This window comes from Camellia sinensis, chromosome 2 (assembly GCF_055761805.1).
Source record: "Camellia sinensis isolate YWXY chromosome 2, ASM5576180v1, whole genome shotgun sequence".
In the NCBI taxonomy this organism is placed as follows: domain Eukaryota; kingdom Viridiplantae; phylum Streptophyta; class Magnoliopsida; order Ericales; family Theaceae; genus Camellia; species Camellia sinensis.
Genome location: NC_138962.1, coordinates 196,817,924 through 196,941,834, shown reverse-complemented (window position 1 = coordinate 196,941,834; position 123,911 = coordinate 196,817,924). Strand labels below are relative to the sequence as shown.

The following is a 123,911-nucleotide window of genomic DNA, read 5'->3' as shown; positions in this document are numbered from 1 at the left end:
TGTACTAACTAGTGTATCAATTGATGATGTAGCATAATTTGAGAGGTTTTTTATATTTGTAATTTGTATAATGAGTGGGGTCAATAATAATATCATAACTAGTGTTAGTATATTAGTTAGTACACTAATTAGTGCATGTAGTACTACCGGAAGTCTAACCTCAATGCCACTTTATTAAAGCCATTTAAGAGTGATAAATTAAAAATATGTAACATTGTTATCTTGTTTTAATATATGTAACATTGTTATCTCGTTTTCTTGGTCTTATCCATATGCCTCCATTCTCTTTATCTACTTTTTATTTCACTTCATAAAATCATGACAAAATGGGCCAATCATATTTGTTACATAATCCATCCTGAGACTGTGTTTGTTTGAAAAGATTTGATGAGAAAAGAAAAAGAAAAAGAAAAAGGGAAATAGAAAGAAAATGAAAAAGAATTGTAAGATTCGAATTTCAAGTTATGTTTAGTTGAATTGGGAAATGGAGAAATAAAAGAGTCTTAGTAAATTTAAAAGACAAAAAATGAAATTGTATTTTCCCCTCATTTTCTTTTCCCATGTACTTTCTATTATAACCAAATAAAAAATGAGATTTTTTTTTGATTGAAAATATAAAATAAAAAAAAAACACACAACCTGCTTAGATTGGATTTCATTTTCCGTTTCTATTTCTCTCATCAAATCCTCCTACCAAACACAACCTTTGTCTACCATTTTATTACCTACCACTTTAGATTGTGTTTGGTTTGAGGATTTGATGAGAGTAATGAAAAAAAAAAGGAAATGCAATCTGCTTTTTGTTTGATTATAATGGAGAAAAACCCTCCAGATATTAATTTCTGATTATGCTTCAATTTTTAACAGTGAATATCAGTCCCAATCAAATAATCAACAACAAATTGGCACAACGATTTGACGTAGAAAAAATCACAACACCTCCAATTGTGATAAAAAAACCATAAGTCAATGCCACAAAATAATCCACTAAAAAGATAAAAAGGAATTAAATATGAGTATCCTCAATTATTTAGCGAAAATTCACGTCCGAATTAAACCAAACTTGATGTGCCTCTTCCACCATCGTCTTCACCTTGGAATTGCTTTGTCCAACGTTAAATCCACAACGCCGATATCAAATTCACGACAATGAGCCATTCTGGAACCCACCAAAGTTTTAGGCCCAAATTTTCTGGAATTCACCAAAGAACACCTCTTTTTTTTGAATGAAATAACAAAAACAAACCCCTTGATGATGTCAATATGAAACTCGTAAATCCATCGACCACTCTCAAATCACCAAGGAAACCAATATATAAACACCATCCAATATAGAAAACCTTGATAGCTCTCCTCTCTGACAATTTGGACAGGTTAAACCCTAAAAACAACAAACTGTGCATTTTATACTAAACAGAGTCAGAGATCACTCGAGCGCACACTTTACCGCTCTAACAGTGTGAGTAAAGGTGATGCAAACATATATGCCAATGGCTCAAGCGCAACATCCACTGCTAGAGCGGTAAAACTTGTTTCCTAGAAGTTCAAACACAGACAAAGATACTAGATGAACCACTTCACCGCTCGAGCGCACAAATGACCGATCGAGCAGTCAAACAATTTTGGCTTTAGGTTGGATTCGCATCTAAATACTCACAGCCGAATTGAAACAAAAGGCCGAATACAATTACAACTAAAAGAAATTTTGTCAAACGGAATTGCCAATTATAAAATCCTAACAAATGAAAAAAATAAGAAAAAAAGGAAGTGAGAGAGAAATGCAATCCCACTATTTATCTTTTAAGGTTTTATTCGGTTGAATGATTTGATGAGAGAAATAGAAAGGGAAAGAGAAATAGAAAGAAAAGGAGAAAGAATTGATAGAATTTGAATTCCAAGCTACGTTTGGTTAAGTTGGGAATTGAAAAAAAAAAAGAGCCTAACTGAACCCAAAACACAAAAAAGTGAGATTGCATTTCCCTCTTATTTTCTTTTCTCTTGTGTTTTTCATTATAACCAAACAAAAAGTGATATTACATTTTCTTTTTCCTTTTTATTTCTTTTATCATATCCTCTAACCAAACACAGTCTAAGCTCTTTTCTTTTTCCATTTCCCAATTCAACCAAACATAACTTAAAATTTGAATCTTATCAATTTTCTTCTTTTATTTCTATTTTTTTTTCCTTTTCATTTTCCTCATCAAATTCTCCAGCAAAATACAACGTTAATATTTTTACTATTCATTACTTTTGCTTTTTTTTTTTGTTTTTGTCTTGTCTAATGGTTTTGATCCAAGTGATTGAAATTAACTTTAATATTAAAAAAACACATTCATGTATTCTCTTTTGTTTGCCAATAAAACAAAAAACAAAACAAAACAAAACAAAACAAAACGTTTACTGATTAGCCTTCTCGACCAAGTTAATTGACTCCCTTATTCTCACCCCCCCTCCTTTGTTTTCTTCCCATACAACATGTACAGGGAGGAAATAATTCTCCTCGTATAATCCTGTTGACCAAGTCCACGCTCCTCCGTACGACGTCGCTTTCTCACCTAAAAACACAAACGTGAGCTAGCCGGCGGGGGTGTGCCGGAAACCTCTCCGATGCCTAAGTCAGAAAACTTGACAAATAGACAAAGCTCTATGTTCTCAGAAAAAATTGTGTTCAATTACCTCCTCCAAGGTGGTGCTTGTGAGCTTTTATAGGTTTCGAGTGGCATAATCCTAGTAGGACTTTTATTTCTCCATGCAGAGTCCTCCTAGGATTCATACTCCTAAGGAGAATGCTTATCCTTTTACACCCTTCCCCACTGCTTAAACCAAGTGGGATGGTTTCCACTTTGGCCGAACTACTATATGACCGAAATAAGCTTGGCTATGCAGAGCCACAGAGAAGGCCGAACTGTCCTCAGCTCGGTCTTCTCCTCCAACTCCTTATCTCGGCTTTCCCCTATTCAACCATGGTGTGTTTAGATCAAACTTCCAAGTAGCAAGTTCTGACCGACCTAACAAAATTATGACACGACCGGACTAAATGTAAGGCCGGACTTACTTCAAATTGCCACCGGACCGGAGTTGCTTTACACATTCTTGAATCGGAGTAACCACACCTCTCCTGGGCCGGAATAACTACACTTCTCCTGGACCGGAATAACTACACTTCTCCTGGACCGGAGTATCTATGCCTCTACTGGGCCGAAATATTACTACGGCTTCTTACCGATTCCTTCACACTTTGGGCCGCAGGGCCCAACTCACAGCTCGGCCCAATTCTTTCCCAAAAATTACCCTCTCAATTGCCCCTTAATTTCATCTGCACAGCATGACTGAGATTACAAATCCTTCAACTGAGCTGAGGTTCTTCAAGTCTTTCCAGCCGAGATAAAAACCCTTCAGCGTATCCAGCCGAGCTAGTTCTACTCCGAGCGCTGCTTTATCCGGTCAAAACGTCTCTTCAATTACGACTGTACTGCTTCCCATTCCCTTGCCACGTGGCGGGCTTTGATAGGCTGTGAGCTGTTATCACGCCGCCTTCGTACTTCGAACTTTTTGAACAGTCCCGCCCCTTTTTGCCACTTTTTTTCTCTCTCCTCTTTCACAAAATAACCTTTCTTTTTCTTGAATCATTCACCTTCCATTCTTCATCTTCTCTCTCTGTGTTTTTGCTGTTCTTCCGTTGCTTTTGAAGACTGACTTGGCTGCCACTTTCCCATCATCAGATCCCCCTTCTTCAACCTGGTAAGTAAACTCATTTTGCTTCCTTTATCTTGCTTTCGTATCTGTATAGCTTTGTTTTGTATGCTTTTTGCAAACATTTTCTTTCATTTGTCGCTTCGCTTCTGTACTTTTATGAAAATAATAGCAGAGCTTATACGTGCATGAAATTCTGTAAAAAACTTGCCTTAGATCCAAAATTAGGTAGCAACCGAACTAGGATCCTGTTTGCCCTAAATAAGATCACTGTAGTCAATAACCGAACTAGAACTTGAAAGTCTCAAAGATTCACTAACGCCTGACACACTTTAGCCGAAATAAGATCACCGAGTTTTGAACATATCAAACTAGGAACCTCGGTTTTCAACCGAACTAAGCTTTTGGGGCCAAGCCAGCTTTCTTAGTTTCTAAACCGAACTCAGAAAGCTGCCCCTAGAGGCTTAACCGAAGTAACTTTATTCACACTACAACCGATTTAGGCCTTGGGGCTAAACCAGCTTTCTTAGTTTTTTAGACCGAACTCAGAAAGCTGCCCCTAGACGATAAACTGGTCTAACGAGCAAACTGCTCAAACCGAGCTACCAAACCTTTTGATGAACCGAGATAGAACCAGTTTTTTGAGGCCGAAGTAGGGCTCTTATACCTTGCTTTTAAATTGTAGCACGGTCCAATGATCAGTGCTTTAACCCCCTCTGTTTTCTACTTTGCAGACTTAGGTTGCCCAGGCCCTCCTTCTTGTGCTTAACCGAGCTGAGCACGATTTTTGCACCGATATAAATTATAAGTAAATTATACATCAGATGGGTAAGTATAGGTATCTAGTTGAGACCCCTGGTGGCATGGCCGAATTTAGGAAAGACTACCAAATTCCTGATGACGTCCATCTGATGTTGGCCGAAAAAGATGTTATTCCCTGGGAAAAAGAAGGCTTCGTCCCTTTTACCCTTCAATCCATAATAGAAACCGGACTACGGTTTCCTGTCCAACCATTGATCTGTGAATTTCTTAGGCAGACTAGATTATGCCCCACCCAACTGTCCACCAATACATACCGCATTATTATGGGAATAGCCGTACTGAACCACCAAACCGGACTAAACCTTGGCCTGGCCGAAATTTTCCATCAATACTCCATCGGCTCAAAAGATGACGGGTGGGTCTATTACCTTAGGATTCGCCGCCGCCGAGAGAAGATAGTTAAATACACACCGGACAAAGACCTTAATGACGATGATTTTTTCTGGGTCTCTGGGAACTTTGAGGATTTTCATGCCCAAATTCTTGGCCAACCTATAAATTGGAAAAAGGGAAAGCCCGGTAATTTGACTTCGGTCTTCATCCTTGTATTTTTATTTTGGTTTTTAGTCTATCAACCGAACTAACAGTTCTTCTTTTGCAGATTTTGCCCACCTCCGCTCTTTATACAGCTATCCCGACCTTGCGGTTTTGCGAGCCGCACTACGACATCCTGACCGGAGTTGGGCCAAATTGCTGAACTTCGAGCCGACCTACCGATATAGTGGTCGTCGAAAGGCCAGAGTTACTGACTTTCTTCTTGAAGAAGCACCTGAACCGGACCCAACCTTGCCCGAAATACGACTTATCCCATTAACTGCTGAAGAAGAGATGGCAAAGAAAAACCGACTAAGGGCTCTTCTGACCGAGACAAGCAGGCTCGAAGTACCATCACCCAGCCAAACGCAGCCTGCCGTTGTGGCCCTCCCATCTCAACAGCCGTCTTCGTCACGCCGAACCAAGCGCGCCCGAACCACCGAGACTGAACCAAGTTTGGTTAATGAAGATGAGACTGTTATTCCACCAATCTTGCCACCGAGCCCCCAACCGGAGCCTTCTGACCGAATCATCGGCAGCTGGGCGCCGAAACTTACTTTCAACGACCGAGACATCCGAGATACGGATTCGGTTGTTGCGGAGAAAGATCACCTGTTGGCCATCAATCTGGCCAAGAGTGTGTGTCTGCCCAAAGACATGGAGCATCACCACAAACAGTTAACCACCGAGCTGAAATCCATCCGGTCTACGACTAAGTCCCTGATTCTGGTAAGTAACTTCGGTCATTTTTCCGTCTATTTTTTCTTTATCTTTTCAACTTCTACTTCGGCTAACTGGAAATCTTTGCTTTGTCAGGCCATTCAGAAAAACCAAATTACTCACAGGAAAGTGTTGGAGCTAAGGAAAGTAACCAGGCAAGCAGCGGCTGAAGCTGAGGCAAAATCAGCCGAGCTGGAGGAGGCCAGAAAGGAAATGGCCAAGCTAAGAGCTGAGAACAACAGGCTGACTGAAGTAGTTAATTCGGCAGAGGCAGAAAGGCAAAAGACTGCCATAGCTCTGAAGGACAAATACCTGCGCGAGCTGGTGAAGCTTGAAAGGAAGAAAGATGCCGAAATAAAGGAGAGGGCAAAGGAAGCTGACAAACAAGGCTTCAAGAGGGCAGAGGATGCTTATGCCCAACAATGCAATGCTGCCAAGGAGCTGTTCTTTAAGTGCGGCTGGAGGGGAGCCGTTGAGAAGCTCGGTCATGATCCTCAGACCGATGTTTTCAACCCTCCAGCCTACTTTATACCGAACTCCCTGATGGAATACGCCAATGCCATGCAGCAGCAATTCCTTGAGGACTCAGACTCAGATGAAGACTCTGCCCCTGAGGATACTCCGGTTGTGAATGTAGATCAGGTAGTTCGGTCGGAGCCCATGGTGGAAGATCTAACTATTGATCAACCAAGTGAAACCGTGGTTCCGGCCGAAACCACTCTTCCGACTGAAAACGTCCTTGCGCCTGAAACCGGTCTTCAGGTTGATGCTGATGCTGCCTTTGACGCCGAGATTGAAGATTTTTTTTCTTGATTTTTTCTTCTTTTCTTTGTTGCTTTTTGCCGTTGTAACCGAACTATGAACCTCCTTTGTAATAGTTTCAATGAATGAAAAATTTTGCTTCAACTCTTGTTCCGGTTCTGATATGTATGTCTGTACTTTGTAATGCCTTAAGTTACTCCAACTGTTATTTCGGTTTTGGCTGGTTAAACTACGCTTACTAGCCAACCACTCCTTAGCCGATATAATCACTTCGGCTGAGGAGTACAAAGTGTTTAATCTAGCCAATCCAGTTTCAGCCTTACACTTACTTCGGCTGAAGAGTAAGAAGTGTTGGTTTATTCCAGCCAACCACTCTTCAGCCTTGCACTTACTTCGGCTGAAGAGTAAGAGTTGGTTTATTCCAGCCAACCACTCTTCAGCCTTGCACTTACTTCGGCTGAAGAGTAATGAGAGTTGGTTTATTCCAGCCAACCACTCTTCGGTCTTGCACTTACTTCGGCTGAAGAGTAACAAGTGTTGGTTTATTCCAGCCAACCACTCTTCAGCCTTGCACTTACTTCGGCTGAAGAGTAACAAGAGTTGGTTTATTCCAGCCAACCACTCTTCAGCCTTGCACTTACTTCGGCTGAAGAGTAACAAGAGTTGGTTTATTCCAGCCAACCATTCTTCAGCCATGCACTTACTTCGGCTGAAGAGTAACAAGTGTTGGTTTATTCCAGCCAACCACTCTTCAGCCTTGCACTTACTTCGGCTGAAGAGTAACAAGTGTTGGTTTATTCCAGCCAACCACTCTTCAGCCATGCACTTACTTCGGCTGAAGAGTAACAAGTGTTGGTTTATTCCAGCCAACCACTCTTCAGCCTTGCACTTACTTCGGCTGAAGAGTAACAAGTGTTGGTTTATTCCAGCCAACCATTCTTCAGCCTTGCACTTACTTCGGCTGAAGAGTAACAAGAGTTGGTTTATTCCAGCCAACCTCTAAGTTAGTTTTTTCCAGCTAACTTAGAACAATGCTTGCAATATACCTAATCTTTACTAAGGCTAACTTGTATAAAGAACATCTTGTGCTGAAAAGAATTGGTTGTTTTTGTAGACACCCCATTTTTGACCGTCCTCAAGACTTGGACGTCACCGTTTGAACACTCGGTGATTATCCATGTTTGTGTTCGTTTGGAGTTCCCGGAGGTCTCGGCTCGCGCGCCTTGCCTCGGGATCCCCGAACTCGACCGTTTAGTGTCTGGTTTTGCACCAAACACTTGCATCTTGCCTTTGAGAGGCAGGGTGGGGCTTGTAGACCATCCCCACCCATCACCGGCAGTGGCTAGAGGCCACCGGCTGGTGTTTGCTTCCACCGGCAATGTTTATTGTCGGCCGGCACTTTTTGTTGCCGGTCAGCACTATTTAGTGCCGGCCTCTTTTTGGCCAAGATGGTATTTTTGGCCGGCCGATTGCTGTTCATCTGCTTTTGCAGATATTTTTAGACAGCTGTCTTGCTATTGCATCCCTCCATACACGTGTATGGAGGGATCCCCCTCTTGTAAAGCTTGTCTTGTAAGCTTTACAAGACCATATAGAGGAGAGCTCTCTCTAGTGCAAGAGGGAGAGACTTAGGTTAGAGAGTTAGGATATTTTGAGAGCAAAAACAGCCATTGTTGAGCTCTTGTTCTAGGGTTTGGGTGAGATACATTTTCTATCTCTCTTTCCCTCTCATTTGTTCACTAGGTGCTTTGTGTCTTATTATTGCACACAAACACCTAGTGTTTCACCTTTCTCTTGGAGCTGAGGTTCTAAAGAGTTTGTTTTGAAGTTTTGGCGTTGGATTCAAGCTAAAGGAGGCCATTGGAGCACCATTTGTGAAGAGGTCATCAAGGGTGAGAATCTAGTCCCATTTTCCCCCATTTTTGCATTGATTTTATACCTATCTTAGAGCTGTTTTTGTGCTTATTGTATAACATAAAAAAGTTCTGTTTTTGGGCCCTCTTTATTGTTTATTAAGAGTGTTTTGTTGTTTGAGGGTTGTTGACCACCCTTAGGCCTTAAAAGGCCTCATTTTGAGCCATTTTGTGTTAGCTCCGGGATTTTGGTGTTAGGGTCTCTTCACCACTGAAATCTCGAGGGATTTCAGTGGTGAAGATGATGCCTTGAAGTCCCAAGAAGGAGAGGGCCACCCCCTCTCCTTGTTGTCCTTGAAAAGGGCATGTTTTGGCCTCTTAAGGAAGCCTATGCTTGAGTGTGTGTTGAGCATGTTTGGGCTGTTTTTCATGCTTATATATCCATAATATAACATGATTTCAAGTTGGTTTTGGAACTCCATGCATGCTTAGCATAGTTGCCATGTAATGCCTTGTTTATGCCTTAATGTGCCTTAGGTTGTTAGCCTTTGTTGGAGCATGTTTTAGGCTTAGTCTCGTGAAGATTATGTGCTTATTTTGCCATGTTCTAGGTCTGTCCATAAGTGTTTGGGTTGATTTTGGCATGCTTGATATAGCTCCTTTGTATTTGGGCTTGTTGGCCTTGAGTATGTGCATGTGTAGCATGGCATCTTTGCATTGTTTTGGTGATTTGGGATCATTCTATATGCCTTTTCAGTCCCATTTCCATGCTTTTTGATTGCCTTGCATGCCTCTTTAACGCTTTGGAAGCTTGTGTAGCATTGCTCCATGTTTTGGTGCCTTTGCATGCCCTTGTTTTTGAGCCATCTAGATGCCATCTAAGTGGTCTTTTGGGCCTTATATTATGTGCTAAAAACCTGTTTTAGGTTGCTTAATGCATGCCATGTTTGTTGTGATAAACATGCCTCAAAGCTTCATGACTTGCCTCAAGTATTTGGACCATGTTTGCATGCATTTACTTGTCTTGTTTAATATGATTTGGCATCATTTTATAGCATGATTTTCAGAGCTTGTGTTGCATGCTTTTAGTCCATGAATGCCTCTTTCAAGTGTGCTTGAATGTTGCTTGATTTGTGCTTAAGTGTTGGTCCTTATGTGCATGTGTGTGTGTATGCCATTTAGCCCTCACTTTTTAGCACTTTGGCCACTGTTTTAGGCCTTATTAGAGCTGCCTAATTCATGTATAAGACCACCTTTCCATCTATTTGCATTGCCATATGTATGCTTGCATGATTGCATAAGTTCATTGCCATGCCATGCTGCATTCCTAGCTTGTATGCCTAGGTTGCATTGCATCTTGCATACATGCCTTGTTCCTTGAATTGGTGATAGGAATAGGGCCTTGTTTGTTTGATTGGTTTGCATTGCATTTGAAATCAAAGTTGCATACTTGGTTCTTTGGGTTTGTTTGATTGGTTTGCATTGCATTTGAAATCAAAGTTGCATACTTGGTTCTTTGGGCCATCATGCATGGAAATGCGTGATTGGTGGTCCGAGAATCGAGGCACATGCCCCTTTGAGTCATTACAATGATAAGGGACATGGTTGATGCACACATGCCTTGAATTGTGCTGCCATGCTTTGCCTTGCCCTCTGTTGCTGTGAGTTGCAGGTTCTGCAGGAATACTCTGCCGACCGGCAGTGTAATGTGCCGACCGGCAACAATTTCTCTGCCGACAGATTCAATTTTGTGCCGATGGCCATACCACACTGCCGGTGGCAATTTCAATCAGCCGGTGGTGATCCTCTCTGTCCAAGGGAGCAGTCCTGAGGTTTTGACAACCTCCAGAGGAGTGAAGGGAGGAAAACAGAGGCAGCTTGCGCATGGCGGCGCGCTTCTCGAGGCGTTTTACTGTTTTTTTTCTTAGTCTATTTAATTTGTTAATTAAATTAGGCAATTTGTAATATTAATTAGCTTGCGTAGTTAATTAATCTGTAATATTTATTTGGTCCCTCCGAGCGAGGGCAAATCTGTAATAAGTGTGTGTGGGTGGTGTGTATGTCTTCCAACCTCACTTCTTTCTTCCCTTTTATTTACCTGCTTACGATGGTAGATTAGGGCACGTTTAATTTAGCATACCTTATGCTACGCATGTGTGCATTCATGCATTTGTACTACATGCATTAGGCTCGGTACATCACGCTAACCGCATTTGTACTTCAAATTCTAAACTGAATATGTGATAGTTGTGCATTCTCACATGCCATGTTTAGGATAGCCGAGCCTATTCTAGCAACACTTTGTATGCGATGCATTAGGCACTTAACATGGACTTGGATCATGCATGTTTGCTAACAAGTTCTTTGTTTTGGCACGGAGTACGATGTAAGTATTTCCGCTTTAGCATATCGCATGAGTGTGAATGTTGCCATGACAGCATGCTTAACATGTGGCTAGATGCTTATGTGTTATAACTGCTTGGATGCCTGTGGGTGAAGGTTGGATTGTTTGAGTTGGAAGAACTCATTGAAATCCGTGTTTTAGCCTACTTGCGAGTAGCAAATCCAAAACCTTTTTCAAACCGAACGGATATGCAATGTTTATTTCCAAATTAGGCAATCTAGTCTATACTTGTTTGCTGCGCGCATAACATAGTAATTCTAGGCTAATAAATGGAAAAAGAACACATAACGTTTTCAAAATCGGATATCATGGTTAGTAGAGGCCGGTCTTCGGACCGGGCGAAAGGGGGTGCTCATAGCTGACCTTCCCCGATCGTACCCAAGCTCCCGAGCCGAGACAAACTCCGGTGATGACGGACATGTGGCCTTCGGCACCGAGTCAGGGTTTCCTAAATTCCCCCATTTTAAAATATTTAGGTGGCGACTCTGTATCTGGCAAAGCAGTCCATGTTTGGCACTACTTTTTCAAAAAAATCTGTTTTCTCAAACGATTTGCCAGATTTGGACTCTTTGGTTCAGATGAAGAACCGCGACAATCAAAATCGAGTCCGAACTGTAGTAGCGAGGTCCCCCTCCGCGGGCGCGTCTACAATTTCTGGCGACTCTGCTGGGGATTTTTAGAGAGCTTGACTCGAACTCATGATATCCTGTTTTGATCTCATTTATGTGTTTCTTTGCATTGCATGTGCATTGGTGCGCCTAGGAACACGGTGTTTGCCATCTGCCATTCCTGAACGGTTTGCCGGAGGATTGTCTTGTCAAGGCATGTCCATAAAGCTGACCGGCTATGGGCTCTGACAATATGGGAACACAAACCCCGGTTTACCGGGGCACCCTTTTTGACCATTCGACCTAGTGCATATTCGGATCCATAGTGACCATTCCAAGATAGGACAGGTTGCTCACCCGATGCTAAGTTGTTTGAAAACCGCTATGTGCGTAGTGAAACCCTAGTTCCTGACAAAATAGGACAGGGAAACCCTACCCCAACATAGGGGTGTTTTGGCTCTCACTTACTTGCTATGTGCTTTTAGAGTGTATCTCTACAGGAACGCATATACCAGTTTGCAAGTTTGAGTATCAGGCCCGAGGGCACCAGAATCAGTATTGTTGAGAGTCAGTTATCAGGAATCAGTTATCTGCGGGTATCGGGTTCAGTTTTTGGGAACAGAAATCTGGGAACAGTGATCAGCAGTAGGGTACAGTTGTCTGGCTACACCCGTGTTTGATCAGTTTGGGCTGAAATGCTGTCTGTTTTTCCTTTCAGTTCAGAGAGTGGCAGAGTTGATACAGAATAGCCAGGGTCTCCCCTTTGTTGAGGCAAGATTTATGGCGGCACAAAGTTCAGAAGAAATTGTGGTTATGACGGCTGCATTGGAGCAGGGGACCGCTCCGCAGAGTGAGGCCAGCATCAGTATGTCATACCCGCCCAGGTCGCCCGTTGTGCACCCGGTTTGGGCTCCCCAGTTATACCAGGCTCGTGAGCCCACCACCTTCGAATTGATGGGGATGATAGGCGATCTCCAAAGGTCTGTAGCGGACCTCGCCTATGGAATATCGGCTTCACCGCCAGCGGCGTCATATGCCGAGAATTTCGTACCACAGGAGCCCCCACTACTGGGGCAGATTGTGATAGAACTCAGCCAGCCAGTGATGGCTTCTAGCTACAGCCACGACATGCCAGCACCGACCCAGACCCTTGATCAGGCTGAGGCCAGAGGAAAGGATAAGGCAAAGGTAGATGCCGACCCCATTGAGCAACTGCTGTGGGCAGTCGAGGCTCTGAAAGTTAGAGGGATGAACAAGCAACAAACATCTGCAATAGTGACCAAAGCTGTAGATGATGCTTTCCCCGCTCCGATCAAAGGCGGTTCAAGCCAGGCAGAAAACCGGGATGGGCCCCGTCATGCCCAGACAATTCCTGTCGTTCCCAACCCTGCACCGGGAAAGGTTCAAAAAGCCAAGGCAGCGCCAGCTGATCCTTTCGCCAGCGCATCTGGCAAGAATCCTCAAACTGCAAAGTACCTGCCCCGAGGGCGCAGGGTCTTTCACGACCTCCACATGCCTTTGTCTAGGGCATTGTTAATATTGGCGAAGAATGGGCATCTTAAGCCTTTGGAGCCCCGGCCACTCCCGAAGAATCTCCCCACCACTCATGATGCTACCTTGTACTGCGCGTACCATCAACAGTCCGGTCACAGTACCGATGGATGTTCCCGCCTTCGTCATGAAGTACAGGATTTGATTGATAACAAGGTTATCCTACCACCCACCTCAGGCAAGCCCGTCACCACTCAGTTATTGGATTTCGAGGGCTCAAATACTGCGAGTATGTAAAGTGAACCGCCTGCGGGCAACATTTGGTACATTTTGGGTGAAGCGTCTGGCACGCATTTTTGAGCATCGATGAAACCGAGTTTTGTAAATCCTGGCTTGGATATCGAGTCAGTCTTTTGTTTTGAGTCTGTCTCTTTGTCTTGAGTCAGTCTTTTTTTGCTTAAGGGTCTGTCTTGTTGTATCGAGTCAGTTCCCGTTGTATATAATACCAGGTGATTCTGGGGATGTCGCCCCGAACACCATTTTGTTTTGTAATTATTATCTGTTTGTTTTGAGTCTGTTTCTGCCAAGGGGCCAGTTGCACCAACAGAGCCGATTGAAACAGCTGTTGCTATCTCAAACTTCATGATTGCTTTCAGCATGAGTGCCAGAGAATTTGATCGGGCTGACAGTACATCTTGCCTGCTCCCCTGCGTGCCAAACTCATTGCATTAACCTAAGTTTTCCAAAAAGCAAACTTTTTGAACACTGCGGTGATGAAAACGAAGAGGAAGGAATTCCTCGAGTTTTGCAAATTTTGATCGTTTTGAGAGAAAGAAAGGCGTGCTAAGCCTTTTTATGAATGAAATCATGCTTGTCGGCGTGAGTACTGGGAAGGATCCTGGCCTGATCCAGATTGGTTCCACACTATCTTCGACGAGAGCGATTTGTCGCTTTCCTAAAAGCTTTCAAAAACAAATGTTTTACGCGGCCCTGCGAAGACCTGTGTAGAATCGCTCTTGAGATTGCGCAGCCTAGGATCGCTCTCAGCCTCAAGATTCAACCTATTTGTTTTCCGACTTTGAACCCGTTCAGAACGTTCAGAAAGTTCAACGGACAAACGCCGTGAAAGGCCCGTGTGGCCAGTTTTGAAGTAGCCCTCGAGCAAGAGGCACCAAAGCCAAATCAGAAGAAGTGGATCTCGCCGGAAGAAGCTCGTGGAGCAACCGGGATAGATTCTCCGCAAATCAGTACAACAGCCGTTCTTCTAGATACAGAGAGGCTTCGACTTCAAAAAACCATTTGGCATGGACTTGCTACACTTTTTACCCTTTGAGAGGCTCGTTGGGTCGAAAACCCGGAAGGGCGACCCAGGCAAAAGTTAGAGCAAGAGAAAAATACAGAAAAGAAAAAAATACAAAAAAGAAGAAAAATGCAAAAAAAAAATACAAAAAAAGAAGAAAAAGAAATAAAAAAAGAAATAGAAAATGAAAAGAAGCTCGCAAGGTCGAAAACCCGCATTGGGCGCCTTGGCAAAAGTAAGAGCCAAACAAAGTGAAGGTTAAAATACCCGAGTGTACCTTAACCGGAACTACGTGAGGCTTGATTCCCATGTTTGGGATACGTAGGCAACTTCATCATGAAGTCCAGCCCCCAACGCTTTCATAAGCGTCTCAGTCCATGCGATGGTTTCGATTTCATCCCAAAGTCTAATGGCCAACACCCTTCAAGGTGATTGTGTCCATATATGTGTTGTGGCTGTCTTCATCATCTCTGTGTCCAAGAGCTCGACCACCGCCAATGAAGACTGTTTGCAGATTGCTGCGGCACCATCCCAAACAAGGGGCAACTTTCCGTTGCCACGAGCCGCCGTGAACCGCCATTCAAACTAGGGGCAACTTTCCGTTGCCTCCGACCCCCCTTCAAACCAGGGGCAATTTCCCATTGCCTCCGATCCGAGGTTGCGCATCTTGAAGAGTAAGTTCCATGCTCGTTGAGCATCAGCTGTTTGAAAAATAGTTTTTGAAAATTTTTACTGAGATTGACTATTTTCTCGAAAACTATTCTATTTTCCAAAACTGGACCATTGTCTTGGACCCAAAAGGGAAAATTTTCAGTGCTTACAGCCTGAGTTGCATGATTTTCAAATCAAAAATCGAACAAGTACGTTAATCCGACTCTCATTTTGATCAAAATTGTTTTAGTAGAAAGCAAAAACGAAAAAATGGTTAAAATGATGAACTAGGGGCACAGTTGAGCCAGGCGTCCTGTCTTTCCCCGGTCACCGACGTACTTGCCAGAAGAGCGCTCTACCCGCCAGAAGAAATAGCCGTGAGCTAACGGTTTTGAGCATGAACCCACACCTTTCTTTTTATCCATCAATCACCCCGGGGAGGGATGAAAAATGAGAGAATGAAGAATAGAGAGGTGTAAGTTGAGAGAAAAGTGAGAAAAAGGGTTTTGAGAAAATCCGAGCTCGAGAGCCGAGTGATGTGAGAATCACAAATCAGAAATGGTGGGAAACAATACCCAGAGAAACTGGCCACTCGTGATCTGAGGTCCCCCATCTTCGTCTACGCGTCTGTGTGTCGTATCTCTTTGATTTGACGGTCTCGTCTTTTGTTTTTAGTCTTTCCCGAGCGTGTCTCGTTGTGTTTAGGTCGTGTACCTATATTTGAGTCCTCCCCGCTGTGTTCAGTTGTAGGCTCGACATCCCGGTCTGAAAAACCCTCATTCGATTTCAAAAATCATTTATGCTCAGAAGGCTGTGCCATTCTCTACATTTGAACGTGTTTCGACTCCAACCGGTTCCATCTTTGAGGTCCGTCCTGTTAGATTGGGCTGATTGTTTGAGAATTGCCGTGTGCAGAATGAACCGAATGCTGTGTTATGGGCTGAATACAGATTAATCCCCAACCGAGTAAGGGCTGTGTGTCCAAGAATCAGGCAGTGGGTTGCATGGGTTATTTCGGCTATTGGCTGTTTAAGTTATCTGATTATTATAGTGCAAGTGTTTAATTTTCAGACAACCAATCAATTTCATTTACATTGAGGTGTAACATGATGAGATGCGATGCAATGCATGAAATGTGTAAATGTAAACACTTTTTCAGATGAAAAGTCTGTTTCATTTCATTATCTTTTCAAATGTACAAGTTTTGGAAACAAAAATCTGCCTGCGGCAGTACAAGGTAATCTATCTACCAACAAAAAGAAAAGTACAAGAAAGAAGAAGATAGCAAAAATCTGCATCCATGTCAAGCACTCCGGGGGGCCGTCAGTCCGTCCTAGTCCTCTTCCTGGACGAGGGTCCAGGAGCATCATCAGCATCGTCGTCAGAGCCCGAGCTAGAACCGCCTCCGGTCTCCTCCGACGACGACTCGGACTCCGCCTCGGCCTCCGCCTCTGACTCCTCGTCGTCGTCATCCGGGACTGGGCTCGCGAGCTACTCCCGACGTGAGTATGCCCTCCCCTGGTACGGGGAAATATCCTGCCCCCCTCATCTCTCCCCCGAGCAGGGACAGAAGGTCCGGCTGGAGCACCTCCTGCCATGGGAATCTGGAAAGGAGGCTGAAAAGGTACACAAAAGGGAAATGCATCAGTATACTGTAGACAATTTATCAGTGCAGAATGCAGTGTGTGAATACAGTGTATGAATGCCGTGAGCATTTTAACAGTGCAGAATGCAGTATATGAGTACAGTGTGAGAATGCCGTGAGCAGTTTATCAGTACAGAGTACGGTGCAGAATGCACTGTATGCAGTGTGTCAGATACTGTGAGATCAGTGGATCAGGTGTCATGCCGTGCATCAGATTATGTAAAGCAGTATATAAATGGTTTGAGGCCAGTGTCAGAAGGACATACCGGTATGCTGTAGAGGGCTAGGAGATCGAATGTCCACTGAAGCATCCCCATCATCGAGGCATTCATCGCCAACGACTGACGGGTATACCCAGAAGAAGCCTGCAAAAGTGTCAGATGCATCAGTATTCTGTGGAATATCAAGTAAACTGAAATGAATGACTATACAAAAGTGCAGTAGTACATACCGGAGGTAGATCGGGGACATCAATGAACTCGTGACCAGCCGGTGGAGGGGCGAAGGGGATCTGATAGGTCGACCCACCCTGCCCCTGGAAAGTCAGTACAGCAGGCAGGGCAGGCCAGCCAGCTCCCTGTCCTCCCTGCACTCCACCCCTACCGCGGACCCGGGCCCTCCTCGAAGATCCAGCCCCTGCTCCCGCTCCGGCCCCAGCCGTCGATGCCACAGGCCTGGACCCCTCTGCTCGACGACCACTCAGGGGGCGCATCAGGTACGTCCGCATATACTCCTGATAGTCGCCGGTGCCTCGGAAACCGGCCTCCTCCCAGCCGATGGAGTAATCATCCAGCTGCTCAGTGGTGAGCCCCTCGGTCTCCTTCATGTCTGCAGGAGGGGGAACCGGGACTATCTGCTCAGGTAACCCAAAGGTCTGGCGTAGAAAACGCTCCCCCAGGTACCAAGCCCGACAGACCAGGCCCTCAAGCAAAATCCGGAAACGCGAGGTCTCCTCCGCACCAGGGAACCGACCCCGCATCGCCTCCGGCATAGGAGCCCACGGCCGCCATGTGATCTGAAAATGACAGACAGTTTGTTACCTACTGTTATTGAAATATACAGTTGGAAAGCGAAGCTTAAATAAACTAAAAGTAAAGCATACCTCCGCGGGGGTGATGGTGTCGAAATATCGGCGGAAGAAGCCGAATGTCTCCCGTGGTCGCCGGGTGCATCTCCCGTCGAAGCGACTCGAAAAGGGGACGGCCAGAGGAGTCTCCGCGACAGGTACAGGGGCAAGCCTAGGAAAGTAGGCGTAAACCCACAACTGCAAAACAGATGTCAGTGCGACCATCAGTTGAAGCAGAATGCAGAATAAAGCAGAAATGGCAGAGCCGTGTGTTGTGTAGTGTATTGTGTGCAGTGTACAGTGTGAGCAGTGTACAGTCAGTGTAAAGCAGAATGTAAGTGTGTGTCGTGTGTACAGTATACAACAAGTGTAAAGTAGACTACAGTGTGTGCAGTGTACAGAGTACAGAAAGTACGAGACAAAAATGAAAAAGCGGAGAAGAAATGTACCTCCCAAGCCCGCCAGTAACCTCCGAGTAGCTGGCCGCTGCCGCGCGAAGCCGAGCTCATATACCCGTAAAGGGTGGCCAGAGCAGCGCCGCCCCAGTCATAGTGCAGAATGTCCCGGACATCCACCAATGTGCTGAGAAGACAGAGAGGCACGGTGTTCGCCCGGTCGGCGAAGATAGTAGTCCCGAACAGGAACATGAGGAAGCCGCGAGCATACCTCTCCTCCTCCTCCGAGGTCATCTGCACCTCCTCCAAAATGGGCTAAACCCTGAACTGTGCCTCGAACCAGGAGTATCAAACGAAACCTGGACGAGCTAGTGGTGGCGCCTCCCCCAACAGATAAACCTAAGCGGCGGTCCACTCATCCATCGCGATGTCGAAGGGGATCGGATCACCCCCTACCCCGATGCCTGTGAGCATCGAGAAGTCATGAGGGGTCATCGTCATATCCCCTGCTGCAGAGAAATGAAAAGAATCGGTGGTGTCCCACCACCTCTCCGCCAGAGCGGCGAGGAGAGGTCTGCATGTGGACAACCTGGAGAGCCCTCGGCAGAAGGTGCCGAAGCCCGCCCGGTCCACGATGCGTCGGACCGCATCAGGGAGCTCATCATACCACTCCCGTGCACCAGTATTCCCATACCCGCGAATGGTATGGGAACCCTCCTGTAAACAGAAGATGACAATTGCAAGACAACATTCAAAATGCAGTTTTGAAAGGACAGATATAGCATGTATGCAAGTTTGTCAGATTCAGGCAAATACCGGGTGCCGGTGTGCTTACAGTGAAATACGTGTGCTGTGTCAGCGTGTTTGGGTGTTTCAGAGCAGATATAGCATATGTGCCAATTTAATAGATTCAGACGAATACTGGGTACCAGTGTGTATGCAATGAAATACAGTGTGCGCCGTGTGTTTGGGTGATTCGGGGCTAGTGCAGTGTGTGTGCATGTGCCAGTCTCAAGCAGATATCAGTTGCATGTATGTTTACAGTCGACTACAGTCTATGGTGTATCAGATTTCAGCAGTTAAAGAGTACAACTAGCTACGGCAGTTTTGTATCCTACATTCTAGAAAGTAAAGCAGAAAGAAGAGAGTTACCTCGGAAGTGCCGAATGAAAGGTGGGAGGTAGGCTCACGCAGTAGTAGCTCAGGCGCCACGTGCCTCTCGAAGCTCCAAAACTGACGCAGGCCGTCGGGGGGCAGAACATGGATCGCCGGCCGGTAGGTCGCCGGGTCGAACGGGCACTCGCTCAGTGGTAGGAGCTCGACCCCGGGATCCATCTCATGGTCCGGGGGAGTCCCGCCACGTGGAATGTCGTCCGCCATGTAGAGAGTGGTGTGAAAATGGCCGAGACAAGGAAAACCGAGCCGGAATACGAAGAGTCAACTGAAAAGTCAACTCCCGAGAGGGTCGGAAATGACCGGGAAGGCCGGAATGTGAAAAGGCACGGAAATGAAGAGGAAAACAAGGGGAACAAACCCTGAAAAGGCGAGAACGCCAAACGAGGCGCCGAAACGAAAATGTGATCGGTGGAAAATGTCCGAAACGCGAAGGAAATCGCGAATCCGACGACGAAATGGGCGTAGAACGCGAAGAAACGGGCGAAAAAGGAGAGAGAAGCACTCTAGAGAGAGAGAGCAAGGGATTTCGGCGGTGGAGAAGTGAGGAAATAGGGCTTGAAGCCCTATTTTATAACACCCAAGGTGAAAAGTCGAAACTGCCCCGCATCAGCAACTGTTTGCCGGTCGGCAATGTTTTGTGCCGGCGGGCACTTTTTTGTGCCAATGGAATTATTTTGATGCCGGTGACCAGCCGATGGCCTCCCCTCTCGGCCGGTGTGGTTCCCACAGCCTTGTTTAGGCCATATGAGAAGTTTGTGGTCTTCATAGCTCAAGAAAGTGCAAGAAAGTGCATCTCCGACGCTTAACCGGCCTCCGTTCTGACCGCAGGCCGTGTCTCCAGTACGTGGCACTCGAATTCGTGCAAGGTGTATCCTTTTTGTATCCTTTTAAATTCAAAAGTTGCCCCCTGTGCATTTCAAATCATTGCACTGTTTTGTGCATTTCAAACCTCGCGCTTTTCTGCGCATTGCACTGTTTTGTGCATTTCAAACCTCGAGCTTTTCTGCGCATCGTACTGTTTTGTGCATTTCAAATTGTCGCACTGTTTTGTGCATTTCAAATCGTCGCACTGTTTTGTGCATTGCATTTCAAACCTCGCGTTGTTCTGCGCATCGCACTGTTTTGTGCATTTCAAACCTCGCGCTGTTCTGCGCATTGCACTGTTTTGTGCATTTCAAATCTCGCGCTGTTCTGCGCATCGCACTGTTTTGTGCATTTCAAATTTCGCGCTATTTTGCGCATCTCATTGCATTTTGCATGCATTCCATCGCACTGTCCTGTGCACTCGCGTTGTCTAACGCATCGCGCTATTTTGCGCATCATACCGTCGTGCATGTCACGGTCTGGCGAGACCTTAAACACGCACGGTCTGGCGAGACCTTAAACACGTACGGTCTAGGAGACCTTAAATCCTTGGAAGGTGCACGACCTTTAATGCATTGGTGTGCACACTTTTGCTTTGTACATATCTTAAGCCGTGTGTTGTCGCGCATTCCATGCAACATGCATTTCTTGCATCATTTGCATTTCAAAAAACAAAAACATGCATTGTCATGCATACATTTTGCATCCCGGTCTAGGAGACCTTAAATCCTCTGAAGGTGCAATTCCTTCGGTGTTTGTCGTGCCCGAACGACTTTCGGTGGTCTGGTAAAGCCACCTGCCTATGTTTGTGATGAGTTCCTAGAAGACCAACTGGGACGGTGGAAACTAGAGTTCGAACGGCTTATGCCTAGAACGCAAAGGTTCGGGAGTTCCGAGACTAAAGTCTGGTTTAAATACCCAGGGGTTTACCCTCGGCTTGAAATCTGTATGGAAGCCCCATAGGTTGAGGCGGCATGTCTACGCCTCAATTCTGGATACTGAACCGACCTAGTATATCACCCTGTTGGTAAGATAGGGAAAGTTGCAATCATAGTCATTGCATCATAGTGCATTGTCATGCATTTCCATTGTAGCTTGCATGCATCCATTGCATTTTCCCCAGTAGGTCGCATTGCATTGCATTGTCATGCATTTTGTAAATATCCACTCCATTGCATATTTGTAGATATTGCATTGTAGATTGCATGCATTCATTGCATCACCTTCCGCCTATGGCTTGCGCCTTTCCAGGTTGAGCTTGGTCTGGCATGTGCCCTTACTTTTCATGTTAAAACACAGTTCTGCATGTGTATCGCGCCGATTCCACGCTGATATGTTGGTTGAGGGTTGCGGCACCTTTTCTGTGTTACACATGGCTCGTATGTGTCCATGCCTTTCCTAGGCAAGATTTGGTTTGGCTTGCGTGCCATATCCATTGTATCCATATCCATTCCATTGCATATTTGTAGATATTGCATTGTAGATTGCATGCATTCATTGCATCACCTTCCATCTATGGCTTGCGCCTTTCCATGTTGAGCTTGGTCTGGTATGTGCCCTTACTTTTCATGTTAAAACACAGTTTTGTATGTGTATCGCGCCGATTCCACGCTGATATGTTGGTTGAGGGTTGCGGCACCTTTTCTGTGTTACACATGGCCTGTATGCGTACATACCTTTCCTAGGCAAGATTTGGTTTGGCCTGCGTGCCATATCCATTGCCATCTTCCTAGTATATTCACATATTACATTGTAGTGTAACTTTTGCATCCGGCATTAGGATCGTAGTCCTTTCTCCAGCGGGTCGTTTCCCCACTTGTGTCAATTCCACCCAATACTTGTTCTTGCGTCTGTCTACAATACTCATAGTTCAGTTGACCGTTCTATGGTAGACAGACTTGTTATCTCCATCAATCTATTTGACATAGGTGTGGTTTCGAACCGTTCGTGATTGGATCATGATTTAAATGCTTTGCATGTAGCTTGCATTGTTTCAATTACGTTGCATCTTCATTTGCATTGTTTATACATTGTTTTGTATATATTGCATTTCGTTTTGCATCCATTTTGCATTGTCATGCATGTTGTTAACAATATTGTACCTGTTAAGTTTGTTTTCTTTGCAGGCACGATATTGTATGTACGGTTCATGTGAGGTTGGTGCAACCAGACGAGCCGCACAGGTATTGTATCTCCCGAGTGAGAAGTTTTGAGAATTGCATAATTCTCTTACATCCTTTCTGCATTGTAGTGTAGTGTATGCTAGCTTAAAACCGTCGCATGTATGCTTCGTTACAGCTTTCTTTGCATGATCATAAGTTATGCTCGGCTTCGTGCATTGTCTTGTATTTTTCCCCTGCCTTCGGGCGCATATCTTGATTGTCTTGCATGTTTGTCTAAGTCTTCGGCCTTGTCAAAAATGGGTCGTCTCTGGGCTTTGACATTCACTCCCGTCATTGTTATGACTTTTGAGTTCTGTCAAAGAGGGGCAACTGTAGACACCCCATTTTTGACCGTCCTCAAGACTTGGACGTCACCGTTTGAACACTCGGTGATTATCCATGTTTGTGTTCGTTTGGAGTTTCCGGAGGTCTCGGCTCGCGCGCCTTGCCTCGGGATCCCCGAACTCGACCGTTTAGTGTCTGGTTTTGCACCAAACACTTGCATCTTGCCTTTGAGAGGCAGGGTGGGGCTTGTAGACCATCCCCACCCATCACCGGCAGTGGCTAGAGGCCACCGGCTGGTGTTTGCTGCCACCGGCAATGTTTATTGCCGGCCGGCACTTTTTGTTGCCGGTCAGCACTATTTAGTGCCGACCTCTTTTTGGCCAAGATGGTATTTTTGGCCGGCCGATTGCTGTTCATCTGCTTTTGCAGATATTTTTAGACAGCTGTCTTGCTATTGCATCCCTCCATACACGTGTATGGAGGGATCCCCCTCTTGTAAAGCTTGTCTTGTAAGCTTTACAAGACCATATAGAGGAGAGCTCTCTCTAGTGCAAGAGGGAGAGACTTAGGTTAGAGAGTTAGGATATTTTGAGAGCAAAAACAGCCATTGTTGAGCTCTTGTTCTAGGGTTTGGGTGAGATACATTTTCTATCTCTCTTTCCCTCTCATTTGTTCACTAGGTGCTTTGTGTCTTACTATTGCACACAAACACCTAGTGTTTCACCTTTCTCTTGGAGCTGAGGTTCTAAAGAGTTTGTTTTGAAGTTTTGGCATTGGATTCAAGCTAAAGGAGGCCATTGGAGCACCATTTGTGAAGAGGTCATCAAGGGTGAGAATCTAGTCCCATTTTCCCCCATTTTTGCATTGATTTTATACCTATCTTAGAGCTATTTTTGTGCTTATTGTGTAACATAAAAAAGTTCTGTTTTTGGGCCCTCTTTATTGTTTATTAAGAGTGTTTTGCTGTTTGAGGGTTGTTGACCACCCTTAGGCCTTAAAAGGCCTCATTTTGAGCCATTTTGTGTTAGCTCCGGGATTTTGGTGTTGGGGTCTCTTCACCACTGAAATCTCGAGGGATTTCAGTGGTGAAGATGATGCCTTGAAGTCCCAAGAAGGAGAGGGCCACCCCCTCTCCTTGTTGTCCTTGAAAAGGGCATGTTTTGGCCTCTTAAGGAAGCCTATGCTTGAGTGTGTGTTGAGCATGTTTGGGCTGTTTTTCATGCTTATATATCCATAATATAACATGATTTCAAGTTGGTTTTGGAACTCCATGCATGCTTAGCATAGTTGCCATGTAATGCCTTGTTTATGCCTTAATGTGCCTTAGGTTGTTAGCCTTTGTTGGAGCATGTTTTAGGCTTAGTCTCGTGAAGATTATGTGCTTATTTTGCCATGTTCTAGGTCTGTCCATAAGTGTTTGGGTTGATTTTGGCATGCTTGATATAGCTCCTTTGTATTTGGGCTTGTTGTCCTTGAGTATGTGCATGTGTAGCATGGCATCTTTGCATTGTTTTGGTGATTTGGGATCATTCTATATGCCTTTTCAGTCCCATTTCCATGCTTTTTGATTGCCTTGCATGCCTCTTTAACGCTTTGGAAGCTTGTGTAGCATTGCTCCATGTTTTGGTGCCTTTGCATGCCCTTGTTTTTGAGCCATCTAGATGCCATCTAAGTGGTCTTTTGGGCCTTATATTATGTGCTAAAAACCTGTTTTAGGTTGCTTAATGCATGCCATGTTTGTTGTGATAAACATGCCTCAAAGCTTCATGACTTGCCTCAAGTATTTGGACCATGTTTGCATGCATTTACTTGTCTTGTTTAATATGATTTGGCATCATTTTATAGCATGATTTTCAGAGCTTGTGTTGCATGCTTTTAGTCCATGAATGCCTCTTTCAAGTGTGCTTGAATGTTGCTTGATTTGTGCTTAAGTGTTGGTCCTTATGTGCATGTGTGTGTGTATGCCATTTAGCCCTCACTTTTTAGCACTTTGGCCACTGTTTTAGGCCTTATTAGAGCTGCCTAATTCATGTATAAGACCACCTTTCCATCTATTTGCATTGCCATATGTATGCTTGCATGATTGCATAAGTTCATTGCCATGCCATGCTGCATTCCTAGCTTGTATGCCTAGGTTGCATTGCATCTTGCATACATGCCTTGTTCCTTGAATTGGTGATAGGAATAGGGCCTTGTTTGTTTGATTGGTTTGCATTGCATTTGAAATCAAAGTTGCATACTTGGTTCTTTGGGTTTGTTTGATTGGTTTGCATTGCATTTGAAATCAAAGTTGCATACTTGGTTCTTTGGGCCATCATGCATGGAAATGCGTGATTGGTGGTCCGAGAATCGAGGCACATGCCCCTTTGAGTCATTACAATGATAAGGGACATGGTTGATGCACACATGCCTTGAATTGTGCTGCCATGCTTTGCCTTGCCCTCTGTTGCTGTGAGTTGCAGGTTCTGCAGGAATACTCTGCCGACCGGCAGTGTAATGTGCCGACCGGCAACAATTTCTCTGCCGACAGATTCAATTTTGTGCCGATGGCCATACCACACTGCCGGTGGCAATTTCAATCAGCCGGTGGTGATCCTCTCTGTCCAAGGGAGCAGTCCTGAGGTTTTGACAACCTCCAGAGGAGTGAAGGGAGGAAAACAGAGGCAGCTTGCGCATGGCGGCGCGCTTCTCGAGGCGTTTTACTATTTTTTTTCTTAGTCTATTTAATTTGTTAATTAAATTAGGCAATTTGTAATATTAATTAGCTTGCGTAGTTAATTAATCTGTAATATTTATTTGGTCCCTCCGAGCGAGGGCAAATCTGTAATAAGTGTGTGTGGGTGGTGTGTATGTCTTCCAACCTCACTTCTTTCTTCCTTTTTATTTACCTGCTTACGATGGTAGATTAGGGCACGTTTAATTTAGCATACCTTATGCTACGCATGTGTGCATTCATGCATTTGTACTACATGCATTAGGCTCGGTACATCACGCTAACCGCATTTGTACTTCAAATTCTAAACTGAATATGTGATAGTTGTGCATTCTCACATGCCATGTTTAGGATAGCCGAGCCTATTCTAGCAACACTTTGTATGCGATGCATTAGGCACTTAACATGGACTTGGATCATGCATGTTTGCTAACAAGTTCTTTGTTTTGGCACGGAGTACGATGTAAGTATTTCCGCTTTAGCATATCGCATGAGTGTGAATGTTGCCATGACAGCATGCTTAACATGTGGCTAGATGCTTATGTGTTATAACTGCTTGGATGCCTGTGGGTGAAGGTTGGATTGTTTGAGTTGGAAGAACTCATTGAAATCCGTGTTTTAGCCTACTTGCGAGTAGCAAATCCAAAACCTTTTTCAAACCGAACGGATATGCAATGTTTATTTCCAAATTAGGCAATCTAGTCTATACTTGTTTGCTGCGCGCATAACATAGTAATTCTAGGCTAATAAATGGAAAAAGAACACATAACGTTTTCAAAATCGGATATCATGGTTAGTAGAGGCCGGTCTTCGGACCGGGCGAAAGGGGGTGCTCATAGCTGACCTTCCCCGATCGTACCCAAGCTCCCGAGCCGAGACAAACTCCGGTGATGACGGACATGTGGCCTTCGGCACCGAGTCAGGGTTTCCTAAATTCCCCCATTTTAAAATATTTAGGTGGCGACTCTGTATCTGGCAAAGCAGTCCATGTTTGGCACTACTTTTTCAAAAAAATCTGTTTTCTCAAACGATTTGCCAGATTTGGACTCTTTGGTTCAGATGAAGAACCGCGACAATCAAAATCGAGTCCGAACTGTAGTAGCGAGGTCCCCCTCCGCGGGCGCGTCTACAGTTTTATTGAAGGAAGAAAAAATTACACGTGTTTGAAAAAAGAAAAGCTAAAAGTAAAATAACTTGAGATTGGCCGTGTTCCATGGCCTAGGGATTGCTTTGCCATCCTTTTCTTCTAGGTGGTATGCCCCTTTGCCTGCTAACCCAACCACCTTATAAGGACCTTCCCAGTTTGGGCCTAACTTGCCATCTCCTGGGTTTGAGGTGTTTCCCATTACTTTGCGCAGTACCCAATCGCCTATCTTGAATTGTCTTGGATGCACCTTTTTGTTGTATTTTCTGATTAACTCTCGTTGGTATGTGGTAATGTGAACCAGTGCTCTTTCCCTTCTTTCCTCTGCAAGGTCCAGTTCCAATGTTATGGCTTCTCCATTCAAGTCAGGATCAAAATTCTCGCTTCAAATTGTGGGGAGGCCAACTTCTAGTGGGATTACTGCTTCCATTCCGTAGGCTAAGGAGAATGGTGTTTCTCCTGTTGATCGCCGAGGTATGGTGCAGTAAGCCCATAAAACATGAGGAAGTTCCTCCGCCCACTTGCCTTTTGCTTTCTCTAGCCTTTTCTTTAATCCATCCAAGACGACTTTATTTGATGCTTCTGCTTGCCCATTTGCTTGAGGATATGCCAGTGTAGAATTGTAGAACTCTATCTTGTACTCTTCACAAAAGCTTTTGAAGATTCTGCCGTCGAACTGAGTACCATTGTCTGAGATCAGTGCTTTTGGTATGCCAAACTGAGTGATGATATTCTGCCAAACAAACTTCTTCACGTCTTTCTCTTTGATTGATACCAACGCTTCTGCTTCCACCCACTTTGTGAAGTAGTCTGTTGCTGTGAGAAAGAACTTCCTGCCGCCGGGCGCTGTTGGAAGTGGTCCTACTATGTCCAAGCCCCACATTGCGAAAGGCCATGGGCTTGTCAGTGGTAGGAGTTCTCTTGCTGGTTGATGTATTTGGTGCGCGAATTTTTGGCATTTCTCACACTTTTTCACATATTTCTCTGAGTCTGCTTGCATATAGGGCCACCAATATCCTTGCGAAATAGCCCTGTAAGCGAGCGACCTTCCCCCTTGATGACTTCCACACACCCCTTCGTGTATTTCAAACAAGAATGCTTCTACTTTGCTGGGATGAACGCACTTGAGGTAAGGCCCAGAGAATGACTTCTTGTATAATGCCAAAGATGGAGATAGCCAAAATCGCTGTGACTTTGCCCTTATTCTGTTGGCTTCTTTTTTCTCTTCCGGTAGGATGCCGTCTTTTAGGAACAGGATGATGGGATCCATCCAAGAAGGGCCTAATTCTGTGCAACATACTTCTTCTGCTTCGGGGTCTTCTATGCTTGGTCTTGGTAAGAAGTCGATGAGTAATGGATGAGGGATTGATGTATCTGCCATTGAGGCAAGGCTGCTAGTTCGTCCGCTCGGCTGTTTTCTTCCCTGCCAATTTGTTCTGTCCTTACTACATCAAATTTCTTGATCTCTGTTCTGACTAACTCTTGGTACTTGGCCATTCTGTCGTCCTTTGCTTCGTATTCGCCAGAAATTTGGTTTATCACCAGCAGAGAGTCACTGTATACCATTAGTTCGGTGGCCTTCATGTAGTATGCCGACTTGAGTCCTGCGAGAAGCGCCTCATACTTCGCTTCATTGTTGGATGCTGGGAAGCCAAGGTTGATTGCTTGCTCTACAACCAGGCCGTCTGGAGAGATGAGGACTATGCCAAGCCCTGCACCATGTCGGTTGGATGCTCCATCGACAAAGAGCTTCCACATCTCTCCAACGAATAACTTCCAGCAAGTGGAGGGATCAGATGATGTCGTGGGGTCTAGAATGGTGTTTTCTTCAAGGTCCATGTTGGCTGTCTGCCCTTCGTCCTCTGTTTGAACTGCTGGTGAGCCTTTGTTTGTCTCTTCCTTGTTGTCCTTAGTATGGTCTGCCCTGGTGCTTGATTGACTACCTTCTACTAGGGGTTGCGCTATTCCGGCGTCAACTTCTGTCCCTAGTTCGGTTGTGTCAGTTAAGTCGACTGGGCAGATATGATGACTTCCAGGAGTAAACTCTGCGACGAAGTCTGCCAAAGATTTGGCTTTTATTGCAGTCTTGGGTTGGAACTTGATGTCGAATTGTCCCAACTCTACTGCCCACTTCAGAATTCGCCCACTAAAGTTCGCCCTTTCAAACAGAGCTTTTAGTGGAAAGGCTGTGAGGACGACTATGGTGTGGGCGTGAAAGTAGTGCGCCAATTTTCTAGATGCCATCATTAATGCTAATGCTAGCTTCTCCAAGGGCAAGTACCTTGTTTCGGCTCCCAACAATGTCTTGCTGACATAAAAGATGGGCAAGTGTTGTATTCCTTCTGCACGAACCAACACTGCGCTGACTGCGTGCTGAGAGACTGCCAAGTACAAAAAGAGTTCTTCACCAGGTACTGGAGTAACAAGTAGTGGTGGGGAAGACATGTACTCCTTCAAGCTTTCCAGAGCTCGGTCGCATTCTTCATCCCACTCAAATTTGGCCTTTAAAGCTTGGAAGAATGGTCGTAGTCTGTCTGATGACCTGCTTATGAACCAGTTGAGCGCAGCTGCCATACCAGTGAGATGCTGTACTTCTTTGACCGAGTTTGGTCTCTCCAACTCCTGGATTGCTTTAATCTGAGAGGGGTCTGCTTCTATACCTCGGTTGGTCACCAGGAAGCCCAAGAATTTGCCAGATCCAACTCCGAATGCGCATTTGGACGCATTGAGGAGCAACTTGTGTTTCTTCAGGATCTGGAACATCTCGCCTAGATCTTTAAGATGGTCATTCTCATCCTTGCTTTTGACCACCATGTCGTCGATGTAGGCCTCCATTGTTCTGCCTAACAATGGTTCAAACATCTTGGTGACCATCCGTTGGAATGTCGCCCCTGCGTTCTTTAGGCCAAAGGGCATGACCTTGTAGCAATATAATCCCCTTGGTGTTGTGAAGGATGTGACCTCCTGGTCTGGTTCATGCATGGCGATCTGGTGGTAGCCTCTGTATGCATCCAGAAAGCTAAGTCGGTTATGCCATGCCGTTAGGTCCACCAGTTGATCTATCCTTGGTAAAGGAAAGCTATCTTTTGGGCACGCCTTGTTGACTGTTTTGTAGTCGACGCAGACACGCCATTTACCATTCTTTTTTGGCACTACGACTGTGTTGGAGATCCATCTTGGGTAGTGCACTTCTCTTATTGCTCCTGCCTCCAGCAGGTTGCCTACCTCTTCTGCCACTATTTCGGCGTGGTGGAGTGCCGATCTGCGTGTGCGTTGGATGACTGGTCTGGCGGACGGGTGGACATTGAGTTGGTGACTGATGAAGTTTGGATCAATGCCTGGCATGTCGTAGGGCGTCCAGGCAAACACTTCGATGTTAGAGGTCAAGAATTCCAAGACCTCTAATCTCTCAGCGCTGGACAACGATGAGCCAAGCAAGAAGGACTTATCCGGGTTCTTCTCATCTATTTTTACCTCTACCAATTCCTCCATCGCTTTCTGATCAGCCTCTTTACCGACGTCCGCGAATAGTTCATTACTTTCTGGTTCTTCCACCGAATGAACATATCCTTTGGCAGCGCGGCTACCATTCACCGTGGCGAAACATTGTTTTGACATGATCTGATCTCCATAGACTTCTTCAATTATACCGGTGTCGTTGGGGAACCTCATTACCTGATGGTATGATGACGCTACCGAACGCATGGCATGCAGCCATGTTCTGCCCAAGATGATGTTGTAGGTGGAGGGGACCTTCAATACCCAGAACTCCACTTGTTTCGTTACGCTCCCTGCTCTGACTGGAAGAATTATTTTGCCGACAGGCCATTCTGGCATGGAGTTGAATCCAATTAGGGGAGAAACTGCAGGCGCCAAGTCTTTGTCTTGCAGCTTCAGCTGTTTGAATGTTTTGTAGTACATGATCTCACATGAACTACCCTGGTCGATCAGAATCCGCTTGACGTCAAAATCTTTGACTCGGAGAGTGACAACCAGAGCATCATTGTGAGGACAGTATATTCGATCCAGGTCTTTATCCGAAAAAGACATGACGTTTGTTGCCTCTGTCAAATTCTCCAGCAAAATACAACGTTAATATTTTTACTATTCATTACTTTTGCTTTTTTTTTTTGTTTTTGTCTTGTCTAATGGTTTTGATCCAAGTGATTGAAATTAACTTTAATATTAAAAAAACACATTCATGTATTCTCTTTTGTTTGCCAATAAAACAAAAAACAAAACAAAACAAAACAAAACGTTTACTGATTAGCCTTCTCGACCAAGTTAATTGACTCCCTTATTCTCACCCCCCCTCCTTTGTTTTCTTCCCATACAACATATATTCCTCTGCAATTTTTTTTGGGTTCAATATTCTTCTGTTATTCACTAAAGCGAAATGTTATATGTTGGATAAATTACACATAGTAACCTTGCATGTTTATCAAAACTTCCGTTTGGTTTAATTTTGAAATTTATTTTAAAAGATAAATTATTGAAAAGAGAATTAAAAATTTAAAATTGGTTTAGTTATGAGTTCTGAAACTAATTTTTGAGTTGTATATTTTGAAAGTAGTTTTTTTAAAATTTACAAATTAAAAACTTCTTTGGTTAGGAGTTTTCAAAACTAGTTTTTAATTCGAGTTTTTTTGGGTCTTGTATTTTTTTTTATTTTTTTTGGTCTTATAGTCAAAACTTTTTACAATATTATAGTCAATATTGTTTACTTTTTTATATATATATATATACGTAATCAAAACTTTTTACAATATTATAGTCAATTTTATTTTTATTTTTTATTGTTATATTTTTTTATATTTTGTTTACTTCTTTTACATATGTAATCTAAATGTACTTTGTAAATAGATCTAATATAATCTATATGGCAGAGTTTTATATGTAATATTAGTTTGTAAGAACGTTTTTAAAATTTTAAAACTACTTTTCTGATTTATATTTACTCAATCTACATACATTTAAAACGTTTCATATTTATTACATTTGTTTTTCATTTCTTCACATTTTGTTTGCTGTTTACGTATATTTTTTGGATCGCCCATATATATCTAAAACATAACAAACTATTTGGACAATACTTAGAAAAAAATTTAGAAAAAAATTTCAAAATCACTTTTCTTTCTACTACTTATCAATCAATCATGTTTTCTCCTTCCTCTCTTTTTCTCAATCACTTTGTCTCTCACACCCATCTACTCAAGTACAATAAAATATCAAATCATTCCAAACTCCAAAACTCTAAAATTATTTTCAAAATATACAATCAAACAAATTTTCTAATTTTCTAAACTTTCTCTAGAAAATTATTTTGGAAATAATATCTCAAAACACAAACCAAAAAGGCCAAATTTAAATTTTGTTTGGTTATGAGTTTTGAAAAGAATTTGAAAATTTAGAACTTATTTGTTTATGAGTTTTGAAAAAAATTTAAAAAATTTAAAACTTATTTGGTTATGAGTTTTGAAAAGAGTTTTTAAATGGTTGAGTTGAATATATGTTTGAAAATCCAAAACAAAATAGGTTTTTGGGTTTTGGGCTGCCAAATGTGTTTTGAAAAGTAAACCAAACGGAGTCAATTGTAACAGTCAACCCCTTATATTTTAAATCAAGTTCCAATCTCATCCTTTCAATGTCATCCTTCCGTTCATTTACAGTTAATAAAGCTAATGAAAATTGAAAGTAAATGGACTAAAGTGAGCTTTTGGTGAAAGCGTAAGGATTAAAGTCAGATTTTAGCAAAAGTGTAAGGGTGCTAATGAGACAACAAAAATATAACATATGTTTCAAATGACAAATTTTGTCAACTTTGTTAATGACAAATGGATGGAAAGGTGGGATTACAATATGACTTAAAGTGTAAAAGATTGACTGCTACAATTGAAAGTGCAGGGTTAATAAGTGTAATTTACCCTTGTATGCAAAGGAAATTCTATTTATACATCACAAATTATTTCAGTACACACCATTATTTAGTTCTGACATTTGATATTTTTAATTTTTAATTTTTTACTCAGAACACACCACAATCTTTCTTTTTTACCCTAACATGCACACAAAAATAGGTTTTAGTACACACCACCATGCACATCACACACAACATGTTCACTTTTACGTCCAGAGTAAAAATCTATATTGACGGCGGCTGATAACACGACACATCACTGGCGGCACTGAAGATACAACCCTTGCAAATTAGACTGAAGAAATTGCACTTGCCAGCAACATTGTAACAATACATCGACCCTCTCGAAGATCGACATCGCACTAAAAAAACTACTGAGCGAATATCTTTCATTCTCCCCTCTAAAAATCTATGATTCTCACCTTTAAATCTCACTTAATTTAGTTTTCCCCATTTGATTTTGATTTGGTTATCGATTCTCACATTTCCATAGCAATTTTGATTTCGAATTTGGTTGAACATTAGTTGTTTGATCATAATATTATTGTATAACAAAATAAAATTGAACAAATTAAATACGTCCAAACTATTTATGTTGAACAAAGTTAATAAGTTTAGACATTTTATGCTTAACAAATTCAACTCGTTTGGACTCATTATGTTCATTTTATTTATTTATTTATTTTTATTTTATGTGTGAACAATTTACAGTTGTTTGGCATTAATAATTTGAAACAAAATATTTTTCTTCAAATGTAAATATTCTAACATTGTGAAAAATTTCAACTCTGGTTATCTGAATGTGTGTTGAATAAAAACATCCTGGCAACTATACAAATGGAAAAAATAAAAACGCTATAAGCAATAAACTTTTCGTTGTTGCATTGTTTCAAATCAACAATTTGATTTCCATTCATGGTGTCAAATCTTAAAAAAATGATTAATTTCAATGTTCCAAAACTCTAAATATTCATAGATAACAATGTTTTCAGTTGAGGAAAAGGATAATTCGAGAATAGAATGAAGTGAACTTGTTGATAATGAAGGATATGAGGATAGTGTATTAGATTATAAAGGGGAAGATAATTAGTATTGGAAGACGATGATGATGTATGATATATGTTTATATGTAATGGTATGTAAAGAATTTTTTGTATTTTGAGATTATATTCTTTGAATTGATAGAAGATACACAATTATTGTCCTTAATAGTAATTTTACTTGAGATTGTTCTAATAATGTGTACTGAGAAGAAACATAGTGTAAATAGAATTTTCCCAATGTTATATGTCATTTGTATGAGCACGAAATAATCTTCTCGTATAATCATGTTGATCAAGTTTGCACTCCTCCAAATGTCGTCGCTTTGTTACCTGAAAACACAAAAGTGAGCTAGTCGGCGGGTATGTGCCGGAAACCCCTCCGATGCCTAAGTCAGCAACTAGACAATAGACAATAAGCTCTGTGTATTCTAGAGTAAGAATTGGGGTATCTGTACATAGGTCCTACTATGAGCTTTTATAGATTTTGCCTGGCACAATCCTAGTAGGATTCCAACTCTCCTTATAAGAGTCCTTCTAAGAATCACACTCCCAATGAAGAGTGTCTATCCTGATAACACTCTACTCACTGCCAACTAAGTGAGATGGTTATCACCTTGCTTGGCTCGCTACGCCTAGCCGAGCTACCTGGCGCAAATACCCTGACCGGGCTGCACGATCACCAATTGATTTGAATCCTCTCACCGGGCTACCTCTAGCTCGGCTTCCTATATGTGGTCGACATAGCACTTCGGCTCGCCCACTGACCGCAACTGGAGCTCACCGACCGGCCTATCAACCATTGCTCCCATACCGAGCTATCCTGAGCTCGTAAGTTAGCCCACAACGCGACCTAATATTCAGAAACAATGCTTCCTAGCTCGACCCAATTTGGCTATACAAATTACCCTCTCAATTGCCCCTTAATTCCATCTGCGAAGCATGATTGAGATTACTTTCCTCTAGCCGAGCTAAAAATGCTCAACTCTGTCGAACTAGAGAAGTTGTTCAGTCTCACAACTCGTTCAGTCCTAACAAGTCTTGTCAGTTGCTCAGCACATCCTTCCACTAATTTGGCATGTTTGATATGACGTCATTCCTAAGACACGTGGCGTGCCTCCATTAGCCCGTTCTCTTGTTACAGCCGTCATGTACCTCTCAAAAATTTGAATAGCCCCGCATTTTTGCCTTCAATGTATATAACTTTTGAGTTCGCAATCGTACGGCGACTCGTTCTTTTTGTGTCTCGCCGAGCAGACTAACTCAGTTTACTAACCCTGCCAACCTTCTTTCGCTGAGATAACCATCTCGACCCAAGAGTTCAAAAATTTGTTGGTCAAACCTGCCAATCTGCTTTGGCCGAGGTAACTATTATCCCGGCCAAAGAGTGCAAAAAATTTTGTTGGTCAAACTTGCCAACTTGCTTTGGCCGAGGTAGCTGTCATCCCGGTCAAAGAGTGCCAAAAATTTGTTGGTCAAACCTTCCAACCACCTTTGCCCCCAGTTGTGTAAGGAATCTGGAAAGTTTTGTTGGTCAAACCTGCCAACCACCTTTGCCTCCCAATTGTGCAAGGAATCTAGAAAGTTTTGTTGGTCAAATTTGCCAACTGCCTTTGCCCCCCAGTTGTGCAAGGAATCTATAAAGTTTTGTTGGTCAAACTTGGCAACTACCTTTGCCCCCCAGTTGTGCAAGGAATCTAGAAAAAGTTGGTCAAACCTGCCAACCCACTTTGCCCCCCAGTTGGGCAAAGATTTTTGCATGGTCGGTCATTCTTGTCGACCGTGTTAACTTTTGCCGAGGGTGTCAATTGAGAAATTTCTTAGTTTTGAAAATTATATACTGAAATCATTTTCTGTTTTGAAAATGGAGAACATTCTCAGTTTTGAAATTAAGAACATTCTCAGTTTTTGGATTAAAGGGAAAAACGTTTTTTTATCTATAAATAGGACTTATTGGTTCAAAAACTTTTTGACAAGACTTAAACTACCACCAAATATGTAGACAGGACTTTTTGGTAATTAAGTGAGACTTTCTAAGTGGACATGCTAATTAATGATTTGTCTTTTTACGTAGGAATGTTTCAGACTTTCTAAGTGGACACACTAATTAATGATTTGTCTTTTTCCGTAGGGTTTATTATATTTTCTATCCTTAAACTATCGTCAAATTGTCTATTTAATGTCTGAACTGTCAATTAAGTCTAGTAAGTCCCAAAAGTATATGAATCAAAGTCTATTTAATCCTTAAATTATTGATCGAGTCTATTAAGTCCCTAAATTAAATTTTGTTTAGTCCTTAAACTATTGATTGAATCTAGTTAGTCCCTAAAATATTTAATTTAATCCTATTTAGTCCCTGAAAAGAGTACAAAATTAAAATATATGCCTATAAGTATTATAAATTAGTAATAGGCCCTACCTAATTAAATTTTATTACAAAAATTCTTAAAATTTTATTTTGTCTTTAAAACTTGTTTTATTACATTTGTGATTAAATTAGTATTTGAGTTTGATTTCTCAGTTTTGCCAATAAAATCATATGAACATTAGATATATTGAAGAAGAAGAATTAGATAATTTAAATAATAACATTTCACTACAAATAATAATAGAAAAATAATATATTAATTAAATTACAAAAAGAATTTAGCAAAAAACTTAAAAACAATCAATTGTAAATTATAAATGAAATCTGGCATATAATACTAGATAAAGGCAGACACGTAGCCATTTTAAAAGATAAATAAGAAAATACTATAGATAATTACCTTTATTCTTATAAAAGAAATTCATCATAAGAGCCAACGCCCACATTTCAAAGACAGAATAAAAATTTTAAATTTTTTTTAAATAAAATTTTAACTAGATAGAGTCTTTTACTAATTTATAATATTTATGGGCTTATATTTTATTTTTATAATCAATAGGTTTGATTTAAATATTTTAGGAACTTAATATATTCAATCAATAGTTTAGGAACTAAATAAATTTTAATCTATATAGTTTAGGGATTTAATAAAATTAATCAATAATTTAAAAATTAAATAAATAATTTAACGATAGTTGAAGGGTATAAAATATAATAAATCTTTTTACGTAAAATTTTTTGAGCATTTCTAAGTCAACACGTTAAAAAATAATGGAAAATGATTTCCCCCCCGAATTTTGTCCCCCCGAATCCCCCGATTGCCCAAAACGACGTCGTTTTGGGCAGTTTCTTTTCTTTTTTTTCTTTTTTTCTTTTTCTTTATGCAGTTTGAAAATGGAGGGGAAGAGGGAGAGAAGAGAAAGAGGGAGAGAAGAGAGAAGAAGAGAGGAGAAGAGAAAGAGGAGGGGAAGAGGGAATGGAGAGAGAGAGGGCCCCTCCGATCGCAGATCGCCCGGCCGATCGTCGCAGCTCGTCGCTCGTCGCAGCTCGTCGGCTGATCGTCTCCGCCCCGCCTCTGCCTCTGCCTCTGCCTCCGTCCCCTGCCCAGCCCGGTTGATGTTGGCCCCTCCTGTCCTTCTTCTTCTTCTCCTTCTTCTTCTTCCTTCTCTTCTTCTTCTTCCTTCTTCTTTTCAAATTCGGGCGATTCGGTAGGGGGGGCTTTTCCAGCTACATATCACTTCTCAAAAATAATTTGTCTTTTTACGTAGGCGGCCACAAATTGAAGGAACCCCGAATATTTTTCTTTCGCTTACTTTTATACCTTAGCAAATTCAAAGTCTAGGTCGGCCTGTTTGGCGTTTTTCTATTATAAAAACTTGTGAGTTATAAATATATTTGGTGTAATTTTTAAATTTATATTAAAAAAATTGAACATGTTTCATTAAATAAACTATCAAATAGTTTTTTTCCCGATTTATACTTTTATGTCTATTATTAATATGTATTACATAGAAGAAAAAAAATATACACATTTTGTTTTTATTGTCACCACTATTTTGATAATTAATATTGTCCATGTTTTTTTATTTTATTTTATTTTATTGTAGTTGCTTTCTCTACCAGAAACATTTATGTGCAATACATATACATTTCTCAGACTCTGTGGAATGAGAATTTTCAAACCACATCCATGCCGTGTGATAAACTTTTGTGCAATACATATACATTCACTACAACAAAAAACACTATTGGCGACTAAAATAGGAATTTTCGTCGCTGAAAGTCATGGAATTGGCGACTAAAATGGAATTAGTCGCCAAAATTGGTCACTTTTGCCGACTAAAAGACTTTAGTCGCCGAATGTAATGGTTTTAGCGACTAAAAGGCAGTTTAGTCGCCAAATATAGGGGTTTTAGCGACAAAAATATTTTTAGTAGCCAAAGGTTAGGGTTTTTGGCGACTAAAACCATTTGGTAGCCAAACGTTAAGGTTTTGGCGACTAAAAACCACTTTGGTCGCTGATTGTACCTGTTTTGGCGACTAAAAACAGTTTCGTCGCTGAAGGTCAAGCTTTTTGGCTACTAAAAAAAAATTAGTAGCTAAAAACAGGTTTATGGCGACTAAAATTCACTTTAGTAGCCAAAGGGGGAGGTTTTTGGCGACCAAAAACAAGTTTAGTCGCCAAAAGGGTAGGTTTTTAGGCGGAATGGTTTTCTTTAGCGACGGAAAATTAATTAGTAGCCCAAAAATAATAGAATTGGCGACTAAATAATTTTTTTAGTCGCCAAAAGTGATCTAAAATTTTTTTAATAAATAATTTATTTTTTACATAAATTATATTTGAATATATATAATTACATTTATATATATAGTTGTGTATTAATACTGATGAAAGTAATATATAAATAATATAAGCTGCAATTATAGTCATGAGATGGCTTAGTGGCATAGTGGGGTGGAGTGTGTGGTTAAGGTTTGGAACTTGGAGTTCCTAGGTTCGAACTGTGGGAGCTCTGAGGCACAAAGGGAAATTTTTTTTTTTTCAAAAATGCTTTTGGCGACTAAAAAAAAATAGTCGCCAAATGTATAAATAATAAAAAAAATAATTCACTATTACCGACTAATAGTTTAGTCGCCAAAGGTATAATTTCCAAAAATGGAATTGACTATTGGCGACTAAAACCTTAGTCGCTGAAAACCTGTGTATTGCCGACTAAAAGTTTTTTTGTCGCCAAAGGTATTGCCGACCGTCTATTTGCGACAAACCCGGCGACTAAAAGATTTTGTCGGGGAAAGTGGAAATTTGACATTTGGCGACTAAAAAGGGACTTTTGGCGACTAAAAATTTAGTCGCCAAAGGTGTATTTTCTTGTAGTGATTTCTCAGTCTCTGTGGAATGAGAATTTTCAAACCACATCCATGCCGTGTGATAACCTTTTGTGCAATACATATACATTTCTCAGTCTCTGTGGAATGAGAATTTTCAAACCACATCCATGCCGTGTGATAAACTTTGCGGGAGAAATTTTTTCACTTAAATGAGGGACTATTGTTATGTATTAGTTTTAAAATATAAATATGTGCAAAAAATTAGAAAGGATAATTTGGTCATATTATATTAAACATGATTTAATGGAATACTTAAAAAGAATATGGGTTAGATACGATAAAGGGAAAATTATTTAGAAGTCTTATTAGGGAGATTTATGCTACATATAATCCTACGAAAAACTTATGTTTCCATAAGTCTTGTGTGAAGTTTGTTGACACATTTACCATAATATTAGTTGTTAATATCATAAATAATGGTAAAACCATATATAGGAAATTGAATGTTACCATAAATTAAGTTTACGAAACGTAACGTGACATCTACATAAACGTAATGTAACGTGGCCACATCAGATGAGACATTACATAAACGTAACCTGACACCTACATAAACGTAATATAGCGTGTCACGTTACGTTTCGCAAATTTACTAGGTTTTTTATTTTTAATATTGAATGTGAAAATGTTAGTTGCAAACTTACTAGGTTTTTTATTCTTAAAATTGAATGTGAAAATGTTACTTGTTCGTGTATTTTGAAATTCACAATCATATAGATATGATCTATGGTAACTTTCAATTTTCTATATAGAAAATTGAATGTTACCATAGATTAAGTTTGCGAAACGTAACGTGACACCTACATAAACGTAACGTAACGTGACCATATCAGATGGGGACATTACATAAACGTAACGTGATGTGACACCTATATAAACGTAGCGTAGCGTGCCACCTATATAAATGTAACGTAACGTGATAGGATCTTGTGGAATACATTCCTATCTAAATAGGACTTGAAACTCCATAAGAAATTACACAAGACTTAACATAGCATAAGTGTCCGAAATAGGACTTATAAATAAGTCTCCCTAAAATAAAACACTTAGAAAAAGGATTTATCAAAAAATGACCCAATTTTTATTGAATCATTTAAAAAAAAAAAAAAAAACTTATTATGCTTGATTTACACATTTCAAAAAGAAAGTTAATTAATAAATTAAAAAAATTTAAATTTAACAATTTGAAAAGGAAAGTTAACTAATCAGTTTTAAAATTTTAAAAAAATCTTATAACTTTTATTGAATCATTTAAAAAAAAAAATCTTATTATGCCTTAATTTACACATTTCAAAAAGAAAGTTAATTAATTCATTTGAAAATTTAAATTTAGAAATTTGAAAAGGATCAGTTTTAAAATTTAAATTTTTGTACCATTAAAATATAATAACCAATTCACATCTTCCATAATTAATTTCTCTTGATGTTTAATTTTTTAAATATTTAAAAATATTTTATTGGCTATTTATTCTCTTATAATGTGATTGATGATTCATTTTTAAAAACTTGTTTCTCCCACCAAATATTATATGGGCTTAGGGTCACTACTGTGCAGCTTGCACAACAGTGACTGTTGTGCGGGTTATGAGAATTATTTCGGACTTTATTTTCATTATCCAACCCGTTCAATTTTTAAAGAATATCAAGTAGAACATACTTGTAAAAAATCAAGTCGATCGAATATCGATAGACCCTTTATCAACTTGAATTTGTATATATATAAAAATAAATATATAAGTATTAAACTGAATACAAATGTGAGTTGATGGAGGGTCTATCGATATCCGATCAACTTGATTTTTTACAGGTGTGTTCTACTTAATGTTATTGAAAAATTGAATGGTTCGGACCATTAAAATAAATCTAAAATAATTCTCACATGTCGCATAGCAGTCACTGTTGTGCAAGCCGCACATCAGCGACTCCAACTCCATATCATATAGGTTTTTTTTTAGATAGTACATATCAATACAATAAAGGATCCAAAACTCCTTTCAAACATTGATGATGTGTTTGGTTCATGGTTTTGATAGAAATTTTGAAAGAAAAATAAAAATGTGCTTGAAATTAAGTAAAATATACTTATATCTCATTCACATTTCACCTATCTTTTTCCTTTCTCATTTCAAACTTCTGTCCAAATCCATGAATCAAATATAACTTAAAGTTGGGTACAAATTTTCTATATTGGAAATTTTGAAGTAACATTACTTTTAAAATTGTGTATTACAAGTTTTTATCATACATGTCTCTCCATATAATAATGATTGAAATTTATTTTAATTGCTATCTCAAAAATTAGTTATTGAGTCAAAGAAAATGTGTAGGTTTTAAAGTTTCAAAGCAAAAATTTTATGCTAAAATTTGTTCAAATGTAATTCCCTTAATATTTATAATTTTTTTGTTGTTGATTGATAAAAAGCACCGTAAACATTAAGATTATTATTTTTTTTGTGATATTGAGTTGTTTAAATATAATGTATTATATCTTAAACTAAGAATTATTGGGAAAAAAAAATCAAATCAAACTAGATTTTCTAAGATAATTTTTAATATTTAATCCACTATTTAAACACCTAAACTAGCTCATACCGGTCATAAACCAATAAAGATAATTTTTAATGATTAGGCAAAAGTCACATTAGTATAAATATTGAGTCGAGTAGTTTCTAGGTCAATTCTAATGTTTAGTCCAACACCAAAAGTCAATCTTAATCCATTTTCACGTAAAAGTTATGACATACGACAATTTACAATTTTGATTAGACAAGTTTTTAAACTTTATCAAATAAGAAAAAATTAGTATATTAATAAATGAAATTTACTACTATCATATAATAAATTAAAATTATGAAAAACGAAATGTATTAATATTTTACCGTGAATATGATTTTTGTAATTGACTCTTTAATTTTTACTAATTAAATTATGAAATGCAATTTTTTATATAGAACTTAGAATACATAATTAATAAAATCAAAATAAAAATATTCTCTTATGTGTAAGTCTGATAAAAATGAATAAAATTTAATTGATTATAAATCATTTTTACTATATAATTTAAATAAATTTTATATTATTTTTTTAATTTAAAAATTAAATTTTAATTATTTATTTATTTATACCTGCGCATAGCATGGGTAAAAAAAGTAAAAGGAAATGTGCCCAGAGGGGTGGAAACCCGCCCATGCCGAGTCAAATTGAATTTTTGTGTCTGATTATTGGGTTTCAAAATGAAAAATTGTAGCTGACAATGACATAACTCCAGCTAAGTACCAATATATATATACTAGAAGAATCCAATTTGTAATGAGATTTGAATCTGCTAAAATAATTCCCATCTGGATTATCAGAAAATTAAGCTCACCTTAAGCTTGATCTCGGAGGAATTTTGGTCCCGTCTAGATTATTTGTTTAATAAAAATCAATAAATGATATTTAGGTATAATTTTAAGAGTCATTTTTTGATAAATTCTTTTGGGTTTTTTATTGATAAATCTCACATAGAGGTATTCTAACCCAATAAATCTATCAAGAAAAATTATAACCTAACTAGTCTTATGTATTTATACTTTTATTTTAAGAGATCATTTTTTCTTAATTTATATTGTTTGTTAAACTATTATACCCTTATGTCTATTATTGATATGTATTACATAAAAAAAGAATATACTATTTTCTTTTTATTACCACCTTTATTTTGGTAGGTACCACTATCACTTTTTTTTATGTTATTTTATTGTAATTGCTTTCTCTACCAGAAACATTTCTGTGCAATACATATACATTTCTTAGTCTCTGTCGAATGAGAATTTTCAAACCACGTCCATGCCGTGTTATAAACTTTGTGGCTGGCTCTTGGTGTTCATTCATTCAGACCATATATTCATTCAACTAATGGTTGATGCTCTCTCTTTATGGTATTTTGTTATGAGTTTTGTTTTCAAATTTTTTTAAAATTAATTGTATTTTGTTATTTTTTTTTACTATGTTTGTTAGTTGAACAATCACTTTTGTTACCATCGAACAATCGAAACAATAGATTTTGACTTTTTCAATTTTATTTTATATTTCACATTGCATTGTGAATGTTCACATTATAAACTCATACCAATGTGAACATTTTTCTGAAATGATTGTTCAGCCAACGAACATTTTTGACGGTTTCGATTGTTCAATGGTAACAAAAATGATTGTTCAACCAACAAACATAGTAAAAAAAAATAACAAAATACAATTAACTTTTAAAAAACTTTCAAAACAAAACTCATACCAAAATACCAACAGGAGAGAGAGCATCAACCATTAGTTGAATGAATATATGGTTTGAATCATTGTTTTAAAAATCGAATCGGTGAGCTAATCAGAAAAGAGATCAGGTGGACGGGTCACCGGTTCAACCGTCGAGGATATCAAAATTTCAAGTCTCCCTCCAATAAATTTGATTGAATCCCATATGAATTTTTTGAGTTTTTTTAGAAGAATTTTTTTCTTATAAATTAGTAGAGATTTTCACAATAATTTCAAGCTCTTAATGGGATTCCTCACTAGAGGAGACCATTGAAAGAGAGTTTTCAATTAAAATTTTCTTAAATATATATATATATATATATATAATAAGAAAGAAAGAAAGAAAGAAAAGAATATAAGAAAAAGTTAGAAAATACCAAAAAAAAAATCAAAAATTTCAATTTCATTGACCCGGCAAACTGTCCCGGGTCGATCGGTTATACGGTTCAACCACCAGTTTTTCTGGTTCTCTCTAAATAAATCGGGTTTTTGGTTTCGAACGGTTTAGAGAGTATATCCAAACCGAAACTTCAACGGACTGACAATTCAACTGATCGAACCGACCGGTCTAATCCGTTTTCAAAACCTTGGTCTGAATGAATGAACACCAAGAGCCAACCGCAAAGTTTATCACACGGCATGGACGTGGTTTGAAAATTCTTAGTCGACAGAGACTGAGAAATGTATACGTGTTGCACATAAATGTTTCTGGTAGAGAAAGCAACTACAATAAAATAAAATAAAAAACATGGATAATGGTAGCTATCAAAATAGAGGTAATAATAAAAATGAAATGTGTATATTATTTATCTATGTAATACATATCAATAATAGACATAAGGGTATAATAATTCAACAAACAATATAAATCAGGAAAAAATGAGCTCATTAAATAAAAGTATAAATACATGAGACTAATTAGGTAATAATTTTCCTTGGTGGACTTATTGGATTAGAATACATTTAAATGGAATTTATCAATAAAAAAACCATAAAAATTAGAAGATTTTTTAAAAAATTTTAAAGGGTAAATTATGCAAATAGTCTCTGTAGTTTACACGATGTGTCAATTTGGTCCCTGTAGTTTCAATTTGCTCGATTTTGCCCCTTAATTTAACGGATTGTGTCATTTTAGTCCAATAAATAACGGTTGTTAAGTTAATTTAACGGAAGGTCAAACAATGTGTCAATTTGGCCCATGTACTTTACACGATGTGTCAATTTGGTCCATATTGTTATAATTTTCTTGATTTTGACAGGGACCAAATTGACACATTGTTTGACTTTCCATTAAATTAACTTAACAACTGTTATTTATTGGACTAAAAGAACACAATCTGTTAAATTAAGAGGCAAAATTGAGCAAATTGAAACTACATGGACCAAATTGACACATTGTATAAACTATAGGGACTATTCGCATAATTTTTCCAATTTTAAAACTGATTTGTTAACTTTTCTTTTCAAATTTCTAAATTTAAATTTATAAATGGATTAATTAAATATTTTTTGAAATGTGTAAATCAAAGGCATAATTGCTTGGTTCCCATTTTCTAAAAACAGTTTTCAGAAAATTCTACTTTTTTTATTTTTCGTGTTTTTTTGTTTTTACTGAATTTTTTTAATATTTTATACAAATTTTTTACTTTTTAGACACACCTTACATAAATACACCTAAAAAGTAAAAAAATTGTAAAAAAAATCTTTTAAAAATTCACTAAATACTAAAAATACAAAAAAAATACAAGAATTCAGTACATTTTTTGTATTTTTATGTATTTCTTAATTTTTTAAAATATTTTTTCACAATTTTTTTACTTTTTAGATACATCTAAGTAAGATGCATCTAAAAAAGTAAAAAAAATGTTTAAAATTTTAAAAATATTCACTAAAAACAAAAAAACACGAAAATCAAAAAACTCAATTTTAAAAAAAACTTAATCCAGAAAACTCAAACTAAACACAAGATTTTTTTTTCAAAATTTTAAAACTGATTAATTAGTTTTTTTTTTCAAAATTCTAAATTTATATTTATGAATAGATTACTTAACTTTTCTTTTGAAATGTGTAAATCAAGGCATAATAAGATTTTTTTTTTTTTTTCATAATTCAATAAAAGTTAGCCAATAGAAGATTTTTTAATTCTTTAAAAAATAAAAATTCTAGAAAAATAGTATGAGGGTTTTAAGTTGCACAAGGCTCTACTCATTGGAAATCCCATTATCCTTAATATATAGTATAGATTTGTTATATATATTTTTAAAATAAATATACTGTAATCAGGTAAGTATCAATATTGTACCAATCTGAATTTTACCTCTGTTTGACAACATGGTTGGGACTAAAATTTAGCCCAATAAAAGACAGAATAAGCTAAAAAATTAATAATAAACAATAATAATTTCATTTTTTTCTCACAAAATTACAAAAAAAAGAAAAGAAAAGAAAAGTTCAAAAGTTCATCCTAAATGGAATATTTTTAATCAAATTAAAATAGCTAAAAAACTAAAAATTAGGTTAAAAAAATTATTCCCAAATGAAGCCTTAATATGGATGATTTGTTCAATACAAGATAAACAATTGGACTCGGCACAGTCCCTTTAATTGGACCCTTCAATTCAGTTAATGAACCGGAAGAAAGCCTCCTTTTTTGACCAATCCGAATGGTAAACCAGTTCCAAGTTACTTCCTATATTCTACAAGCTCCTTCCATTCATCCAATTGTCATCTCTGTAGACTGTGTGTGTGTATATATATATGTTATGTTCTTGTTATTTCATAGTGAATTTCATCAACATTTTCTTTAGGGTTAAACTAGCCATGGCAGTGGCACTCAACCAACTTCCTGCCTGTATTCTCCGAACTCCTTCTCAAGCCGAAGTGACACCAGCCATTTCTAGCCTTCGAAGGTAACTTAGTGCAAAAAAAAGATATAATTGTTTAGGAAAAAATCATTTTCTGAGTTTGTATACGTTTTAGTTTTCTATTGCCCACTTATCTACGAAATGCATAAACATATATGCATCAATATATTATTTTTTTTCTTTTAATGCAATTTGTACTTTATACTTCATGGATATGTTTGCTTGCATTAGATTTCATGGGATAATATTCATTGATATTTTATTATATTATTCTGGAGATTATTAATTTTTTAGAATTACATTTCTTCAATTAAAATTTCAAATTCAAAACCTCTTAAGAACAAACTTGGCTTTAATTGAGCTTCTGCCAGTAGACGGTGGGATTGGTCTCCTAAATTTATTAGTCTATTGGGCTTGATAACAAGCTAAAAATTAAATAATTAAAAAAATGTATCTTAGATTAATTTCTATCTCACATTTGAATGGTCTCTGAATTAATAGAGGATTAGTAAATCTGTATCCTGTCACAAGAATTTTTATATAGATTATACTTTTAGAATTATGTAGTAGTGACATATTTGCATATTATGATAAAAATGATGGGTGTTATGTTTAATAAAAGGATCATAATAAGGCACATATTTCTACAAAATAAAGAAATATATATATATATATATATATTTATATATCACTACTCGATAACTATAATTCAAGGGTATTTTGATTTTTAAAACCCCAAATCGGGACAGTCTTTAATCCTCCTATTTTGTATCTCACCTCTCATTGGATTCAACTATCTTCCATATAAAGATATGTACCATCTCAAATAACTATTAATTTGCTTTGCAGTTTTAGCGACCACTTTCCACGACCAATATAAAAGTTGGTAGCTAAAAGTTACTTTTTGGCGACCAAATATTAATTGGTCGCGAATGATCATTATTTTTGGCGACCAAATATGAGTTGGTCGCAGAAGGTCATATTTTGGCGACCAAAAAATGAGTTGGTCGTAAAAAATGGTATGGTTTTGGCGACCAACTACAAATTTGGTCGCGGAAGATCACATTTTGACGACCAAAAAATAAGTTGATCGCGGAAGATAAAAAATAAGTTGGTTGTGGAATTGGCGACCAAAATTTTGGTCGCAAAAAAACTTATTTTTAGCGACTACAAATATTTTAATCGCCGTATATTGAGTTTTGGCTACTAAAACAATGTAGTCGCTGAATGGAAAATAAAATTTTTTTTTTTATCTTTTGGCGACCAAAATTTTGGTGGCCAAAAAACTTATTTTTATCGACTAAAAATATTTTAGTCATCGTATATTGAGTTTTGACTACTAAAACTAGGGATGGCAATGGGTGTTAATGGGGTGGATATTAATTCCCCATCCCCATTCCCTTATAATAAATTTTCCCCATTATCCATTCTCCATTCCCCATGGGTACCACTCTCCTCATTTCTTAATGGGTTTGGATTTTCCCCAACCCACTTTAATCCCCATTTTTATTTTATTTTTATTTTTTATATTTAATGTTAACTTTTTTTTTTTTTTTAAGGTTCACAACAAAAGCAAAATATACCTTCAATCTTTTTTTTTTCTTTTTTAATATATTTAATGTTAACAACTTTTTTTTTTTTTTTAAGGTTCACAACAAAAGCAAAATATACCTTCAATCTTTTTCTTTCTTTTTTAATATATTTAATGTTAACAACTTTTCTTTTTTTCTTTTTTTTTTCTTTTTTTTAAGGTTTTAGCTAAATATACCTTCAATATTTTTTCTTTCTTTTTTAATATATTTAATGTTAACAACTTTTCTTTTTTTCTTTTTTTTTAAGGTTTTAGCCAAATATAACTTCAATCTTTTTTCTTTCTTTTTTAATATATTTAATATTAACAATTTATTTTTTTATATTTTTTATATTTTTTCTTAAGGTTGACAACAAAAACTAAATAATTTATTAATGTGTTTATTTTTTTTAAAATTCAAATATCAAAAAAGGTCAAAATACGCATGACGCCTACTAATGTAGTCTCTCTCTCTCTCTCTCTCTCCTATTCTTCCACCTCTGCCGGCCTCGTTCCACTCATGTTCTCTCTTTCTAATTTTTTATGTTTTTATTTAAAAACTGAATTATTGATAAAAGAAAAAAAAATTGACTGAAACAATTTTAAGACCTCACTTTTTTCTTTCTTTTTTTTTTGTGGAGAATATCAAAAAAATCAAAAGTAAAAAATAATTACAAAATGATGAAGATAAAAGTGATTTATGCATTTAATTATGGCAGTGTTTGGAAATGAAATTTATAGATCACTTTAGCCTCTTCAGGAAAAAAATTCAAAAAGTATTGTTGCTGACTTCTCACATGATACACAGCTGTAACGGACAAATGGTAAAATGACGCTTTTGCCTTTTTAATTTTTGAGAAACTCACAACAACAACGATAATACACATAGGGACATTTTGGTCATTTATTATCTCTACATTATTTCAAACACATTTTTCAATACATCAATCTAACAAAAAATCCAACCCATCTTCTTAAATGCAAAAACTAAAATAGTTTACTAACATAGTCAAATAGGCAAAACCTCTAAAAGAAAAAAGATTGAATGTATATTTAGCTTTTGTTGTGAATCTTAAAAATTAAAAAAAAATAAAAGAAAAAAGATTGAATGATATTTAGCTTTTGTTGTGAACCTTAAAAATCAAAAAAAAAAAAAAACAAAAGAAAAAATATTGAATGTATATTTAGCTTTGGTTGTGAATCTTAAAAATTTTAAAAAAAAAATGGTTGTGAACCTTAAAAATTAAAAAATAATAATAATAAAAAAGATTGGATGTATATTTAGCTTTGGTTGTGGATCTAAAAAAAAAAAAGTTGGTTGTGCACCTGAATAAATAAATAAATAAATAAAAGAAAAAAGATTGAATGTATATTTAGTTTTGGTTGTGAATCCTTAAAAAAAAAAAAAAAAAAAGACATATGGGGAAATTAGTGGGTATCCATCCCCAACCCATCCCCTGTTGATATTTAAAAAATATCACTTACCCTACCTAATGGATAAGAAAAAAAGGGAAAAACCCATGTTTTTGGATTGGGTCTCCATGGATACTCACAGGGTAGGTTATCCATTGTCATCCCTAACTAAAACAATGTAGTCGCTGAATGGAAAATAAAAAAATATTTTTTCTCTTTTGGCGACCAAAATTTTGGCCGCCAAAAAAGTTATTTTTAGCGACTAAAAATATTTTAGTCGCCGTATATTGAGTTTTGGCTATTAAAACTATTTAGTCGCCGAATGAAAAATAAAAAATTGTCCTTTGTATCTAAACATGAAATTTGAAATTAGCCAAGATACATAATCCAATCATATGCTCTATTCTCCAAACACAACTAATATTAAGGATCATGAAAAAAATATCATGAAATGTTTCATGAAATTTTTTTCATCAATTGATTAGTGTAGTGTTTTATTGTATTTGTAATTTAAAGATGGAGAATTTTTCATGATCATCTTTATGATATTTTTTTTCATAATTCCTAACATTACTCACAAGAAATGTTTATGTTGAAGTGTGGTTTAGTTTTGTTTTACAATAATTGATTTGATTGGATTGCTCATATATGTCCCATTTCATACAGCCATGTGAAAGCTAAAGCTGGATCAGAAGATGGTTCGCGTCCACTGACTTCCTTCACCCATGAAAGTGGACAATGTTTTCAAATTTCGCATGCTGATATGTATGAATACATGGAGGAAAGCCCAGAAGCTCAGGTGTCTTATTTTCTTTAACAGTATTGGGTGTAAAATATAATTATATTTTATTTCTTTTATTTTCTCTTCCCAATTCTCTCACCAAACCTATGAACCAAAAATAACCTTAATTTTATTGTATTTTTCTGACTAATGTTTTGCAACACTCAATACTGCTTTCACTCGGCTAAGGTCCATATCTCACTTTGGATTGGATTAACATTTGAATTGTTAACATATAATATACACACTATAGTGCAGTAGCTGTAAAGGGCAAACACTCACTACCACACACTTTCACTTTTATATGCTTTCAGTGCTGCATTGTCTCCTTCTCCTCTCTATAAAGAGAGAGAGCTCATTCTTTTGTAAACACACAAATACAATAACAGACATTGTATATATCAATCTCTCATTTCAGTCTCTCTCTTTTCTCTCTCTCTCTTTACCAATCTTTCATGGTATCAGAGCACAGTAATACAATTCTGGCATTCTTCAATTTTGGTACTTAGTCCCCTACACAGTGGAACTACACCAAACAGCTCGGAATCTCCTTACGATTCCAACGACACCAAGCTCGTCACCAGAAACACTCTCACGCGCCGCCCTTTTGCTTGGCGCGTCTCTGCTTCCGTTGCCACGCTCACACGCACCTTCACGCGCCTTCCACTCTGCCCTTTCGTGCGCCGCGCCTGTTACCGTGCACCCGCGTGCGCCATTCGTCTACCGTGAGCCGCGCGTGCGCCGTTCCGCTATTGTGCACCCGTGTGCGCCATTCTGCTACTATACGCCGCACGCCCTCTCTGCTACCATGCGCCGCACGCCCTCTCTGCTAACGTGCGCCGCTGACATCATTTTCCATCTTGCTGACATCATCTCTACACAGCCCACCTTTCCTAGCTATTTTCGACCTTCCGGACTCACTGGTACACTCTGTTTTACCTAATTTTGCTCCTACAGGTCTATTCCTATCAATTTAGCCTTACTCAACTATTATTATGGATCGTCCTGATGCCTCCCATCCCATTTCCGTTATTTTGAATGGTTCTAACTATGTTCTATGGGCCCAAGCCATGTCTTCCTTCCTCAAAGGAAAGAAGCTCTGGCGAATTATCACCGGGGACATGACCCAACCGGTGAAAGACACTGCTGAAACCACTGTTTCTCCTGCTACTCCTACATATGAAGATCGCCTTGAGGAATGGGATAGTAAGAATTACCAAATCATTACCTGGTTTCGAAATACTTCTGTTATCTCTATCAGTCTTCAGTTTGGTCGCTTTCAGCTTGACTCTGTCACTACTCCTGCAAAAGACATCTGGGATTTTTTGAAAGAACGATACCAGACTACTGGTCTTGCTCATCAATATCAACTTCAGAGCCAACTTCATCGGATGCGCCAAGAATCTAGTCAGTCCACCAATGACTTCCTTTCTCAAATGTACTCCGTTTGGGACCAGCTTGCTCTTTCCGAACCGACTTGGCCTCACCGAGAAGATGCTGTTTTATTTACTGCCTATCGAAATCAGCAAAGGTTGGTGCACTTTCTCATGGCTCTCACTTTATCCTTTGAGCCCGTACGTGCATCTCTTCTTCATCGCCATCCCTTGCCCACTCTAGAACAAGCTATTTCTGAGTTGTTATCAGAGGAAACTCGTCTTGGTACTCTCCAAACTCATCATGTAGATTCTGTTCTTGCCACTCCTCCGTACCGGCCATCATTCACCCAGCGGACCACTGCCTGCCTCTACTGTCAGAATCGGGGCCTTCCTTCAACACATCTCCTGGTCAATTGCCCCGTCAGAACCTGTCGATACTGCAACAAACTTAGTCCTGGTCATCTGCAATAGGATTGTTTTCGCAATCCATCCCGTTCATCCTCCAACAGCCACTCTTCTCACGGTGGTTCTTCTCAGGGGAACTTTCATCGTTCCAGGAATCAGTCTCATTCCGGGAATCAGTCTCATCACACTGCTGCTGCTGCCGCTAAGGGTTTTTCTGAGTCTCCTGCTCCGTCAACCCCTCTCTTTTCTCCCACAGATGTTGAGGCCATGTTCAAACACCTTCTCTCCCCTTCTGGTACACCTCCTCCTACTGCTTTGTCTGTAATTCCAGGTAACTCTTCTTGGTATTTTGACTCTGCCTGTTGTAATCATATGACCTCTAGTTCAACTATATTTTCTTCCATCTCTTCATCTCCTCATATTCCCTCAATTCAAACTGCTGATGGTTCTCTCATGACTGTCCGTCATATTGGTACTGTTTCCACATCTTCTTTATCTTTACCTCAAGTTTATCATATCCCTGCTCTCACCTTAAACCTTATCTCTATTGGTCAATTATGTGAACTTGGTCTAACTGTCACCTTTTCTGCTACTCATTGTTTGGTGCAGAACCCTCAGACGAGGCAGACTATTGGGATCGGCCGTAAGCACAGACGTCTCTATGAGCTTATTTACCTTCATGTTCCTGACTCCCCTCAAATCGCTGCTCTTGCATCTGCTTCCTCCTTATCTCCTTTTCATCTTTGGCATTGTCACTTAGGGCATATTTCTATTAATCGCTTAAAGTCTTTGGTTTCTAGTGGACAATTAGTTCCTGTAATTCCAGATACTTTCGATTGTATACCCTGTCAACTTGCCAAACAACCTGCTTTATCATTCAATAAAAGTACTTCTGTTTCCTGTGCACCTTTTGATCTTATACATTCGGATATTTGGGGCCCCTCCCCTACTACTACTATAGGGGGATCTCGTTATTTTGTTGTTTTTATTGATGATTTTTCCCGGTTTACTTGGATTTTTCTCATGAAAACTCGGTCTGAACTCAAAACCCTTTATTATCGATTTGCCCAAATGATCCACACCCAATTTTCCAAATCCATCAAAATTTTTCGCTCTGACAATGCTATGGAATATCGGGATTCAGATTTCCTTTCTTTTCTTCAGAGTCATGGTACACTGCCTCATCGTTCCTGTGCTGGCACGTCCCAGCAAAATGGCCGTGCTGAACGGAAACATAGGCATATTCTTGACACTACTCGCGCTCTCCTTCTCTCTTCTTCCTGCCCTAAAAGCTTTTGGGGGGAAGCTGCCCTCACTGCTGTCTACACTATCAATTGTGCTCCTACCCCTGTCATCCATAATCAAACTCCCTTTGAACGTCTGCATGGCACTCCCCCTCTCTATACTAATCTTCGGGTTTTTGGCTCTGCCTGCTTTGTTCTCCTTCAATCTCATGAACACACCAAGCTTGAACCTCGTTCTCGTCTTTGTTGCTTTCTTGGGTATGGAATTGAACATAAAGGTTTTCGCTGTTGGGACCCTATCTCTAAACGTCTTCGTATCTCTCGACATGTTGTTTTTTGGGAGCACCAAATGTTTTCCTCCCTATCCTCCTTTCACTTACCTGCACTTTCCACTAATGTACTGTTTACTAATCCTTCCATAGATCTCTTCTCTGATGATTCTGATACAGGTTCCTCCTTCATTGAGATGCCCTTGCTCACTCCTGCTCCTGCCCAGCCTGCTCTCCCTGAAGGTCCACCTCTCCCTGCACCACCTTCTTCTCCACCGGTTCTTCCTCCCACCGATCCTCCTACGGGTCGACCACACCGGGTAACTCAACCTCCTATCTACCTTCGTGATTATATTGTTGGGTCTGCTGCCTTTTTTACTTATGAACCCACCTCCTATCGTGAGGCTTGTACTAATCCTCTTTGGCAGCAAGCTATGACTGATGAACTTCAAGCCTTGGACAAAACTCATACTTGGGATCTTGTTGATCTTCCTCCTGGCAAAACTGCGATTGGCTGCAAATGGGTTTACAAAATCAAGACTCATTCTGATGGCTCTATTGAACGTTACAAAGCTCGTCTTGTTGCCAAGGGTTTTAACCAGGAATATGGGATTGATTATGAGGAAACCTTCTCCCCTGTTGCTCGGCTTACCTCTGTTCGCAGTTTACTAGCTGTTGCTGTTGCTCGCCACTGGGAGCTCTTTCAAATGGATGTCAAAAATGCCTTCCTCAATGGTAATCTTCTTGAGGAGGTCTACATGCAACCTCCACCTGGGTCTATTTTTCCCCCTCATAAGGTTTGCAAACTACAGTGTGCCCTCTATGGCCTCAAGCAAGCACCCCGCGCTTGGTTTGCTAAGTTCAGTTCTACCATTCATGACTTCGGGTTCACCTCTAGCTCCTGTGACTCTGCTCTTTTTATATGGACTACTCCTCATGGTACCACTCTTCTCCTTCTGTATGTGGATGATATGATTATCACTGGTAATGATGTAGCTGGTATTCTCCACCTCAAACGTTTTCTCCACCGTCAGTTTGAGATGAAAGACCTTGGTACTCTTAACTACTTTTTAGGCCTTGAAGTCTCTCATGATTCTACTGGTTCTTATTTATCTCAGGCCAAATATGCATCCGATCTTCTGGCTCGTGCTGGTCTTACTGATTGCAAAACTATATCTACCCCAGTTGATCCTCAGATTCGTCTTACTCCTCTTGATGGGGCTCTCCTCAATGATGCTACTCTTTATCGCCAGCTCGTCGGTAGTCTTGTCTATCTCACAGTGACTCGTCCTGACATTGCCTATGTTGTTCACATTGTTAGTCAGTACATGTCGGCTCCTCGCACTCTGCACTATACTGCTCTACTCCACATCCTTCGATACCTCAAAGGCACTATGTTCCATGGCCTTCACTACTCTGCTTCCTCCTCTCTTGAACTGCGTGCCTTTTCTGATGCTGATTGGGCTGGGGATCCTACAGATCGACGCTCTACCACGGGATTCTGTTTCTTCTTAGGGGATTCTCTTCTTACTTGGCGTAGCAAGAAACAATCCCTCACTGCCCGTTCTAGCACCGAAGCTGAATACCGAGCTCTTGCTGATACTACTCAGGAACTTCTCTGGCTTCGCTGGCTCCTCACTGATATAGGTGTTTCCTCTTCTGGCGCTACCTCTCTTTATTGTGACAATCAGAGTGCCATTCAGATTGCTCACAATGATGTTTTTCATGATCGCACCAAGCATATTGAGATTGATTGTCATTTCATTCGACAGCATGTTACACGTGGTACTGTTCATCTTCTCCTTATTGCTTCTGCCGATCAACCTGCTGATATTTTCACCAAGGCTCATCCTCTTGGGCACTTCTGTGATCTTGTTTCCAAACTCAACTTGGTCGATGCCTACCCTCCTTGAGTTTGCAGGGGGTTGTTAACATATAATATACACACTATAGTGCAGTAGCTGTAAAGGGCAAACACCCACTACCACACACTTTCACTTTTATATGCTTTCGGTGCTCCATTGTCTCCTTCTCCTCTCTATAAAGAGAGAGAGCTCATTCTTTTGTAAACACACAAATACAACAACAGACATTGTATATATCAATCTCTCATTTCAGTCTCTCTCTTTTCTCTCTCTCTCTTTACCAATCTTTCATGAATCATGTCCTAAAGGATATTTGTAGGCCCATTAGTTCGATGGTTAACGAGTATTGTTATACAAACCAACTTTACCCTACGAAGATAATTTTTTTCCCTAAATTCAAAAAATTATACAACAAATTCTTTAGTTGCTCTGTTTAAAAAATACTAGAATAATGTTTGTTTGAATAGATTGAATTAAATGAGATTAGCATTTCTACTTTCTTAGGACTATTAGTATGGGAATTCTCAATTTACATCATAGCCACGGTTGGATTGATCTAGAATCATTATTATTATCTGATACATAAAGATAGATGTTATTAAAAAAAGTATCAAGCTGCTGTAAATAACACAAAAACTAAGACAACTAAGAAGTCAAATCATCCACAAAATCTACAAAAACCAACATATCCGAATTCACTGATTTCGTGATCCAACTGTGAAGAATCAAGAGCCTATTCTCCAACCAAGCCACCGAATGAGATGTCCGCTGAACAGTACGTCTATTATGCTCCAACCAAATCAACCACATTAAGCACTAGACAACAAGCAACCACACCTTCTGTCGACGCCGCCCAACTCTTTCCCCTTCCAATTGTGAAGAACATCCACAACCGAACCCGACAGAACCCAAACAAACCAACAAGAAGTGACCAAAGCCTAGTATCTATAGAACAATGAAGAAGCAAATGATCTACCGACACAGTATCGCCACAACACATACAACAATAATTAACCAGAATGTGTCGACATCGAATCAGATTGTCAATAGTCAATGTATGCCCTAAAGTTGTTGTCTATACAAAGAAAACAACTTTAGAAGGAGACTCGGTGACCTAAACACTTTACCAAGGAAAAATCACAGCTACCCCTTCCACATGAGATTAATAAAATCCTATTCATATTGTTTGGTTCTAATTTTTTAAATTCATTTTTTGATAATTAATTTTTTTGTTTTCCTTATTTTTTTATTTTTAATGAATTTTTTTAATATTTTAAGCAAATTTTTGACTTTTTAGATGCACTTAATCTAGATCTAGCAAAAAAATAAAAATATTTGTTAAAAATATTTTTAAAAAATCAATAAATACACAAGAATATAAAAATATACTGAATTTTAGTATTTTTTAAATATTTTTTTGGTATTTAGTGAAATTTTCAAAGATTTTTTTGCAAATATTATATTTTTTAATTATATTTATATTAAGTGTATCTAAAAACTAAAAAAAAAAATTATTTAAAATATTAAAATAAAATTCAATGAAAACAAAAAAAAAAAAATACAAAAAATAAAAACTCAATTTTCAAAAAATTAAATTTAGACAATTGAAACCAAAATTTAAGTAATTTATAAAACTTCTCCTTAATCTTTCCTTTTGTATCTCACCCCACTTGAGATTCACACTACAAGAAATGTCACTTTTGGCTACCAAAATATTGGTCGCCAAAAGTCTAATATTTAGTCGCCGAAACCATTTAGCGACTAAAATATTTTGTCGCCAAACTCGTCGCCTATACCCTGTCGGCGATAGTATTGGCGACTAAACTTTGTTTGGTCGCCGAAAGTGACTACATTTCGCTACTAAATTATGTTTAGTCGGCAAATGTTATGTTTCCGCCACTAAAACTTTAGTCGCCGAATGAGGCCTTTTGGCTACTAAGTTGTTGTGGTCGGGGAAGGTGTCACCTTTAGCTACTAAAAAATTACTCGCTGAAAGTACACATTTGGCTACGAAACATTATTTAGTCGGCAAAAGGTGCATTCCATGACTAAAAATTTAGTGGCCAATAGTTTCTTTCTCTCATTCTCAATTATTTTAGCTACTAATTATTTGGTCGCCAAAACTTTTTAGGTTATGTTTTGCTACTAAATTATTAGTCACCAAAACATTTGATTACGTATTTGGCTACCAAAATATTTGGTAGCCAAATGCTTTAACGTGTTTTTTTTTTTTTTTTTTTTTAAAAAATTTCTAAACAACCTGTATCCATTATGAATACGACCTGTACCCTGTATAAATAATATAATCCATCAACACTAATGTTATCAAGCATTCAACAATGTGCACACATTTTAGCTCCAACCATCCAAAAAATTAATATTGAACGTCCAATTATATATTTATTACAAATTCCATAAGAACCAAGTGTAATCCAACGTCAATAATTTAATTTCATACATAATACAAAAAAAACCAACTACTCCCATTACACATTTTAGTTCCAACCATCCAAAAATAAGTTCTAATAAGTACAAGATGTCGTCCTGACATCACTATAAGCTCCCATTGTTCGAGTCCTTCCATAAAACCCTTCAATATTGTTCTCTTACTTTTATTGAGGACAATATGGAGGGAAGGTTGCTCTTCAGTCCTTCCATAAGTACAAGATGTCGTCCTAGCACCAGAGTCGTCTTGCTCTTTAGTCTTGCGACTCAAACTTCCAGGCAACGATGTTGGATCGGTAGTCTCACCAAAAGAATCATAGGCTGTCCTACGGTCATTCTGCTCCTCCAGTCTAGTTGTGGCTAGTAGCTGGGAAGGTGGTGGTGGTGGTGACCAGCTCTTTCATTTCGACTTTATAGATAGCGTCCTTAATGTGCGGTCAGTGTAGAGCAAGATCCATGGATGGCCTGAAAGGAACATTGATGAGTGAAAAAGATTAGCATATTTACAAACAAATTCAAGATTAAGTCAAGAAAATGGTATGGGAAAAAAAAAGTGAATGATAAAAATTGATGTTTCTAAACATTCAGGTATTGTTCTAGGGCACTGGCATGCTCAGGAGACAAGCCGAAATTGCGTTGGTGGAATCTAGTGTCACACTATTAAAAACCAATTCCATGCTAAATGTTAAATTTGTTTAAAGAATCATGGTCTAAGAAATGATCACTCCATTTGAGAGTTCAACATGCATCAGACCAAATAACTCCGCCATTAAGATTTTCAAATGCCTTTAAACTGATATACTTCCAAAAATATTTTGAAAAAGTCAGACACGAGGCAACCATTCAACAATAGAAGTTGATTAGGCCAGCAAAACCTGTGGGCCCCAATCATTTTCATAAAAATGTATGCTCACACCTTTTTGGCTCTTTGTACTAACATAGGAAGAATGATATGTACTGGGAGACACAGAAAGGCAATAAACATATAGGACCATTATGTACTTCGTCTCATGATCTTGCTATTCTTGCTTCAGTTGGTAAGAAGGACAAGCACCTGTGAAGAATATCCACCATTATCAATACCAAGCACCAGGCATTACACAGACTGGCCATAATTAAAACATAAAACCCTTAGACCATTTACAAAGCTTTTTTGTAACAAGTTTCTATTGGTAGCTTAGTATCCACCGAATCATGTCAAATTATATCACTAAATTTCCAATTATAGGCTCCAACAAATGATAAAAAAATTTCCTAATTGGAAGAAACCACTCAAAAATAAATAAATAAATAAATTGCAAAGATCTAATAAGTAAAGAAACAACATTATCATATAAATTAGGGCAAACTGTGAAAACAACATTGTCATAATTTATTCTAGTGTCGCTTCCCTGTATTGAGAAAGAACAAATAAATAAATAACTAAATCTAAATCAAACTGTACATTTTTCCTTCTCCTAAGAGAACAATCAGAACAGACTTAACATGCACATTAAAGAGGAGCAAATTCAAAGAAAGTAGCCGAAAGTAGGTATACAGCGACTAAAAGAAATTTTGTCGCCGAAACTTGACATTTGGCGACCAAAAGTTTGGTCGGGAAAGATTAAAAATTAATTTTTTTATTTTCATTCGGCTACCAAACAATTTAGTAGCCGAAAGTAGGTATACGGCGACTAAAAAAAATTTTGTCGCCGAAACCTGACATTTGGCGACCAAAAGTTTGGTCGGGAAAGATTAAAAATTAATTTTTTAATTTTCATTCAGCTACCAAATAATTTAGTAGCCGAAAGTAGGTATACGGCGACTAAAAAAAATTTTGTCGCCGAAACCTGACATTTGGCGACCAAAAGTTTGGTCGGGAAAGATTAAAAATTAATTTTTTTATTTTCATTCGGCTACCAAACAATTTAGTAGCCGAAAGTAGGTATACCGCGACTAAAAAAAATTTTGTCGCCGAAACTTGACATTTGGCGACCAAAAGTTTAGTCGGGAAAGATTAAAAATTAATTTTTTTATTTTCATTCGGCTACCAAATAATTTAGTAGCTAAAGGTACCTCTACGGCTACTAAATTTTTATTTAGTCGCCAATTGTCATATGTTTAGCTACCAAAAATTGTTTTAGTCGCCAATTGTAATATCTTTAGCTACTAAATTTTTTTTAGTAGCCAATAATCAACATTCCCCTACTAAAAAAAATTAGTAGCTAAAAAGTTGACTTTTGCCGACTAATATTATTTTTGGTAGCCAATTCCGTGACTTTTGGCGACTAAATTAGTTTTGGTAGCTAAAAGTGGTCGGCAAAAATGCTTTTTCTTGTAGTGTCAATAGTCTTCCACTAAAGAGTATTATGTCTGAGTGAAAAACATTATTTTTTAATCAAACATCAAATTATATATTTTATTAAATTATTAATTCAATCTCGAGTCTATGTTTGGTTCTGACAAATAAACACGGCCTCATAAATTATGCCTTCAAATTTATGTTCTAAGAAAGTCTCACATTATTTAAAGACAGTGAGGAATTTTTTTTCGAAATACATATAAACCTTGGCCCTCTACAAAATTGAATTTTCCTTAGTATCTTGTGATATAGTCATTTTATATTTTTTTCAAAAAAAAATATTACTTTTATGTATAACAATTTGTTTTATTAATCACTTTGTTTTTCATTTAAGGCTTTGTTTGGGATTCATTAGTGTAATTGATTTTTTTAACTTTTTATGAAAAAAATATATAAAATAATAGAGAATGATGTGATAACTTGTAGTGACTTTTGAACTTTTGAACTAAAAACTCAACTCAGCAAGTAGATTTCAAATCTCATTGTGAAATTTATGCACCTCTAACCGATGTTCCTCAATCGCTTCGCATATGGTTTCTACCATATGATCATCGTCAATAAGGTTTGTGCTTCCTACTTAGATAAATGCCAATGAGCCAGGCCAATCAATGTTCTAATATCATTTGATGAAGCGAAATAAACAAGGATTAGATGTCGTTCTAATAGACGAATATGGCTTTCGAATTTACGAGAAAAATATAACATTGAACTCATAAGAAAAGTTAAATATTTGAATATTATTAAATAAAAGTTGATTTTTGCCTTAAGATTTAGATAGCTACTTATAATAAATTAATACTTGGAGACCAAACAATGTTCAACACCTAAAAATCTAAAATTAGGAAATAATTATTTAGCCCAATGCTTTTTTTTTTTTTTTTTTGATCGGCATAGAAAAGAAAATTTTATTGATGATAATAAACATATATTACATATGGATATATATCAATAAAGAGGAAGGCAAGAAAAACACAAAGTTAATGAGAAACCAATCAAAATAAATAAATAAATAAATAAAGGAAGAAAACAATCAAAAGAAACCAAATGGCAACCAACCAACCAAAGTGCCCGTACTGTTGAAAATTGAATACTATAATACCAATCACTCTGTTTGGTTTTTATTTTGAGAAATTTTTAATTTTTCATATTTTTTTATTTTTACTAAATTTTTTAAATATTTTTAGTAATTTTTTTAATTTTTAGACAAATCTAACATAAATACACTTAAAAAGTATAATATTTGTAAAAAAAATCTTTAAAAAATTCATTAAATACGAAAAAAAAAAAACGAAAAATTCAATACATTTTTAATATTTTTGTGTATTTATCAATTTTTTAAAATATTTTTTCACAAATATTTTACTATTTAGAAACATCTAACTAAAGTGTATCTAAAAAAGTAAAAAAAATTACTTAAAATTTTAAAAATATTCACTAAAAATAAAAAATAATAATTATAAAAAATTCAAACCAAATGAATAATTCTTGTGCCGGGTATTGCCCAAGACAAATTCCATCAATCAAAAATGTAAAACCACACCCACCAAACCAGTGGGCAGAACAGAATCCGTCAACCTCCTCCAATGCATATTCTGATTTGGTTGATGTTGAAGATAAAGTCATTAACCGAGGTAGATCCAAATTGCAACTCACAAATCCCAAATAACAGGTTTGGCATCCTTAAACACACATTCATTTTTGAGTCTCCAAATGGACCACAGTGCTGCAAGAGGGATAATTCTCCACATCTTCTTCTTCTCTTATTTCTTAAAGTGCTCTCCCTTCCACCTGTACAATAATCACCATTTTATTAAAGCTGACCACACTTCCCAAACAAAGGGGCAATGCAAGAACACATGGATCACTGTTTCCTCAGCATTCTTGCAGAAACAACAAACTGTGGAGGCATTGCCACTGAGTACACCAATTCCTTAGCATTCTTTGTAGCCCAATTCTTGACAAGAAAAAAACTTTAAAATAAGAAAACAAAATAAATCCAAATTAAGAAATAATTCTAAAATATTTATCATAAATTACCAGAATACTAGTTAAATATAATATTAAAATAAAAATATAAAAAATTATACACTTCTTTTTCAAAAATTTTATTAAAATTTATATTTACCTCCATTATGTTAAAATTTTGTGTCGGTCACGTAATCAAGGATCACCTAAAGTTTACACATTATTATTATTATTATTATTATTATTTATTATTGTTATTATTTTTCTTTGCATGTAGGAAATGATCAAAGAAACGGTCAGTAACAAGGATATGTGGGAGGCGTTTTGCGGAGTTCCCGCCGTTTTGAATGCTTTGAAATCGATGATGGGAGGTTTGCATAAATAAAGCTATTTATTGTCTTTTCTCCTCATTTATTTTTTAATTTTTTGATAATTTGTTAATATTATAATTGACCTCTTAAAAAATAAAAAGAACAAATTACTCCCTAAAAGATGTTTGAAAATGAAATTACCTCCTTCAAGAAAAAAATTTCACCAAATTGCTTCGGCAAAAAATGTTCAAAACCACTTTTTTTTAAACATGTTTAAAAGTACATTTTTGTCTCATAAAATATTAATTAGCTCAAGAGAACAACACTATAGTTAAATTAAATTTCCAGGCAATTTGCTCTAATTGAACAATTTTGAACATTTTTTAAGAGTCAGTTTGTTCCAATTAATTATTTGGGGGCCTAACTGCACTTTTAAACATTTTTCTAAAAGTATATTGTCAATTTCTTATTTTTTATTTTTAACTGGCACTATGGAAAAAATAAGAAGATTTGAAGTTAGGAATATCAATGAACCCTAATTATTGATTTGCGCTACTCTTTTTTAACTTCTAGGGTCTATTTCTTAGTGCAAGATCCCTCTAAAACACTACGTAACTTTATTGCATTAAAATTGTTAAGATAATTGTATAGAGAGAGATAGAGAAAAGAGAATATATATATATTGAATAATGTTGTATATTATATTGTTATATTGAACTATTACAAGAGGTGAACTATACATAAGACTTATATAGAATGTCAATCAAGAAACTATGAGAATAAGGAAACATATAGAAATATGAAAACCTAACAAATATGAAAAGTAATATATTTATAGATATTCTTTAACAGCCCCCCAAACTCAAGTAGGTAAACTAACTTGAGTTTGGAAGAACAAAACAAAAATAAATGAGAGTTTCCTACGAGGGCAAACGAAAGAGCCTGTTGTTAGGGGCAAACGAAAAGGCCTACTATGGGCAATGAAGAAGAGCTTGCTGGTAGGGTAAATTATAAGGGCCTGCTAGGGGCCTTGGGAGGCATTGATGTGATAGGCCTTGAGAGGTACTTGAACAGGAATGGATGTTGAACCAGTAGACGTGACATACACATAACTTATGACGTGGTACTGAACAGTGATATATAAAAGAGTGCGCCATGGGCGCGGCCTATGAAAGGGTGCACCAGGGGGTGGCTTAAGTGGTGTGCCAAGGGGCGGCTTTGTGATAAGCAACCTAATAAGCCACCAAATAAGCCACCAGCCACTCAGTCCACTCAAGCCAAGGCTTCAGCCAAGACATCTCCAGTCGTGCAGCAAGCTCCACATGCTGCAGTGTACCAACGCATTCTAGCACATGTGTAAATAAGGTAGAGGTAGTTAGTTTGTTAGGAATTAACCACAAGTAGTTAAGTGCTGGTTAGGCAGTTATGGTCAGGTTACCCATTACCTATTGTTGTATATAAATAGATCTTCTTTGTATCTGATTTGTTAATAAGAATAATATCAAGAACTCAACTTCTCTTTATGGTATCAGAGCCCTAGGCTCTTACGAGCACTGCTCTTCAAGAAGCTCATCAATGGCTTCTTCCATCACCATAGGTGTACCAGAAGGTGTACCAGAGTCATCTTCTACAATTCCTTCAAACCTCACATTGTTGATCTCAAATCATAATGCATTTGTTACTTTCAAGCTTGATTCATCCAATTACATAGTTTGGAAGAATCAATTTTACAACATCTTAAGAGCAACCAAGCTTCCTGGCTATGTGGATGGATCTGAGTTATGTCCTTCACCAGTTATCTTAGATTAAAAAAATCTCAAAATTCTGAATCCAAAGCATACTCCGTGGACTACAATTGATGCACATCTCTTGAGCTGCATAACAGCAACTCTATCACCTTCACTTTTCACATCTGTGATTCACTGTCAAACTAGTCATGATGTTTGGCATACTCTTGCCAAAAGGTTTACTTCTCTTTCTCAATCTCACATCCATCAACTGAAGAACAAATTGAGTCACATTGTTAAGAAATGATCAACTATGGAAGAATATCTGAACAAATTCAAAGTCCTTGCAGATCAGCTGCTTTGGCTTCTTCATCTTTTGATGATGAGGATTTAGTCCTTTTAATTCTGAATGGATTACCTGAGGAATATAATACTTTCAAAACTACTATAAGAGCTAGATCAGATCCTATTGCTGTGGATCAACTCTGCTCTCTTCTGTGTTCTGAATCTATTCATATAGAGTCTACTCTTAAGCATCAACAAGCTTCAGAAATACCAGGATCTGCTGCCTATATTGCTCATCGAGGACATTAGTCTAATAAAGGTAGTCAGAAAAGCGATTATAGGGCAGAGACACTTTCAGAGGAAGGGATGAAGGTAGGTTTTGAAGTCAACTGTCTAGTCACTATCAGAGAGGAGGATCAAATCAATTTCAGAAAAGCAGATATAGCTTTGCACACAACACAAGACCTAGCTCTAGCTTTGCAAACAGCACTGTTAATGCTTCTTTAATCTGTCAAATCTGTGGAAAGGCAAACCACATTGCTCTAGATTGTTGACACAGGTTGGATGCTGCTTTTCAGAGCTCTCAGGCTTCCTCTTCATCCTTCAATTCCTCTCTAGGTCAAAGCCAAGCTTATGTAGCCTCTGCTTATGCACCCTCAATCTCTTCACCCTCTTCATCTGAAACCAACTGGTTTCTTGACTCTAGAGCCACTAACCACATGACAAATGATTTACGTAATCTCTCTCTTTATCACCCGTATCAAGGTCATGATCAAGTGGCTATTGGTGATGGTTCTACTCTTCCCATTGCTCATACCGGTAAAGGACTCCTTCCTACTCCTTTTTTTCCTTTTCATCTTACCAAACTACTGCATGTGCCTACTCTTTCTTCAAATTTACTCTCAGTACATCAGTTAGCCAAGGATAATGATTGTACTATTACTTTTGATAAAGATTTCTTTCTTGTTCAGGACAAGAATACTCAGAATATTTTGTATAAAGGTTGCTACTCCAATGGCCTTTATCCACTCATCTCTTCATCCTCTGCTGGTTCCTCTGTTCCTTCATCAGTCTGTCTTTCATGTTCTACTACTTTAGCTGCCTCCTCTTCACCTGATTGGCATTCTCGACTTGGTCATTCATCTTCCAAGAAGCTTCATCACATCATGGCTCATCACCACTTAGGTTCTAAGTCTTCAGCTTTGTCTAACAAGAACATCAGTCTATGTGAACACTATTGTGTTAGTAAAGTCATAGGTTGCCTTTTACTTTGTCCAATTCCACTGTTAATAAACCTTTGGCCCTTATCCACACAGATGTTTGAGGCCCATTTTCTGCTTCTATTTCTAGTTTTAAATACTATGTGTTGTTCATTGATGATTTTAGCAAATTTACTTGGATTTTTCCTCTTCATTACAAAAGTGAAGTGTTTGACAAATTTCTTGAATTTAAAAGTTTTATTGAAACTCAGTTTCATACTTACCTTCAAGTTTTAAGGAGTGACAATGGGGGAGAGTATTTGAGTAAGCCATTTCAACTTTTCCTAAAACAAAAAGGGATTGAGCACCAACTTACTTGTCCTCATACACCATCTCAAAATGGTGTTGCTGAAAGAAAACGCAGGCATCTCATAGAGACTACTGTGACTCTTATGCATCAATCTTCTCTTCCTTTGGCTTACTGGTTTGATGCACTTGCCACTGCTGTCTTTCATGTTAACAGACATCCCACACTCAAACTTCAAAATCTCACTCCTTATGAAGTCTTGTTCAAACAAAAACCTGATTACACTTTCTTGAGATCCTTTGGTTGTAGATGCTTGTCACAACCCAAACCCGCCCCTGTAAGTTTAGGATCGTAACCGGCTAGTAATCTGTGGATTACCAAAGGTCTCTGAACAGATAAGCATATAATAAGGGGCTGCAGAAGCATTATACAGAATAGACAAGGTTCAATGAGCTGTGATAACATACATGGGACAGAAGATTTCAAAAACTTGAATATACATAAGCGTCTCAGTCGTAGGACATCAATATTTATGAAACATTTACAAAAGTGTAATTTCTAGGACCTGACTTTACAAAATAGACAGAGACTAGCATAAGTACAAAAATAGCTGTGTAACTAGACTTCGATCGGAACCTCCTCGGGAGGCACAACGGTTGGCTGACAAAAACAGAAATGAAGGCCGTCAACTCTGGCCCTGATCACGCGCCGGCTCACCTACATACATAATATAAACTCTGAGCGAAAGCACAGTGAATAATAACAGAGTAAAGTGGTTTCAATGAATGAGTCCGTACAGATTCAGAAATCATCATTCAATTTCATATCAAATTCATAATTTGTCCAGATCATATACAGAAATCATGAGGTATGCTTAAGTATACGTGATACATCCATTAGCATTAACAGAGATAATATAGAACAGATGCAGACACGTAATGGTTACGGATAACCAGTTCTATAAAGGAACCTCCGGATCTGGGTAATAGAGAATAAATACACTGAGCCCCTATAACGGAGCCTCCGGTATGGGTAACAGAGTGCAGACAGATTAAGTTCCATAAAGGAACCTCCAATACCGGGTAACAGCCAACAGATATCACATGATGCTAAGGATGTCACGAATATATATCAAAATTAGACAATTATTCATTGTACAGAACATATCATTTCAGAAAACAGATCTTAATTTATCACACAGAAAATAAATAAGGCTGAACATAACTTTACTAAGTTATTACTCAGAGTTGGCCTTGAGACAAATAGACGGAGCAGATTGGTCAAACAGTACGCGGCACGTCACCTACATGACACATAACAGATACATACTTGAAACACATGTTCGAATTGTATATAACTTATGTCGTTTGCTCATAGTGTGTTTATAACCCTTAATCCTCATTATAGAGTCTCAAACATGGCCTAGGAATGTCTAGGATGGAATGAGGATGCAAGAATGCATTGGAAAACATTTCTTAAAACTTGCTGAAAATAAGGTCCACGCTCGAGCGTGGCTTCCCCCGCTCGAGCGGACATGTAGACAATGAAGCTACGCTCGAGCGTGACTTTCTCCGCTCGAGCGGACTGTAAACTCTTGAAAAAGTGCTGGATGCATGATTTTCACGCTCGACGGACGCTCGACCTCTGCTCGATTGTGAGACTCAAACCTTCGCTCGAGCGGACTGCAAAACACAAGAACTTCTGGGTATATGCATTTCACGCTCGAGCGTAAACCTCGACGCTCGAGCGGAGCGCATGTACTCAGAGTGCACGCTCGAGCGTAAAGTTCCCCGCTCGAGCGTGGATAAAAAATCTAGAATTCCCATATTTGACCACCATGCTCAAATTCAACTTCAAATGCATCAAACTCAATTTTCTGGGCCCAAAACTTTGGAAAACACCTAGAGATTCATAAAACAACATGTATAAAGCATCATTTCAATAAATCATGGCCCAAAAGGATACCAATTACGCAAAATTCAACATGAAGCTCAAGGATAATTTATGAACACAATACACATGAATTTTTCTTGAATCAAACACTCCCAAAACATAATCAAACTTGGTAATCTAATGGAAAACATGATGAATGACCAAAATGTAAGTGAGGTTAACACATGCATGAAAGAAACCTTTGAAATCATGCTCAATTTGCAAGAAAATGTACATACATGCATGGTATGGTCCAATTCTAGTACAATTCCTATATGAATTCACTTAGTTCACTAACAATCTTGTTGGATCTAACTCAATTACTCAATGAAGAGCTTAGTCTCTTACCTAGAGGCTTTAATCTCCAAAAATGAAGGTTGAGGCTCTACAAATCTTCTTCAATTATCAACAATTCTTAGCACCTCCTTGAGTTGAGCTCAATCTTTAATTCTTGAACCAAATTCCCCTACTCTCACCCTCTCTCACGTTTTTCTCTTTTAGAATGGGCTCAAGTGTGATCAAGATGAATAAAAGAGGTGAGTGGGGCTCAATTAGCCTAATAAGTAGTAATTTATTCAAAAGTAAACAAATGGCATTATTTTAATCTAGTTTAATCGTTCCGAACCGAATTTTAATTAAACCTACCATAAAATTCTATAAATCCTAATTAGCACATAAATCAAGTCAATTTCTGGTTCGAACCCCGATAAGGCTTTCAATTCGCAAACCAAAACTAAAACATGAACAGATCTTTCTACGCCTAACAGATATAAACACAACAATGCAACACACACGTGTTTTAATTCAGAATTTCACCTTAATTGCTAATTAGGCATAATTAATCATGGATTAACGTTAATAATTGGTCAGGGTTATTACAATGCTATTCATGGCTTAAACCTTATACCTCTCATAAACTTCAAACCAAATCTATTCCTTGTGTATTTCTTGGTTATCAACCTTCTATTAAACGTTATAGGTGCCTTGATCCTGCCACATGAAGAGTCTATATCTCTAGACATGTGGTCTTTGATGAATCTTTTTTTCCTTTTCAGTCTTCTCATTCTTCTGTTTCTGCATCATCTTCAATACCACAGTTGCTGAATTTCTTTTGGTCTCCCTCAGATCAGTCCGGTTCTTCCTGTCAAACACATGTTTCTTCTTCTTCAGCTTCACCTTTCCTATCTGCTCTCGCAACAACTCAGACTGCCCCTGTAGCACCTCAACATACACATTCTTCTCAAGCTTCACCTGCTGATGTCCCTCAGTTAGCAGCTCAGCCATCAATTTTCTCTCCTACTACTGACCTTCCTTCAACCCCACTCAAGCCATCAATTTTCTCTCCTACTGCTGACTTTTCTTCAGCCTAGGCAGCTTCTTCTTCTGCTCCTGAAACTCACTCAGAAGCTCACCCAGTCTCTTCCATTTCTGTTCCTCTTCTATCCACAGTTCCATCTGATCAGATTGCTATTTCTAAAATTTCTATTGATCTTCCATGTATTTCTTCCAATACTCATCCCATGATTACCATATCCAAATCAAATTTTCCTCATTCTTCTCTCACTGCTTGTCTTTCTTCTTCCTCTCCTCAGTCTGAACCACAAACCTATCAACAAGCAATTTCTTCCTCTGTTTGGCAGACTGCTATGCTTGAAGAATTTCAAGAATTACAAAAACAAGGCACTTGGTCTTTAGTTGATCTTCCACCTAGAAAACAAGCAATAGGCTGCAAATGGGTTTATAGAATCAAGAAAAATTCTGATGGTTCTATAGCCAGATATAAGGCAAGGTTAGTTGCTAAGGGTTTTCTTCAAACTGAAGGGGTGGACTATCATGAGACTTTTAGTCCTATGGCTAAGCAACCAACTATCAGAATTCTGTTATGTCTTGCTCTACATTTTGATTTCTCTACATTTTGATTGCTCTACATTTTGATTGGCCCATCAAGCAGCTTGATGTATCTAATGCATTTCTCCATGGTGTTCTTGAAGAAGAAGTTTATATGGTCCAACCTCAAGGTTTTGTTTAACCTAATCAATCTCAGCTTGTTTGCAAGTTACACAAGGCCCTCTATGGTTTAAAGCAAGCTCCTAGAGCTTGGTTCTTTACCTTCTTCAACTTTCTTCTCACTCATAAATTTGTTCAAAGCCATTGTGACTCTTCTCTTTTTATTAAGAAAACTTCTACTGCTATTACCATTCTTCTCATCTATGTAGATGACATTCTTCTCACAGGAAGTAATCCTCTCTATGTTAACTCTTTCATTACTCATATGCATACAACCTTTTCCATGAAGAAGCTTGGCTTTGTCAATTATTTCTTGGGTATTTCTGTCACCAAAACTGCTTCTGGTTATGTTCTTTCTCAGCAAAAATATGCCTCAGGTTTGTTGGCCAAGGCTGGTATGAGTGACTGCAAATCTTACTCTTCTCCCATGGCTACTAAGTCCACTTCCAGTTCTCTTACTGCAGCAGATGATTCTCTCTTTTCTCAGCCAACTTTGTACAGAAGTTTGGTCGGAGCACTTCAATATCTTACCCTTACCAGACCAGATTTAGCCTTTGTAGTTAATCATCTTTGTCAGTTTATGCACTTACCTATGACTAGTCATTTTACCTCAGTCAAAAGATTACTAAGGTATCTTAAAGGCGCCATATCTTATGGCCTTTATTTCACTTTTGGACCTCTTCTTCTCAATGCATATTCAGACTCAGATTGGGCAGGTAATGCCCTTGATCGACGGTTCACCATTGGTTACTGTGTCTATCTTGGTCCTAACCTTATCTCTTGGTCTGCCAAGAAACAACCAACTGTGTCTAGATCTTCTTCTGAGGCTGAATATAGGGCTTTAGCACAAACTTCAGCTGAACTTAGTTGGCTTGGGATGTTGCTTACTAAACTTCATATCTTTGTTCCTGTGCCTACCCTATGATGTGACAACTTATCTGCCATAGCTATGAGTAACAACCCTGTGTTTCACGCCCGTACTAAACACATTGAGGTCGATTATCTCTTTGTTTACGAACGAGTTGCCTCCAAGAAGCTTCATATCTGTCATATCTCCACTTCTGATCAAGTTGCTGGTGTCTTTACTAAACCACTATCTGTTGCTCGATTTCAATATCTTCAGCACCAACACAATGTCCTTCCCAGTCCACTAAGCTTGAGGGGGAATGATAAGCAACCAGATAAGCCACCAGCCACTCAGTCCACTCAAGCCAAGGCTTCAGCCAAGACATCTTCAGTCAAGCAGCAAGCTCCACATGCTGCAGTGTACCAGTGCATTCTGGCACATGTGTAAATAAGGTAGAGGTAGTTAGTTTGTTTGGAATTAACCACAAGTAGTTAAGTGTTGGTTAGGCAGTTATGGTCAGGTTACCCATTACCTACTGTTGTATATAAATAGATCTTCTCTGTATCTGATTTGTTAATACGAATGATATCAAGAACTCAACTTCTCTTTACTTTGATGGTTCACATAATGTATCACCATGCTCACCATGATATAGGGATACTACCCCCCTCAAACTCAAATAGGTTTTAAGATAGAAACCTATTTGAGATTAAAAGAGAGAGAACTAAGAGAAAGTGCGGAAACACAATAAATAAATGAATTTTGATTTGGATTCAGATCTATATTGAAAGAGCAGAAGATTGAGATTTGACGATCGCGGCGGAGATGGTGGTTGATTGGTTGTTAGAGATTGGGATTAACACAGGTATGTGTTGAAACTCCAACGGGCAACGAAGGTAAGGTTGCCAATTGGCCTCTCGCCAGTGAACCAGAAAGATAGGCTAGATCTTATAGTTTTGATACCATGTTAAGATAATTGTATAGAGAGAGAAATAAGAGAATCTTTATATATTAAATAATGTTGTATATTATATTATTGTATTGAACTATTACAAGAGGTGGCCTATATATAGTATTTATATAGAGTTAATCAATAAACCCTGAGAATAAGAAAACATATAGAAATATGGAAATCTAACAAATATGCAAAGTAATATATTGTAAATATGCTTTAATAGAAATATACTATGACTATGCTATAGATCTCCCTTATTCAGTGGATTATCTTTGAGCAAAGGGTAAGAGTTGTTATATTTTGTTGATAATAATAATGGAACAATTCTATTTGTAGAACTAGAAGGTCGTGAGATAGTTCGGTTAATATTTGGCATGAGCGTTAGAGCATTGAGAGGACCTTTGCGCTCAAAATACCTCCTAAGCCCCAACCCACCTTGTTTGTGCATAGGAACAACTACCAAGAAGCAACCAACGGACTGCCCCTTTCACTTGACCTTTCTCTTGAACCCCAAACTCATCCAACACTTGTAGAGACTTATGTTATAGAGTAAATATATTAGAACTCCTTAAACTTTGGTATTTTTTTTTTCTTTATTACGCTCCTAACTAATTTTTTTTATTCAAATAAGTTATCCAATTTTCTAAATTGATCCAATTTATCCCTTCTATTACATTTTGTTCATTTTTTTCATGAATTTGAGATTAATTTTATTAATTTTTTTTACACGTCTTTTTATAAAAAAAATTAAAATAATTAATTCTCAAAATGATCCATAATATCTTCTGGGATAATTGCACACCAATGAGATTTTAAAAAATATACTATATATTTATGGAAAAAATTATAATTATAATTATTAATTTTTCTTATTCATTTATTACCATTTTTATAAAACTGCACTGATTTGATGTTTCTCCATATGAATAATGTTTGGTAGCTCGAGACTTTCTCCCTCCGAATCTCCCTAATGCCCAAAACGACATCGTTTTGGGCATTAGGTTTTTTTTTTTTTTTTTTCATTTTTTCCCTCCATTTTCAGTCTGAAACTGAAACGCAGGGGGAAGAGGGAGATGGAGAGAAAGAGAGAAGAAGAAGGAAGAAGAGGGCTGCGAGCCTCGCCGCCCGCTGTCGTCGCCTCACCGCCAGCTCGTCGCAGCGGCAGCAGCAGCTCCAGCTCCGACCACTACTACAAAAATAGTTAAAGATCACACTTTGACAAAAAAAAAGATCTCACTTTTATTGGAAGTGTGATAAAAAAAATTAGATTGATATTTTAATCACACTTAATTTGATTGAGTGTGATAATATTTATTTTTTATGTCACTTTTCAATTAAGTGTGATTATATATATATTTTTTTAATCACACCTTGTAATTAAAGTGTGATTATATATACACTACTACTTTTTAATCACACTTTTTGAACAAGTGTGATTATATATATATATTTTAATCACACATTCTAATTAAAGTGTGATTATTTATATATTTTTTAATCACACCTTCTAATTAAAGTGTGATTATATATACACTACTACTTTTTAATCACACTTTTTAAATAGGTGTGATTATATATATATTTTTTAACCACACATACTAATTAAAGTGTGATTATTTATATATTTTTTAATCACACCTTCTAATTAAAGTGTGATTATATATACACTACTACTTTTTAATCACACTTTTTAAATAGGTGTGATTATATATATATTTTTTAACCACACATGCTAATTAAAGTGTGATTATTTATATATTTTTTAATCACACCTTCTAATTAAAGTGTGATTATATATACACTACTACTTTTTAATCACACTTTTTAAATAAGTGTGATTATATATATATTTTTTAATCACACATTTTAATTAAAGTGTGATTATATATACATTACTACTTTTTAATCACACTTTTTAAATAAGTGTAACTTTATATATATATATATATATATTTAATCACACTCCCTAAATAGGTGTGATTGTATAAAGTATTTCAATTTGATTTTTATATAAAATATACAATTCCCTAATCGGCATCTCTATTCTACCCATGAATGATAGAGACGACTCACTACTAGAAAATGAGGCTTTAGACACGGAACTTTTTCACCCATTTTTTCATCTTCCTATCTCTCTGTCTCTGTCTCTCTTCTCTCTCTCTCTCTCTCTCACTCATCACTCTTCTCTGTCTGTCTGTCTGTCTGTCTCTCTCTTTCTCTCTGTGTCTCTGTCTCTCTTATTTTTCTCTCTCTCACTCATCACTCATCACTCTTCTCTGTCTGTTTGTCTGTCTGTCTCTCTTTCTCTCTGTGTCTCTCGTCCATCTATTTTCTGTCTATCTCTCTCATCTCTCTTCTCTCTCTGTCTATATTCTATATCTCTCTTCTCTTTATCTCTCTCGCTCATCTCTCTCTGTCTCTCTCTCGTTTATCTCTTTTAGCTCTTTTTTTTCTCTCTCTTTGTCTATATCTTTTCACCTATTTTGTCATCTTCCTCTCTCTTTTCTCTTTCTCTCTCTTACTCATCACTCTTTTCTTTCTATCTATCTGTCTTTCTTTCTCTGTGTATCTCACTGATCTATCTCTTCTCTCATCTCTTTTCTCTCCCTGTCTCTTTCACCCATCTCTCTTCTCTCTATCTCTCTCATCTCTCTCTGTCTCTCTCGCTCATCCCTCTTCTCTCTATCTCTCTCTGTCTTTCTCATTCATCTCTCGTTCATCTCTCTTCTCTCTATGTCTCTCTCGCTCATCTGTCTTCTCTCTCTCTCTGTCTCTCTCGTTCATCTCTCTTCTCTCTCTGTCTCTTTTTCTGTCTCTCACTCTCTTTCTCTTTATCTTTTTGTCTCTCTCTCTCTCACTGTGTTCGTGTTGCTCACTCTCTCCCTTCCGTCTTCTCTATTTACTGAGCTCCCTCTCGATTTATCTATCCACTACAAGAAAATACACTTTGAGCGACCACTTGTCTCTCTCTCGCTCATCGTCACTCTGTCTTTGTATCTTTCTCTCTCTTTCTCTCCTCTATCTGTCTCTCACTCATCTCTCTCTCTTTCACCACCCATCTCCTTCACCACCTTCACCGCTACTGCAAACGCCATTCCACTACCACCATTACTACCACTGTCGCCACTTCACCTCTACGACTACCATTACTACTACCATTGCCACCACTACCACTACTACCACTCCTACTACCATTACCTCTCCTTCACCCTTGCCACTTCATCTACTCTACACTACAAGAAAAGTGGGCTTATGAGACGGAACTTCTTGCGACGGCACATTTGCCGTCGCAAAAAATATGACTTTTTGAGACGGCACAACTTGCCGTCGCAAAAAAAATGTGACTTTTTGAGACGATACAACTTGCCGTCGCGAAAAATGTGCCTTTTTGAGACAGCACAACTTGCCGTCGCAAAAAAATGTGACTTTTTGATAAAAAAAAAATAATAATAATTTTTTTTCATTAAAATAAAAATAAAACAAATAAATTTTCAATCTATAACTAAAAAAAATAATTTTAAAAAAAAATAAATTCATTAACTACAAAAAAAAATATTTTAACAAAAAATATTTTTTTTTGCAACGGCAACCCCCGTTGCAAAAAAAAAAAAAAAAAAGGTTAAACCACGTTTTGTTGTTTAAATTTCATTTGTGACCGAATTTTTTTTTTTCATTCCTGCTATGTTTCCCCCCATTTTTTTTTCCATTCCCGTTCTGTAACCCCCCCAACCCAAACAAAAAATCCTCAATCTCAAGCCACCCCGCCCAAAACCAAAAATCCCTAATCTCTTCTTACCCCACTCTCTGTCTCTTTTCACCAATTTTTCATCTTCCTCTCTCTCTTCTCTTTCTCTCTTTCACTCATCACTCTTCTTTGTCTGCCTGTCTGTCTGTCTATCTGTCTTTCTTTCTCTCTATGTGTCTCTCACTCATCTATCTCTTCTCTCATCTCTTTTCTCTCTCTGTCTCTCTCGTTCATCTCTCTTCTCTCTATCTCTTTTGTTCATTTCTCTTTTCTCTCTGTCTCCCACTCTCTATCTTTTTCTCTCTTTGTCTCTCTCTTCTCTTTCTCTTTCTAACTCATCACTATTCTCTGTCTGTCTGTCTGTCTCTGTCTCTGTCTCTTTCTCTCTTTGTCTCTCACTCATCTCTCTTCTCTCTATCTCTCTCATCTGTCTTCTCTCTCTGCCTCTCTCACTCATCTCTCATCTCTCTATCTCTCTCATCTCTTTTCTCTCTATCTCTCTCGCTCATTTTTCTTCTCTCTCTATGTCTTTCTCTCGTTCATCTCTTTTTGTTCTCTTTCTTTCTCTTTTTGTCTATCTCTCGCTCATCTCTTGTTTCTCTCTATTTTTCTGTCTATCTCTCTCTATCTCTCTGTTTCTCACTCTCTTTCACTCATCACTCTTCTCCTTTTCTTTTTCTCTCTATCTGCCTGTCTATTTGTCTCCCACTCATTGTGTTCGCCTTGCTTACTCCTCTCTCCCTTCTTTTCTATTTACCAAGCTATCTTTCAATTTATCGAGACACTACAAGAAAATGCACTTTTGGTGACTACTTTGTCTTTCTATCGCTCATCACTTGTCTCTGTCTCTATTTCTCTTCTCTATCTGTCTCTCACTCATTTCTCTCTCACCACCCATCTCCTCTACCACCTTCACCACTACTGCAAATGACATTCCATTACCACAACTACTACCGCTGTTGCCACTCCGCCTCTACGACTATCATTACTACCACCATCACCACCACTTCACTACCACCATTACCATTACCTCTCATCCACCACTGTTACTCTATCTCCTCTACCACTACCACAACTTCACCACTAATCTCATTCGCTATCACCACCACCACCACTATCATCTCTTATCCACCATCTTCACCAGTAATTTCATTCGTTCATCTCTCTTATTTCTCTGTCACTTTTTCTGTGTCCCACTCTCTATCTCTATTTCTGTCTCTCTTTCACTCATCACTCTTCTCTGTCTGTCTGTCTCTCTCTCTGTCTCTCTTTGTCTTTCGCTCATCTCTTTTCTCTCTATCTCTTTCTATCTCTCTTCTTTCTCTATCTCTCTCGCTCATCTCTCTTCTCTCTCTGTCTCTCTCTTTTTCTATGTCTTTCTCTCGATCATCTCTTTCGCTCCCTTTATCTCTCTCTTTGTCTATCTCTTGCTCATCTCTTATTTCTCTCTCATTTTTTGTCTGTCTGTCTCTATCTCTCTTTCTCTATATCTCTTTCTCTCTCTGTCTCTATTACCTCTTCTTCCCACCGCCACTCAATCTTCTCTACCATTACCACAACTTCACCACTAATCTCCTTTGCCATCACCACCACTACCACCACCATCACCTCTTATCCACCATCTTCACTACTATTGCCGCTCCCTCTTCTCTACCACAAAAAATTAGCTCTTGATTTTTAATAACAAAAAAAAATGGGTCACAAAAAAATATTTTTCATTGACCATAAAAAATTAACTTTATTTTCATAAAAAATATTTTTTATTAAAATATTACATCTACTTCTACCAAATAAAAAAAATTATTAAAATAAAAATAAAACAAATTTTCCTCTTTTTTCATTGACTCATCAGACGGCCCGCCCAAACTTAATTTCCCCTCTTTTTTTTCCCTCCGCCTTTCCCCCAATTTTTTTCATTTCCTTTCAGGTTTGTAGAGCCCTTAATTTCACAACACTGTTTCAAAACAGTGGGCAAACCTTAATCTGAGAGAGAGAAGATAGAGGGTTTGAAGAGAGGCTGGGGTTGAAGGGGAAGGGTTTCAATCGGCGGCAAGACTGGTTCAGCAGCGGCGAGACTAGTTCGACGGCGAGACGGTACACTTCTTTTGACTCTTCTTTTGACTCTCTCATTCCAGTCGGTTCCTCTATCGACTGGGTTGAAATGGTTCCTCTATATCTCTATGTTGCCCCCATCGCCATAGCCATAGCAGCTTATTAGTGGTGGTGGTTGTTTTCTGCGAGCATCGGTAATGTCGCAGAAGCGGCAGCAAGAGGACTCCAAGGGTCGTTCGGAGGGCAATGGGTCTGGTGAAAAGCATCGCAAACATCCTTTTTTCAGAAGGTCTCTCTCTCTCTGTGAAACAAATTGGAACATCATTATGTTTTGGATCATGAGACTCTGGGGTTGGGAAATCCAATATTCTCTCGAGATTTACCCGAAATGAGTTCTGCTTGGAGTCCAAATCCACGATCGGTGTTGAGTTCGCTACCAGAACTCTTCAGGTGAAGTCTCCCCCTACTCTCTGATGCTCTTAACTTTTTTTTTTTTGGGGTCAATCGGGCTTGAATTTGATCTGTCTAATTTGAATGTTTGTTTACAACATCTGACATTTCTGGGTTTTTTAATTTAATTGTTTAGTCTTAGTTTTTTTTTTTTTTTGTGTGGATCCTCTGCACTTTGTCCTGCTGCAACTATCCCACAAGAGATTTTTCAAAAATATGTTTATGAATATTGCACACATATGTATATAACTTTGTGCCTATGTTTATCTCACATTAAATTCTTTTTAACTATTAGTTGTTGCAAACTTGCAGTATGGCTATTTTCATTCATGTAGATTTACATCTTACATACTCCAAGTTTGAAATTTAATGCTGACACCATGTTGGTTGTAAGTTGTAGCACAATAGGTTTTGGTTTATTTGTTTTTAATAATCGGGTTTCCGGTTAAACCCCAACTAATCCTGAGACCCATGCAAAGTGCGCCCCCTCCATGTTGGTCGGCAAATCTCGGGCAGAAAAATAGAGTGGGTTTAGGGGTCAGTGACGAAAAATTGCAAGTGTGAAATTCTAGTACTGAATGTCAAGAACTCAAGTAGAGTCTTTGGATGGTAAGTTCCACTTTAGGCTTAGATTCTTAAAGTGGAATTCTAGTACTGAAAATATTCCACTTTAAGTGTGAAATTCTTAAAAATCATGTGTTTGAAATTTATTTTTCATAGAAATTGTATTATGTTTAATTGTGATTTTAAAAATAATTGTCATGATACAATCAGGAGGGATACATGCCCTTAAATTTTAAAATTTTAGTTTAGTTTTTTAGTTTCAAAAATATTTTCAATTTTGCCTTTTAAAATTTTATATATGTGCTCCCCTTAATTTTTCTTATTCTTCTTCCAACAAACTTGACACACCATTAACTAGAACACCGACACAATTGACTTCATATTTGTTCCACAGATAAATCAAAGAAAGTTTTTCATTTTTTTATCATGTGTTGTTTATTGGCATTTTCATTCTTATTTTTATTCCATTTCTTATTGCTTGAGAGTTGTATAGATTTGAATGCTATGATGTTTTGTATTGATATATATAATATTGGAATAGTTTTGAAATATTCATAATTGGTTTTTTTATTTTTATTTTTTTTATTATTAAAATGTCAAATTGAGCCTTGTGTCCCAAACCTACTGATCCGATAATTTATCTTAGTATTTGCTACTCTCAATCAAAATCGAGTTGTGCATTAGCTAGTATTAGTCGAGTTGTGCATTAGCTGGTGCGGACACCCGCTTATCAAAACATAATAATAATATATTGTCGGTTAATTTTTATTTTTTTATCGTATTTGAAGAAAATACAATGCTTTTAAAAATTTAAAAAAAAATTGCCAAAAGAAATAAAGCATAAAATGAAGTTAAATGTCTTTCCCTTGTGATTATGCATCAAGGACCTCTTTATGTTAGATACTGGATGTCTCAAAATGATGTGATGAGCTGTTGAGGTATATACTTCATGTTTGAAAGCACAAAATGACTGTTGAGACATTTTTGCTTCTGAAAAAAATGACAAGCCACACATACACACACATGTTACTTCACTTTACAAAGCTTATGGTATAATCTCTTTCTCATAGTTTGTACACAGCTACAAATATCAATGTATATAATACCCTTTTCATCACATTCAAATAGTGAAAAAGAAAAGAAAAGGGGAAAAAATCATATATATCATAGTGTATGATAAACAATGTAGCAAAGGCAACAAAATTGCAGAAAGTTTGAAGATGGTCGGTAGTGATATTTCACATAGTGTATGATAAACAATGGAGGTTTCACCCTTGCTGCTATATACCCATCATGTTCCCATAGCAAGGTGTTAGTTGAGCTCACTTGTCTTGATTTACTATTTTTTCATATGTAGTCATGCTTGATATAGGTCGTGTTACTATTTCTCTTAATTGCTGTTTAATGAGACAGCAAAAGCATATCTAATCACTGTTTCAGATACTGGCATACATAATGGGAGGCTTTGCTTTATTTTTATTCATTCCATTATTATGAGGTTGGATGGATGACTAACAATTTCTATGTTGATGCATTTGGCAAGTCACTAACAATTTCATTACAAGATTTATTCTATATGACTAATATATTGGTTAACATAAGTTGGTTTCTGAGCTAGAAGCAAGAGGTTTGATGCATAAATCTTATAAGAAATAAAATAAGGCACATCCAAAAGCAATTACAATTAGTTTCTCATGTTTCACAGGCCTACTAGCATTGTCATTGTGAGCTAAGCATGCTGCATCAGAACAATTTAATTGACGATTTTGAGTAATTAGGACTGACCTTCTATTTTCAGTGACATAAGTGATATGTCGGGGTTTTAGATTGGTGTATTTTGTTGTCAAGAATTGTTCCTAATGAATAGGAGAACATAGGCTCACTATTAAGAATGAGCAACAAAAGCTAATCACACCAGTTGATTCCGAGGCAGCAGAAGGAAAATCCATAATCACTCCAACAAATAACTGAAAATAATCAGTTACTGCAGATACTCGGTTGTTTGAGCATAGCTATATTTGTAACTTGCTGGTTTTTAATTAGCGAAATAGAAGCATATACTTCTAGAACTTGTTTGTGAGCATCAGAGTATTAGCATCCTCCCAATACATAATTCTTTCGGGATTAGAATTCCCGATGCAAATGACTGTTGGTGGAAAGATTCTTGCGTTAAACTGTATGTCTGCTTGGTTGTGGGTTCAACATGTGTCTGTCTCTAGGAAGCAGAAGATAAGGTTTGTCTTCCCTTTGTTAACTTTTCAAATTAGTTTCTTCTTCGAGTAACTGATCTGAGGAAATGAAATGTAATTAGTTTATCATCATCACGCTTAAAGCCTTTTGAACATGTAGATTGAATCTGTGTTGTGTGCAGAATAAGCAATACTACTATAGATAGAAGAAAGAAAAGCAAGTATGTAGCAGGTGAAATTATTCAAATATGTGTGACAGACATATTTCAATTTCTTGGCAAGCATGTATGAATATAAAAATCTGAAGAAAGTGGAAACTAGAGTGAGATAGAGATAGAGAAATACCATCGAGACCCAAAGTTGTTATTCACTTAATTTGATGTGTGTGATGTCTATCACAAATTGAATACAATGGTAAACCAGGAATGTCCTTGTTTAGCAAATATCTTAATCCTTTCCATATGTTTTCATCTAATTCCTTAATATTCATAGCACTCTTTGTATCTCATATTAGTAACTTTGCATCCTTGTTCTCATCTTCATCATAGTCATCGTCATCTGTAAATTAATGCACTGCAGAGAATTTTTGTCATTCTGGTACTTTGATTGTTTCCTATCCTGTCTTCAGATTCATGGGCATGAGAAGTTTTTTTTTTTTTTTTTTGTGCGTGTGTGTGTGTGTGTGTGGCTCTTTTGGCTATTTTTTAACTTCCCAAACTTACCCTGAATATGACTGCCATTTGTGCTCCCCTGTTGGGACGAAGCATACTTCACAAGGTTGATGAAGTCTTCTGCTTACAGCTTGGACTCCTTGGTAAGCAACATGCTTATGTTTTCTGTTTTCTCACAGTCCACATAATTCTAGTGGATTTTGTGGTCGACCGATGACTTTAGGCAATTCTAAGGTTTTTCCTATGTTTAGAAGATTTCTGGGTTGTGATTGTTGAATAATTTATTTTATACTTTAGATTTAGAAATTGCAATGATTGTCCTTGATTTTTTTTGCAGGTTGTAGCATCATATTTTCCTTTGACACAATGTATAGAGGGTTTGAAGGTGCTGGTTGAGTTATTATTTGGTGTGACATTTCGTAGTATCCCTCTTGCACCTAGGGAGTCATGGCATACAGATGTGCTTAAAATGTCCCTTTATCACCCCGAAGAGGTACATATAAGACTTCCTTTTAAAAGTTATAGTGCTTTAATCATTTAAGAAACTACTGAGGTATAAATGAAAAGATTATAAGTAAAATGTTTGTGGCTGGTATATAGGAAAGGAGATTTGTTAATTTAGTGAACCAAATTAATTCCTTGAAGATTTGTTGAGATATTTGGAATTAATTTTGTATGAAATGAATTTAGTGCATAAGTTTCTACCTTCAAACTTAATGTTGAGCATGGTATGATGGAGCTTTCTACCACCATGATAGTGGAATGGCTCAGTTTATTTCCCATAGGCCTTCATAGACAATCTAGTTCACATTTCGGCTTGCAAATCCATGTGAAATGTCCAGTTAGAATTAATAGTCTACAAGAATTTTCCAAAAAAGTAAACTGCTGTTAATTGTGGATGATGTTTAAAATCAAGTCATTTGCTTCTTTTTTTTTTTTTTCTTTTACATAATAAGAAAACTGGGTTCATTATGCTTATGATTATATTGAGGTGAGCTAAATTAGTGTTGCTTCTCTTTTTTCTTATGATATTTATAACATAGTAGAAATTCATAGAGTGTAATTGCCACAATTAAAGAAATACATAATTAATTGTAATCAAAAGACCAACAGCTAATCAATAAACTAATTATTTTATTCATAATTTTTTTTTTTTAATAAAAAGAGACTTTGTAAACAAACAAGTGGGTTTCTGGAGAAGAATCGTGATTTATTACACTTGGATACCATTCAACTATTATCTTCTTGCAAATGCCACCTTCCTCAGGTATTTGCATTGTCTTTGCTTGCTCAATCTGAGAAGCCTGTTGTTGGTGCACTATATAAATCAGGTGGAGCAGACTCCCCAAAGTTAAGTGTTGTAGCAAAATTTAAGGTACATTCACTTTCTAGAGTTTTGTTTGTCCCAAAGACTGATCATGGAATTTCACATTGTCGCCATTTATGCTAATTAGAATAGCATGAATGTCTGAGAGGCATTATGTGACATTTAGGGCACTTAAATTTTATTTCTTCTTTTATTTTTTTGCTTTCTGTGCGTATGTCTTTTGATTTGCAATTGAAGTAGCAAAACAAAGAAAAGGGTGTCTGGGCCATTTACATGGATAGTAATTTTCTTTAACAACCCATTCTATCAAATTAAAGAGGCACAACATGACTTATTTGAGGACATAAAATTTTTAAATACAAGATAGCGAATCAGAAATGTCACCAAGTAATGAGAGTATTAGTAGCATGGACACTTCTAGGGAGGACTTGTTTCCATTTTGACAACAGTTTTTAGAGTCTCTAATAAGACCTATGTGGTGAATCTCTTAGCATGGCAAAGGTTTGACTTTCTTGGGAATGCAACCCACCACCCCAAATATATTTTGAAACATTTCTAAGAGGTGTACATTATATATGGCATTTGTGGGATTTCGTCTTTCATATTTTGCATCAAATTTTTCTTACATTATATGCATCAAAAGTATATGAATAGTAATATGATTTGGTGTCCTTATCGTGTGCATGTCCTAGTTTCTTAGGAATTGCTGTGTTAGCATATTTGTGATGTTGTGTTTGTCCCATGTGTGCGCTACATTGATGAGAGAAAAACAGATAGTATTCCTAAGCTGTACTATAGTGGGTACCAATCCTGCATGGCTAAGACTTTTGGTTTCAACTCTTGTTAAGAATGCTTCAAGAATCGAAAGTGGTGTTAACTCAAAGGCATCATAAACCATAAAAGGAAGTTTTTGGACAAAAGCTTAAGCAGTGGCAAGGATGGATTTGAACTTCTTAGGTGAACTTCAATCATATTGAAAGCGATATTTTACTGAAGTTTAAAATAGTGGTGACTGATGAACCACTTATGGGGTGTATTGTTAATTAAGATCATGTACAAATTGATTACAGAGGTTTGGCCCATGTTTCTATGACTAGTCTTATTTATGATCCAGATGTAGATTCCAAAATGTAGGAATATTTCTTTATAGAATGTGAAATATGAATATTTTTCTATGTACATAAGAGTTGGAGGTTACATATGTTGTAGCCTTGAAATAAATAATCATCAAATTTGTGTCTTAAATTTGGGGTCTCTTGGTTTTTCATATGCACATGGGTTTGTGTCTGATACAAATGATGGATTAGAAAATTGTAGAAAATTTAGGGCCAATTGTTCGAATATCAAGATCTGGCTTTCAAGATGAGTTAGCTTCTTTAATTTGATTCATGTTGTTTGCTGATATTTAGGGCCAATTGTTCCAATTAATGCAACGTTTAGAGAGTACAACACCACATTCCATTTGTTGTATCAAACCCAACAACGTTCAATCTCCTGGAATGTATGAACAAGAACTTGTGCTGCAGCAACTAAGATGCTGCGGGGTCCTAGAAGTTGTTCGAATATCAAGATCTGGCTTTCCTACCAGGATGACTCATCAAAAGTTTGCCAGAAGGTAAAGAAATATGGTGTCATTTTATTTAATTTTTTTAGTTCTATTGACATGCTAAAAATTGTGTAATAAATTCTCAAGCATTTGATTTTTCTTGTCTCAACGATCCTTTTATTTTTATTTTTATAATGCCATCTTTTCATGAATCCTGCATTAGGTATGGTTTTCTTTTAGTGGACAATGTTGCATCGCAAGACCACTAAGTGTTTCAGTTGCAATTCTTCATCAGTTCAATATTCTGCCTGAGATGTATCAAGTTGGCTACACAAAATTGTTTTTCCGCACTGGCCAGGTAAGATGTACACTTTCAATTGACTCTGCAATCTAGTTTATTCAATAAAGATGCAAATATTTAGTTAATCCTACTAAGGCCTTCATCCTAGCAGGGTAAAAGTTGAAAATTTTCTATGCATATGGACGGGTTGGCCCACATTGAGTAAAAACAGCTTGAGTTGAGCTGCCTTTTTGCATAACTAAAGTCAGTAGTAGCTTGATGATAAAATAGATATCACACCTTCAAAAATATCCAAATGGATACGTTGCAAAATATTGGTATTTGCTTTGGAAGACCATAGAAAAATATATAAATATCAAAGTAAAAAATCAATGAAAAAGGATATATTCAGGTCTTGAACGTACAGATATATTGCAAATTTCATGGATTGAATTTTGATTTTTTTTTTCTGATTTTTTAGATAACCAAATAAAAGTTTTAAAATTTTTTAAAAATTGAAGTCAGAATTTAAGAATCAAACATGGTGATAAGTTTTTGTTACAGTATTAAAATTTATAATTTTTTTTGTATTTGATGTTATAGTAGTTAAATTTTTATTTTTGTATTTGATTGAGATGTTTAATTATCCATCTAGGATTTGATGACTAACAAAAAAAATATTATATTTGATGCTATAGTAGTTAAATTTTCAGAAAAGATTGGTAGCTCGAATCTGTGGCTCGAAAAATGGCTCAAATTTTATATGCACTCACATATCTTTCTACACCTCCATTGTTCATCTCAGTTTGCCTTTCACATATCTTTAATGCTATGAAATTGTACTTTGTAGTTCTAATTTAAGCTCATTTACTTGACCATGTTAGTCTCATTTATAGGGGCTGCTATGGTTTTCCATGGGTTTTAATACTTTATTGCAAGCCAGTAATGGAAATTTCAATTTTTCATTTATTTCAGTGACAGGACAAAATATTATTTGTTGGCATCCTTTGTTCTACACATAAAGCATAGTGAGTCCAAGGATTCCACTATAAGCCCAAGAATTTTGCTGTCTGGTCCTGCAGGTGAACAAGACCATCTCCTTGTCCTAGAACATTTTACGATCTCTCTTACTCAAAATAAGTTTGAGTCTATGAGTGGAGAGGTTTTTGAGTGATTTTTACCCAAGTTTAAATTTGATATAGGTTTCAGTCAAGGGTTGGAGATGCCATTATATCACTGTGTATTCTATATTTAATTTTCGTTTTGAGACTGAATAGTTATTGTTTGTCTTTTATTTGTAAATATTTTAGATTCATCATGATATGACAGCTCATTTATCTCACTATTTTGTATATACGGGCCATAATTTGTATCTAACGGGAAATCAACTAAGGAGTGACTGCAGTGATGTCCCGATCATACAAGCATTGCAGAGAGGTGTTAGAGTATTTGAACTGGATATCTAGCCGAGTTCCACAAAAGATAATGTCAATGTTCTTCATGGAAGGTAATGGTGCTAATTTGCAAATGGTAGTCAATTCTAATATGGGAATTTTGAACCCCCCAAGTTATACTTTAGGATTATATCTCTATGTGACTTTGTATATGATGGTATCTAGAACATTTTTTTACAAATGTGCAATTACTAGTATGTGTATACCCAAGGAGCTGAGTTTTTTTTCTTCTTTCTAAGGAAACTCTGGCCAACCTCCCAAGCGTTTAGAAGAGTTTCTAGGAGCTCAAATGGAGAAGATGATGAAGAATGGTCGCTGATATTTGAAATGCACTCAAGGTATTTGCACAATTAACATTCAATTGCATTTCTTTTGTAGAACATTAAATATTTGAGATTGGTAGAGCCTCTTAAACTAAGTCGTTGGTTATAGTAAAATTTCTGTTGAATTTGCAATTTATGTGGGTAAAGTGACATTTTATTTTTACACGCTTCATGTCATGCTAGAGGTATTTAATGTTAAGACATTTGAAGGGGTGTGATCAGTCGGACTTTATCTTTTGTGAGACTAGAACAATCTCTACAAGTAGTTAGTTTATTCATATGCTTCTAGCGGTTTCTGAATTAATTTGTGTTTTCATTTTTCAGGTTAGAAATTTCTTGGAGAGATGCAAAATATGGTCAAAGAATTCAAGAACTTAATTTTTCAAGTTTTTTCATTTTTTAATATATGTAAGCACAATGTAAAACTTTTTATTTAATCCCTCTGTATATAATTTTGAACATATTTAACTTTCATTTATGAAATATATGACGTTATTCCATTCAATATGTGATTGTGATTCAAAGTTTAGTATATAGTGTGTATTACATTCTTGAAATGCGCATATAAAAATAATATTGATTATTCTTCAAATATGTCAAATTCTTTTTTTTATTGCAGATTTTATTAGTTATTAATCACACTTAAAAGATGTGATCTAAATATTATTAATCACACTTAAAAGATGTGATGAAATCATTTTTAATGACACTTAAAAAGTGTGATTAAAAATGACCCCTTTTTAATCACACTCCCAAAGACCACACTTAAAAGATGTGATTTAAATGTTTTTAATCACACTTAAAAGGTGTGATCTAAATATTTTTAATCACACTTAAAAGATGTGATCTAAATGTTTTTAATCACACTTAAAAGATGTGATGTAAATATTATTAATCACACTTAAAAGATGTGATGTAAATATTATTAATAACACTTAAAAGATGTGATGAAATCATTTTTAATGACACTTAAAAAGTGTGATTAAAAATGACCCCTTTTAATCACACTCCCAAAGACCACACTTTAATAAAACTTAAAAGGTGTGATTAAAACACATTCATCACACAAAAAAAGTGTGATCTTTATCTGTATTTGTAGTAGTGGACCGCCTCTCCGCCTCCGCCTCCTCCTCCCCCGAATATTATGCCCCCTCCAGTCCCTCCTCCTCCTCCCCTTCCAGTCCCTCCTCCTCCTCCTCCTCCTCCTCCTCCTCCCTCTTCCTCCTTCTTCTTCCTGGTTCTGATCTGCAAAAAAAAAAAAAAAAAAAAAAAAAAAAGAACCAAAAACGGCGTCATTTTTGGTTCGGGGGATTCGGGGGGAAGGGTTTCGAGCTACGTAGCATCACTGTTCTCCATATATTATCCAACGTTCATGTATTAGTACAAATACTAATCACATGATGGTACATCAGATGGTATCAACAAAGCAAAGACACTACTCGGCAACATGTCAATCAACAACAGCCACGATTCAAATTCTGGTAAGGTTTGGCAATTGATTTAATTTTTTTTTTATTCAAACAATTAATTTTGTCCAAAAATATTAATCTTTTTGAGAATTTAATTTTTTTTAAGTACAATTGTTATACTTCAAAATATTAAAAACAACGTTTAAATAGTACACATTAATGTATGTTTAGAAGAAGAAAAATTAGGTATACACTTAATTTTTGGCATAATGTACAAAGTGTGGCTACTCCGAAACTTAAATCTATAACCTTAAAGGTGTTAGGCCAATATTTTACCATTGAACCAATGGTTTAACTTTTCAAGATTATCCTTTGATAGTGCAATTAACACTTCAAAAATATTAATATTACGCTGTGTTTGGTTGGGAGATTTGGGAAAAGATTTGAAAAGGAAAAAGTAGATGAAACGTGAATAAAATATGCATACATTTCACATAATTACACACACTTTTTCCCTTTTCCTTTCTAAATTCCTTCTTAAATCTTCCAACCAAACACAACGTTAATGAATTTAAAAGGACAAAATAGGAACGGCATGTTATTTTAGTTTTTGATTTTTGAAAAGAGACTAATATTTTGAGATAATGAAAAATAGACTATGCGATAAATATCATGGGGTGAAGAGAGTAAATTTTTTTTATTTTTTGAATTAAAAAAGGTAATGAGTTGTATAATTGCTAAAGAAATATTTAGGATTGTTTGGGGTTTGCTTATTTAGTGCACTTTTTAACTTTTTATAAAACGATATACAAAAAATAGAGAGGTGATATGACTCAAATAAATGTATTTCCAAATATCTTAACTTTTTTCTTTTAAAATAAGTTTTAAATTTTTTTTCTAATTACTAACAGGCGAAGCAGTAACGAAATTTTGAAATTTAAAACGAAACCCATTACAACAGTATAATAGGCATAGCTCGTGAATTAATTTGTTTGTTTGTACAATAATTTTGTACTATTGTGTTACCAATTTGTGACATATGCTACAATTTTTTGAATGTACTAGAGAAGCCAAAGCTATGGGAACGTATTCTTTCAACTTTGTCAACAATGGGGGAGACCATATGGAAGTTCATTAAGGCAATGTTTGGGGGAACCTCTTCTGGGCATCGAACCATTGAAGTCATGAAAGATTCTGGGCGCCAATTAAAATCTCTTGTAGTGTTATTTTTCAATTCCATTGTGGCGATGTTTGGTGTGTTACTGGACCGCCTCGTCATGCGGGCAACAATGATATGAGCATACAAATCATATAGAGAACCGGAGGCAAAGAAGGTGCGTGGATGGACAACATTTACAAGGTTTAGATTTATTGGAGTTCTCACTTTTCAAAAATCCTAGCTATTACCTTGTTATTGTTGTTGTTTTTATGTTTGATTGTGTGTTTAGTTTCAGTATTTTTAAATTTGATGGTGTGTAATGTTAACTTATGATGCATGTTTGAAAATGATATATATAATAAATTGATACTTATTATTGTAGATGTTTGAGATTTTTTTATTTGATGGTTATTTTTTTTTTTACTTACTTTCGTTTTTAGTCAACTTTTTTTAAATTTTAACAAAATGTTAGACTTCTAAATTCACCAGTATGCTTATACATTTTAATAAAGGATTGGCTTCCCTCCAGTCCTAAATAGGACTAAAGAGTATTGTTGGGCTCATAAAGGCCCACCACGGATCCTGTTTCGATAATTTGAACCGTTTAATGTGTACAACACGTCGAGTATTATATGATTATAAAAAATCACGTTGATCGGATATCGATAGCTATTTCATCGATCAGATTTCTATCAACCGTTTATTTTTTCACTGTTTATTTTTTTGTAATACAAAACTAATTTGATCACGCATCTATCGATATTTGATCAACGTGATTTTTTACAAATATATAGTATTCAACGAGTTCTACACATTAAACGGTTTGGTTTATCAAAACAAGACTCGTGGTAGGTCCCTACAAGCCCAACAATACCCTCCAGTCTGATCTGGGATTGGAGGGAAGCCAAGCCCTTTCAATAAATGGCATAGAACACCTATTACTTCAAAAATTTCATTTTATGTCATGGTATCACACAATTTTAAATTGTCAAAACAATTCAAATTGGTGTTATTGTAGAATCGTAAGTACGATGGTATGGGATAATGTAAGATTTGCATTTTTACCTTATTTTAATAGAAAGTAGAATTTTTTAATTTTCGATTCGATCCTACAATTCAATCCACAAGACTCTCTCACGGATCTTACGTAAAATTCTGATTTTAACAATCATCTATTCCAAGGTTGTTAAAATCAGAATTCTATGTGGGATCTTTGGTAGGGATGGCAATTTAAACCTGGCCCGACGGGGGCCCGATCCCCCGATCCCGATTAGAACGAGTTTTTCCCGAAAATCATCCCCATAAGGCCGGGGATGGTATTAAAAATTAAATCCTCGATAATTTTCGGGCCGGGGACGGGGATAGGTTTCCCGACCCTGACCCGACCCCAGCCCGAGTAATCCCCGAATATATATCCCGCATATATATAGATATATGTTTAGGTTATATATATATATATATATATGTTTAAGTTACTTTTGAGACTCAGTCACCTCTCTTCTCCACTCACACTCACACTCGTCTCTCTTCTCTCAAACTCTCTCTCTCTTCCTCTCTCTCTCTCTCTCTCTCTCTCTATTCTGCGCTGCGATGCTTACGGCGTCTCTTAGGCTCTCTCTCTCTATGCTGCGGTGCTCATGGCGTCGGCGTCGGCGTCTCCTCCTCTCTTTCTCACCAACGTCACTCTTCCCTCACGGCGTCACGGCGACGACTCCTCCCCTCTCTCTCACTGGCGGCAGCCCATCTCTCTCTCTCTCACGGTATGTCCTTCTCTCTCTCTCTCTCTCTCTCTCTTTGTTTTTTGATTTTGTTCTTCAGATTTGTGAGTTCTGGGCACCGGTGCCAAGATCTGAGTTGAGGAGTGAAGAGACGAATCCGGTGTATGCTAGGGTTTCGTCATTTCTACTGTTGAATCTGTCGAATATATAAACTAGGAGTGAAGAGACAAATCTAGGTGTGTTGTTGTTGATGATCCTCAGATCTGGAGCTGAATATGTATAATATCTTAAATCTGTTGTTGTTGTTGTTGTTGTTGTTCATAAGTATTAAATTTGTTGTTAAATCTGTTAGTGAATATCTGATCTGAAAGTGAATTTTTTTTTTTGGCCAGGGACTTTTCGGGGTCGGGGAAACCCGATCCCTGTTGGGGGCAGGGGTGGGGGTGGTGACAGGTTCCCCGTCGGGGATCGGGACCGGGGACGGGGGTATTTCCACCATCGGGGATCGGGGATGGGGAGTGCAATCCCCGGCCCCGCCCTGCCCCGTTGCCATTCCTAATCTTTGGGATAAAAAAAAAAAAAACTTTAAAAATCACAATTCCTAAAACTTTTGTCACAACCCGAACCCGCCACTAGAGGTTTAGATCATGACCAGCCAATAATCACTAGATTACCTACGGCCTCAAACAAAATTTAAAAGTAATAATATATATATATAGGGCCTGAAGCGGAAGTAGAATATAAAATTTGTCCATTGAGTTGTGCTTATATGACATTGTACGAGCACGAAATAATCTTCTCCTATAATCCTGTTGATTAAGTCTGTGCTCCTTCAAACGTCGTCGCTTTACTCCCTGAAAACACAAATGTGAGCTAGCCGGCGGGTGTGTACTGGATACCTCTCCGATGCCTAAGTCAGCAAAATAGGCAAATAGAAAAAAGCTCTGTGTATTCGGGAATCAAAGTTGTGTTACCTCTACATAGGTTATGTTCTGAGCTTTTATAGGTTCCGCATAGCACAGTCCTAGTAGGACTCTTATTCCTCCAAGTAGAGTCCTCTTAGAAATCACACTCCTGAAAGATAATGATTATCCTTCAACACCCTTCTCACTGCTTAAACCAAATGAGATGGTTTTACCACGGTTGGATGATAGTATGACCGAGCTAACACTAGCCCTTTGTCATACTTAATCCACTGTCTTCGCATGCAACACATAGCTCGGCTCTCTTTTCACTTGTACCTCAGTTTTGGCCTACTGAGACCGAACTAACTATACCAAGCTTCGACCGAGCTAACAAGAGCAAGGTCTTCCGCAGGACCCCCAAATACCTCATCTCTGAATACCATGACCGAGCTAATCACCACTCCGACTGTGGTGACTGTAACCACATTTGGACCAAGCTAATTACAAAGTCCTCTTTACTCAGCCCTTTTTACCTCGGCCCATAGAATGGACCATTACCATACCTTGGCCTAGCTCGGCCCTAATGCACATAAAAAACTCCCTCTCAATTGCCCCTTAATTCCATCTGCGTAGCATGATTGGGATTACATATCACCAGCTGAGCTAAAACTTTAGACTTTCAACCGAGCCAAGTTATTACCGGGCTACTGATTGGTTCGGTCAAAAAACATCTTTTCAGTCGCTGTAAAACTGAATCGCTTTCTCTTCCATGGACACGTGGCCAGCCCCCATTGGTGAAGTACAACTGTCACTGCCGTCTTCGCACTCCGAAAAATTTGAACAGTCCTGCCTTTTTCACGTCTTTAAACAAAAACCCTATGCCTTGAACCAACCACTTTTACTATTCATCTTCTCTCTCTCTTTTGCTTGAGCCTCCATTTTTGTAACCTCAGTACCTGTGAAGCTTGCGTTCTTATCACCATCTTCGTGGTTTCAGATTTGCATCCTTCCGTCTTCAATCCGTAAGTAGCTCAATCCTCTATTTCTTTCCATTCATTTTGCATTGTACTATAATACATAGGATAATATATATGTTTTGCAAAAACACTTTCTTGTAGTTTCCATGGGAAATAACCACTTTATAGAACCACTAGATTCACGAACAATCTAAGAAATGACGCTTTAGATCCAAAATAATACTCCAACCGAACTAGGATCTTGTTTGTATTAGCTGCAGGCTTAGCCAAACTGGATAACTCTTCTAACAACCGGACTAAAACTTCATGCCATACCTGTAGTTGCAATCATCTTAAGAACCTTCTGTATCATTTAGTCGGGCTAGCGAATTGTATTAGGCTTACGCACTACTGCACTAGAAAGCCCTTACCAACGACCGAGCTATTAGGGGGCCAAACCAGCTCTGACTTAGTCAAAACCGAACTAAGAATGCTGCATCCTAAGCTTCAACCGGGATACGAACCTCTAGTTTACTTAACCGGGCTAAAGTCCTTCGCTTCAACCGAGCTAAGGACGGATAGCATCCCATGTAGCCGAGGTAGGACCATTTATTTTGCCTTTGTTTCTTTTAGCATGGTCCCACGATTTGTGCTTAACACCTTTCTTTTTCACTTTGCAGAGTTAGGTTGGCCAGGCACTCCCTTGAACGCTCAACTGAGATACTCAGCGTCATCTCACCACTGAGCCAGTACTCCAGCTAAATTACACATAATTTAAGACCACATGGGTAAATATAGGTTTTCAGTAAACTCTCCAGGGGCTATGGCCGAGTTTCGAAGGGACTACCATATCCCTAATAATGTCCACCTTAGTTTAGCCGAACTAGACACTACTCCCAGGGGAAAACCGGGCTTCGTTCCCTTCACCCTTCTTTCTATTGTAGAAACCGGACTTCGATTCCCCATACAACCCCTTCTTTGTGAATTCCTCAGACAAACTAGACTTTGCCCTACCCAGCTTTCCACAAATTCATATAGAATAATAAATGGTATTGCTGAGCTAAACTGCCGGCTTGGCCTTAACCTCGGTTTAGCCGAACTGTTCCACCAATACTCCCTTGGCCAGAATGAAGATGGCTGGGTATATTACCTAAGAATAAGACTCCGCCGAGAAAAGATAATAAAGAACACCCCAGACAAAGATGTAAATGATGACGATTTTTGGGTTTCTGGTATCTTCGAGGGCCATGACGCCCAAATACCAGGAGACCGCATCAACTGGAATAAAGGAGTAGCCGGTATAATTACCTCGGCTTAGTTTTGTGCTTTATTTACTTTGTTTATAAGTTTGGCACCATGCTAACCATTGGCTTCTTCTTATGCAGATTGGAACCATTTAAAGTCAGAGTACAGTTACCCCAATCTTGACGCATTCCACACCGCACTAAGATATCGAGATCGAGGTTGGGCCGAGCTACTCAACTTTGAACCGACATACAGATACAGCAGCAGGAGAAAGACCAGGGTGACAGATTTTCTTTTAGAGCCATCACCTGAGCCTGATCCAATCCTTCCACAAATCAACCTTATCCCATTAACGGCAGAACAAGAAATGGCCAAAAAGAGAGCAGTAAGGGCCCTTATCACCGAGACAAATCAGGTCGAGGTACCACTAGCCGGCCAAACACAAGACGCTGTAGTAGCCCTTTCAACCGCGTAGCCGTCCTCATCTCGGCCAAGCAAGCGTGCTCGGACTTCTACAACCGAGCTACGCCTTGTTGACGAGGATGAAACCGTGCTTCCCTAAATCACACCACCGAGCCCACAACCTGAGCGCTCAGACTGGGCTAGCCCATCAGAATGGGTGCCCAAGGTCACCTACAAGAACCGAGCTATCACTGACTCTAACTTGGTGGTCGTCGAAAAAGACCATTCGCTGGCTTTTAACCTTGCCAAGAGCATATGTCTTCGAGCCAACATGGAGCACCACGACCATCCCACCGAGCTGAAGGCCATTCTCTCGGCAACAAAATCAATGGTGCTGGTAAGTTCTCCTTTTTCTTGCCCTAATTTCTACATTTGTTTGCTTGGTTCAGCTCAAAATTGTTCCTCTTTTGGCAGGCCTACAGAAAAATCACGTCGCTCACAAGCACGTGTTAGAACTTCGAAAAATCACAAGGCAGGCCGTAGCAGAGGCCAATACTAAATCAGCCGAGCTGGTGTAGTCCAAAAATAAAATACCCGAGCTACATACCGAGATGGCCCGCCTGACCGGTCTTGTCAGCTCGGCTGAAGCAGATAAGCAAAAAGCTACGGTCGAGTTGAAAGACAAATATCTACGCAAGCTGGCCAAGCTCGAGAGAAAAAAGAATGCTGAGATAATCGAGCTGGAGAAGAAGGTGGAAGACGTGGAAGACCGTAGTTACAAAGAAGGTGAAGCCACGTATATCCTGCAGTGCGAAGCTGCCAAGGATATATTTTTCAAATGTGGGTGGAAAGCAGCCGTGGCGCAGCTCGGTCATGGCCAGGAGACCGAGGTCTTCAAAAACCCTCCTCCACATTTCATACCGAGCTACATGGTGGAGTATGCTACTGCCATTCAACAAAAATTTCTTCAAGCTGAGGAAGAAGAGGAGTCCCCAGAACCCAATAATGCTCCAGTCATTGCCAATGATCCCGTTGTCCAGACAGCTCGGGTGGAGCCGCTGGTGGAAGACTTGGTTGAAAGTGTGACTGAGCTACCTGCTGAAACCGAGTTTCGAGTTGATCTGGATGCAGATCTCGACAACTTTTTTGCTTGAGCCAATATTTTCTTCTTTTTACTTCTTTGGAAAGAATGTGTAACCGGGCTGAGGCCCCATCTTTTGTACCTTTCATTTGAAATTTCAATGAAATCTTCTATTGTTTGAACTGTTAGTTCGGTTAACTCTATGCTTGCACTTATGTTCTTACCATAAATGAAGTATGACATTTTCTGGCCGAGATACCTATCTCGGTCTTAACCTTGTATTCTGTTCTGCCATACCTGCCAACCTCTTCAGCCTAGATCCTTACCTCGGCTGAAGAGTACTTAAAGTTGGTTATTCCAGCCAACCACTCTTCAGTCTAGATCCTTATCTTGACTGAAGAGTACTAAAAGTTGGTTATTCTAGCTAACCACTCTTTAGCCTAGATCCTTATCTCGGCTGAAGAGTACTAAGTGTTGGTTTTTCTAGCCAACCTCTTCAGCCCAGATCCTGATCTCGGCTGAAGAGAGCTCAAAGTTGGTTATTCCTGCCAACTTAGAGGAAAATGTTTGGTTATTCCGGCCAAACTTCCTGCAGCCCAGATCCTTATCTCGGCTTAAGAGAAGTAAGTGTTGGTTTTTCCAGCCAACCTCTTCAGCCTAGATCCTAATCTTGGCTGAGGAGAGCTCAAAGTTGGTTATTCCTGCCAACTTAGAGGAAAGTGTTTGGTTATTCCGACCAAACTTCCTGCAGCCCAGATCCTTATCTCGGCTTAGGAGAAGTAAGTGTTGGTTTTTCCAGCCAACCTCTTCAGCCTAGATCCTGATCTTGGCTAAAGAGAGCTCAAAGTTGGTTATTCTTGCCAACTTGAAGGAAAGTGTTTGGTTATTCCGGCCAAACTTCCTGTAGCCCAGATCCTTATCTTGGCTTAGGAGAAGTAAGTGTTGGTTTTTCCAGCCAATCTCTTCAGCCTAGACCCTGATCTTGGCCGAAAGGAGCTCAAAGTTGGTTATTCTGGCCAACTTAGAGGAAAGTGTTTGATTATTCTGGCCAAACTTCCTGCAGCCCAGATCCTTATCTCGGCTTAGGAGAAGTAAGTGTTGGTTTTTCCAGCCAACCTCTTCAGCCTAGATCCTGATCTTAGGTGAAGAGAGCTCAAAGTTGGTTATTCTGGCCAACTCTGGTTTCATTGCCCTTAGCTCACTAAACTACTTTTACAGAAGAAAACCATTATGCTGAAAAGGAAACTACTTGCTTTATTGAAAATGGAAAAATTACAAGTACTTTAAAGAAAAGCTAAAAATAAAATAGTTTGAGGTTAGTAGTGTTCCATGGCCTGGGAATAGCCTTGCTGTCTCCATCCTCCAAGTGGTATGCCCATTTTCCTACTAATCCAACCACTTTGTAAGGTCCTTCCCAATTAGGCCCTAACTTGCCATCTTCGGGTACCAGAGTGTTTCCCATTACTTTGCGTAGCACCCAATCCCCAATCTTGAATTACCTCAGATATACTATCTTGTTATATTTTCTACATAACTCTTGCTGGTATGAGGCGATGTGAACCAGTGCTCTTTCTCTTCTTTCTTCCGCAAGGTCGAGCTCCAAGGCTATGGCTTCTCCATTTAACTTTGGGTCAAAATTTTCGCTTCTGATGGTGGGGAGGCCAATTTCCAGTGAGATTACTGCTTCCATGCTGTAGGCTAAGGAGAATGGCATTTCTCCAGTTAATCGCCGAGGTGTGGTACGATAAGTCCATAAAACATGAGGAAGCTCCTCAGCCCACTTTCTTTTTGCTTTCTTTAACCTTTTCTTCAATCCATCCAAGACGACTTTGTTTGATGCTTCCGCCTGGCCATTTGCTTGGGGGTATGCAGGTGTAGAGTTGTAGAATTCTATCTTGTATTCTTCACAAAAGCCTCTAAAAACTTTGCCATCGAACTGAGTGCCGTTGTCAGATATTAGAGCCTTGGGTATGCCGAAACGAGTGATGATATTCTGCCAGACGAACTTCTTCACATCTTTCTCTTTTATTGAAGCTAGTGCTTCTACTTCTACCCATTTCGTAAAGTAGTCTGTTGCTGCAAGAAAGAACTTTCTGTTGCCGGGTGCCATTGGAAGTGGTCCTACTATGTCCAAGCCCCACATTACGAAGGGCCATGGGCTAGTTAATGGTAGAAGCTCTCTGGCTGGTTGATGTATTTGGTGTGCGAACTTCTGACATTTCTTGCACTTCTTGACATACTTCTCTGAATCTGCTTGCACGCAAGGCCACCAATATCCTTGCGAAATTGCTCTGTAAGCCAATGATCTTCCCCCTTGGTGGCTTCTACATACGCCTTCGTGTATCTCGAACAAGAATGCCACGACCTTGCTAGGATGGACACATTTCAAGTAAGGTCCTGTGAAGGATTTTTTGTACAAGGCCATTGATGGGGAGAGCCAAAATCGCTATGACTTTGCTCTTATTTTGTTGGCCTCTTTCCTCTCTTCGGGTAAAATGCCGTCCTTCAAGAACACTATAATGGGATCCATCCATGAAGGGCCTAGTTCGGCACAACATACCTCAGCTACTTCGGATTCTTCAATGCTTGGTCTTGGTAGGAAGTCGATCAGTAATGGATGTGGGATGGATGTATTTACCATCAAAGTGAAGCCTGCTAGTTCGTCTGCTCTACTGTTTTCTTCACGGCCGATCTGCTCTATCCGCACTACTTCGAACTTCATGATCTCCTTTCTGACTAACTCTTGGTACTTAGCCATCCTCTCATCTTTTGCCTCGTAGTCGCCTGAAATCTAGTTTACTACCAGCTAGGAGTCACTGTAAACCATTAGTTCGGTGGCCTTCATGAAGAGTGCTGATTTTAGGCCTGCTAAGAGCGCTTCATACTCCGCTTCGTTGTTTGATGCTGGGAAGCCTAGGTTGACTGCTTGTTCCACTACTAGGTCATCTGGTGAGATGAGGATTATGCCAAGTCCTGCACCGTGCCTGTTAGATTCTCCATCCACAAAGAGCTTCCACATCTCTCCAATGAATAGCTTCCGGCAAGGTGAGGGGTCGGATGATGTCTTTGGGTCGTGAGTGTTGCTGATGTTTTCTTCCAAGTCCACACCTACTGTTTGCCCCTCACTATCTGACTGTACCAAGTTTTTGTTTGTTGATGAGTCTTTGCCTGGTGCAGCATGGTTTGCCTCTTCTGTACTTTCCTCAATCCGATATGCCGTGGGATGTGGCTAAGTATCTTGTATTAGGGGTTGCGCATTTCCTATAGCACCTTCCGTCCCCATTCGATTGTACCAGTCAAGTCAACTGGGCAGATGTGATGACTTCCTGGCGTGAACTCTGCCACAAAGTCTGCCAAAGCTTGAGCTTTTATTGCGGTTCTGGGTTGAAACTTGATATCATACTGTCCCAATTCCACCGCCCACTTCAAGATTCGCCCAGAAAAGTTTGCCCTCTCAAACAAAACTTTTAATGGGAAAGCTGTTAGGACGATTATGGTGTGGGCGTGGAAGTAATGCGACAGTTTCCTAGAGGCCATCATCAAGGCTAAAGCCAGTTTTTCCAATGGTAAGGACCTTGTTTCTGCGCCCAACAAGGTCTTGTTGACATAAAAGATGGGCAGGTGTTGGATTCCTTCCGCTCTGACCAACACCGCGCTAACTGCGTGCTGTGAAACTGGCAGGTACAAAAAGAGCTCTTCTCCAAGTATTGGGTTTACTAGCAACGGTGGAGAAGACATGTATTCTTTTAGGCTTTCTAGGGCGCGGTCGCATTCTTCATCCCATTCAAACTTGGCCTTTAGTGCTTGGAAGAATGGTCGACATCTGTTTGACGACCGACTTATGAACCAGTTGAGCGCAGCTACCATGCCAGTGAGATGCTGCACTTCTTTTATTGAGTTGGGCCTCTCTAGATCCTGGATTGCTTTGATCTGAAAGCGGTCTGCCTCTATACCTCGGTTGGTCACCAAGAAGCCTAGGAATTTGCCTGATCCTACGCCGAACGCACACTTGAATGCATTAAGGCGCAACTTGTTCTTCTTCAGGATCTGGAACATTTCACCTAGGTCCCTGAGATGGTCCTTCTCATCCTTGCTCTTGACCACCATGTCATCTATGTAAGCCTCCATTCTTCTGCCTAACAATGGTTTAAACATCTTGGTGACCATCCGTTGGAATGTTGCCGCTGCGTTCTTCAGGCCAAAGGGCATGACCTTATAACAATACAACCCTCTGGGCATTGTAAAAGATGTGACCTCCTAGTCATGCTCATACATAGCAATCTGATGGTAACCTCTATACGCATCAAGGAAGCTAAGTCGATTATGGCCTGCCGTCAAGTCTACCAGTTGGTCTATCCTGGGTAAGGGAAAACTATCTTTTGGATATGCCTTGTTGATTGTTTTGTAGTCCACGCAAATACGCCATTTTTCATTCTTCTTTGGTACTACTACTGTATTGGATATCCACTTGGGATAGTATACTTCTCTGATAGCTCCTGCCTCTAGAAGGTTTCCCACTTCTTCCACCACTATCTCGGCGTGGCGGAGTGCTAATCTGCGAGTGCACTGTATAATTGGTCTGGCAGTTGGGTGGACATTTAATTGGTGACAGATGAAGTTTGGGTCAATGCCAGGCATGTCATACGGCGTCCAGGCGAACACTTCGATGTTAGAGGTTAAGAATTTCATGACCTCTATTCTCTTAGTGTTGGACATAGATGAGCCGAGCAAAAAGAACTTTTCTGGGTTCTTTTTATCTATCCTTACCTGTACCAAGTCTTCCACTGCCTTCTGTTCAGCGGCTTTGCCAACATCCACAAACAATTCATTGCTCTCAGGTTCTTCCACCATCTGTACATATCCTTTGGCAGCTCGGCTGCCATTTACTGTGAAGAAGCACTGTTTGGAAATAATTTGGTCTCCAAAGACCTCTTCAATTACTCTGGCTTCGTTGGGGAACCGTAGTACTTGATGGTATGTTGACGCTACCGATCGTATGTCCTTCCAAAGATTATGTTATAAGTGGAAGGGACTTTCAATATCCAAAATTCCACCTGTTTTGTCATGCTTCCTACTCTGACTGGGAGGATTATCTTGCCCACTGGCCACTCTAGCATTGAATTGAATCCGATCAGGGGAGATGTTGCAGGTGCCAAGTCTTTATCCTCCAGTTTCAATTGTTTGAAGGTTTCGTAATACATTATCTCACATGAGCTCCCTTGGTCAATCAAAATTCGTTTGACGTTGAAATTTTTGATGCGGAGAGTGACAACCAGTGCATCATTGTGAGGGCAATATATCCTTGCCAAGTCTCTGTCTGAAAAAGACATGACATTCGTGGCCTCTGTTCTCCTCTTTTTGATGGCAGGTTGTGCACTTAATACCTCCCTTAAGTGCTCAGCCTTTTTGATCATTCCCCTGAGCTCACATACCTGCTCAGGTTCAAATAATCCATGTATTATGTTAATTATGCCTTGAGGTGGGGCGTCGACTGGCATTCCGTTGGGTTGTTGTGGTTCTGGGGGGCTGGCTGTGTCCCTCCTTCTATGTACTGGTCCAGGTGCCCAGCTGCCACTAACTCCTTCAAATGCTACCTTGGCGGCGTGCAATTTTCAATGCGGTGCCCCTTTTCATCATGGAAGGTGCACCAGGACCTCTCATTATAGTCCTTTTGTCCTTCTCCCAACTTTGCTGGCCATCGGACGAAAGGTTCACTGCGTATTTCACTGAGAATTCGGTAGATTGGTTTTTTGAACACCGTGGTAATGGCAGTGCGAACTCTTAGCCACCTTTTGTCTGGGTCCTCTCTGTTGGTCCGCCTGCCTCGCCCATTCCTTCTTGGTCGTTTTACCGTGTTGACTTTTGTCGTACTCTTTTTATCTGGCATTGCTGCTGTGCCAGATTTTGTTTTAGCACGGGTGTCATCTTCCTCCATGCGAATATGTTGATGTGCTCTCTCCATTAAGGCCTCCATCGTGAGAGGGGGAGTCATAGTAATCGAGTCCTTAATTTGTTGCCGACTGGCAGGCCCCGTTTGTATTGTGCAATGGCGAGGTTCGTAGGGCAATCCCAAATCTGGTTGACGGTTTCCTAGTAGCGACTGTTGTAGGACCTCAACGTCTCCTTTTCTCCCATGTCAATGGAGAGTAACTGGTCGATCTCCACTGGTGTTTTGGTGTTCGTCTTAAATCTAGTCATGAACGCCTCTGCCAATTGTGCCCATGGGGCGATGCTGCCTTCTGGTAGCCTTTCGAACTAGGTTAAACCTAGGTCGCCCAGGCTGGATGGGAACAGGATACACATTAAGGCCTCGTTCCGCCGGTATACTGCCATAACTTGGCGAAAGTGGCTTAGGTGCATGTAGGGGTCTGTCTTCCCTTCATAAGTAGTGAATTTGGGCTGGAGAAAGCCCGAAGGTAGTGGTGCGTTCTCTATTGCCGGAACGAATGGCGAACCTTGTAACCTTGCTAATGCTTTGTCCGTTGATTCGTAAGCAAGGCGCGGTATTGGCATTCCTACCTCGACGCTCTCATGTGTCCGAGGAGCCAACCACTGAAGGGCTGAAACTCTGCGCGGGTCGCATGCCCTAGTGTCCTCCTTCCATCGTGCCCTTTCTTCAAGCACAGTTCGCAAGTCAGATGACCTAGGCAACTCCGTGTGCCTAGATGACGTCTGGTTCGTGTGTGAGGGCCAATAGGTGCTTCCCTCAGTATATGACCTCTCAGTTCTCGTTCTTTCAGACCTGGAGTAACGAGTCCTGGAAGTCCTTGATTGAGTGTCGCCTGTTCTAAGGCTCTTACTTTCTGCTTGCGATGGCGTGGTATGCCTATCACGATCCTCCAAGTGGCAAGGGGGCGTGTTGCCTTTGCGCCCCTCTCATGTCGCCACCCTTTTTCCTTTTATCTGGCGCTTCATCAACTCCATGTCTGCTGCCATCCTCCTTATTAATTCGTCCTGCTCTTTCACGCGATCCTCAAGAACTTGAGGGTCCATCCTCCGCCTCTGTCTTTCAGGACTTTGAGAGCGACGGGGGCTGTTAGCCCGCTTCCCCCTTGCATCCCTCTGGGGGTTCTGTCGCTGGGGTTCCAAATCGGCCATGGGAGGGACAGAAGGCAAACCTTCACACCTCCCACCCCTCTCCGGGGTTTGCCCATCAACGGCTGATTGTGGCAAGTCTTCATTGTGCGCCATTGCTTCCAATTTAGAGAGGAAAAACTTGATCAAGAGGTTTTGTTCTTTTTGGACTTCCCACAGACGGTGCCAATTGTATGAGCACGAAATAATCTTCTCGTATAATCCTGTTGATTAAGTCTGCGCTCCTCCAAACGTTGTCGCTTTACTCCCTAAAAACACAGACGTGAGCTAGCCGGCGAGTGTGTGCCGGATACCTCTCCAATGCCTAAGTCAGCAAAATAAGCAAATAGAAAAAAAGCTCTGTGTATTCGGGAATCAAAGTTGTGTTACCTCTATATAGGTTATGTTGTGAGCTTTTATAGGTTCCGCATAGCACAATCCTAGTAGGAGTCTTATTCCTCCAAGTAGAGTCCTCCTAGGAATCACACTCCTGAAAGATAATGCTTATCCTTTAACAGCCCCCTCACTGCTTAAACCATGTGAGATGGTTTTACCACGGTTGGATGATAGTATGACCGAGCTAACACTAGCCTTTTGTCATACTTAATCCACTGTCTTTGCATGCAACACATAGCTTGGCTCTCTTTTCACTTGTACCTCGGTTTTGGCCTGCTGAGACCGAAATAACTATACCAAGCTTCGACCGAGCTAACAAGAGCAAGGTCTTCCGAAGGACGCCCAAATACCTCATCTCTGAATACCATGACCGAGCTAATCACCACTCCGACCGTGGGGACTGTAACCACATTTGGACCGAGCTAATTACAAGGTCCTCTTTACTCAGCCCTTTTTACCTCGGCCCATAGAATGGCCCATTACCATACCTTGGCCTAGCTCGGCCCTAATGCACATAAAAAACTCCCTCTCAAACATAATCAGAAAGCATATACCACACATCTCATAAAAAACCATAATATTTACAAACATACATCTTAGATATATAATTCAAGATCATACATATAACTTAACAAAACCAAAGTTTCACAAGATTCGCCAAACAAAAACTAGAGCCTCTACGTGGAGGCATATCTCTGGTGACTTGGCAAAAGGGTTGACTCCAAAGTAGTCTCTAATGTTGAACTTCCTAATGCTCATCTACATATATATATATGTATAAAACAAAGTAAGCTGAAAGCCCAATGAGTAATCTCAATGTAAAGAGGTTAAATTAATGAAATCTATAACTTATCAAAATAATACAAAGTTCTTGACAGATTAAAGCATGTTTCGGAAACGTAAAATAACAAATACAGTTCATCAAACCTTTCGTAGATTAATGCATTGCGTAGTACTCAAAAGCCTTATCAAAACTTGACAGAATTCCATATGGAACGTTCACAACGAAACGAAGCATTTTGAATGCCCATATTGGATGGCATATACGGAACACCCACTGTAGACGTCCCCGAACGCCCTGGGAGGATGAATCCCGTTCTGTTCATATTGGGGGCTCACTACAGTTCGGACTCTCAAATTGTCACGGTTCTTAATCTGAACCAAAGAGTCCAAATTCGGCAAATCGTTTTGGAAAACAGATTTTTGTAAAGAAGTGCCAAACATGGACTGTTTTGCCAGATACAGAGTCGCCACCTAAATATTTTATTTTGGGAGAATTTAGGAAACCCTGACTCGGTGCCAAAGGCCACGTGTCCGTCATCACCAAAGTTGCCTTGCTCGGGAACTTGGGTACGATTGGGAAAGGTCAGCTATGAGCACCCCCGCTCGCCCGACCAAAGATCGACCTCTACTAACCATGATATCATGTTTTGAAAACATTATATGCTTTTATTTCGGTTATTAGCCTAGAATTACTATGTTATGCGCACAGCAAACAAGTATAGACCAAATCTCCTAAATTGGAACAAAACATTTTATGTTTGTTTTGAAAATGGTTTGCTACTCGCAAGTAGGCTAAAATGCAGATTTTGCCACCCTCAAGTGGGCTTTGGAAAAGATGGTTTTGCCACTATCTAGTGGGCTTAAAACTCACAGTTTTAGTACATTATTCCAATTTAGGTAATTCAACCTCCATCCACAGGCACTCAAGCAGTTATATCACATAAGCAGCTAGCCTCATGGTAAGTATGCTGTCATGGCAACACTCACACACATGCAAGGATGCTAAAGCATGAGAACTTACCGAGTACTCCGAGCCAAAACAGAAACTAGTTAGTAATCATATGTATGATCCTAGTTCATGTTAAGATGGCTAATGGAACACATGCAAAATGCAACTAAGATGGGCTCGGCTAATCTACAATGACATGTGAAATGCTACAACTAACACATATTCAATTTGGAATTGGAATGCAAATGCAGTTAGAATGATGCGCCGAGCCCGGTGCATGCAAAACGAATGAATGGATACAAACGTGCTATCATACTGTATGCTAATTGAAACATGCCCTAGACTAACCATCGAAAGCTAGTAAATAAAAGGGAAGAAAGACGTGGGGTTGGGAGACATACACACACTCACGCACACTTATTACACAATTGCCCTCACTCGGAGGGTCCGAATGAATAATACAGTCCGAATAATGAATCAACTATCCTAGCTAATTAATTATTACAGACCCTTAATTAATTAAAAAATTAATTACAAAGCAAACCAAATGTGAAGCTTAAAGAGACTGCCGCAGCTCTGCCTCGGAATGCGCGAATGATGCATGCTTGACTCGCCCCGCTCGGAAACTCGCTGCCATAGCACTGTTGCCTTTGTTAACACTGCCCTGCCCCTCTGAAAATTCTGAAAGTCCCCGGAATTGCTCCTTGAGTGTTGTGGAATGTTACCGGCCAAAGGAATATGCTACCGCCCATGGGAATACTCTTATCGGCTAAATATTGTGCTCTCGGCCAAAAATTCTTTGTCGGTCGGCACTCAACACTGCCGGCCGGCCAAATCTTCCTACAGAAACCTGCAATTGACAGCAGCAGAGGGCAAGCAATGTATGGCATGGAATTTTCAAGCAAATGTGAGCATGGCCACACTCCCTATCATGTAATGGACTCAAGGGAGTGTGGCCCTCGACCCTCGGGCCATCAATTGTGCATTTCGATGCATGAAGGCCTAAGCGGCCAAGTTTGCAAATCGATGTCAATGCATGCAACAAACAAATGAAAGCTTCACGCCCTATCATGTAGGGATCAAGGGCGTCAGCGACCGAGGATCGAGGCGCGTTACGTCACTTTGAGTATGAATGCACCTCATCCCTCGTGCTTGGTTTGACACCCCAAACCAAGCAAAATGTAATGCATGTATGCAATATGGCTCGAGTATGCAAAATGACTCAAGCTAGCAAAGCATGTCAAATGTAAACACCAACCAAACATGCAAATATGCAATGTGCTAAGCATGCAACGCTACAATGCTACCTAGATAGACAACTAGGCAAAATGATAATCATGTAATAATGCATTAACTACAAGGATGCAACAATCATGCAATGTGATGATCATACTACAAGACACAAATGCATGGACTTACACTAGGATGGAGGAACCTCAGCCACACCCCAAAACAGTGGCCAAAGGTACTAAAATGATGGTGCCAACATGCAAGACAAGCATGCAAACCAATGGGCCTAAGACTAAGGCATAAAAGCCAACTTTCAAGCGCACTTAAAAGAAGACAAGCATGGGCATTAGACCAACAAAATAAGAGCTGTGGCATGTTAGAATGAGCCCCAAAACCTACTTAAATGGCATCCCAAATGTCTAAACATGGTGGCAAATATAATGACCAACTCTTGAGGCATAAAACTACAACACTTCAAAGCATTGAAAGAGAGCCAAATGCAAGTGTAAGACCACATTACATGGACTGAAATATGGTCTCAAATGATGCCAAATTATGGGAATAAGCCAAGTAAAGCATGCTAGTGACCCACACACCCAAGGCTCTCAAGCCAAAATGCATGGTGGCTATATCAAACATGGAAAATATGACCAAATTAGTACTGAACAGTCCTTAAGCATGGCAAAACATGACCTAAAGCTTCACAAAGCTGAGCCAAAACATGCAAGCATGATGGTCCAAAGACAATATGCATTTCTAAGCAAAATAGAGGAATACAAGGCAAGTGTATTATGCATGCAAGGGGTCAACAAACCAACATGGGACAGAGGTATAATATGACCAAAAAGCACCCAAAAACCTCTGAAATAAAGCCACACAAAGCTAGGCATGCATGCTACCTTTATAAGCCTTAAACACAAGCAAAAGAGACACAAGGGGAGAGGGGTGTCCCTCCCCTATGCAAGACCTCAAAACCTCTTCTTCACTACTAAAAATCCACTGGATTTCAGTGGTGAGAAGGCCAATGCACAAAAGGTTCAAAGCTCAATCAAAGTGGGGACAAAAGGGGGCCAAACAAGGCCTAAGAGGGAGAGGTCGACCCCCAACACCAAAGTGACCTTAATGAAAGGTCTTAAGAATAAAAATAAAAGACTTTTTTCAGTTATACACAAAGTCTAAAACAGTAAGAAAGATAGGCTAAAGGCTAGTCCAAGATTGGGGAATATAGAGTAAGTAATGTTACCCTTGAAGGACCCTTGAAGAACAGCAAGCTCAGGCCCCTTTTTATGATCGAAATCAGCTCAAAACTTCAAGAACAAACCCTCAAGGCCTCCCAAGTCGAAGTATGGTGTAATAGTGTGTGTTTTAGTGCAATACTATGAACTAAACACACCTTTAGGCTATAAAACACACACAAAATGAAGAGAGAGAGGAAGATATAGAGAGAGAGTGTGTATATCAGATATATATCTATATCTTGCTCTGGTTTTTTGCTCAACCAAGGCAAAGGAAGGGGAAGGCTCCTTATATAGACAATGGAAAAGGTTAAGCTTCCAAGGGAAGCTAACAAAGGGGTCAAGGCTTCCTAAAGAAGCCAAGGCAAAGGGGCCAAGGCTTCCTTAGGAAGCTGGGACAGGTGTCCAAGCTTCTTGAGGAAGCTAAGACAAAGGTCCAAGCTTCCTCAAGAAGCTAGACCAAAAAGGTGCAAAAGGGGCAAAACAGCCACACTCGTGCATGGGGAGAAGGGTCCGTGCATTCCAGCTGGCACAGTTGGCTTGCACCATGCCTGAAAAAGGCAAAAATGTGGCACCGGCCAGAAAAGGAGGCCATCGGCCAAACAGATGGTTGGTCGACCACACCAAGTGCCGACCGGCCAATAGTATATTTCACTAATGGCCGGTAGCAATAATACACGGCCGATGGCCTCAATCCAAGGCCGGTGGGTGTCAGGGATAGCTAACAAGCTACTCTCTACCCTCAGGTACAAAACACACAAGTCCTTGGTACAAAACCAAGCACAGAACAAGCAAGTCGAGAGATCCTGAGGCAAGGCGTGTAGCCGAGACCTCCGGGAACTCAAAACAAATACGAGCATGAATGATCACCGAATATTCAAACGGTGACGTCCAAGTCTTGAGGACAATCAAAAATGGGGTGTCTACAGTTGCCCCTCTTTGACAGAACTCGAAAGTCATAACAATGACGGAAGTGAGTGTCAAAGCCCAGAGACGACCCATTTTTGACAAGGCCGAAGACTTAGACAAACATACAAGCTACAGATAAGATATGCGCTCGAAGGCGGGGGCAAAATGCAACTGACAATGCAAGAAGCCGAACATAACTTATGATCGTGCAAAGAAAGCTGTAACGAAGCATAACATGCAACCGTTTTAAGCAATCAACACAAATCCAACTACATTATAATGCAAAAAAGATGTAAGAGAATCAGGTAATTCTCGCTATGTTTCACGCGGAGAATACAATACCTGTGCGGTTCGTCTGGTTGCACCAGCTTCAAATGAACCATACATACAATATCGTGCCTGAAGAGAAAGAAAACTTAACAGGTACAATATTATTAGCAGTATGCAATCAATGCAATTGAAAGTGCGTGGCAACGCAAGTCGAGTAGGACGCATAACAATGCAATTTGGGGCAAGCATAACAATGCTATGAAGGCACAAACACATGTAAGTAAAGAACACGTGACAATGTGTACAATGTGTGTGATGGGGAACTTGAACACATGTGAGTAAAGCAATACGTGACAATGCATGCAATGTGTATAGAAAGGAACTTGAACACATGTAAGTAAAGCATAACGCGACAACGCATGCAATGTGTATAGAAAGAAACTTGAACACATGTAAGTAAAGCATAACGCGACAACGCATGCAATGTGTATAGAAAGGAACTTGAACACATGTAAGTAAAGCATAACGCGACAACGTATGCAATGTGTATAGAAAGGAGCTTGAACACATGTAAGTAAAGCATAACGCGACAACGTATGCAATGTGTATAGAAAGAAACTTGAACACATGTACATAAAGCATAACGCGACAACGCATGCAATGTGTATAGAAAGGAGCTTGAACACATGTAAGTAAACCATAATGCGACAACGCATGCAATGTGTATAGGAATTTGAACACATGTAAGTAAAGCATAACGCGACAACGCATGCAATGTGTATAGGAATTTGAACACATGTAAGTAAAGCATAACGCGACAACGCATGCAATGTGTATAGGAATTTGAACACATATAAGTAAAGCATAACGTGACAACGCATGCAATGTGTAAAGCGAGCAAGGTATGAACATATGTAAGTAAAGTACACGCAGAAACGTGCACAATGCGTAACCACCTGAGAATAAATATACACATGTAGGTAAAGCATGCAATAATGCAGGCAATGTGTATAGCGGGAATGAACACATTTTCAGCATAAGTATAGTGAAGGCATGCTACTCGCATTCGTTGAGATGCAACCAAATCAAGACGAGGCACTTGTTGAAAGTAAGACGCGTAACGAGCGTGGGGAAAGGATGTTCCTTGCATGCACCGAACATCGCACCTAGAAGACATGGCTCAAGGTCAACCACGAAGACCAGTTAACATTCCAAAGCACACTTTCTTGCACTATCTCGAGTAATGAAGGTGCCAAGCCATATAATTGACCTGAACAAGGACGCAGGAGGTGCATCGACCGCGAGGAGAGGTTACCGGTATCAATCCCGATACTCTGCTGCCCTACTCTCCTTTTGCTTTACTTTCTTTTTCTACTGTTAGTTTTTAGCACATTGCACTGCCTCAGGTAGGTTTTACCCTTTTCAAAAGGCATGATGGAAATGAAACAGCTATTTGTTCAAAAAGGAATTACATTTGTTGTTATATGCATCGTATCGCGCGGTATCACATAACAATGTGAATGAAATTGAAATTTGTTTGAAAGTTAAGCACTTGCATCGTAATAATTAGGTAGTGAACCGACTTACAACTCGATAAGCAAAACAAAGAAACTCGATAAGTTAACCAAGCGTGAGTACAACTTGGTAAGCAAAAATGAAGACTTAAAGAGAGTGAAATACAACTCAATAAGCAAATGTACAACAACTCGATAAGCAAATGGGCGTGACTCCGCAGAAATCATCACCGGAGGGCATTGAAAATGGTGGTATTCCGCAAATCCTCAGCATGTTCAATATGTAAAACAGCTCAGGGAGCAAGAAGGAATACCACCGGCCGCAGGGGAAAACCATCGGCCTCAACAAGTGGCCATCGGCCAGAATCTTTGATAATCGGCCAAAAGTTGTGGTCGGTCGGCACTATACTTGCCCGGCCGGCCATAAATGGCAGAGACCAGCAGAATGCTGACATCTGTCCTCCACTCAACCTTATCCCTTACAAAAGGCTTCAGCTTCGTAGTTTTTCTCAATTCCATACTAATTTGCTCCAAATGGAAGAGTTTCTTGCCCAAAATCTCACAGCTTGGATTGCCAACTTGGACGGCTCGAAAAAGCTGAACTTTCGGGGTTTCGGTATGAATACACTATTCATGCTGAGTCGCACTCTGCTGCACTTTTCGTTCTCCACGATGCGGCAAGGTTTTGGAATCTGGTAACACATATCTTTAGCTTTGGCGGGCAATAGGTGTGTCCTACCTTCGAAGACTTCCAAGCTTTGATGGAATCCGAGCATGATGAGGAAATCTTGCCTCAGCTTCGCTTTGGCCACGCCCAAGCCTTAGGACGAATGTGTGGACTTACTATGCACGACACTCGATCTTTGATTTGTGACGGAATGTTGGATGTTCTGAGTTTGATTTGTCAGTTTTCTGATGCCGGCGACCGCAGTAACTAGCATTGGCAAGGCTTTCGGTGACATGCCCTCTGTTTGTGCATGTTATCTCATTTCTTGCTTGTCTCGGGCTCCGGAGGGTCTAGCATCCGGTTGCTTGAGGTTGCCCAAGGCTTGAAGGAGGGCAAGGCCTCCATTGCCATGACTCTGGCTGAGACATTGATGGGCTTGGATGCATTTTATCGCCGAGAGACAACCAGATTTGCGGGGAGTCCACTACTGCTGCAGGTAATGTTTCCCACCCAATCTCACATATGTATTGCTCACACCACTCGGCCCTCAAGCTCGATTTTTCTCACAAAACCCTTTTCTTACTTTTCTCACATCGTACATCTCTCTATTCTTTATTCTCTCATTTTTCATCCCTTCCCAGGTGTGGTTGATGGATAAGTTGCAGGTTGTGGACTCTTGCCCGGCCTACTCAGCTCGCGACTACTTCTTCCGACATCGTCTGGTCGATGCCCTTGATGAAGGCTGGTGGTTTGACTGGATGTGCAGTTTGTCTGCAAATCGCATTGCTTGGCAGTGTTCTTGGCTTAACCTACCGGCGATGGGCTACAGCATGTCCCGGCAGATTGGGATTCAGTTGATTGGCTTAACCCACTGTGTGTTCTACTTCCCGTTCCGGTTCCAGCGTCAGTTTGGCCACGATCAGACTTGCCCACCAGAGGGGATAGAGTATCCTGCTGCGTTCTCGGTTCGAGGTGCACAGCTTGCTTGGCATGTCACAGCATAGGGGGCTAGGGAACTCCTGGCCCCCGCTCCTACTTTTAGTTGTACTTTGTCTGATGAGTGCATAGATTGGCTTAATGAAGAGGCACAGATTGGGCCCAGCTTGGCATCAGAGGCTTCGACCAGCTCTGGGAGGGGGCGTAGGAGCACCTGACTTGTCTATGCCCCGGATTTATTGCTTTATCAGAACTTTCAAGTTTTCTTTATGAATGTAATAAAAAGCAACTTTAATTTGTGTGCAGGAGCAGGAAAACTCTGTATTGAAATCAATGAAATTGAAGGTTATGGGTACTGAAAATTTTTCGCTTTGGTCCAAAAATGGTCTAAGTTGTAAAAAGATTAATTTGAAGAAAGTCAACTTTTATCAAAACTTTTCAAAACCATTTTTCGATATGGATCAGAACTGGATATGCCTGAAATCTGTCACTGAGATGCATAACATTGGATTCCAGCAACTGGAAAGTTGCTCCTAGTTTGAATAGCACTGCAGCACTGCACAACAACGGAAAGTTGCCCCTAGTTTGAAGAGCACTGCACCGGAGATCATAACCGAACTCTTGAATGCTGAATAGATGAAGATGGTCGAGATGATCAAATGGACTAAGTTGATCGGGGAAAAGCTTATGGCTAAACTTCAGGATAAAGTTGCCTACGTATCCCAAAGATGGGAATCAAGCCTTACGTAGTTCAGGCTCGGGTTCACGCGAGTATTTTCACTCTCCTTTTGCGCTCTAACTTTTGCCAAGACTGCCCTTTGCGGGTTTTCAACCTTGCGAGCTCAGTTTTTATAATTTCTAATTTTTCATGCTCTAACTTTTGCCTAGGTCACCCTTTCAGGTTTTCGGCCTAGCGAGCCTATCAGGGATAATATTTCTTTAACTTGTCCATGTTGATCGGTTGTGAGAACTCTATGCCATCTAGATCCATCAGAACCACAGCTCCACCTGACTAGATAGACTTGATGATGTAGGGACCAGTCCAATTGGGTATGAACTTGCCCCTAGGGTCGTGAATGGGAGCTCGGTTGTCCTTGAGCACCAAATCTCATTCTTTCAGATTCCTGGACTTAACTTTCTTGTTAAAAGCCCTGGCGATTCTGCACTGATAACCTTGAACATGGTACAGTGCTTTCAGTCTGCACTCGTCAAAGAGCATGAGTTCTTCAAATCTGCTCTGTTGCCAATCTGCTTCGGCTATCTGACACTCGGCCAATACTCGCAATGACGGAACCTCAATCTCAATAGGTAGAACGGCCTCCATCCCATATACTAATGAGTACGGGGTCGCCCCAATAGAAGTTCTAATCAAAGTCCGGTAGCCCCACAGAGCAAACGGCAGCTTATCTGGCTAATCCCGGTAGGTTTCCACCATCTTCTGTAAAATGCGCTTGACATTCTTGTTAGCGGCCTCAATTGCTCCATTGGTTTCTGGCCGGTATGTGGATGACTTATGAAAAGCCACATTATATTTTTCTAACAAGTCAATCACTTCCTTCTTGAAGTGGGAGCCGTTATCTGAAATGATCTCATTGGGGACCCCATAGCAACAAATGATGTTGTTCCTAATGAACTTCGCAACATGTGAAGCCTTCAACACCGCATAGGATTGGGCCTCAACCCACTTTGTAAAGTAATCTATCGTGACCAGGATGAACTCATGCCCATTCGACCCCTTCGGAGTGACAGCCCCGATCACATCAATTCCCCAAACTGAAAATGGCCATGGCGAAGTCATGTTGTATAGCTTCGACGGCGGAATATTCATGCGGTTTCCGTGGATCTGACACTGGTGGCATCGCCGAACAAAGCTGATACAATCCTCCTCCATGGTGGACCAGTAGTAACCTTATCTGAGGATCTTACACGCTAGCATTACCCCGTTCATATGTGCTCCACATTCTCCTCCACGGATGGCCTCCATTAGGCGCTTTGATTCTTTAGCTTCTACACATAGCTTATGCATTCCCAGATGACCTCTCTTATATAGCTTACCCCCGCAGATGATGAACTGGACGGCCATTCTTCTGATTGCCCTTTTATCTTTGGCATTTGCCCCTGGTGGATACGCCTCATTCTCTAAGAAGTTCCAAATGTCGTAATACCAAGGGTTCTCGTCCTGAACCTCATATATAGCAGCAATCGACTCGTAGGCTGGCGCAAATTTCTGGTCAATAATGACTGGACACATCCGGACTCCAAACGGGATGTCTATCATGGAAGATAGAGTTGCTAGTGAATCTGCGAACCTGTTGTTCTCTCTTAATAGATGAGCGAAGTTTAGCTTCTCAAATCGAGGAATTAACAAGTCCAAGGTTTGGTGGTACATTATCATCTTTTCTTCTTTGACTTTCCAATCTCCTTTTGCTTGAGACACAACAAGGTTCGAGTCCCCGATGGCGTCCAACCATTTTGCCCCTCGCTCCAGGGCTGCTTCTAGACCAGCAATGCATGCCTCATATTCTGCTTCGTTGTTCGAGACTTTGAACCGGAGTTTGAAGGCTAGAGGGATACGGGAATTGTCGGGTGCTATCAGCAACACCCCTATTCCATACCCGTACTGATTTGATGCTCCGTCAAAGTACATCATCCAAGTTTCATCATTGATATGAAAAATGGCCTCATTTGGGAATAAGTACTCAACTGCTTCACCCCCTTCCAGTGGATGATTGGCTAAGAATTCTGCTACTGCTCTTCCCTTGACTGACTTGCGCGTCACATACTTCAGATCGAATTCGGAAAGCAACAGCAACCAACGAGCTAGCCTACCCGTAAGTGCTGGTTTCTCAAAGAGATATTTGATGGGATCTAGTATCGAAACCAACATTACGGAGTGAGCTAACAGGTAGTGCCGCAGCTTCCTGGTAGCCCACACCAAGGCTAAACAAGCCTTCTCCAACGGTATGTAACGGGTCTCATACTCTAGCATCTTCTTGCTTAGGTAATAGATGGCTCTCTCCACCTTGTCCTCTGATTCTTGCGCGAGCATGCAGCCCATTGTAGTCTCAGTTACTAAAAGATACAATATCAATGGCTTCTCCGGTTCAGGTGGTGACAACACGGGTGGGTTCTGTAAGTATTCCTTGATCTGTTCAAAAGTAGCTTGGCATCGGCCGTCCCACAGGAATTTCTTCCCTTTCTTCAAGAGGCCAAAAAGTGGTTCACAAGTCAAGGTTAATTTTGAGATAAACCGTCTTATGAATTGCACTTTACCTAGAAAGCCTCGCACCTCCTTTTCAGTCCTTGGTGGTGGCATTTCTAAGATGGCCTTGATTTTGGAAGGGTCGACTTCGATACCTCTCTGTGTAATCAGGAATCCCAGCATCTTTCCCGCTGTAACACCAAACGTACACTTTTGAGGATTCAGCCGCAACAGAAATTCTCTGATCCTTTGAAAGAACTTTTGCAAGGCGGTGTAGTGGCCCTCTCTTTCTTTGGATTTGACAATCATGTCGTCCGCGTACACCTCAACCTCTTTGTGGATCATGTTATACAATATTGTGGTCGCGGCCCGTTGATATGTAGCTCCAGCATTCTTCAACCCAAACGGCATTACTCTGTAGCAGTATGTCCCCCACGGGGTAGTGAATGCAATCTTTTCCCGGTCTTTAGGTGCCATCGCTATCTGATTATAGCCTGAGAAGCCATCCATAAACGAGAGCAAAGCATGCCCCGCTGTGAAATCCACTAACTCATCAATATGCGGCAAGGGAAAGTCGTCTTTCGGACTAGCTCTGTTCAAGTCCCTGAAATCCACGCATACCCTGATCCTACCACCCTTCTTCGGCACCGGAACAATGTTGGCCAACCAAGTCGGGTATTCGGATACCAGCAAGAACCCTGTATCGATTTGCTTGGTGACCTATTCCTTAATCTTGATGGCCCAGTCAGGGCGAATTCTTCTGAGTTTTTGTTTAACGGGTCGGGCCTCGGGGTCAAGAGGGATCCGGTGCTGTACAATCTCAGGATCGATTCCAGGTATGTCTTCGTAGGACCACGCGAAAACATCTTTGAAATCTTTTAATAAAGCGACTAAGCGCTCGTGTTCCTTCGAAGACAACGTGGACACGATCTAGACCACACTACAACAAGTTGGGTCTTGAATGACGAAATTTTTTTCTCTCTAAAGAGCTAATTTCGTCACTATAGATATTTGTGAGGAAATATTTTCGTCACCGGTTTCGTCATTGAATGTTTGTCACTAAAAACCAACGTGACGAAAAATAATTTTGTCACCAATGAAATTACTTCAGTGACGAAATTTTTTGTCACCAATAAAACAACATTTTGTCACCAAAAATTCTCATTTTCGTCACCAAATAGTTATTCAGTACCATATTTATGACTTTAGTTGACGAATAAATTTGTCACGCATGTTGATCATTGATGAGGAAATAATTTCGTCACAATAAGATGTAAAGATGACGAAATTTTTCGTCTTCAAAAGTCATAATTTTTTGTCACCAATAAAACAAAATTTTGTCGCAAAAAATTCTCATTTTCGTCACCAAATAATTGTTCAGTACCATATTTATAACTTTAGTTAACGAATAAATTTGTCACGCATATTGATCATTGATGAGGAAATAATTGTCACAATAAGATGTAAATGTGACGAAATTTTTCGTCTTCAAAAGTCATACATGGGTGACGAAATATATTTCGTCATAAATATATATACACGTGACAAAATTTTTAGTCACCAAACAACAAAATAAATAAAAACTTTCATATATAAACTACAATAAATTTTCTCACAAATTTTTTTTATTAGTGACGAATAATCACTTTGTCATAATAAGAAGTACAAATGACGAAAAAATTCGTCACTAAAGTTGTTCCATATTTTATATTCAATTTAAGTTATTATTTCACAAATATCTCTGCTCAGATCCCAGTAGCCTTTTAATTGTACTAAGAAATCCACTAGCTATTATACACCACTCCACACAAAAATTCACTAAACCATTATATTATAAATCAAAATGTATCCATCAAACAACTTTAATAATAATCCATTATGTATAACAAAAAAATCATCAAAGCAAATCCCAAAATGAACTAATATGGTGTCCACAAAAAAAATCAACACTCAATCTTGATTTGCAACTACAACTAAGTATCAGTTCAGGAAATAAATAAATAATTCAACACTTGATCTTGATTTGCAAATATGCTTCCAAACGTCATCAAAAACCAATCTGTAAAGAAAATAAATAAGGAAGACATTAATATATTATTAATTACATCTAAAATCATATTTAAATAATTTTATTTTATAAACCAATTTAATAGAAATGCATATAACAATCCAAAACTTCAAAGAGTTGAAGTAATCCTTAATGATAAGCAACACAGATAACAGAAAATGACAAAAGATTGCAAGAATACCATGTATCACTAGCACTAATGCCAACAAGAACCAAAGAGAATCACATGACGTGTTCACAACCTAATCAATCCATAGTTCTCTGTGCAGTGCATTAACCACAATGTGGAGACTGTTCTAGACCTATCTGGTATGACAATCTTCATTACATAAAGATCATAATCGAAAAGAATTTAAGTTCAATTATCATATTATATAATTAGTAGTCTCTACTTCAGAGGTTCTGACACACATTATTGCTCATTTTTTTCTTTTATAGATGATATGCCAAGATTAGTTCAAGGTGACTCTGCAAGAGTTGTTCAAATTTTTGCAAACCTAATTAGCAATTCTATCAAGTTTACTACGTGTAAGTGCAACTGTCACACTGCCTGATTTGCAAGCTCAATGTTTTTGTGTTTCGATAAATCAATTTGCAATGCAGCTTAAACAGTGAATGAAACTAAGAGACAAGAGGGAAAAAAAAAGGTCCAAGTAATTTTTTTTATCAAAGTTAACATACAGATAAGAATAGAAAAGAGGAATACATAAGCAAAAGTGCTCTTTCAATTAACTGCCTATAAGTCTATCTCAATGCCAAAAAAACTAGATTCCTCTAATGATCTCCAACAAAGTTTTGAATTGATATGGGTTTTTCTAATACATATTTGCTTCTTATTTTCTACGAGGCTTCTCATCACCATTCTGTTTCCTCTACCTAATTCATTTTTATCAAAATTTTACGATTTTATTTCTATGTAAGAGGCATAACTGATTTTATAATTTGACATCTGGATGACAGCTTAAAAGAATGTACCCCAATCAACAGTTCATAATTAGGGCATTCAGGCTAATGAAAGACTCATAAAGCCGAAGGTTTTGATGTTGGAATCTCTCAGATCATTACTTCATTACACATTGCTAAATTCCAAGTAACATAATCTAGTTTGTCAATGATTAATATTTTGAATCATCCAAACTTCATTAAAGGAGGATTGTAACACAATTTAAAGCATCAAAAAAAAAGAAAAAAAAAGAAAAAGAAAAAGCACAAGTTCATTCATTTACAAGAGAATTAATTTTCTTTAGAAAGTAAAGGTAAAACCAGCAGGATTTAATTTTCCAAGTGGCTTACAGCTGGCTACATTGTTCTGCGAGGATGGTGTGAGAATCCAAACACTTCTAGCAACGGCAGGAAGTTTCATCTCAATCCAAAGGAATCATGGAGTACACATAAAATTTTTTTGAAGCAATATGTAAACCACGCAAAGAGATCCTGCAAAAAAGATAACAAAGTGATTCTTTGGTTTGAAGTTGATGACACTGGCTGTGGTATGTACCTCAGAGCTATGTAATGGACTCTTAACTACCTACAACATAATACATTCAATTTAAAAAAAAAAAAAATTCTTGATTGACCTCTCTCCTTTATTTTCTTATTGTAGGAATCGATCCAAGCAAATGGGAGTCTATTTTTGAAAGCTTTGAGCAAGCTGATCCCTCAACAACTCGCACGTAAGCAGATTTCCAAGATGTACATCCTCCACTGGTTAAATTTATTAATAAGAATCCATTATTGAGTAAATGTGAAGTCTATTGTGTTGTTACAATTATTGTTTATATGCTATAATAAACTCTATAATGAATTTCTTGAACTCTTTTTCCATTTTCAGGCATGGTGGCACTGGCCTTGGCCTATGCATTGTGCGAACCTTGGTGAGTAAAAGCATTTTCCCTGGTATAAAATTTTTTTGTCACGAAAACCGAAACACTAGAACTAGAGCAAAACAAAATCTCAATCAGGTTGACACATGTGACATTTGGGTTGACTCATAATTCATCTTATTTGAAATGTAACTAAAAAATGTCACTTATTATTTTTTGTATTTTGCACACCACCTCTTTGTGGATCTCCTTATTCTATCTTACAATGTGAGGTGCTAACAGGTGAACAAGATGGGTGGAGAAATCAAAGTGGTAAAGAAGAATGGCCCAGGCACTCTAATGCGATTATACTTACTTCTCGGTACATCAGCAGATACTGCAGGAAAGCATTGTCAACTAAAATTTACTGAACATAGCTTGATGGTAAGTTACTTCATTCTGACATGTAAATATTTTTTACCAAGAACCCTTGATCTCCTAGTGAGGTGCAAAGATTCTAGCCAACGAAAATAAGGGAAATTATTGATAACATGTAATCTAGTACACAGAGTCCAAAATTGTTTTCTGCAATACTTTTGCTGCAAACAGTTCTTGGATCTAGACAATGAAATCTAAAGATCACAATCCCTCTTTACCTTCCTCCCTCTGCGTAGAATACATGGCCATGAATAGGTAGGACAAACTTCATACTGGAGTCTAAAAGCTGATATGAAATTTAGCTGAAATAATTTTTTATTCAAACTCATGTGTGAAAGATTTTGACAGTAATGATTGATATGTTCAAAATTGGAATGCAGGTCCTACTTGCACTGAATGGTAAAATGGGTAGATTGAAAATAACTCAGTGGTTACAGAAAAACGAAGTGCTTACCTGGGAAGCATCTGAATGGAATGAGCTGACTCAAATTCTTCAGGAACGCTTTAAAGCCAAAAGTAATGCACAATGTTCACCTACAGAATGCTCAAAAGCCGAATCATTAAATAAGCAAGAAGTGAAGGATTCAGTGTTCATCATAGTTGTTGACATAGGCCTACTTGACTTGAACACGGATATATGGAAGGAACAGTTAAATTTCCTTGATAAATACTGCGGGAAAGCAAAGTTTGCATGGATACTAAACCATGACACCTCCAACACCATTAAGATGGAGCTTCGTAGTAAAGGGCATCTATTGATGGTTAATAGACCACTATACAAGGCAAAAATGATTCAAATTTTGGAAGCTGCAATAAAGGAGAGAAATCTTGAGCTGCAAAAGAAAACTAATGCCTTCAAATCTATGACAGCAGAAGGTGATTTGCATGAATGTCTCGAATTAGATCCCATTCAGTATGACGCAGCCAGTTCTGATGATTCTGATAAGTCCGAAATGGGAAGTTCTAAGTCAGAAAACTAATGCTTTCAATCGTCCTCTGTTGGTCAAATATAAAACTACTCTTCAGTATATCATTTAAAACAACTACAAGAAGATAAAAATAACTCTGTATTCGTATAAATTAATTGAGGTATTAATTAAATAAAAGAAAAGAGATGTACATTCTGCTAGCTGCGATTGCCGCTGATAAACATTGGAACAAAACTAATAACAAAGCGGAGCTCCTGCAGCACTGACAACTATGGTAGAATTTGTGCAAAAAGTTGACCTTAAGTAAATTGAATTTCAAGTTTCATAAGCAGTACCTTATGTGGAAGATTGGAGTAAAGTAAAACAAATGAGAAAATTGGAAGAATGTAGAAAAAAACCCTCCTATCAAGAAAAACCCCAATCTGCAACAAATATGTTACATCAAGTTAGAAACGAGGAAATGTACTTTAACTCAAGTTGGACAATTTCAAAGAGATCCAAATTCTAAGCAACATGTATGCTGTATAGAGTTTTAACCAGATGTCACTACATCAAAAGATCTGCAAATTATTATTACACTAAAACATGAATAGTTTAAGAAAAAGAAAAGCCTCGCTAGCTATTTATGCAAACAAAAACCAACTCAGAGAAGCATTTAACATTAAAGATTTTTAAATAAGTTCTTATGCTTATAAAACATGTAATATGATTAGCAGGCGAAATGACCATCAATACTTTACTGAGCTCGAAAGAAAAAACATTTCTCGGGGCCACTTTTCTAGTAAGATATAATACCCACTACACTGCACTCCAGAGTTGTTAACCATGACAATAGAGAAGAATCTGAAAAATGTAGACATCCAATCTAAGAAGCAAGCATATCTCATCACATTGTGACTGAACAACTAGCACATACACAAGAATGAGATGCCTAGCAAGGCAAGAAACAACTTTTTAAATCAATTTCTAGACTCACCAAAAAGAGAGGATATGAAGCAAGCAACGAGCAGGAAAGTGCTGAAGTGAAGTACCAATAAAATGGGATGTGTCTAGGGAGTAAATATTGAGGAACAAATAAAATATGAATTTCACAAGATACTCTAGTTATGTCAAGGGTGTATTTTGACTAGAGTTTTGAGGAATTTATGACATAAAAAGTATAATAGAAATCTGCACCATTCAAGAATCAAAAGATCAAATAGATTAAGAAATAAAATATAGAGGTGCATATTACAACAAGATCAAACCCAAGCCAAACACCACAAATAAAAACAACCAACGGCTATCAGCAGCCACACCCAGAAACAGAGTATCACAGCCATCTACAATACTTGTGTTTACTCTTTGCTGTTGAAAATGAATAAATAAATAAACGATAATGACTAGTGCTGTTTACTCCATCTAATAGAATTATAATTTCGCCCATGTACTAATTAAAAGTAAAAACTAATTAATGCCTAAGATAAAAACTTGCTTATAGATGACATTTTATCTTTAAAAATCTTTATTGATGAGCATTTCATCTTTAAAAACAAATAAAGATTAGCATTTCATGCAAAGGTTTTGAAGGGTTGGGTTTTTTTTGGAGCAAGTTTGTTTCTGCCTAGAAAAATTATTTATAAAAAGAAAATTTGATAGCTCTGTCAGCAAAATTGGTGAATATGGATGTTTTTTATGTTGAAATAATTTCCAGTGAAACCATCAAACCATCTTCACCAACACCTTCCCACCTAAAAACATCGGTTCTCCTATAGCTTCATCCGACTCCCGAAATAACTTTTTTTTAAATGTCAATTTGCAGTGCAAGATTTCTCCTTTACTTCGGTCCTTTGCTGCCTTAAATTCAGCTAGCAGATCCCCAATGTATTTGTTATCATCCAACCCAATATACTCCTCTATATGACATCAAAATGCATATTATTATGAAAACAAAAGCAAATATATATATATATATATATATATTTTAGGAACTCAGGTAAAACAAATACCATTTCCAATTTCAGGTGATTTAGAACCAGCAACAACCTTCCGACACTCAAACAGACTGAAGCTAGAATATGCCGACAATTTAATAATCCCTGCAAGCTCCTGAAGTAGTAATGCTGTTAAACAATACTCATAAACCACAAGAAAAAATCAATAAAGAACAAAAAGAAGATGCATACTGAAATGTTATAGAAGAGAACAAGAACACAGTAACTATCTACCATTTGAACCCAAAAAGTGTCAATTTTTATAAGTAAATCCATAACTGTTCAAAGCCAAGCACATATGGTTCAAATATCTCAAATGTCAAATCAAAATTTTAGAACACAGGGGGACCAATAACGACATGTATACAGTCAGTGGACTACCACATAACAAATATAGCAACCAAGGAGGCCATTAAAATTACAAAAGCATGTAATACAAACAATATGTATTTTAACAAGTCAAACTTATACAAAATAATCTAAAACTAACACTGTAAAAGGAAATAACTAATCAGGCATAATAAACTCAAATTTTGTATGGGTAGAAGGAATATCTGAAATAACTTACTTCCTACTATCATTTAGACGACTACTAGATCAAATGCATCACATGCAGAGAATGTAGCAACTGGTGGTGACGCCCTTGAGCTTCTTGAAACGAGCAATGATCTTGTCGAAATGTAGAGTCTCTTGACGCCCAGTTCCTTTCACAACATACATCTTTAAAAAGCTCCCAAACTAGATAGATAGTAAAGAATTTTCAGAGAGGACTTTCGTCGAACAGGTTTGGTGCACAATGTGGCTGATACAACCAAATCAATCAACAATCAGATACCCAATTACACACATATACAGACTTCGAATTTCAATTTCCGCCATTAGGGTTTGGAAATCGAACAATCAGATACCTAATTACACGCACACACACATATAGAAATCACTGAAGCTTTATATATATATATATATATATATAACTTTGAACATAGATTATGAACCAACAAAAATCGAACACAGATTTGGCCCCCATCGTTCATCTCGGTGGTTGTAGCAGCGGAGGAAGAGCCCTCACATCTCAGATCTACCATAAATCCAACAGATTTGAAGCCTTCATATCTCATATCGTCGTCGTCCGAGAATGGCACGAAGATGGTGAAGACAGTGGTGGTGGTGGTGGTGGTGTGCGGTGGATGTGAGGGTGAAGACGGTGGCGGCCATGGAAGAGGAGTAAAGGGCAGGGAGACCGTCATCGATCTGGTGTTTGGAGTTCTCGATACCCAAGGAGTTGGAGATTATTGGTGAAAAGCCCCAAAATTTGAGTTTATACAAAATTTGAGTTTATAACTAATCAGGCATAATAAACTTATACAAAATTTGAGTTTATACAAAATTTGAGTTTATAACTAATCAGGCATAATAAACTTATACAAAATTCTCACCAAAACTTTCAAAATTTTGACAATTTTGACATCATAAAAAAAAGTTAGTGGGAAAAATTTAGGTGACGAAACTTATTTTTTTTCTCACCTAAAAGTAAATATTTATTGACAGAAATAAATTTCGTCACCTATTATTTTATTTTTTTTATTATACGTGACAAAATTTATAATTCCTCATAGATCATTCTTATTTAGTGACGAAATTTGTTTTCTTCACTAATTTTTGTCACCATACCAAAATAGAGAATAAGAGAAAGAGACACCAAAAAAAGAGCAAAGAGAAATCATGTACCAAATCATCAAGCGAAGAAGATGTGGCGGTTACCGGCAAGGCTGCTACGGCGGTGACGATCGACAAGACTAATAAAGGCGACGATGGGCGATCGGCGTGGTAGAGGAGCAAGAGGTAAGACAAATTAATACCCTATTTTGAGAGAGAGAGATGATAAACAGAAAAAAATGATAAAAAAAATTAATACCTTTTTTTTTTTTTATTGTCGCTCAATATATCAAAAATTTTCCACCAAAATTGGTGACAATATTATTTCCTCACCAAAAGATATCAGAAATATTAAAACGTTTTGGTGACGAAAATATATTCATCACAAATAATTTTACAATTAGTGACAAATTTTTTTGTCACCAAAAGTCCCAAAATTTTGGCGCCACCGAAAAAAATAGCGGGAAAATTTTTGGTGACGAAACTTAAGTTTTCCTCACTTAAAATGAAGTATTTATTGACGAAAATATATTTTGTCACCTATCATTTTTATTTTTTTATCATATGTGACAAAATTTAAAAATTCCTCACGAATTATTTTCATTTAGTGACGAATTTTATTTTCTTCACTAGTTTTCGTCACCATAGGTTACTTTTGTTGTAGTGCCAGCCGCGGGTCCTTCTCCATACCAATATTCACAGTAGTGATTTCATCAACTAAAGGCTTAACAAATCTTTCCTATTCTTGATCAATCAATCATTGCAAAACCGGAGGAATTTCTTCCTCATCATTTTTGTCAAAATTTTGAAAGTCCTGATTCAAGTAATAAACCAAAGGCATAGAAAAGTACTCAGAAACCACATCCACATCATTCTCATTAAGTGCTTCCGAACCGTCCGATTCTTCTGTTACAACAGACTCAAAAGAGAAAGAAAAAGACGACCTGGATAGGACTGTGGCATCCGGGTTATCACCCTCAGGAATACCGGACTCAGACTCAGTTGAGCTGGAACCTGATTCCGACTCACAAGACTCGGTGGAATCAGATTCCGGCTTACTACCTGACTCGGCGCTGCTTGACAAAAATCCCTCTTCATACTGCCAAATGAGAGAGGGTGCGATAGATGCATCCAAAATAGTTGCTGGTAGACCCACAGCCGTTCCATTCCCGATCATGCATACCGAGAAGTTATCCCCCAAGCACTTCTGTTCAATCGGAGGATCTGAAAGTAGACATGCCAGTGCTACCCCCATTTCATTTTTAGCGTCCTCAGACTGCACTTTCTTACTCTGCTCAGCCTCAGCCAATGGGTCCATCTGCTCTTCGGCAACGTCATCCCTGGATAACTGCAAATCAAAGAAGATCTCAAACCCCGGCACGCGCTTCCTCTCCGCGTTCAGCCACGGCTCTGGGAAACCACAAAATGGAAAGTCCTCCCCCTCCCGAACAAAGCGTCCGTTTAGGGTACCCTGAATGGGCCGGTGCATTAAGTCAAAAGGCTT

The 123,911-nt window shown here is 38.7% G+C and overlaps 1 protein-coding gene and 3 long non-coding RNA genes across 8 annotated transcripts; 3 read left to right on the top strand and 1 right to left on the bottom strand.

Moving 5' to 3' along the window:
• Positions 1 to 45,450: 45,450 nt before the first annotated feature.
• On the top strand, positions 45,451 to 88,615 carry LOC114292578 (uncharacterized). 3 transcript variants are annotated; one of them, XM_028236563.2, is made up of 5 exons: positions 45,455 to 45,701; positions 49,306 to 49,438; positions 61,608 to 61,701; positions 86,914 to 86,982; positions 87,976 to 88,603. In XM_028236563.2, the coding sequence occupies exons 1-5, from the start codon at positions 45,550 to 45,552 to the stop codon at positions 88,206 to 88,208; spliced, it is 681 nt and encodes a 226-aa protein (XP_028092364.2). In that variant the 5' UTR covers positions 45,455 to 45,549; the 3' UTR covers positions 88,209 to 88,603. The 3 variants fall into 3 exon arrangements, with proteins under 3 accessions (XP_028092365.2, XP_028092364.2, XP_082772656.1); XM_082916530.1 differs by having other exon boundaries at positions 45,456 to 45,701; positions 86,914 to 86,987; positions 87,981 to 88,570; XM_028236564.2 differs by lacking the exon at positions 86,914 to 86,982 and having other exon boundaries at positions 45,451 to 45,701; positions 87,976 to 88,615.
• LOC145820533 (uncharacterized) lies at positions 76,554 to 86,027 on the top strand. Of its 2 annotated transcripts, XR_014362257.1 has the most exons (8): positions 76,554 to 77,147; positions 80,909 to 81,064; positions 83,308 to 83,513; positions 83,668 to 83,802; positions 84,700 to 84,806; positions 85,035 to 85,231; positions 85,418 to 85,516; positions 85,826 to 86,027. It is a non-coding gene; the product is annotated as an uncharacterized LOC145820533 (long non-coding RNA). The 2 variants fall into 2 exon arrangements; XR_014362256.1 differs by having other exon boundaries at positions 84,700 to 85,231.
• A 26,740-nt stretch (positions 88,616 to 115,355) lies between the features above and the next one.
• LOC145820531 (uncharacterized) lies at positions 115,356 to 121,921 on the bottom strand. Of its 2 annotated transcripts, XR_014362254.1 has the most exons (6): positions 121,320 to 121,921; positions 120,767 to 120,866; positions 119,114 to 119,200; positions 118,304 to 119,032; positions 116,903 to 117,043; positions 115,356 to 115,600 (listed from the first exon to the last, which is right to left on the bottom strand). It is a non-coding gene; the product is annotated as an uncharacterized LOC145820531 (long non-coding RNA). The 2 variants fall into 2 exon arrangements; XR_014362253.1 differs by having other exon boundaries at positions 118,304 to 119,200.
• LOC145820532 (uncharacterized) lies at positions 115,726 to 117,005 on the top strand. Its single transcript, XR_014362255.1, has 3 exons — positions 115,726 to 115,918; positions 116,048 to 116,137; positions 116,905 to 117,005. It is a non-coding gene; the product is annotated as an uncharacterized LOC145820532 (long non-coding RNA).
• Positions 121,922 to 123,911: the final 1,990 nt, after the last annotated feature.

Excerpts from the sequence above, each read along its gene's own strand:
- LOC114292578 (XM_028236563.2), top strand. The coding sequence starts at position 45,550 with ATGTTATGTTCTTGTTATTTCATAGTGAATTTCATCAACATTTTCTTT. Across the intron at positions 61,702-86,913 it reads TTTGAAATCGATGATGGGAG|ATGGTATCAACAAAGCAAAG; the intron begins GTTTGCATAAAT and ends ATGGTACATCAG. Across the intron at positions 86,983-87,975 it reads CAGCCACGATTCAAATTCTG|AGAAGCCAAAGCTATGGGAA; the intron begins GTAAGGTTTGGC and ends TGAATGTACTAG.